The sequence below is a fragment of the Pseudophryne corroboree genome, chromosome 6, assembly GCF_028390025.1.
Source record: "Pseudophryne corroboree isolate aPseCor3 chromosome 6, aPseCor3.hap2, whole genome shotgun sequence".
Classification (NCBI taxonomy): domain Eukaryota; kingdom Metazoa; phylum Chordata; class Amphibia; order Anura; family Myobatrachidae; genus Pseudophryne; species Pseudophryne corroboree.
In genome coordinates, this window is record NC_086449.1 from 200,929,318 (window position 1) to 201,073,496 (window position 144,179).

The window sequence follows — 144,179 nt, forward strand, 5'->3', positions numbered from 1 at the left end:
CACGGTTAGGTGGTATATATTATAATAATAATACAATTATGGATGGACGGACTGCCTGCCGACTGCCGACACAGAGGTAGCCACAGCCGTGAACTACCGCACTGTACACTGGTTGATAAAGAGATAGTAGTATACTCGTAACAATTAGGATGACACTATGACGGTATAAAGAATGAAAAAAAAACCACGGTTAGGTGGTAGGTATATAATAATAAATAATACAATTCTGGTCGGACGGACTGCCTGCCGTGTGCCGACACAGAGGTAGCCACAGCCGTGAACTACCGCACTGTACACTGGTTGATAAAGAGATAGTAGTATACTCGTAACAATTAGGATGACACTATGACGGTATAAAGAATGAAAAAAAAACCACGGTTAGGTGGTAGGTATATAATAATAAATAATACAATTCTGGTCGGACGGACTGCCTGCCGTGTGCCGACACAGAGGTAGCCACAGCCGTGAACTACCGCACTGTACACTGGTTGATAAAGAGATAGTAGTATACTCGTAACAATTAGGATGACACTATGACGGTATAAAGAATGAAAAAAAAACCACGGTTAGGTGGTAGGTATATAATAATAAATAATACAATTCTGGTCGGACGGACTGCCTGCCGTGTGCCGACACAGAGGTAGCCACAGCCGTGAACTACCGCACTGTACACTGGTTGATAAAGAGATAGTAGTATACTCGTAACAATTAGGATGACACTATGACGGTATAAAGAATGAAAAAAAAACCACGGTTAGGTGGTAGGTATATAATAATAAATAATACAATTCTGGTCGGACGGACTGCCTGCCGTGTGCCGACACAGAGGTAGCCACAGCCGTGAACTACCGCACTGTACACTGGTTGATAAAGAGATAGTAGTATACTCGTAACAATTAGGATGACACTATGACGGTATAAAGAATGAAAAAAAAACCACGGTTAGGTGGTAGGTATATAATAATAAATAATACAATTCTGGTCGGACGGACTGCCTGCCGTGTGCCGACACAGAGGTAGCCACAGCCGTGAACTACCGCACTGTACTGTGTCTGCTGCTAATATAGACTGGTTGATATTTAAAGAGATATTAGTAGTATACAACAATACTATACTGGTGGTCAGGCACTGGTCACCACTCCTGCAGCAAAAGTGTGCACTGTTAATTAATATAATTGTACTCCTGGCTCCTGCTAACAACCTGCAGTGCTCCCCAGTCTCCCCCACAATTAATTATAAGCTTTTAATTTATACATTGATGACTGTGCAGCACACTGGGCTGAGCTGAGTGCACACAGACTGAGTCACACTGTGTGACTGACTGTGCTGTGTATCGTTTTTTTTTTCAGGCAGAGAACGGATATAGCAGAGAGAAGTGAACGGATATATTATATTAAATAAAAGTTAACTAGCAACTGCACTGGTCACTGACTGTGGTAAACTAACTCTGTCTGCGACTCTGCACAATCTCTCTCTATCTAATCTATCTATCTCTATTCTAATGGAGAGGACGCCAGACACGTCCTCTCCCTATCAATCTCAATGCACGAGTGAAAATGGCGGCGACGCGCGGCTCCTTATATAGAATCCGAGTCTCGCGATAGAATCCGAGCCTCGCGAGAATCCGACAGCGTCATGATGACGTTCGGGCGCGCTCGGGTTAACCGAGCAAGGCGGGAAGATCCGAGTCGCTCGGACCCGTGGAAAAAAAAGTGAAGTTCGTGCGGGTTCGGATTCAAAGAAACCGAACCCGCTCATCTCTAGTTTTTAGTAGTATAATATTGTGAATTCTGCATCTTTGGGTATGGATTGGTTGGTGTAATTGTTTCATAATTTAAGTATACACACCCAATGAAGTCAGGCAGAAAAGCATAAGCAAAGTTTTGTTTACTTCTCATAATGCTCCTCATATGTCTACTAGTGATGAGCGGGTTCGGTTTCTCGGAATCCGAACCCGCCGAACTTCAGCTTTTTTTACACGGGGCCGAGCAGGCTCGGATCCTCCCGCCTTGCTCGGTTAACCCGAGCGCGCCCGAACGTCATCATCCCGCTGTCGGATTCTCGCGAGGCTCGGATTCTATCGCGAGACTCGGATTCTATATAAGGAGCCGCGCGTCGCCGCCATTTTCACACGTGCATTGAGATTGATAGGGAGAGGACGTGGCTGGCGTCCTCTCCGTTTATAGAGAAGAGAGTAGAGAGTTAGAGACACTATTTACTAATTTTGGGGAGCATATTAGGACTGGAGTACTACTACTTGCTGATAGTGTGACCAGTGACCATTGACCACCAGTTTAATTAATCCGTTCTCTGCCTGAAAAAAAACGATACACAGTGTGACACAGTCACATACCATATCTGTGCTCAGCCTCAGTGTGCTGCATCATCATATGTAATACTGTATATCTGACTGTGCTGAGTGCTCACTGCTCACACAGCTTAATTGTGGGGGAGACTGGGGAGCAGTTAGAGCAGGAGTACATAAATAATATATTTTAAGTACAGTGCACACTTTTGCTGCCAGAGTGCCACACTGCCAGTGTGACTGACCAGTGACCACACTGACCACCAGTATATTGTGATTGTCTGCTTAGGACGGAGTACTACTTGCTGATAGTGTGACCAGTGACCAGTGACCACCACCAGTTTAATTAATCCGTTCTCTGCCTGAAAAAAAACGATACACAGTGTGACACAGTCACATACCATATCTGTGCTCAGCCCAGTGTGCTGCATCATATGTAATACTGTATATCATTATCTGACTGTGCTGAGCGCTCACTGCTCACACAGCTTAATTGTGGGGGAGACTGGGGAGCAGTTATAGCAGGAGTACATATTTTAAGTACAGTGCACACTTTTGCTGCCAGAGTGCCACTGCCAGTGTGACTGACCAGTGACCACTGACCACCAGTATATTGTGATTGTCTGCTGACCACCAGTATATTGTGATTGTCTGCCTGAAAAAGTTAAACACTCGTCGTGTGGTGTTTTTATAAACGCATTCTGCAGACAGTGTCCAGCAGGTCCGTCATTACATAATATATACCTGTCCGTCTGCAGTACTAGTGTGATATATATATATTTTAATTTTATCTCATTATCATCCAGTCTATATTAGCAGCAGACACAGTACGGTAGTCCACGGCTGTAGCTACCTCTGTGTCGGCAGTCGCTCGTCCATCCATAATTGTATACCACCTACCCGTGGTTTTTTTTTTCCCTATCTTCTTGATACTAGTAGCTTACTTTAGGAGTCTGCAGTGCTGACAGACAGTGTCCAGCAGGTCCGTCATTACATAATATATACCTGTCCGGCTGCAGTACTAGTGTGATATATATATATATATATTTTAATTTTATCTCATTATCATCCAGTCTATATTAGCAGCAGACACAGTACGGTAGTCCACGGCTGTAGCTACCTCTGTGTCGTCATCCATAAGTATACTAGTATCCATCCATCTCCATTGTTTACCTGAGGTGCCTTACTCACACAGCTACCTCATTGCGCCTCTTTTTTTCTTTGCGTCATGTGCTGTTTGGGGAGTAGTTTTTTGAAGGGCCAGCCTGCGTGACACTGCAGTGCCACTCCTAGATGGGCCAGGTGTTTGTGTCGGCCACTAGGGTCGCTTAGCTTACTCACACAGCTACCTCATTGCGCCTCTTTTTTTCTTTGCGTCATGTGCTGTTTGGGGGGTGTTTTTTGGAAGGGCCATCCTGCGTGACACTGCAGTGCCACTCCTAGATGGGCCAGGTGTTTGTGTCGGCCACTTGGGTCGTTGAGCTTAGTCACACAGCTACCTCATTGCGCCATTTTTTTCTTTGCGTCATGTGCTGTTTGGGGAGTGTTTTTTGGAAGGGCCATCCTGCGTGACACTGCAGTGCCACTCCTAGATGGGCCAGGTGTTTGTGTCGGCCACTTGGGTCGCTTAGCTTAGTCATCCAGCGACCTCGGTGCAAATTTTAGGACTAAAAATAATATTGTGAGGTGTGAGGTGTTCAGAATAGACTGAAAATGAGTGGAAATTATGGTTTTTGAGGTTAATAATACTTTGGGATCAAAATGACCCCCAAATTCTATGATTTAAGCTGTTTTTTAGGGTTTTTTGAAAAAAACACCCGAATCCAAAACACACCCGAATCCGACAAAAAAAATTCGGTGAGGTTTTGCCAAAACGCGTTCGAACCCAAAACACGGCCGCGGAACCGAACCCAAAACCAAAACACAAAACCCGAAAAATTTCAAGTGCACATCCCTAATCTACATCACAATAAGGTTTTTGCATAAACATATAAACATAATATTATGTTCATAAGGACATTCTTCTTATTTGTACAGTACGAAAGAGACGCAGCACAGCCAGGCCACAACCCACACTGCCAAGAGATGCAGATGCTGGCGATGCAGGTAAGAATGTAGTCTATACCCATATTCTGAAAACACATAGAAATTCAGAATTATAATGTTTATATTATCACATAGGTCCTTCTTCATCGAACACCCCTCCACTAAGATGACCATCACAGGGCTCGGATAGTCTCCATAAGATGGGTACCAAGAGACGCGTCTTGAGGCGGAATCTCCACCCGCATCCTCACCACCACAACGGCGCACCTCTACTGTGTCGGCCCAGCCACCACAAGCCATTTTGGCCAGTCCACAAAGCGAGGAACCACAATCCCCTCAGCTGTCTGGTGAGTAAACATAACAATTAGGACATGTGGTTTAGGGAAATTAAAAAAAACATAATGACGAGGTTGAAGTTACCACACATACACACAACAAACTTGGAACATACCCAGCAGCCAGCCATCAGGCATTTGTCCAGCATCAAACTTATCAAAGAGGGATGACTGACTGAGGATGAAGGAGTCATGGCAGCCACCAGGGTAACCCGCAACAACACTCATAATTTTTAGATTTGCATCACAAACCACCTGGACATTAGTGGATTGTCCCAGATGTCTATTGGTATAAATATATTGCCTGCCCCTAGGTGGTCTCAGCTCAACGTGTGTGCAATCTATGGCACCCAGCACATTGGGCATGCCAGCAAGCTCATGGAAAGCTACCCTGACTGCATGCCACTGCGACTCCTGGGTAGGGAAGCAGATAGAGGCATCTATGTGGGGATCCAAGGCATCCAAAACCTGAGTGGACATTACAAAATATAAGGTGAGTGTCATGACCTGTAATAAATACTATACTGTGTTATATTACATAACAGAAGCACCACTTAGACATAGACGTGTATGTATGTTTTAACTCACCTGATTTAAATATTTTGAAAAGGTGGGCTGGGAGATACCAATTACATTGCCAGTCACAGCCTGGAAGCTACCAGTAGCCATAAAGTGCAACACAGCCAGGAGTTTGTGCAGGCCTGAGACAGAACGAGAGCGTGCTGTCTTAGGGTCTAGGTCCAGTTTGACAAGGTCATACAGGCGGAAAATGTTGTTTCTATTTAGCTGGAACATCTGTATAACCTGGTCATCGACCAATGCGTTCAAGTTTAAACGCCCTCTAAAAAAACGAGGCCTGCGCAGCGTCCGCGGCACCTGTACAACCTGCTGACCATGTTCAGTTTCCTGGCCCTGGTTTATTGTAACCTCATGGAGCAATCTCAGGTATCCCCCAGCAAACAAGAAATCAGTACTACACACGGCAGCAGCCATTTCAGAGTGAGAGATTAGAAAAATGTGCTTGGGTCCCTTTTAAAGGTCAAAAAATTCAGGTGTGATTAATGTAGAATTGGAAACACATGTAAACACGCTTCTCAAAAGCAGGTCTATATTTTTACCGCATTTTTTTCCGAATTGTTTTTTTTCACGGCCGCAAATGCATTTTCACGGTAGAGATTTCAAATACGAATGCATAGTAAATGACCGAGTTCTATACCTAAACAGCCGTGTTTGACTGATGGTGTATTCATTCGTATTTTTAAAACACAGCCGTAAAAAAAATACGAATGCCCTCATCACTGACGAGATTTGAGTTTAGTAAATTCCCGAGATGACACTTTGAACAAAAAATTCGGTGAGGTTTTGCCAAAACGCGTTCGAACCCAAAACACGGCCGTGGAACCGAACCCAAAACCAAAACACAAAACCCGAAAAATTTCAAGTGCACATCCCTAATGTCTACATCACAATAAGGTTTTTGCATAAACATATAAACATAATATTATGTTCATAAGGACATTCTTCATATTTGTACAGTACGAAAGAGACGCAGCACAGCCAGGCCACAACCCACACTGCCAAGAGATGCAGATGCTGGCGATGCAGGTAAGAATGTAGTCTATACACATATTCTGAAAACACATAGAAATTCAGAATTATAATGTTTATATTATCACATAGGTCCTTCTTCATCGAACACCCCTCCACTAAGATGACCATCACAGGGCTCGGATAGTCTCCATAAGATGGGTACCAAGAGACGCGTCTTGAGGCGGAATCTCCACCCGCATCCTCACCACCACAACGGCGCACCTCTACTGTGTCGGCCCAGCCACCACAAGCCATTTTGGCCAGTCCACAAAGCGAGGAACCACAATCCCCTCAGCTGTCTGGTGAGTAAACATAACAATTAATTTTATATTCTTTAAAAAACAGTGTTTGTGCACACCCAAAAAAATGTGTTTAAAAAAACACTCATCCTTGTATTAATACCCAACAGCAAACACATGGGGGTAACGTTAGTAAGATGTTGTTGTTTTTTTGAGATGTGATGTTGGCCATAGCAACCAATCTTTGTTTTTGTTTTTTTGCTAGAAACAGCTACATAAATGTTAAGTCGAATCCGATTGTTTGGCATGGCCAACATCACCAGTTCTAAACATCGCCCACCTTAATACATTTTCAACCATATTTTGAAATACATTTATTTGCACTATATTTAATCAAGTTTTGGCCACACCACTGACTGCCTTGAACAATGTATGTTTGTGTTTTACAAAAGTAAGCTTCATACACAATATGTAAATGTTGTAATTTTTATTTGTTAGAGTTCTTCGTGTTAGCACATTAATTATGGCTCAGAGTCCAACAATTCCCTGAAACATTTTTGAACTGAGTAGGGAACGTAAGAAGCCACATATTTCTAAAAAAAGGTTACCTAAATTTTTAAGTTTAGCCCACAATCTATTTATCATTTACAACATGAATATTAAGAAGTAATGCATATTGACGTAAAGCTCAAACCAAACCGATGCAAAATATTAACTAAATAGTGGCTGTTTTCAACCCCATACAGAACCACCCATCATGCCCGAGGATACCCAGCAGGAAACTGACTTGCAGGAATCGTACACACTACACCTGCAAGCGATTGATCCAAACCAGCCAACCACGCCGCAGGACATAACTCAACCACCCCAAACATCCCACAGCCCCCAATTGAGCCCAACACCACCCCAGCCACAAATGGGCCCAGAGTTTTGGTCTAGTTGGGCCACACAACAGGCACAACACTATGCCTGTCTGAACACCCACAGCCAATACCTTGCCAGTCTGCCCCATCATCTGCCTAGACTCAGTCAGAACTCAGGCAGACTGATTGTTCAAGTTGGCAGAGTAGCAAATTCTATGGAGCAGATGAGGGCAGACAACAGCCAAATGCACGCAAATTTACAAAGAATAATGGATGACCAACAGTGGCATCAACAAGCCCTCATACAAATTATACAACATAACCAAGTAATAAACAAAAGCCTCTCCCGAATCATTGCCAACAACACTGCCGCAACTACACAACTCACAGCAAGCCTCAACAACCTGAGCCAAAGCATAAATGTGTTGGCATCCCACCAACTAAGCTCAGGAACAACCACATCTAGCCATACCCCAGTTACCTCCCCAGTTAGACGATCCAGCAGAACCAGGACCAATGAACCATCCCAATCCTCTGCACCCAGCAAACAAAAAACAAAGAAATGATCAAGGCTGCAGCAACAACTACAGTATGTTCTTAGAAAATTACTAATTATCTAATTGATTCATTCAAAATGCCTGAGTTTAAGGTAATAAATTAATCATACGCAATATGTGTAATGTTTCATTTGTTAATGACTGACAGTGTAAGTTTCACATTTTATTGCCTAACTGTAAACAACATGAGAAATAACAAACAAAACGCATCACAAACAGAATTCAGACCTATCAAACATTTTAGAATTGGTGTTAGCCAAGGATAATTATGAATAAATAAGACTTACCGGTAAAATAACGCAGAATCACTTCTTGCCTTACCTGCCTCCCTACATCTGTACTCACACTGTCCCCAGATGTTTCTAACTCACCTACTTGCTGACTGTTTTCTTCATCACCAACATGTGGCAGATGTTGGCGCAAACACATGTTATGAAGAAAACAGCAGCAGAACACAGTCCTAGTCACCTTTGAGGGACTATACAACAAAAGCCCTGCAGACTTATCCAGACACCGAAACCTAGATTTCAGCACCCCAAAACATCTTTCTATCACATTCCGTGTGGACTTATGTGCATTATTATAATTGTGTTCAGCAGGAGAATCAGGTTGGGACAATGGAGTAAGGAGCCAAGAGTAGCAGCCATAACCACCATCAACTGAAAGACAGATATAGGCAACATTAGGACATGTGGTTTAGGGAAATAAAAAAAAACATAATGACGAGGTTGAAGTTACCACACATACACACAACAAACTTGGAACATACCCAGCAGCCAGCCATCAGGCATTTGTCCAGCATCAAACTTATCAAAGAGGGATGACTGACTGAGGATGAAGGAGTCATGGCAGCCGCCAGGGTAACCCGCAACAACACTCATAATTTTTAGATTTGCATCACAAACCACCTGGACATTAGTGGATTGTCCCAGATGTCTATTGGTATAAATATATTGCCTGCCCCTAGGTGGTCTCAGCTCAACGTGTGTGCAATCTATGGCACCCAGCACATTGGGCATGCCAGCAAGCTCATGGAAAGCTACCCTGACTGCATGCCACTGCGACTCCTGGGTAGGGAAGCAGATAGAGGCATCTATGTGGGGATCCAAGGCATCCAAAACCTGAGTGGACATTACAAAATATAAGGTGAGTGTCATGACCTGTAATAAATACTATACTGTGTTATATTACATAACAGAAGCACCACTTAGACATAGACGTGTATGTATGTTTTAACTCACCTGATTTAAATATTTTGAAAAGGTGGGCTGGGAGATACCAATTACATTGCCAGTCACAGCCTGGAAGCTACCAGTAGCCATAAAGTGCAACACAGCCAGGAGTTTGTGCAGGCCTGAGACAGAACGAGAGCGTGCTGTCTTAGGGTCTAGGTCCAGTTTGACAAGGTCATACAGGCGGAAAATGTTGTTTCTATTTAGCTGGAACATCTGTATAACCTGGTCATCGACCAATGCGTTCAAGTTTAAACGCCCTCTAAAAAAACGAGGCCTGCGCAGCCTCCGCGGCACCTGTACAACCTGCTGACCATGTTCAGTTTCCTGGCCCTGGTTTATTGTAACCTCATGGAGCAATCTCAGGTATCCCCCAGCAAACAAGAAATCAGTACTACACACGGCAGCAGCCATTTCAGAGTGAGAGATTAGAAAAATGTGCTTGGGTCCCTTTTAAAGGTCAAAAAATTCAGGTGTGATTAATGTAGAATTGGAAACACATGTAAACACGCTTCTCAAAAGCAGGTCTATATTTTTACCGCATTTTTTTCCGAATTGTTTTTTTTCACGGCCGCAAATGCATTTTCACGGTAGAGATTTCAAATACGAATGCATAGTAAATGACCGAGTTCTATACCTAAACAGCCGCGTTTGACTGATGGTGTATTCATTCGTATTTTTAAAACACAGCCGTAAAAAAAATACGAATGCCCTCATCACTGACGAGATTTGAGTTTAGTAAATTCCCGAGATGACACTTTGAACAAAAAACACCAAATCGGTCAAAATCGGGAACTTAGTAAATATACCCCCCCCCCCCAGCTGGAAGGATGGCAGTCCCCCCAGCTGGCAGTCCGGTATCAGTGGGAGAGTCTGTTCTGGGTATAGGATGTGGCACGAGACCCCTGCCCTTGTCACATCGGCCTATGTGCACCACACACACCCAGTACTCATTTACAGCTATTGATATTTTCTTCACTTGTCTAATATGTTGCCCTACGCAAAGTTGAAAGCAAGTCTGTTTGGGAACGAATTGTGCATGCTCTGGAGCTGAGAGGATGGCACTGCAGAGTGGTATGCAACTCAGTTCCATATCCACTTTCAGCTGAAGGGGCATAAATGGGTAGTAAAAGGAAGTTTGCATGTATGCTAGGATCAGAGAGGGCAATTGCTGGCTATGCGAGTTGTATGCACGTGTAATTATACCAGCCTGCAGATTTATCTTTTGCACCAAGGATAAGACTGGAGCATGTACACTCTGATGATGATGACGATGATGAAGAAGATGGCAATGAAAGTAGTTATATGGCTATGGGCAGTCTGTCTGCAGATATGCTTATGATTTATCACACCAGCAAATATCTGCAGTTACATCTGTGCATGCGGGATGTGGTTACGATTCTGGCGGTTGGGATACCGTCCGTCAGCATACCGACGCTGGGATCCCAGCCGCCAGAATGCTGGCAGGAGGACAAGGACTATTCCCACTCGTGGGTGTCCACAACACCTATTCCCGCTCGCCCCCCTGCCGGCATTCTGGTGGCAGGCATTCTGGCGGCCGGGATCCTGGTGTTGGTATGCTGACCGCCGGGATCCTGACTGCCGGTAAAGTATACCCAACGCGTGCATGCAATACCGTAACCAATTACAGCCAACTGTGTCCAGCTCTGCATTGGTCCCTATGTCTGATTTCCCAGCAGTCGCATGTCCTTAGATGTTGTTTTTGCACTGTATCTGTGCAGTTCTTTACATCAAGATCTTACCTACTAGAATACTTTTGTTTCATGCGGTTTATCAGCTTGTGACGTGGGCTGGCAGAGATGCTCTAAACTACTGTTGTCTGCCCCTTCAAACATTGCTTTCCCTGTTTCCTCAGATCTGGTTTCCACTGTGTCCTGTGGCTGTCTGCCACTCCCGGGCTGTTAGCTGAGCTGCTATATAAAAAGACCCCTGAACAGCTCAGGGCTGAGAACGCAGCTCTGCAGGACAGCTGGAAACACACTACTTTGGTAAGATTGAGCACTTAACTGGGATAACAATAGCTTACTAACATGGTGTATATATGTATATATATATATATATACATATATATATATATATATATATATATATTACAAACATAATAATGGCCAGGGCAGGTAACAGTTTAATAACTCATCAATCCAGGGTTTCATTTATCTAATCTATCTATCTATCTATCTATCTATCTATCTATCTATCTATCTACTGTCTGTTTGTCTGTCTATCTATTTTTATTATCATTTATTCATAGTGGGAATACATTTTAACACTTATTTGTTTCTTGAAAAAAATATTAATTGAGATTTAAACAATTTATGTAAAATAGACTGGAGAAACTACGGTATGTACAGTAGGTGATACGGAAACTTGTGGTCTTTTAATGGTTTATAGTTCCTTTACAGATGGGTTGTGATTGAAATATGATTTTGATTGTGTTGCATTGCCGGTGTAGTACATATTATATCTTCTATCTACATTATTCCAGGCATAGTTGTGTACCAGATATTCACACTTCACACTATATGCAGGATAATTCTGTTTCTGGGTATACTTTCTTCTTACTGAAATTTGTTTTACAGTATATTAAAAACAATTTATTTCATATGCTATTGGGTCAACACAACAATGTAGAATTCAAAAGCTTTAGAACTTAATACAGAACCAACTGATCCTTGAACAAAGTCAAGGTGTACATGCACGCATGATTAAAGTATATTATACAATATTATTATTATTATTATTATTATTTATATATATATATATATATATATATATATAAATATGTATATATATATATATATATATATATTTTATAAATATATATATATATATATATATATATATTAGAATATATAATATTTGAGAATATTATATCATAATATTATACCCAACAGTCAGGTATAGTCTCTGTAGCTGCCAATCTCCCAGTCTTGGTATGAACAAAGTTACAGTATACATGTATGTATGTATGTATGTATGTATGTACAGGACAATATAGTGCAGCTTTAATGACTGTATTTTATTATTGTCTACATTTAAAATGTAAATTTATAATGTTGCCATTTATAGTATTCCGATTACATGAAAACAATATAGGTATTTTGCACAAAAACAGTATGATTTTCATTTGCAAATAAAACACAAATATGAAAATGAATTTATGCAAGTGCTGTCAATGATACTTGCCTCTGCTACAAAGTAGTACAGTCAATGTGGCTATTCTTTATAGCATCTTACAGATAAGTGACTGGTGAAGGCAAATAAAACTTATTTCAATGTTTGCCCATTCCTCACACACAAATGTTATAGAGATAGATAGATAAATAGATAGATAGATAGATAGATAGATAGATAGATAGATAGATAGATAGATAGATAGATAGATAGGTAGATAGATAGATAGATATATGCTATAGCTTTTATTACTGTAAATCCTAAAAGATAGAGCTATGGTTTCTCCAAAGTACAAGCTATATATGAGTTTGTTGTTTGTACTAGATATATTTACATTCTTAAACTACTAGTAGCCTGTGTTGTATTAGTTTCATCAGATGTGTAGTTTACATTGGTTCTGTAACGATAGTAATAAATATGTATTGCAGTACAGGTACACTGGGGTCTATTTACTAAGCCTTGGATGGAGATAAAGTGGACGGAGATAAAGTACCAGCCAATCAGCTCCTAAATGACATTTTTCAAACCTAGGGGTAAATGTATGAGCAGTGATAAGAGTGGAGAAGTGAGCCAGTGGAGAAGTTACCCATGGCAACCAATCAGCTGCTCTGTATAATCTTATAGTATGCAAATTATAAATGCTATGTCAATGCTGATTGGTTGCCATGGCCAACTTCTCCAATGGCTCACTTCTCCACTCTTATCACTGCTTCATACATTTACCCCCTGGTCTGTAACATGACAGTTAGGAGGTGATTGGCTGGTACTTTATCTCCATCCCAGGCTTAGTAAATAGACCCCATATCTCTCTCTAGCTCCTTTCCCTTTACAGCTGTTACTGTATGTGATGCTTTCTTTGTGACATGCAATAAATATGTTTCTGTCAGAGAGAGGGGTCTAAACAGGAGCCACACAAGGGAATTCCTGGCTGACAGTCAGACCCTTCACTACGTATCAATTGCTAAAAATACAAAAGGGCTGTGATTTATTTATTTTTTAAACTTTTATGGTCAGCACTCTGCAGCAGCCTCTTGGTAACATGACATTTCCATAGCGTTTCTGTTCCATGTAATATTTATGGCATTATTTGTCAATTAAATAAGAATAATGTGTTATTACAAGGGAATGTCAGATTAAATTAAACACATATTATCGGCAGTACAGATGGTGTAGTGGTTAGCATTGCTGCCTCACAGCACTGAGGTGGTTTCCATTCCCACCATGGCCCTAACTGTGTGGAGTTTATATATTCTCCCTGTACTTGCGTGTGTTTCCTCCGGGTACTCCGGCTTCCTCCCATAACCCAAATATATACCGATAGGTTATTTGGCTCCCAACAAAATGAACCCAAGAGTGAATGTGTGTGTGTACATGTGATAGGGAATATGGATTGTAAGCTCTACTGGGGCAGGGACTGAGGTGAATGGCCAAATATTCTCTGTAAAGCGCTGCAGTATATGTGTGTGCTATATAAATAACTGGTAATAAAATAATTAATAAATAAATGTATACCCCTTTCACACCGCACATGTAACCCGGTATATTGCCGGATCGACACGGGTCGCTGTGCGTTGTGAGAGGGCCCAAGGCAAATTCCCGGGTCACCTGACCTGGTAATTCAACCCAGGAATAAAGCAATGTTTTTCCCGGCTTGAATATCGGGTCAGGGGCAGTGTGAACGGGTTGCCGGATCGATGTGACTCGGGATCCGTTCACTACATAGGGAGAGGCGGCACAGAGATGAGCTCATCGCCCAGTTCAGGAACCACTGACCTATACAATCATTTTAGAAAAGATATTTTTATGAAAACAGGTGTACGAGTAAGCAGTGTTGTAACCCAGAGCAACCAGCTTGCATTATGTCATTTTCCTAGTGCAGTTTAGACAACAAAAGTCAATGTCTGATTGGCTGCTGTGGGTTGCTTATATACCTGTGCACCAGTTTCTTAAACTGTACATGGCACCTCATCCATGTCTTGTCTTACATCATTGAGGAGCCTATTTATTAACAACAGCTGCCCTGAAAATTTATGAAAACTAGAAAATTTCTGTAATTATCTTATGAAATAAATAGTCTAATTATTTTCAATCGAGACAGTGATCTGGTTCTATTTACCAAGCTACAAACGCATAGCTTTCGTAATGTGGCCTGTGTTCGCCAATGTAACCTATGGGCTATAGTGTCACTGGAGCGGGAACTACGGATCACTCACCAGTAGCTGTGAGCACCTAGGACATGTAGTCACCTGGTGATAGACTTCTGTATATGGACAATAGGGAACATGCTTCACCGGGACAGCCTATTAGTGGAAACGATATTCTGGCGATATTCATTGCCGGAAACTATATTCCGGCAATGAATTTAACAATTCATTGTTAAATAAATCACAGAAATCAGAGCTAAGCAATGCAAAATAGATCACTAGTGATCTATCTATATAAGTGCAAAAGCCCTCACTCACCCACTCACTCACTCACTCACTCACTCTTCACTAATTCTCTTACTTGCCGATATGTTAGGAAGATGAAATGTAACATAGGTATTCTTTAGGTGGGAAATAGGAAAACTACGAAATAATAATTTTAATAAACCTCCCCTAAGGGGATGAAAAGGGAATTGACATAATGACATCATTACCGATGTGTGTCTTGCGTTGCGTGAACGATAATGCCCAAATGGACAATCGGATCAAAATTTGGATTGCACCTCCAGTGTGTAGAATTTAATAAACTACAAAAATGTGAAAGCCCTTACTCACGGACTCACTCACTCACTCATCACTAATGCTCTTACTTCCCGATATATTATGAAGATAAAATGTAACATAGGTATTCTTCAGGTAGGAAATAGGAAAACTACATAATCCGAATTTTAATAAACTTCCCCTAAGGTGATGAAAAGGGAGTTGACATAATGACGTCATTACAGATGCGTTGCATGAAAATGATGTCCAAACCTGCAATCGGATAAAAATTTGGACAGCACCTCCAGTGTGTAGAATTGAATAAACCACAAAAATAGTCCTTTCACTTTTTGCCGTTTCTACTACAGGCGCTCCTCGGGTAACTCCAAGAACCATGGATTAATATTTACTTACATTAAGACGTCTCAAATTTACATCTCTAAGATTTACCAAATTTTTAATACTCATTTATATTTACCCGTGAAAATCAGAAACTCCCGTGTGAAGAACGGGTAGAACAGCTAGTAAATAATAAAAAGGCCCCTAAGTGAGGTACGTCGGAGAACTTCCTCCTACCAATGCAGCTGTGTTGCGTGCTAACCTCTACATGCAGAATAAGGTTCTTAGTGGGAATAAAGTAAGTATTTAATCAAATGTGACAACCAGACAACTTTGGGGCACCCATAGATTGGAAGCAGAAAACCAGGACATCTTTGTAACATGAGGTTTTATTCGTCCATACAGAACATCTATTGCTTCCCTTTAAGTGCTGAGTGCATTTTTGAAGCTTGTTAAACTTTGCGCTACTGCAGCGTCTTCATATAATTTATATGTGAAAGCCAGTATGCTGCAATTTGAGTGCCAAATGCTAGAGAGGGCTGATTTTTAAATTTATAAAAAGGTACTTTACTTAAATGCAGAAACAGCTGTTTTCGCAATATTTATAGGGCCGGAGGGCTTAATAACTAGGCCTCTGAACATCTTAAATATTTATCTATAAAAGTCACAATGTATCTGCCACCTCATGGTGAGGGTAATTTCATAGGACCACACACATAACTGTATATGAGATCAAGTGGTCATGATTCTCTGCTCTTATTTATTTTAGGAATTGTCACTCTTGTGATGTAGCTTTTCAGAAATTAAATTGCAACTCATAACTGGGCCAGTCAATAGCATTATGTATCTTTGGGGTTTTGAGATGATACAGGTATTCAAGTGATCTGGTGCTGGCTATTGCCTCTCTTCCAATTAGAAAAGTACTCTTACGCTCGCTAGCTAGTTTTAGCAGCCGTGCAAACGCTATGCCGCCGCCCACTGGGGAGTGTACTTTAGCTTAGCAGAAGTGCGAACGCATGTGCAGCCGAGCTCTGCAAAAACAGTTTGTGCAGTTTCTGAGTAGCTCTGAACCTACTCAGTGCTTGCGATCACTTCAGCCTATTCCTGACAAGAGAAATATGGTATAAGTAGCGCTCAGTACTGTTAACACACAAATGTCCAAATGAACGTTTTCGGGATATATCTTTGGAACTCGCTGTAGTACTTGCATCAAAAAGCATCAATTTCTGTTCGTCACTCCATAAAGTTGCTTTCAATTGGGAATGTACCTCAGAAAAAAAACCAAATGGAAATGGCATAGTGTATTAGGTTTAAATTTGCACGTCACGCGTGCGCATTTCGGTGCATACGCATGCGCAGAAATTCTGCTTTTTAGCCTGATCGCTGCGCTGCGAACAACGGCATCTAGCGATGCAGAATGACCCTTAATGTTGCCAGGGCAACTGAAACTTCCAGTGGGTCCAGGAGCCAGGGACGCGACCTCGGGAAGGGGTGTGCCTATACCCCCTCATTTATAACTTACTGGGGCGTGGTCAAAGTATGCAGGGTGTGTGTGTGCTTCCCTTGTACTCCTGGGCTTCAACAGAGGCCTGTGTCCAGATAATCCGTACCAGCCCCCTCACGTGGACTCTGCTTGTTGCTTCAGAATCTATGCTTCAACTATAGGACAGATGACCTTTTGTTGCTTTAAAACTTCCACTCCCCTGATGTATGCATGTATGGTTGCATCTAAAACAAGCTCTTGTTTCCATAATGTGTGACTTTATCTATGGCTTTATGGGTCGTTCTTGAGTCACTTTCTATGTTGTCGTGTATGAGTTCCTTTCTAGACTAGATTTCACAAAGTCTAGTGGTTATTTTGCTCTAGACTTTGTTTTTAGGGTATACTATGAACTAGTCCATATTATGTGTCAGGTAGACTGCAAAAAAGTATGGGTATCATATGCTTATGTCCTCAAAGGAGTTGGACTAATGTCTATAGAACTGCATCTATATTTCCCTACCTTTGCCAAGCCCCATGTGGTATAGTTTTCACAAAACAGATGTGTCCTTATACACCTATCCTTTTAGTGCCATATACAGTAGCACTAGATGCCGGCTACCACCACGGATAGCGATTCCCAGACTTTCATAGTCTTTCCTAAATTTTGCATCTTTTTCACATTGTAGCTGCAAAGTTGCTTATAGTGTACTAACCACTAGGATTAGTGGCAGAACCAGGGCCACTAGTGACCAAGGGGTCCACGGCTACGATCTGTCTCTTGCTCCAACCTGGATCACACAGGCCACCTCACCATATTGTAGATTGCTTTAGTGGCCCCACAGTGATTACCAGACAACCATTTCCCTGCCTGGCTGTTCAAAAACAAAATCAGGGACACATATTTAAATTGGAGATCAAAGAGGTAAGGCCAGTGCTCACTAGCCGATTCGCTCAGCACACATCTCCCCCGCCGCTCAGCACAGAGCGATGTGTGCTGAGCGTGCAGGGAGAGACGGGGGGGGGGGGCGCTCATATCACCCAGCGGGTGAAATGAGCGACCTGCTAGATTGGCCTGCATGCAGGCCAATCTAGCACCAGCAATAGCGATGCGCGGGGCTGCGCATCGCTTTCGCTGTGGGGGGTACACACGGAGCGATCGCGCTTAAAATCTAAGCAATCTAGTCAGATTGCTTTGATTTTAAGCAGTGATCGCTCCATGAGTACCCCCCTGTAGCGGAATGTGTCTTCAAGTAAATAAATGAATAAAAGTTATGTGCCCATACACATGCTGCAGCAGCCGGCGGTGATTGACAGCTGAACTGAACCGCCCAGCTCATAACGTCAGTCCCCGACGAATCAGGCAGTGTGTATGCACTGCATAACACCAAGCCCTCTGGCTACACGGAATAAACTGCCATTCCTCTTGTGTGATTTCTCAGTTATTACTTTTAGCATACCGGATTCAGTGATTAATCTAAGGAGATTGACTATCTAGAGAAAGTGCACTATAACTACGAAATATCTATATACAGTATACTTATCTGAACATTACACAGGTTACAAAGGGGTCCCAATTGAAAGGTAATTGTTATTGTGAATGCTATTCTAAATTTGTGTTTTCGCTTAATAGGATTGTTATTTACTAAATATTGTATATTGCAATACGTATTTATGTAAGCAACATATGTTGAGTATAATACGAATACTGTTTAGCTGTTGACTACTTGAAGTTTCACAGTAAAGGAAGAAGTTACACTGAAGTGTTACAGTTGAATACATTCCAGTCTCTAGATATTGTCATTAATGTCTGTACAAAAGGTATTTTAAAATAAAAGTGTACCCTAAATTGCACATGATACTTACCTTGGTGGGTATTACACTAGGATATTTTAGTTTACTGGTTTACATGCACCCAATATATAGTCCTAGCAATTTGAGGATAGGTGTATGTGGATACATCTGTGAAAACAGTTTACCGTTTAAAGTAGATCTTTCATGCATCTTCTGTAATGCATCTTGCCTGCCTTTTGCAGCAGTTTCATATCTTATGTAAATTAACTGGTCATTTTCAACTAATAAGATTAAGTTTGCTTGTCTCTGTCTTCATTATCCCAGTTTTGGTTATTAATGCCTTCGCTGTTAGGGCACAATCCAAGGGTTCTAGCGGAAATGGGAATTTATCTAAGTCCCCCAATTATTGTTGCTTTCACTTTGACCCTTTTATGTCATTATGCCATGCCTGACATGATGTTGTTATGACTTCGCCCTTCCATGATAAACATGGCAGACATTTTTAAAAACACTTTATGACCCCCATTTTGGAAGTTATATACACAGGGTTACCCTTTTATGAATAATTAGACCCATGAGTAGTTATTCACTGGTAATCCTGTGTCATCCCCAGAATACACCCCTGCACAAGTCATTGGGAATTCCAGGTATGAGGGAATATCTCTCCCCTCCTGGTTTCAATAAACTCATGGTCCCTATTATTTGAAAGAGGAAATTATATGGCCCCTTAGTGTTTATTGTGTGATGATCACTGCAGAAATACCAATAGAGCCCATGGATGGGAAAGGCAGTAATCGTATATGATTGCCGCCATCCTGACAACTACACACTCACAGAACCTCTATTTGAAAGATATGTTTACTCTTTCAACCAATGTGCCTAAGTTCAGAGATGGGGTAGTTCAAATGCACAGATCTCCCATACCCTGGCATAGCTAAACACAGGGGTCCCCTCATTTGATGTAGTAGGATGCATACTTTTGAGAATGTTATTCCTTTTGGGCTACCATAGTTTCTACACATTGGGCTTAACTCAAGGTTGATTGCAAAAGCAAAATCTTCCTGTAAAGGGCAATACCATGTGCACTGCATGTGGGGGGGGGGGGGGGGGGGGCAGATGTAACATGTGCAGAAAGATTTAGATTTGGATGGGTTGTATTGTATATGTCCAGGATACATACTGACTGCTTTATTTTTACACTGCAATTTAGATTTCAGTTTGAACACACCACACCCAAATCTAACTTTCTCTGCACATGTTATATCTGCCCCACCTGCTCTACACATGGTTTCACCCATTAGAGGAAGATTTGGCTTTTGCAATCAACCTTGAATTAGGTCCGCTGAATGCATTCCATTCAAATATATAAAATAAAAATAAGAAATGCATAATTTTCAAGTGTAGACTTTATTACAAAAGTGTAGAATTTTTACTGTTTTGGAAAGGTGGATTAATGCCAAATGTAGATACCACAATGTGTTCTTCATGGTAGTTAAAACAAACAAAAACATACACTAATTTGCATTTAGTTTACAAATTCAATAAATTATATATGACCAGCCCTAAATATAGCCAAAATATGTTCAGCAGCAAATGGATTAACCTCTGGTCTGTCTGTAGTGAAAACCTCCCACAAATCATCTTTGGATTGCATTTCAACCTTAAGTTTCTACTACTGACAATTGTGATTATGCAGTTTAGTTTTTACTAGTTTAAATTCTGAGCTGTCATTCACTTTCATTGCTTTACTCCCTTTGAAAAACAGTTTATTTACTCATATACAATTTGCAATGTAACTGTATTATTCCATTTTATTGTGTCTGGGCCGATAACATGTTGCAAAATATGCTAATTTGTATGAGTATCAAGATTGTGGTAAAACCGCCAGAACAGGTAAAACCTAATAACAGGATTAGGATCAAGGATTAAGGATCAATCACAGGATTAAGATCAAGATTCTGGAAGAGAGTATGCAATAACAACAAAGGTAACAACAAAGATAAACTTGAACAGAGACAATTTAACAGATTGCATCACCTACTATCCCTGCAGCACAGTCTAACAAGCAATATGCAGCCTAAATGTTTTGCAATATATTCAAAAGGAAAGAACTACATGTGAGGAAACAAAGGGGAAAATGGAGCAAATTTGTGCAGCCATAAAACCAACAGCAGTGTTAACTAAATAACTAGAAGAATATCTACATTTTAATTGCTATAACTCTTCTTTGATGTGTTTGATATTTTCTGCTTGAGATTCGAAGGAATGGATTTGTTGTCTTAGTTTAAAGCAATTACCTGGAGGCTGACAAAACTATTTTAAAATAAGTCTATTTATTTACATTCTGATTGGATTCATTCTTCAGTTGTATTCCATGATGCCCCATGGCAGCACCTACAGTATCTACTAGAAATATAAAACTGTTTATATAAAATCAATTATTCCCTTTATTCATTCACAGTAGTTCTGGTAAATTTTGGAAGACCCAGGAATCTGCTTGATGTACTGAGCAGCGCATGGATCACCATGTATCACAAACTGAACTTGCTCCCATAGGAGGCAGTGCCTGGACGGTCTGGACAGGGCCCTTTTAGGGTATCCAGATGATAGGTTAATCCTTATTAGGTCAACAGTCAATAGGTTGACCACTAATTGTCGACATGCATTAGGTTTACATGGTCATTAGGTCGACACAGCTTTTTGGGGGAGTCATTGTTTTCAACTTTTTCATACTTTACCATCCACGTGGACTACGATTGGGAATAGTAACCTTGCCAGAAACATTTGCAAGCAAACCAAGCCATGCGAGTGGAAGCAGTACACTAATTGGGGTTCCATGTGTTGTGACGGTGAAAACTACACCAAAAATATTAAAAAAATGTTGTGTTGACTATTTCGCCTGTCAACCTTTCCAGTGTTGACCTTTTGCCCATGGCGACCTTTTCAAAATGTCAGCCTTTGTCGTGTCGACCAATAGTGGTCCACCTAATAATGACTGTCAACCGAATTAGGGCTGCCCGGTGATCCATACACCCCTTTCAGGTGCACTCTTTATTTAGCTCTCAAGATAAGCTTCTGCAATGGTTAATCGGTTAACCTAGGCATGCCAAGAGGCTGAAAAATCCAAAGAGTCACTTAGCCCAGGATGGCTGCCTTACCTGGTACCTGTGAGGGTGGAATACACAACCCGTGGAAGTTATTACCCAAAATGCCTTCACCAATCCTGCATTATACTTACTCTGTGTTCAAGGTTTTTTATTTATGTCTGTGCAGCTTGTCTATTGCTGTAGTACTTAAATCTTATGTATTATGTGCATTGTTTTTGATGTCTGTAAAACACCTTGAGTCCTATTGGAGAAAGAGCACTATATAAATAAGATTATTATTATTAACATTATTATTATTATCATTATTACTTACCTGGAAACATCCACATACAACCTCCTATTATTTTGGCACACTCGTTTCAATAAACTTTTCTATTTGTCACATAAAATGCTGTTTAATTTAGCCTCAAATCAGCCTTACATTATACATAAGAATGAAGGGACATCAGGACTGTTTTTATTACATGTGGTAACTGAGTGAGTGTTGGACTTTTTGTGACATTACTGCATACATGCCTACTCTCCTGCAACTCCCAACTTTTCGGGTAGTCCTCCTCACCCAGAGAAGAGTGGCCAGATCTCCCACATCCCGCTATACACCAATTGCGGTGCCGTATGGAAGGGGTGGAACTAAATTACGTAAATTTGCATCATTTAGGCCCACACTCCCCGCAGATGGGGACAAGTCATAGTGATGTGCAGCATCTCCTCTCTGGGCTTCGTCTGGAGAGGACTTTTTAAATGTAGACAAGTATACATTACTGGAGGTCACTTAAAAACCTGTTTCTCTGCCAAAGTATAACATGCTCATTAAAACTATAGGACAAGACACAAAGACCACCAGCTCTGAGCTACGATTCTTGTAGAATGGAATTGGCTTTGCACCAGTTTTATAGCAGAGCACTTATGCTCCCTGGACTGCCCCCCCCTGCCCCCTCCCCCTGTATATATGATGTTATGACATCAGGAAGATGCAGCTGGGACCAGGAAACTGATCACTTGGTGTGTTAAGGGCAGCTATCCAGGCTGCAGGACTATGTTTCAGGCACCCTACAAACAATAAACAAATGCCACGAGGGCAGCGATGGTTCTTCCATTGCTTTATCTAATTATAATTTATTTATTTCTTTTGTGAAATTAAATCTCCATACTTCACTACCTTACTCCACCAAATTCCTCTCCACCTTCTATGTGAACTATTGATCTCCGTCTGTGTGCAGACACCTGATCATGGTACACAGAAGCAGATTTATTTTTTTGTTGCACGTGCAGTATGTATGCTGAAATTTGCAGGATCCGTGCACTTTGCAACTTGCATGCAACTCAGATCCCTAATGTGGGAAGCTTAAATGGTATTGCTTAAGGCACTGTCAGTAAGCCAGCTAACAAGAGGAAATGTGACACATCCGCAAGGCATGTTGGTAGGTAATCCTGGATTCTGTATATACTGTATACTACAACAATGCCAAGGATACTAATGGCACATGGGGCAGTCTGTCAGGGGTGTACAGTTATCCTACTGTATTCAGATAAGATTACGCAGGTATTTTCATTGGAAGAAATGCAGTCAACTGATCTTGGACTTATGCCTAAAGGATGCAGGAAAAACAAGTGCCAGCAGGACCACGAATACGCACTCTAGACAGCGAGACATTGCTCTTAAATCACTTCATTCCAGAGTTCTACAGATTCTAAGTATGATATAAATAGCATTACAGTCCAATGAAACCTAGCAGCTTGTGAGGCAGGGAATTGCTCTGGCTTGTTGCTTTAGATTAGAATGACAAGTGAGGCATTTCCTTACTCCTGATGGATAATGCAGCCTGTGTTCTCATGGCATCTTTAGACAAATGTGGAGCTTATGGCAATGATGTCACACACCTTTGTGTGGTCAGCTGCTTAGGGCCAAAGATTAGTCGCTGGGCTAACAAGTAGCACATTTGCTTCTCACATGTCGCATACTGTGCTGAAGATCAACTTGAAGGATTCCTATTTCAATGCAAAGAAAGCAATGTGTTGATGCACTAAATAAAAGACCTCTGGCTCCCCGAATTAGATTTGCAAACTACCCTATTGAAGCTAACCAGCACCTTTACCAAGATGGCTGCTGGATATGCTACTGCGCGGCCGTGCCATCTTTATTGTGTTGAGCCAGGGAAGTGTAGCACTTAGCTCCACGTGTGAGTACCTTCAAATACCCTGTATTACCGCTGTTACATGATCGGGTAGTCCCGCAGTTATCAGTTTAAACGTTTACATTTTGCTCCTACGTGTATATACAGTATTGCTTGGCTTTGTTTCAGTGAAGTTTTAAATTAATCCTGAGTGCAAGGAGGTATCAATAGCATATATATATCGCAATTTATTAAATGCTCTTTTCTAAAGAAGTGCAAGTGGAAGTAGCAAAATGTATCATATTTAAAGTATTGGACAAGAATAAGAAAAAAAGGCTGTGCGCCCGGATGCGAAATAGAAGGTGGTGCCCCCCAGTGGCTCTGGCTTGCACATGTGCTGATGTCCCACCTACTCGCCAGTGGTACATCTGGGATAATAAAGATTCCTTATTGCAACTAATTGTGGCAATAAGCAATCTTGATCTTTGGGTGCTGGCTGCAAATGGTAATAAATAGAGTATCAGCCAATCAGCTTCTGCTTTACATTTGAAAAATGTGTTTGAAAAATGACAGGACTGGATTGGTTGGTACATTATCTCTCACAGTTTTAACTCTCTCCGAGCTTTGATAATCTGCCCCCCACCCCTAAACTTTTATTATAATAATTAGTGCATTTCCTTAAAACAACTTCTGCTCTCCTTTCTTTCTTCATATAAGACACAACTGCAGAGCTGAAATTCACTCTATTCAATAAACACTTTGATCTGTTATCACACCTTACAAGACTCTTCAACTGAAGGGGTTCAAAAGGGGATTTGTAAACTTGGACAGCAGTCAGCAGTGTCTGTTGCAAATTGCTATGAAATGAGTGGAGAGAGATCTGTCCTAGTTCAACAGCCCCCTGGTCTTCCTTTCTTGGTGCCCATTTGACAGCTGGAGCCCGGAGGCCAGTGTCTTCAATGTCTCTGGGAGTTACGTTAACTTGGCTTGATACTTTGTTGCTGAGCTGATGCAACTACTCACATCACACAACATACAGGGATATATTTACTAAGGTGTGAGATTTTTAGAAGTGGAGATGTTGCCTATAGCAACCAATCAGATTTTACTTAACATTTATTTAGTTACTTCTAAAAGATAATAGCTTGAATCTGATTGGTTGCTATGGGCAACATAACCACTTCTAAAAGCTCACACCTTAGTAAATATACCCCACAGTCTCTGTGATACTTGGAACACTGCAGTGCCCATAAGCTTTATGGAATAGAACATTTTGTTTGGAATTTCAAATACGTGTTGTCAATAATACTTACCTTTCAAAGCCCAGGGAATGGGACTAGATGGTAACTATTGCATCTAACATGCAGAAGGAGAGGTATTAGATATTAGATTGTGCAGTATTACAAAATAGGGGCATTTACAGAGACAAGGCTTTAAAACTTAGAACTGTCCCTGACCTGAAGTGCTAGAGCAGCTTAAAATCAGATGTGCAGAGAGGGGACAGATACATAGTACACTAGCTTGCCAGGGAGATACAGCCGTGCTCTCAAGTCAATACAGCCATGCCCCTTATAGGATTCACATGTTAACAAAGGGGCTTGAGCAATGTTCATGCCCCCACATGATTCGCCATGCCCCCACAAGTACTAGGCTCTGATATTTCTTATAGTGCCACTGCCTAAGTCTATGAAATCCAAAGAACGTTTACTAGAGGTTATACAGAGTGTGAGTGGGGCTCCTGTGTGTCCCAGTTTTCCTGGATATCCCGTGTGGGTATCCATTTGTTAGATCTACAGTAAAAAGATAGACAGTCAATAGGTTGATCCCAAATGGGTGACATAAAAACGGTTAACAGGGTCAAAAGGGTGGCAAGTAAAAGGTAGACAGTGTTTAAGGTTGACAAGTTCAAAGGGTCAACGTGACAATGGTCGACACAGGTCTTTCGTTTTTCTTCATTATTTACCATCCTTGTGAACGACAATTGGGAATAGTAACCTGTGCTGAGCACAGCGGCAGTGGAGTGAGGAACCTTGCCTGAAGCTTGCGAGGGGACACGTTTCCACTCATTTGGCTCAGATATCGTGAGACATACAAAATGACACCAAAAAACAAAACAAAAAAAACTTGTGTCAATTATTTGTGTCAACCATTTGTCAGTCGACCTTTCGTATCTGTCGACCTTTTCTACTGTCTACCTTTTCCATGTCGATCTTTTGACCCTGTCAACCTTTTTTATGTCGACAATTTGAAGTCGACCTATTGACTGTTTATCTTTTTACTGTATATCCATTGAAACATACCCCTGGATTTGGTACTGTACAAATTGTACGAGTACAGTAAAATACACTACAGGTCTGTTCAGGTCACATAGATACAACGTCTAACCCAGACCATAGTGCAGTGTATTAAACTAGGGGGATGCAGTTAAATTGCCGGCAGTCAGAATCCCGACAGTCAGGATACCAACACCTTGATCCTGACTTCTGGAAATGCCGGCAGCCGGAATCCCGGGTCACAGGGGCTATTCCCACTCATGGGTGTCCGCAAGTGGACTCTTTACACTCGCTCTGCTGCCGGCATACTGACGGCCGGGATGCCGTTATCTGTATACTGACGGCCAGCATTCCGACCATCGGTAATTCATACTGAACCCAAACTAGGCAATTGCTTTAAGGATAACATAAAAGTAATTGACATTTGATACTAGTGTTAATTTAGTACAGTGGGTATTAAATTATTTGTAGCCTGTCACAGTAATACTCACACACCCACTGCTGCTAAATATCTCTGTTATAGCCTTCAAACAGACAGTATAATAGGAATCCTAAATCTAAGGGTAAGAGGGTCATATGTGTCTGGTTTTAAATGGTTGTCCTGGCAGCCCTAATGGTATTTGATATTTACAGGAATGGTAACCATGGGATAATAAGTTTACACATTCCTAATTTTGGCATTTGTTTTATCCTGCATTTATAAAGTAATTCACAAAGTAATCAAAATAATTCAATTTAAGGCCTGGCCCTCTTGAAGTAAAGTATCAGTTATTGCAATACCCTGAAATGAAACAAAATTAGTCATGGCCATCCATAAGGGTTATGTTCAAAACAACTATGTACTTGGCAGCAAATCATGGCAAAATAACCAAAGTAACTAAAAAAAAAAAAAACAAGGAGAATAAGAGGAGCCTCTTACCAGATGTTTTCTCAAAGATACTGCATTTTGCCATAAAATCTAATCTACTCTCCAGATCAGTGACCCAGTTGTAGATTTCCTGTGGTTTAACTTGTGGAGTTGGGGAATATGAGCCAGCAGTTTATGCCTTTTTAAAACCCAGGGATTTTCAGCTTCTGGGCAAATCCTGGACTGGGTGCTACTTCCACGGGATATTAGGCTGTGGGCGTAGGCAGTAATTGACTTTATGGCCTTTCCAAGTGGTCCAAGACATGGATGTAAACAGGGCAAATTATCAGAGAGAACTAGACTGTTACTGAGGACTAACGACACCTAAGGCTGATGTAATGTCTCAGAGGACACTGAGGAGTCTGACTTTCCCAGATAGACCATCTTAAATATATATCTACGTTTTGGAAGAGCTTCTTTATAAAGTTCTAGGGCTCATAGTGTGCACCTTCATTTTATTTTTACGGCAAAGCTTTACAGGTATCAGCATGGCACCACTTCTAGTTTAAATGTTTAAATGTTTTCCTGTTTAAAATTAGTATCTGCAGTCCAAGCTCCCTATTTCTCTTGATAAATTCTATTAATAAATAGCTTAAGTTGAAGATCATTTGGTTGCTGCCTTTGAACTGCAATAATATATGATGCCTATGTGTGGAATGTAGTTTGCAGTGTGTGGGTGCAAATGTGTACCCTGCAATGACTTCTATTCTGAAAAGAAACTTTTACTCCTAAGAAAATGCTACTGTACCTTAAACCATCTGCTAAATGCATTGATCCACCAAGGACCCGGAACAGTGTGTTATTTTCTGATCTGCATTAAAATCTGAGTATGTAACATTTAGGCAAACTTCTGTCTCTGCAGAATCAATTAGAAATCTGCTATATACTGTAGAACAAGAGAGTTGGTACTAACTTACAGAATAGAAGTACTGCCATATATATCATCAGTTCTCCTGTACAGGAGATTGAGCTAATCGAGTGAGCAGCTGAGCATGTGTCTGTTTAACGGGTGGCCTTTGAATCAGGAAGTTTCATGCCTAACTGATTACTGATCTAAGTCCGGAAGGTGGGCTTCATATACACTGGGACTTGTTTGAATTCTCAAGGCTCGAACTTGGTTACTGAGGGGCTGCCATGAAGATGTCTGTAAAAGTAGCTGATAATGGGATCAAAAATGCTGAGATTACAGAATAGAAGGGAAATGCTCAGCTATGGTTAAACTGTGGTCAGGGCCTTGCTGAGGGATGTAATCAGGATCACGACGGTCACAATACCAGATCCGGAATATCAACGGTCAAATTACCAATGGATCCCAATGATGTTAGACCGGCTGCACATTAGGACTTGGTGTAGCAGGCTGATCCTACGGGCAACGGTACACTTACATGAGGCATGGGACGACGGCGCGAACTAACATGCCAGGCTGAATTTGGGAGTATGGCATCATAGAAGATATCTCGCCTGCGACCACGAGAGTGCACAAATCAAACATAAACACTTAACTACAGTATATGCCCAGTTTGTCGTTCTGAGTTGCTCAGAAATGATAAATGTGGCCCATATGGTTCTAATGTGTGCCCACACTTAGGGCTAGGTTTTGGGTTAGGGTTAGGCTGCTGAAGGGGACTATTAGGGTTAGACTATGGGAGGGGTGGGTTAGTGTTAGAATACTTACCAAAATCCATCGGGATTTTGACCGTCTGGATTCCGCTGCCAGTATTGTGACCATCAGGATTGTCACCATCGGGATATTGTTCCCAACCCCTTGCTGACAATGAGGCCTGGTAGGCACCTTGTCCTCTCCTTTTTTGCATTTGTTAAATGGACCAAAAACTAAAAAGTTACCATAATCATGCAGAAAAAGCCGTTTCTGTATGGTTTGGCTTAATAAAAGCAGGCCCACTACTCAAGTCAGTGTAATACTCTTTCTCATTACATTAATCTCTAACCATCCATTATGGATTTATTATCTTACCATGTGAATATAAAATATGAAAACAAAATATTACAGTGTCTGATAGTCAGTTGTTCAAACAAGAGAACTGTGTTGCAATTATCTAAAGGGTAGCTTAAACAACTAGATTATTACTCACATGAGCAACGAGTAAGAGGTGCAAATGAGACATAGGGGGAAATGTAATAGGGTGTGAAAATCAGAAAGTGAGAGATTTTGGTAAAATTCTCCTGTTTTTTTAAAGTGGCAATCATTTACAGTACATGACAAAATCAACCTGGTTTTGCCATAAAAAGTATTGCCACTTTAAAAAAACAGGAGAATTTGACCAAAATCTCTCACTTTCTGATTCTCACACTCAATTACATTTCCCCCATAATATTTTAATGTTCTATCATATCAGTTTGAATGAAATTGTTTTTAGAACGTAATACAGTGATGTGGTAATCATGAACACAGCTACATTCAGGGACTGCAGTTGAGTCAAACATAATGCAATTCTAATTCTGGGTGTCTAGAGTAAACAGAATTCTAATGACTGCCCATCTTCATACTCATGTATGCGATCTTACCGCTCCTATTCCACCATCCATATGTTCCATACCAACAGCACTAACCCCTCCTCTACCCCATTCTAGGTACAGAAGATACCACTGAAAATAGTGTGCACATCACAGAACAGGTAGGAACACTGGCCATATACCTATGACACACCCACAGAGAGTTTCTTTTATGTGTGAATGCCCTGTTGCGACCAGTGGACACTTACTAAGAGATTTGTATGTTCCTAAAGACGCTTAAGCAGCCCCACGACACTTGCACGTTTGCTAAAGATCTCAAGATGTGTCGGCATTCTAACTTGTATGCTACTCAGAATCATTCCGTCAGTGTGATGTTCCTTTGCAATACACAGTAAAGGATGTTGTGATAATGTTTTGGCAGGTGTTTTGGCATCCAGGACTTAGGACCAGTGTAATACAGGAGAGAACACCCCAGGGAAAGATGAGACCTGGCATACTTACTTGTCTGCTGTTCTTGGGGGTGGCCTGCGTGTCTGCACAAGGACAAGGTTAGTATTGATATTACGGGATGTACTCTTACTCTGGCACTAGGAGAGGAAATTATCTGCACAAGTTACAGATGTCTCCAATAAATCACGAATAAGGATCGTACTGTAAATTCCAGATTTGCCTACTGTCACTGAGGAAATGCTACCAGGCATAATGGCGGTTTCCCCTTATTTGCAGCTGTCTGTGATTTATCAGAACTAGTGTTTTTCTGACACCCATTGACTGAATGTACAGAGATTTATGAGAAGATAAAAATACAAACAGAATAAAAGTTTCCATCTGCTAGTAACATGACCCATGGAAGGCCACAGCAGCTATACATTGTGTGTTCTGCTTATAACACATATGATTAATATGGTTAATCCAAAACTAAAAGTTTAGCAATTTTAGGCTCACATACAATACAATACGATACATTTATTGTCATTATCAAATAAAATTTGACAACGAAATTCAATTGTACAGCACACCAAACGATGATAAAAAGCTTGAACACAGATATATAAAAACACACAGCAACACGCATTTGAGAGATGACACATTATTCCCGGTCCCATACATGACTACATATAGTTGCTGTGCATATGAATCGTTATATCTTTACCCTCAATGAAAGCACATCACACAATTCCAACAGAGACCATACTTTGTCATACCGAGTTGGGTTTGAAATTCCGTCGGTCAGGATACCAGGGGTCAGAACACCGACTGCAGCATCCCAATTGTGAGAGGAGTCCCACGGCGATGTCCACGGTGGTGTTAAAACTAGAGATGAGCGGGTTCGGTTTCTTTGAATCCGAACCCGCACGAACTTCACTTTTTTTTTCACGGGTCCGAGCGACTCGGATCTTCCCGCCTTGCTCGGTTAACCCGAGCGCGCCCGAACGTCATCATGACGCTGTCGGATTCTCGCGAGACTCGGATTCTATATAAGGAGTCGCGCGTCGCCGCCATTTTCACACGTGCATTGAGATTGATAGGGAGAGGACGTGGCTGGCGTCCTCTCCATTAGAATAGATTAGAAGAGAGAGAGAGAGAGAGAGATTGTGCAGACAGAGTTTACCACAGTGACCAGTGCAGTTGTTGTTAAGTTAACTTTTATTTAATATATCCGTTCTCTGCTATATCCGTTCTCTGCCTGAAAAAAACGATACACAGCAGTCACACAGTGTGACTCAGTCTGTGTGCACTCAGCTCAGCCCAGTGTGCTGCACATCAATGTATAAAAGCTTATAATAATTGTGGGGGAGACTGGGGAGCACTGCAGGTTGTTATAGCAGGAGCCAGGAGTACATAATATTATATTAATTTAAAATTAAACAGTGCACACTTTTGCTGCAGGAGTGCCACTGCCAGTGTGACTAGTGGTGACCAGTGCCTGACCACCAGTATAGTAGTATATTGTTGTATACTATCTCTTTATCAACCAGTCTATATTAGCAGCAGACACAGTACAGTGCGGTAGTTCACGGCTGTGGCTACCTCTGTGTCGGCAGTCGGCACTCGGCAGGCAGTCCGTCCATCCATAATTGTATAATTATATACCACCTAACCGTGGTATTTTTTTTTCTTTCTTTATACCGTCGTCATAGTCATACTAGTTGTTACGAGTATACTACTATCTCTTTATCAACCAGTGTACAGCGCGGTAGTTCACGGCTGTGGCTACCTCTGTGTCGGCAGTCGGCAGGCAGTCCGTCCATCCATAATTGTATTATTATAATATATACCACCTAACCGTGTTTTTTTTTTCATTCTTTATACCGTCATAGTGTCATACTAGTTGTTACGAGTATACTACTATCTCTTTATCAACCAGTGTACAGTGCGGTAGTTCACGGCTGTGGCTACCTCTGTGTCGGCAGTCGGCAGGCAGTCCGTCCATCCATAATTGTATTATAATATATACCACCTAACCGTGGTTTTTTTTTCATTCTTTATACCGTCATAGTGTCATACTAGTTGTTACGAGTATACTACTATCTCTTTATCAACCAGTGTACAGTGCGGTAGTTCACGGCTGTGGCTACCTCTGTGTCGGCAGTCGGCAGGCAGTCCGTCCATCCATAATTGTATTATAATATATACCACCTAACCGTGGTTTTTTTTTCATTCTTTATACCGTCATAGTCAGTCATACTAGTTGTTACGAGTATACTACTATCTCTTTATCAACCAGTGTACAGTGCGGTAGTTCACGGCTGTGGCTACCTCTGTGTCGGCACTCGGCAGGCAGTCCGTCCATCCATAATTGTATTATAATATATACCACCTAACCGTGGTTTTTTTTTCATTCTTTATACCGTCATAGTGTCATACTAGTTGTTACGAGTATACTACTATCTCTTTATCAACCAGTGTACAGTGCGGTAGTTCACGGCTGTGGCTACCTCTGTGTCGGCAGTCGGCAGGCAGTCCGTCCATCCATAATTGTATTATAATATATACCACCTAACCGTGGTTTTTTTTTCATTCTTTATACCGTCATAGTGTCATACTAGTTGTTACGAGTATACTACTATCTCTTTATCAACCAGTGTACAGTGCGGTAGTTCACGGCTGTGGCTACCTCTGTGTCGGCAGTCGGCAGGCAGTCCGTCCATCCATAATTGTATTATAATATATACCACCTAACCGTGGTTTTTTTTTTCATTCTTTATACCGTCATAGTCAGTCATACTAGTTGTTACGAGTATACTACTATCTCTTTATCAACCAGTGTACAGTGCGGTAGTTCACGGCTGTGGCTACCTCTGTGTCGGAACTCGGCAGGCAGTCCGTCCATCCATAATTGTATTACAATATATACCACCTAACCGTGGTTTTTTTTTCATTCTTTATACCGTCATAGTCAGTCATACTAGTTGTTACGAGTATACTACTATCTCTTTATCAACCAGTGTACAGTGCGGTAGTTCACGGCTGTGGCTACCTCTGTGTCGGCACTCGGCAGGCAGTCCGTCCATCCATAATTGTATTACAATATATACCACCTAACCGTGGTTTTTTTATACCACCTAACCGTGGCAGTCCGTCCATAATTGTATACTAGTATCCAATCCATCCATCTCCATTGTTTACCTGAGGTGCCTTTTAGTTCTGCCTATAAAATATGGAGAACGCTGCCACTAGTCATGGCCGAGACGATGAAATGCCAGCAACGTCGTCTGCCAAGGCCGATGCCCAATGTCATAGTACAGAGCATGTCAAATCCAAAACACCAAATATCAGAAAAAAAAGGACTCCAAAACCTAAAATAAAATTGTCGGAGGAGAAGCGTAAACTTGCCAATATGCCATTTACCACACGGAGTGGCAAGGAACGGCTGAGGCCCTGGCCTATGTTCATGGCTAGTGGTTCAGCTTCACATGAGGATGGAAGCACTCAGCCTCTCGCTAGAAAACTGAAAAGACTCAAGCTGGCAAAAGCACCGCAAAGAACTGTGCGTTCTTTGAAATCCCAAATCCACAAGGAGAGTCCAATTGTGTCGGTTGCGATGCCTGACCTTCCCAACACTGGACGTGAAGAGCATGCGCCTTCCACTATTTGCATGCCCCCTGCAAGTGCTGGAAGGAGCACCCGCAGTCCAGTTCCTGATAGTCAGATTGAAGATGTCAGTGTTGAAGTACACCAGGATGAGGAGGATATGGGTGTTGCTGGCGCTGGGGAGGAAATTGACCAGAAGGATTCTGATGGTGAGGTGGTTTGTTTAAGTCAGGCACCCGGGGAGACACCTGTTGTCCGTGGGAGGAATATGGCCGTTGACATGCCAGGTGAAAATACCAAAAAAATCAGCTCTTCGGTGTGGAGGTATTTCACCAGAAATGCGGACAACAGGTGTCAAGCCGTGTGTTCCCTTTGTCAAGCTGTAATAAGTAGGGGTAAGGACGTTAACCACCTCGGAACATCCTCCCTTATACGTCACCTGCAGCGCATTCATAATAAGTCAGTGACAAGTTCAAAAACTTTGGGTGACAGCGGAAGCAGTCCACTGACCAGTAAATCCCTTCCTCTTGTAACCAAGCTCACGCAAACCACCCCACCAACTCCCTCAGTGTCAATTTCCTCCTTCCCCAGGAATGCCAATAGTCCTGCAGGCCATGTCACTGGCAAGTCTGACGAGTCCTCTCCTGCCTGGGATTCCTCCGATGCATCCTTGCGTGTAACGCCTACTGCTGCTGGCGCTGCTGTTGTTGCCGCTGGGAGTCGATGGTCATCCCAGAGGGGAAGTCGTAAGCCCACTTGTACTACTTCCAGTAAGCAATTGACTGTTCAACAGTCCTTTGCGAGGAAGATGAAATATCACAGCAGTCATCCTACTGCAAAGCGGATAACTGAGTCCTTGACAACTATGTTGGTGTTAGACGTGCGTCCGGTATCCGCCGTTAGTTCACAGGGAACTAGACAATTTATTGAGGCAGTGTGCCCCCGTTACCAAATACCATCTAGGTTCCACTTCTCTAGGCAGGCGATACCGAGAATGTACACGGACGTCAGAAAAAGACTCACCAGTGTCCTAAAAAATGCAGTTGTACCCAATGTCCACTTAACCACGGACATGTGGACAAGTGGAGCAGGGCAGGGTCAGGACTATATGACTGTGACAGCCCACTGGGTAGATGTATGGACTCCCGCCGCAAGAACAGCAGCGGCGGCACCAGTAGCAGCATCTCGCAAACGCCAACTCTTTCCTAGGCAGGCTACGCTTTGTATCACCGCTTTCCAGAATACGCACACAGCTGAAAACCTCTTACGGCAACTGAGGAAGATCATCGCGGAATGGCTTACCCCAATTGGACTCTCCTGTGGATTTGTGGCATCGGACAACGCCAGCAATATTGTGTGTGCATTAAATATGGGCAAATTCCAGCACGTCCCATGTTTTGCACATACCTTGAATTTGGTGGTGCAGAATTTTTTAAAAAACGACAGGGGCGTGCAAGAGATGCTGTCGGTGGCCAGAAAAATTGCGGGACACTTTCGGCGTACAGGCACCACGTACAGAAGACTGGAGCACCACCAAAAACTACTGAACCTGCCCTGCCATCATCTGAAGCAAGAAGTGGTAACGAGGTGGAATTCAACCCTCTATATCAGTGTTTCCCAACCGCGGTCCTCAAGGCACACTAACAGTCCTGGTTTTTGTGATATCCAGGCTTGAACACAGGTGACTTAATTAGTACCTCAGTTATTTTGATTTAACCATCTGTGCTGAAGCCTGGATATCACTAAAACCTGCACTGTTGGTGTGCCTTGAGGACCGTGGTTGGGAATGCCTGCTCTATATGCTTCAGAGGTTGGAGGAGCAGCAAAAGGCCATTCAAGCCTATACAATTGAGCACGATATAGGAGATGGAATGCACCTGTCTCAAGTGCAGTGGAGAATGATTTCAACGTTGTGCAAGGTTCTGATGCCCTTTGAACTTGCCACACGTGAAGTCAGTTCAGACACTGCCAGCCTGAGTCAGGTCATTCCCCTCATCAGGCTTTTGCAGAAGAAGCTGGAGGCATTGAAGAAGGAGCTAACACGGAGCGATTCCGCTAGGCATGTGGGACTTGTGGATGCAGCCCTTAATTCGCTTAACAAGGATTCACGGGTGGTCAATCTGTTGAAATCAGAGCACTACATTTTGGCCACCGTGCTCGATCCTAGATTTAAAGCCTACCTTGGATCTCTCTTTCCGGCAGACACAGGTCTGCTGGGGTTGAAAGACCTGCTGGTGACAAAATTGTCAAGTCAAGCGGAACGCGACCTGTCAACATCTCCTCCTTCACATTCTCCCGCAACTGGGGGTGCGAGGAAAAGGCTCAGAATTCCGAGCCCACCCGCTGGCGGTGATGCAGGGCAGTCTGGAGCGACTGCTGATGCTGACATCTGGTCCGGACTGAAGGACCTGACAACGATTACGGACATGTCGTCTACTGTCACTGCATATGATTCTCTCAACATTGATAGAATGGTGGAGGATTATATGAGTGACCGCATCCAAGTAGGCACGTCACACAGTCCGTACTTATACTGGCAGGAAAAAGAGGCAATTTGGAGGCCCTTGCACAAACTGGCTTTATTCTACCTAAGTTGCCCTCCCACAAGTGTGTACTCCGAAAGAGTGTTTAGTGCCGCCGCTCACCTTGTCAGCAATCGGCGTACGAGGTTACATCCAGAAAATGTGGAGAAGATGATGTTCATTAAAATGAATTATAATCAATTCCTCCGCGGAGACATTGACCAGCAGCAATTGCCTCCACAAAGTACACAGGGAGCTGAGATGGTGGATTCCAGTGGGGACGAATTGATAATCTGTGAGGAGGGGGATGTACACGGTGATATATCGGAGGGTGAAGATGAGGTGGACATCTTGCCTCTGTAGAGCCAGTTTGTGCAAGGAGAGATTAATTGCTTCTTTTTTGGGGGGGGTCCAAACCAACCCGTCATATCAGTCACAGTCGTGTGGCAGACCCTGTCACTGAAATGATGGGTTGGTTAAAGTGTGCATGTCCTGTTTTGTTTATACAACATAAGGGTGGGTGGGAGGGCCCAAGGATAATTCCATCTTGCACCTCTTTTTTCTTTTCTTTTTCTTTGCATCATGTGCTGATTGGGGAGGGTTTTTTGGAAGGGACATCCTGCGTGACACTGCAGTGCCACTCCTAGATGGGCCCGGTGTTTGTGTCGGCCACTAGGGTCGCTAATCTTACTCACACAGCTACCTCATTGCGCCTCTTTTTTTCTTTGCGTCATGTGCTGATTGGGGAGGGTTTTTTGGAAGGGACATCCTGCGTGACACTGCAGTGCCACTCCTAGATGGGCCCGGTGTTTGTGTCGGCCACTAGGGTCGCTAATCTTACTCACACAGTCAGCTACCTCATTGCGCCTCTTTTTTTCTTTGCGTCATGTGCTGTTTGGGGAGGGTTTTTTGGAAGGGCCATCCTGCGTGACACTGCAGTGCCACTCCTAGATGGGCCCGGTGTTTGTGTCGGCCACTAGGGTCGCTAATCTTACTCACACAGCTACCTCATTGCGCCTCTTTTTTTCTTTGCGTCATGTGCTGTTTGGGGAGGGTTTTTTGGAAGGGACATCCTGCGTGACACTGCAGTGCCACTCCTAGATGGGCCCGGTGTTTGTGTCGGCCACTAGGGTCGCTTATCTTACTCACACAGCGACCTCGGTGCAAATTTTAGGACTAAAAATAATATTGTGAGGTGTGAGGTATTCAGAATAGACTGAAAATGAGTGTAAATTATGGTTTTTGAGGTTAATAATACTTTGGGATCAAAATGACCCCCAAATTCTATGATTTAAGCTGTTTTTTAGTGTTTTTGGAAAAAAACACCCGAATCCAAAACACACCCGAATCCGACAAAAATAATTCGGTGAGGTTTTGCCAAAACGCGTTCGAACCCAAAACACGGCCGCGGAACCGAACCCAAAACCAAAACACAAAACCCGAAAAATTTCAGGCGCTCATCTCTAGTTAAAACTCCATGATAATGGCCCAGCAGCCATTTTCACGGAGTTCTGCGCATGTGCAGTAGAGAAATCTCAGCGAAAATGGCCGCCACACCATTTTCCCGGAGATCTGCGCATGCGCAGTAGAGTCTGAGCACTCTAGTGCTCAGACTCTCAGCGCTACCGACAGAGAGGAGGGGGCCCGAACGTAGGAGGCTGCACCCGGGCCTCCTCCTCTCTTAAAACGCCCCTGATGCTACTGTGGGTTGTTTTCAAGAATTCAGTGAAGACAATAGTAAATGTATTTGTGTTATCAGTTACCTTACCAGTGCTCCAGCTAGATGACTGGAAAACATGCATTCTTAAGCTAGGTACACACTATACAATTATTTGGCCAATTTGTCAATAATCAGGTGCTTGGCCTGTTTTATTATATAGTGTGTATGAACTATTGTTTCAGTGTTTCACTGATAAACCAGACAAATCATGGTCACAAATATACTCCTTCGATTATCGTTCGGCCAAGACAGAAAATCTTGGCCTCAATCTCACGATATCATGCAGTGTGTGGGCATTTCGATAATCAGACCATATTTCCCACATTATTTCCATGGCTACGTCATCAGTAGTGGCTAGATCCTCTTCAGTAACTGTAGGAAATACCATCTGGCAGGGGGAAGAGCAAGGTTACTAGTAGTTTCTCTATCCACGTCACCATCTATTTCCTTTAGTAGCCTTCACTCCGCTTCACTCGCCACCAAGCCCAAAGCATGACGAGCGAAGCAAGGCCGCAAGGGTTCACGTTGGGGCCCAAGTTCTGCTCCTCCCCCCTCTTGTAGCAGGCCAGATGGCATTTCCCATGCTTTACTGAAGAGGATATAGTCTTAACCCTACGTCATCCTTCTTCTAGGCAAACTCTGTGTGGTGTGGCAGACTGCCAACCATATAGCATCATCATGCCCTCCATGTTGCTATAAAATTTCCTCTTAATGCCCACATATGCAGACTTATTTAGCAATAATATTTTTACTAAAATAATGTGAAAACGAGTGTTTAACTCTCTTTTCACATTTTTTTTAGTATCACACAAATATATTAATGGGACTTTGAAGGAGAATTCACAAAATTGGCCTTCAAGCCCTTAATATTGCATTTTTTAGTAAGCAGATCACATTTCCCATACTTGTAATGGGAAATGTGATCTGCTCAAATTGACTATAACTAATTTGTTAAAAACATACAGAAGGGAGCCTTGTAATAATAATGCCATCTTCAGATGCAGGCTTCTATCCGATTCTACTACTTCTGCCCTGCTCTGACAGGCAGAGCAGAGCTCAGTGCCGGTACATGTGATCAGTCATGTGGTGACTGAAGAAAATGAATAGCTGTAATAAAAAATACTGTTGGTGGTCTAGCTTCCAAACTGAGAGGACGTGCACTCTGGCAGCTCCTGAGGGCACAGCATATTAAAATCCTCTACACCTGATTACCCTCTCCCCGGGAGCCTTGGAGTGCCTCCAGTCACACACCTTATCTTGCTGCAACTGCTGAGGGGTTCCCGCGGAGTCGGGGAGCGCTTTTTAGCCCTCCCGCGGATTGCGGCCTACCCCTCAGCACGAAGCCGGGGCCTAGAGTTGAGATCGGGGCCGAGCGGTGGACACGGAGCTAGACTGCGCCACCGACCCTGCGATACCTTGGATGCCTCGGGTGATAGATCTGCGGGTGGCTGGGCGGCACCTCCGGCCCTCCATCTGACGAGCACAGACCCCGGGCGCACGGGACACAGAGAAGAGAGCGCGACACGCCGGGACGGAGCTTCGGGCGGCGGCCATCTTGCCGACGGCTGGAGTGAACACGAGACGCCGGGACGCAGACTGGGTGAGCTCCTGCCTTCCCTCCGATCACCGGCCCCTACACAGACGCCCCGGCTGGGCTCCGCTACCGCTGGCTGCGGCGTCCCTGGGCTCCCGGGACCACTCTGGCCGATCTCCATAAGCCCCCAGGTGCCTGACACAAGCACCCCCTGGGTAGAGGTGACCTGCCACGGCATCCAGTACCCTCTGTCAGACGAGCAGAGATCCATGACCGCACCAACCGGGGAGCCTACCTCCGAGGCACCAGGCAATGATACCGCTCCCTCCCTGCCCTCCCCTGATCGCGGTTGTGTAAGATTCCATCCCCACCACTACTAAGATACCGGTGGAACACGAGGGCAGATATCTGACTCTGTTGCACAGTCGCTGGTCGCTGGCTGGTCCGTAGCCGGACTGGTGTCCTCACCCCCACCGCTCAGCTCTCAGGGGGGGCTTATTTGGATGATACCGTGTCTGCATGACATCACAGAACCAAACCGCATCTGATTACTACTTAACTCGTCCTCATCGGTGCGAGGAACACATGATGCCTATTTTATGCTAAATCATTCTGCGGCCAAATGGTGCTAAGGGGCTCACCTTGATACATCTTATAGGATCTAAGGGAGACGACGACACCCTATTATACACCTCTGCCTTTTATACTGCTGAGTCGATAAATTTCAGTTACTACCCATCTACCTCACTCATTCCACTATGTCGCAGAGGAACCGCAAAACCCAGGCACTAGCTAAGCCCAGTATCCTCCGGGCGTAGGAAAAGGCAGGCGTTACTCCTCGCAACTCCCCCACTGTAGACCCCATGTCGGATGCTGATGATACTCCGTCGCCAAAGACGAACCTCACGACCCAAGATGTAATGGCCATCGTCACTAAGACCATTCAGACTGAAATGAGGTCGGTCATAGCTGAATTCAGGACTGAACTCGCTGATCTTGGCACCCGCACAGACTCCCTGGAACGCAAAGTGGATGAGGTCTGCCAGTACCAGGTGGTAGTCGAACAAGAACTGTCGGAGATTCGCGCAGAGATGGCCCAACAGGAAGACCACTTAGAAGATATGGACAACCGGAATCTCCGCAATAACATCCGAATCCGTAATATTCCAGAGAGTGTCTCAGCGGAGGGCCTCCCCAAATTCCTAGAAGGCTTGTTGCTGACTATGATTCCCGAAGTCTCTTCAGATTTCCTTCTTCTTGATAGAGCGCATAGAGCACTGCGCCCGCGCCCTCCACCCACCCAGCCCCCACGGGATGTCATCATACGATTCCATTATTATAAAACCAAAGAGAAATTTATGATGGCAGCCCGGGAACATCAATCAGTTATTTACTCCGGAGCCCAACTACAAATATTTCAAGACCTGGCCCCCTCTACGCTTCGAAAACGCAGAGACCTTACCGCCATCACCAAAGTCCTTCGAGACAACTCCATCAAATACAAATGGGGTTTCCCGTTCCAACTTCATGTTTCAAAGGATGGCACTCACCACACGATCAAAACACCCGCCCAAGGTTACGACCTGCTCAGGTCTCTTGGCATCTTTGAGTCCCTTCCTGATGAGATCCAAAATCAGCTCACCACCGCCTCTCCCAAAAGGCCCGTGGCACCTACTCCCGAATGGTCGACTAAATGAGAGGTCGAAAGGCCCTCTTCAGATCGGCTACTAGAATGGTCCTTGCGGACTGACTCCACCCTTTTCACGTTATCCGTATGGTACATTGTTTTACATATCTAATTCTTCTGGCCTGGTGGTCTATGTGTTATCCTGGAACTCTACCTGGTGTTTCCCAGTAACCCCACCACTGGGTTAACTGCATGCCCTGAGGTGGATCGGCTAATGGGCCACTCCACACCAGGGAACGATATAGTTTTCTGCTAACGATGTCAGATCCAAATGCTAGATTTCCTACATACTACCACTGGTTCCCATAGTCTACGATATACACTCGCTTACATTTGCCTTCCCTGTGGGGGAGTTAGCTATTATTGCATGTACTATTACTGTGTTTAATGTACCATAATAGTTTCTCCCTCCCCCTCATACATTGTCTCACATTTCTGACATTGGTGACTTGACGGTCCTCCCTGTTGATTGGACCTCCTGCGCATCAGTCCTTGGTGCTCCCTCTCCTTTGCGTTGGTTTCGTGCCTTGAATTGGTAAGGCTAATCTGCCGCTCAATCCTGAGGGACCACCTTGGCCTTTAATTTAAACGTGACTGTTTTGGTTACTATCGTTTCTGCCATTTACCACTGATACACCTAGACATTGTTATGAAACCAATTGATATTATTTAAGATGCCTTGACTATGTTCATATCCTGATGTACTGTTATTATTAATAACGTGGATGCTGTCTACAATGCCTTCTCTATTTTTCCTGCTTCTCTAAACTCCTTGATCTGATCTTCCCATACCCCTTACCCTGGCCCGCAGAATGAATACTCCCCCCTCTATATCAGCATGTTTCTCTGTTTCCTTGTTATCTTCTATTTTTGGCGCTACCCCCCACACCGGAGGGGCTGCCCACCTGGCAGCCGCCCCTTCATTCCTAGACCCAACCCACTATTAGGAAAGGGTCTTTCCCTTAAGTTCATACCCACGACCTCCTCCGCCTGTTTCCTCTGTCTTCTTCTTCCCTCCTTTCTGTCCCCCGGTCGGCCACGTCAAGGGTCAATCTACTTACTGAGCTATATTGTTTTTCGTCCTCCATGACTCTAAAAGTGTTGTCTATTAACGTCAATGGCCTTAATTCCCCAACCAAGCGCTCCATGGCATTTCACTTTTTTGCTCGACAAAAAGCGGATATCATATTCCTACAAGAGACCCACTTTAAGGCCCCACACCCTTCTTTAAGCTCCAAATACTATTCTCTAGCATTTTATTCCACAATGTCAGCTAAACGCAGAGGCACTGCCATCTTGATCCATCGTGACCTCCCCCTGGTCGTTCAAGACATGGTCCTCGATGACCACGGCAGATTTGTGATCCTCTCCGGCTCTCTTAATCAAACCCCCATCACCTTGGCATCGGTTTACGCCCCAAACATGCAGCAGGGTTCCTTTTTCAAGACGTTTTCTGACCACCTCTCTAAATTTTCGAATCCCTGGGTTATAGTGGCCGGTGATTGCAATGCCACATTAAACCCCCATGTTGACAGATCCTGACCATGTGCAGGGCCTTCTCCTCATATAAAACTATCTAAACTCCTCCAGACATGCATTACAGCTCACAATTTATATGATAGCTGGAAAACACTCTACCCGTCAGCTAAAGGCTACACGCACTACTCTCCACAACACGATATATATACCCGGATTGATTACATTTTTGTAGATAGAGACTCCACTCAAACCCTCCTGGGTGCCCAAATAGTCCCGACCACTTGGTCTGACCACTATGTGATATTACTTGAACTCACTGCCCCTCATAAACCCCCGACTTCTCGCAAATGGCGTCTTAATGAATCCCTGCTCTTGAAATCCTCTAATGTATCCCAAATTGAGACCGCGATCCAGCACTACTTACTTGCTGATAACATCTCCCCCGACATCTCACCGGCAATTCTATGGGAAGCACATAAGGTAACACTGCGAGGTCTCCTCATTAGCCTCACATCTACCCAGAGAAAGCTGGAATCTAAGCGAATCGCGGACTTAGAGTCTGACCTGGCTTCATTGACTCTCCGCCATCAGCGCTCCCCCAAACGCAAACTATACCTAAAGATACTCGCCCTGAAAGGGCAATTGTCCCAAATCCTCACAAAGAAAACGATCAGATCACTCCTGTGGATCCGTCAGAAATTTTACGAAAAATCAAACAAGGCAGATACCTTGTTAGCCCGCCGGTTGCGTGCGAAACGCACGCTTAATCGGATACTGGCTCTAAGGTGCCCTGATGGATCCACAACATGTGACCCTAAACTGATGGCCGCCCATTTCCAAGATTATTATACTTCACTCTATAACCTTCCCTCTGAGGTCTCCACCGCCCCACACCATGTTACAGCTATTCAACAATATCTCTCCTCTTGTCAGTTGCCGACACTCTCTATAACAGATCTTAAGACACTCAACGCTCCTATCACACACAAGGAGATCCTTACGACAATTAAGCAACTTCGTCGATCTTCCGCCCCGGGTCCGGATGAGTACACTGCCATTTATTTTAAGAAATTCTCCCAAGTCCTCCTCCCTATGTTACATTCACTCTTCAATTCATTGATGGAAGGGAGTTCCCTTGATGCAGCCACCACCAGAGCCAATATCATAGTTATTGCCAAACCTGATCGTGACCCAATGGAAATGAAAAACTATAGGCCCATCTCATTATTAAACACAGATCTAAAGCTCTTCGCTAAAATCCTTGCAAACCGGCTCGCCCCCTACCTCCCCACGTTAATACATCCGGACCAAGTTGGTTTCATCCCCAACCGCCAAGCAGCAGACAACACACGACGCCTTATCGACCTTATTCACCTTTCCCATCAGGACTCGCTTCCGACTCTGGTGGTGGCTCTCGATGCGGAGAAGGCCTTTGATAGAGTAGCCTGGCCCTTTATACAGCAAGCCCTTCAGACAATAGGAATACATGGTCCATTTTATAATGCCATAACCTCTCTCTACTGTAACCCCTCAGCGTCTATCCTGGTTAATGGTCTATCCTCCCCTCCACTACCTATTAGAAATGGCACCCGACAGGGATGTCCACTTTCCCCCCTACTTTTTGCTCTAGTAATGGAACCGCTAGCTGCAAAAATCCGGTTGAACTCCAACATCTCAGGTCTCATGGTTGATAACCATGAATATAAAATCGCATTATACGCAGATGATGTCATTTTGACCCTAACCAACCCGCACACCTCCCTAAAACATTTATTTGAGGAAATTCAAACATATAGCTCCCTCTCGAACTATAGACTTAATGCCGACAAAACAGAGGTTCTGGACCTACATATTGCCCCACGTGATCTTAGCCTTTTACGCTCCTCTCATTCCTTTAAATGGCAAAGTACTAAACTCAAATATCTAGGTATTTACCTAACCAAATCTTATTCATCGCTATACTCTGCCAACTTCCCACGTTTAATATCTTCAATGAAATCTGATCTTATCGCATGGAATAAGCTGTTCATTTCTTGGTTTGGCCGCATTGCGGCAGTCAAGATGAACCTTTTGCCACGTTTGTTATACCTATGGCAAACCCTGCCTATTCACATCTCCGTTAAGATACTAAAGAATCTCCAAAGAGATATATCTAACTTCATCTGGGCTGGGAAAAAACCGAGAGTCAAAATGCGGCTACTTCAACAACACCGCTCAGAGGGCGGTCTTGGTGTACCAGACCTTATTCGCTACTATCGTGCCACACACCTAGCCTCTTGTGTTCTCTGGCATTCACCCCCGGCACAGAGAACGTGGACCTATCTGGAGGCGCATGCTCTGCAGATGTTCTCACCCTCGACACTGCTATGATGCCCACCCCGCTCCCGCCCGAACTCTTCTCTTCTCTTGCCGACAGTGCGCTTCTCTCTGTCGATATGGGATTTTTGTACCCGCTTCTATCAACTCCGTTCTAACAACCCTTACTTAACTCCCCTATGGAACAACACCCAATTCCCTCCAGGTAATAATCACTCTGCATTTTACCATTGGACTGCGCACAATATCCTCTTTCTACAAGACATAGCCCCTCTTTCCTCATTTCCATCTTTCGCGGATTTACAATCCCGCTTCTCGCTCCCCCACTCAGTCTTCTATCAGTTTTTGCAAATTAGACACTTTTATGGAACCCTCTCTAAACCCACCCACCCTATTATAGCCACTCCCCTAGAGATCTGGTGTCGAGGTTCTCACTCGACGAAGGGACTGCTCTCTCGCATTTACCGAGTGTTATTGTCGCACAATATCCCCCCTAAGGAGAGTCATGAACTGGCCTGGGAGAAAGAGGTGGGTGAGACTTTAACTATTGAAGATTGGGAGGAGATTAGACAAGAAATCACCAAAAGTTCTATCTCTGTCCGAATTGCTGAGAATTCATACAAACTATACTACCGCTGGTACCTAGTTCCTTCTAGACTACAAACTATCTATCCCACGTCCTCAGGTCAATGCTGGAGACTATGCGGTTGCCGCGGGACCCTGCTGCATGTTTGGTGGTCTTGTCCATCGATCCGACAATATTGGAGACTAATTCATAAATTGGTGTTGGATGTTACACATGTAACCGTCCCTGATTCACCCCTCTATTCGCTACTTTCCCGTCCCATTCCTGACACTTCACGTCATCAACGCGCCTTAATTAAACATATATTAAATACAGCTAAATGCCAAATAGCGGCTAATTGGAAGTCCACTGCCCCCCCTACTTTGACCACCACTATAAATGCAATCTGGTTTACATATAAGCTGGAGCGAATTACTGCCACTCTCCGAGATTCGGCGGTGTCCTTTATTGAAACATGGACACCTTGGACCCTCCACTTTAATGCTGAACCGCCATTGACAACTATTTAACTATTTAAATATTTGAGTATTTGAATATGTAACTATTTAATGCTCATCTATCTAACCTATACTATACTCATACCACAATCTACTTCTATACATGGCTCTGACGGACCGACCTCTCTCACTCCCTTTTCCCAGTTCTCTATAACCTTCCCCTCCTCTGTTCTCTTCTCTTTACCCTATACCCTCCTCCACGTTACCCTTTGTTTCACCATCTTCCCTCTTTTACTGTAATTGTTATTTGTAACAGTTTATATAGCTGGTCGGTGTGGAGGCTTGTTTGATACCCCCCAATCGACCCTCCTGTTGTACGCCCCCCTCCAGACTGCACCATTTCATTACTTTCATATATACCATTTTACTGTTTGCAATGATTTACATTCTTGTTTATATGCTTATATAATCAATAAAACATTTTCTAAAAAAAAAAAAAAAATACTGTAATAAAACTTACCTGGACGATGCTGTACTCAGTGATCGGTCAACTGATCTGTGCCAGTTGTCAGGTCTCTAGGTTTGTCTGTCCCCGGCGGGGGCGCTAGTGAGTCAGTGTTGGTATGGTGGATAAAACGTGGAGGCAATATAAAAGTCCTGCGCATAGGCGCTGATGTTTTATTATAACTGAGCAGCTGGGATAACACAGAGTGAACAGAAAACCGGTAATGGAATGACAATGATTGGTAACGGAATTTGAATAACTGAGGTCTCTTGCAAATGAAATATGAAACAACAAATACTGAAGGCAGATGATATAAACTAAAGTCCAGTAGTACTTGATAGCACACAGTCTCGGTATAACATAAAATAAAGTAACTTCGAAAGCAGAACTCCGATATGCTTAAGAAACACACAGTCCCTATAAAGCACAAGTCCAGGTAGCCTTACTAGGCTCAAGCAGGAGACAGTCTCTAAGCAACTAGTTGTTATACTGCTGGAATGCACAGATGGAATACTGATAGCAAGGGCACAGGTAAGATGGTAATACGAACACCTGAGGAGAGTCTCTGCTGCTGGTGGATTGTGGCTGGTTGTAATTGAAGTCCGGAGTAACAGGAGAGCTGTGAAGGTGAAAACTGGAACAATGGAAATAACCACGGGGAATGCTGGAAACAGGAACACAGGAACCAGGAGAACTTAGGCACACGGTATGTGACTCGTTGTCCGAGGCAATGTGAGAGAGCCACAGACTGGAAGTTAAACCCCCTGCTCAGCAGTGATTGGACACAGAGCTGCAGGCGGAGACACAGCGCTGGATTGAGCACCAGGATCAGCTGAGTGCAGGTGTCATGGCAACGTCCACACAGGCCGGACACCGGCACGCAGCAAAACCCACACAGGACCAGACTCAGGGGTACTCAGCAATGCGGAAGATGATGCTCGCGGCCACTGCACTCACGCAGCCGCAACTGGGGCCACGTCCTCCGGAGGCCTGAACACCAGCGCGCTGGTAAGTGAGACGCAGCAGCGCGCCGATTCCTGACATTACCCCCTCCTTTATGGGTGGGCACCGAACACCCACGAGGCTTGGCAGGGAAGAGTCTGTGGAAGGCTTGAATCAAACGTGGAGCATGAACATCCGTGGCGTTGACCCAACTCCTCTCTTCAGGACCATATCCAGACCAGTCAATGAGATATTGCAGATGACCATAACGATGTCGAGAGTCTAAGATCTTTTCTACCTCGTATTCCACGCCCCGATGAGTTTGTACCTTTGGAGCCGCTGGAAGTGTTCTCTGGAAACGATTGAGAATTAGTGGTCTGAGGAGAGAAATATGAAATGAGTTGGGTACTTTCAAAAAAGCAGACAGTTTTAACTTATAAGCCACCGGATTAATGACACTTTCTACTGGAAATGGTCCAATAAACCGTGGAGCAAACTTCATTGACGGCACTCTGAGACGGAGATTTCGAGTAGATAACCAGACTTTATCGCCCGGTTTCAAACTAGGAACTGCTCGTCTCTTCCGATCAGCAAGCATTTTATACCGTTGAGAAACTTTTTTAAGAGATGAATGGATCTTCTTCCAAATTTGAGCGAACCGCTGAAGAGCAGAATAAGCCGCAGGCACATGTATGGCGGGTAACTCTTGGAAGTCTGGTACTCTAGGATGCTGACCATAAACTGCAAAAAAAGGAGTTGTATCTGTAGAAGTATGATAACGGAAATTATGAGCAAACTCCGCCAAGGGCAATAAATCTACCCAGTTATCCTGTGAAGAAGAAATATACAGTCTCAAATATGTCTCAAGTTCTTGATTTACCCTCTCTGTCTGCCCATTTGTTTGAGGATGATAGGCCGTAGAGAATTTCAGTTTTACCTGCAGCGCTGAACACAGAGCCCTCCAAAACTTGGCCACAAATTGTACACCCCGATCAGATATGATTTCTGTTGGAAGTCCATGTAACCTGAATATTTCGTGAAGAAACAACTGTGCCAATTTTGGATCAGATGGTAACCCCATGAGTGGAATGAAGTGCGCATTTTTAAAAAACCTATCGACTACTACCCAGATGGTGTCATACCCTTTGGATGGAGGGAGATCAGAAATAAAATCCTTCGACAAATGGGACCAGGGGCGCTTGGGAATGGAATTGGGTATCAATTGGCCTGCGGGAGCCTGACGAGAAATTTTATGCTGAGCACATTTGGGACATGAAGCTATGAATTCTTGAATATCTACCTTCATACGAGGCCACCAATATGTTTGAGACAGAAACTTAAAAGTCTTTAGAACTCCAGGGTGACCAGTAAATTTGGACGTATGAGCCCAGGACAGAAGGTTTGGACGAAGCTCTGGAGAGACAAACATCTTGCCTAGAGGCGGGACTTGCGACATCCCTGTAGCTGCGAAAACCACCAGATTTAATACTGGTTGAGCAGCCTGTTCTGAGGATTCCTCATTTGAGCTCATAGAGCGAGACAAAGCATCTGCTTTGACGTTTTGTGAGCCAGGTCTAAACATTAACTTAAAATCAAAACGGGAAAAGAATAGGGCCCACCTTGCTTGCCGAGGATTCAGGCACTGCGCGGCTTTCAAGTAGAGAAGATTCTTGTGATCCGTATAGATGGTAATGGGAAATCTCGTACCTTCCAGCAGATAACTCCATTCTTCAAGGGCCAATTTAATTGCCAACAACTCCTGGTCACCGATGGTATAGTTCATTTCTGCGGACGAGAACCTACGAGAAAAAAACCCACAGGGGTGAGTCTTACCATCAATGCCAATCTGAGACAGGACTGCGCCCACGCCAACTGTTGAGGCATCAACTTCCAAGATGAAGGCCTTACTGACATCCGGCTGTTGTTATACAGGAGCTGAAATAAAAGCTTGTTTTATTTTATGAAAAGCAGACAGTGCTTCGTCAGACCATTGAGAAGGATTTCCCCCTTTCCGGGTAAGGCAGGTAATTGGAGCTATTAACGTGGAAAATCCTTTAATAAACTTTCTGTAGTAATTGGCGAAGCCAATGAAGCGTTGAACTGACTTGAGTGTTGTTGAAAGAGCCCAGCTTTCTATAGCTTCCAGTTTAGCTGGATCCATTTGAAGGTCTATTCCGGAAATGATGTATCCTAAGAAAGATATTGAAGAAGCTTCAAATGTGCATTTAGACAGCTTGCCATACAGATGATTCTGTCGAAGACAGTGAAGAACCTCCTTCACCTGTTGGCGATGAGAAACTAAATCACGGGAGAATATCAAGATGTCATCGAGGTAAACTACCACACATTTATACAGAAGATCTCTAAACACTTCGTTGACAAAGTTTTGAAACACGGCCGGGGCATTACTTAAACCGAAGGGCATCACTAGATATTCATAGTGGCCGTCACGAGTATTGAAGGTGGTTTTCCACTCATCACCACTTCGAATCCTAATAAGGTTGTAAGCCCCGCGAAGATCTAGTTTCGTGAAGATGGAAGCCCCTCTAACTCTGTCAAACAACTCTGTGATGAGAGGTAGCGGATAGCTATTTTTGATCGTGATGTCATTTAAACCCCGATAATCGATACAGGGGCGAAGTCCTCCATCTTTCTTCTTGACGAAGAAGAATCCAGCACCAGCTGGGGAAGAGGAGGGACGGATGAATCCTTTCTTTAAATTTTCCTTTATGTATTCACTCATTGCTTGAGTCTCTGGGACTGAAAGAGGGTATGTACGCCCTCTAGGCGGCTTGCTCCCTGGAACCAGATCGATGGGACAATCCCACTCTCGATGGGGAGGCAAGACATCCGCTGCTTTCTCACTAAAGACGTCAGAGAATTCCTGATAGGCCTTCATCAGCAGTAATAGGTAGAGACTGTACAGGAGGCATAGCTCGGTGCTTGCGAAGATCACCTCGAGAGCGTTCACAGGCTCGCTCGCGTAAACGTAGATCCAACTTGACACACAGGGAAATTAGAGCTTCCAGTTGCTCTGGTAAATCTCGAGTAACCAACTCATCCTTTACGCGGTCGGACAGACCATGCCAGAAGGCGGCAACCAATGCCTGGTTGTTCCACTTCACCTCTGATGCCAATGTCTGGAACTGGATAACGTACTGACCCACAGTACGTGTTCCCTGGCGGATCTGAAGGAGATCTGAAGAAGCAGAGGTCGTACGCCCAGGTTCGTCAAAGATGTGTCGGAATGCGGCAACAAATTCAGTATAGTTGTTCAATAAAGCATCTGCTCGCTCCCACAGTGGAGAGACCCAGTTCAGAGCAGAGCCAGCTAGAAGAGAAACAATATAAGCAACCTTTGATCTGGGTGTTGGAAAGTTCTGTGGCTGCAATTCAAACTGAACCTCGCATTGATTTAGAAATCCACAACACATCTTAGCATTACCATCAAATTTACTTGGTGTAGGAAGATGGATGTGAGACATTGAAACAGAAGCAACTGGAGAGCTAGAAACTGAGGAACTAGGAACAGGAACTGGAGAGGACACTGGGGAAACTGAAATTGGAAGTGATTGTTGCAGAGTATCCAAACGTAAAGACATTCCTTGCAGAAATTGAATAATCTGCTGCTGCGCAGCCTCTTGACCATCCAGTCGTGACACTTGGTCTTGGAGTGTCCCTGACCCCACACTCTGACCACCGTCCGGGTCCATGGGCCTCGGACAAACTGTCAGGTCTCTAGGTTTGTCTGTCCCCGGCGGGGGCGCTAGTGGGTCAGTGTTGGTATAGTGGATAAAATGTGGAGGCAATATAAAAGTCCTGCGCATAGGCGCTAATGTTTTATTATAACTGAGCAGCTGGGATAACACAGAGTGAACAGAAAACCGGTAATGGAATGACAATGATTGGTAACGGAATTTGAATAACTGAGGTCTCTTGCAAAGGAAATATGAAACAACAAATACTGAAGGCAGATGATATAAACTAAAGTCCAGTAGTACTTGATAGCACACAGTCTCGGTATAACATAAAATAAAGTAACTTGAAAAGCAGAACTCCGATATGCTTAAGAAACACACAGTCCCTATAAAGCACAAGTCCAGGTAGCCTTACTAGGCTCAAGCAGGAGACAGTCTCTAAGCAACTAGTTGTTATACTGCTGGAATGCACAGATGGAATACTGATAGCAAGTGCACAGGTAAGATGGTAATACGAACACCTGAGGAGAGTCTCTGCTGCTGGTGGATTGTGGCTGGTTGTAATTGAAGTCCGGAGGAACAGGAGAGCTGTGAAGGTGAAAACTGGAACAATGGAAATAACCACGGGGAACGCTGGAAACAGGAACACAGGAACCAGGAGAACTTAGGCACACGGTATGTGACTCGTTGTCCGAGGCAATGTGAGAGAGCCACGGACTGGAAGTTAAACCCCCTGCTCAGCAGTGATTGGACACAGAGCTGCAGGCGGAGACACAGCGCTGGATTGAGCACCAGGATCAGCTGAGTGCAGGTGTCATGGCAACGTCCACACAGGCCGGACACCGGCACGCAGCAAAACCCACACAGGACCAGACTCAGGGGTACTCAGCAATGCGGAAGATGACGCTCGTGGCCACTGCACTCACGCAGCCGCAACTGGGGCCACGACCTCCGGAGGCCTGCACACCAGCGCGCTGGTAAGTGAGACGCAGCAGCGCGCCGATTCCTGACACCAGTGAACTGAGATGCTGTTAAACTCCTGGGCAGGGTCACAGAGAGGTATAGCCTGGGGTAAGTATTACCAGGGGAGAGAAAGGGGGTTGGGAGGTTGTAGCCGGCGGCACAGTCTCACAGTATTTTTTGTGAAAAAATCCAGAGAAGTGCGGGGGAGAGATTCGCAAAAGACAGAGCTTTCTCGTAAGCTCTGTCCCTGCATGCGATATTTGACACATTTTATGCGATTCTTTAAAATATCGCAAATTTGGATGAATTTATCCCATCCCATCATATTGTGCTAAGTATGCCCCATGGCATCATAATATCCAAGCAACCACAGTCACATGCCTGTAGATCTCAGCTCTACATTATTGCATGCAGTACATTTTTTGTGATGGCACACAATGAGAGAGGGGGAGTACCATTTGTACATTGTTGGGCTGTACTTGGGATGAATGAATTTGTATAGTTGTACCTAGTATGCCTGTGTTGCGCATAAGCATATGGAAAAGAGCTGCGCTTGACTGTCGTAATGACCGTCAGAGAATGACAGAGAGGGATGTTGCTCACATGCTTGATTATTTACAGTGCAGTGTACGCTTCTTAAATTAACCTTCTCACTGAAGAACAGCTGTTTGCTTTGTGACTCCTCACACTGTCGCCCATCTCTGGAATTCACCACTGAGGGGATTATTTTAAAAGTCCACTTTCCACCAGGTCTAACTATAGATGACTTGAGATCAGGTGACCTGAGTTTTATTTTGGAAATGTGACATCCATTTGCTGTCAAATAATAGATGAAAAAGGTTTATTCTGAGGGTCATCCTGAATTAACCTCCTAGTAAGATCAGGCCTAAAACTACTCCTGTCTCTTGTTAACTCCTCTGCCCTGCCATTAACGGGCTGTCTCTATCAAAGGCAATACAGTACATTACCTTCAGTCTAAGTGCATCTCTAGCAATGACATACAGTCTAATTCACTTCTTTAATATCCACCCAGTATTTATGCTCTAACATTTCTCTGTCATCTTCAGGTCACTTCTCTGTCCACCTGAATGACCTTCCCCTTCACAGTTGATTACTTTGCCACCTACAACAAATACAAAACTGACACCATACAAAATTTCTCCTCATACCAAACCACATAATGTACATCTTCTCCTACCCTGCCAAGTTCACTCAGAGCATTCTCCCTTATAACTGAAGACAAAGGGGTCTTTGTACTTAGCCTTGGAGAAAGATAAAGCGGATGGAGATGAAGTACCAACCAACCAGCTCCTAACTGGAATTTTCTACACAGCCTGTAATATGACAGTTAGGAGCTGGTTGGTTGGTACTGTATCTCTCTCCACTTGATCTCTCTCCAAGACTTAGTAAATACAGCCGAAAGAACCAACGAGCTCCTGTCATTTTTCAAACACAGCCTGTAACATGAGCTGATTGGCTTGTACTTTATCCACTTTATCTTTGTCCAAGGCTTAGAAAATAGAACTTAGAAGTGCTTGTTCTCGTCTCATCATCTGCAAACCTTCCCACTTGATGTTATTGACTTCCTAATACATGCTAACCACTAACTCACAAACTGTAACTTGCCCCTCCCTACATTACTATTGTCCTTTAAACATGGACTCATTCACACCAATCTTAAAATTTAAAAACATATCTTGACCCAGTCACTCTTGCCAACAACCTCCTTAATTATCTACCATTACCTAAAAATGACTTGAATTGCTTGTGCACAATAACCTCGATTTCTCTTCTCTCACTCCCTCTTTGACACTCAATTGGGATTATGCACCAATATTCCATTGAAGCTGCCTTCACAAAAGTGATCAACAATCTACCTACACCTAAAGGTCTCTTCTCCATACTCATTTTTTTTTTTAACCTATCTTCTGCTTTTGACACTGTTAATCCCCTTCTTCTTCTGCACAACCTTCACACCTTTGGCCTTTGTGATATAGATTTTCCTAGTTCACTTCCAACCTATTCTACCACTTCTTCAGAGTCTTTGGAATAATTTGATCTTTTCCAGATTTAGTTGTATGTTCCTTTAATAAAGCCTCACTAATGTAGCATCAGCACCAGATGGAACATCAATGAAGAGGTGCTATTTTGGTTTATTTTATATACTTTTCACAAGTGACCTTTGTTACTGCCTTTGAAAATAACATCTTTCTCTGAAAATTCCATTAGTGTAATTATTTGAAACCTGCAGACAGTTCTGTAAAGAACATTTTCCTGGATGCTTCTATGTATACGCATGACCTTTCAAGACTTCTCTTCAAGTCATACTTCTGATATTGGTGAATGCTTTTACTTTGACTACAAGACATGAACACATACTGTAAGTCACACTGTGATTGACTAGAAATTCATGCGGTTTAATTTAACTGTGTATTATTGCTCACATTGTTCCCCTATGTACGAAGGCTGTAGTCACAATTGGGCGTTAATCCCTGCTGCTATATAAGCAATTGCAGGGAACTGAGACTGATACAACTGGTCGGCCAATTGACATGAGGATGCTATGTTTTCCAGTTACATGATCACTGTAATTCACAATAAAATAAACAGGAGATCATTTACATAATTTACCCAATGTAGACCAGAAAACTCCTCGTTTGTCCACCTGGCGTACTTTGAGATGCACACCCACTCTTCTGGAGAGACAGCTCTGGAAACCAGAAGTGTGCTGAAGTCACAGCTCCCCACAGTCTGGATTTAGGTGGGATTGTCTCAATTTGAGGAGACTGTCCCACTTTCTCCGGGCAAATGGGTTCCGCACACAATACAATGAAGTTTATAGGGGAAAAAAGATGACAGGGCTAGCAATGGCGTAGCGTTTTAGAAGTTCTAGGCATGCCCTAGGGGGTATGGCCATGCCCCATTGTGATGTGTCCATGCTGCAGTTTTTGGAAGAACTGCCCCTATTTGAAAGGAAAATGATGCCGTCCCCATTGTTGTCACTTATGTCTCAACTGACAGAATTTTGAGAATTATTGGAGATTTATCAAGTCTTCTAAAGAGAACAAGCAGATATTTTGGCAATAGAAACCAATCATATTCTAGCTATCATTTTAGAGAGCTGATTGCTTGCTATGGCCAACATACCCACTTGCCGTCTTTATTTGATTCCTCTCCTCCTGTGTCCTGATTGACACTAATCAGCTGGTGCATGCTGAATGTTAGTTAATTGAGGAAGGAGATAATAATTTTTCTGGACTCTGGATGTCACGTTAGCTTTCTATTGTACTACAATCAATCAAGAGTGAAGTTACAAGAAAATATTTTATTGGACTATGATGGAAAACTTTATTTTTAATTTTTATAAGGGGGCAAACCAAGGTTTGTGATGTGTTTTATTCACTGCGAGTTTATTTTAAAATCTTGTACAGTAAGCTTTTACTTATTTTAATATGTTGCTAAAATTAACTGGAGTCTTAGGGATTCTGATTCATTTTACTGTTATAAGCAAGCTGTAAAATTACCACTCTAGGGGGTATATTTACTAAAACTCGATTTGTGTCAATGTTGATTGATTTTTGGTCGATGTTGGGTCGTTTTATTTTATTTATTTATTTGATCGATTTTGTGTTTCAGTGTCTACATCACACATCTACTAACAGAGGATTTTTGACATCCTTTTAAAAAAATATGTAAAAAATCATCCGTTAGTAAATGTGGGATTTAGGGCTATATTTATAAAAATCGATGTGGGCCGATTTTTGGTCGAGGTATGGTCACTTTTTTGTCGATGTTTGGGCGCTTTTGTATTTCAGGGTCTAAATCCCACATTTACTAACAGATGATTTTTGACATATTTTTTTTTAAACAATGTCAAGAATCATCTGTTAGTAAATGTGGGATTTAGACCCTAAAACACAAAATTGATCAAAAATTAACCCAACATCGACCCAAAAAATATCAACATCGACCCAAATCAAATATACCTCCAGGGGTCCAACCATTTTAATTACCCTGGATTTAACAACCCAGCAGAAAAGGAAGATCCTCAGCGTTTTTCACTGCAGGGCTGGTAGGCTCTTGGATGGGGCAGCGCTCTGTTTTGTGCAACACAGAGGTATCAAACTTAAAGTTTACCAGTCTAGGTTTGGTTTTCAGTATAGCAGAGGGACCCCATACTCATGGGTGGTCATTCCGAGTTGATCGCTCGCAAGCTGCTTTTAGCAGCTTTGCACACGTTAAGCCGCCACCTACTGGGAGTGAATCTTAGCATAGTAGATTTGCGAACGAAAGATTAGCAGATTTGCGAATAGACAGTTCTTAGCAGTTTCTGAGTAGCTCGAGACTTACTCTGCCACTGCGATCAGTTCAGTGCTTGTCGTACCTGGTTTGACGTCACAAACACACCCAGCGTTCGGCCAGACACTCCTCCGTTTCTCCAGCCACTCCCGCGTTTTTCCCAGAAACGGCAGTGTTTTTTCACACACACCCATAAAAGGGCCAGTTTCCGCCCAGAAACACCCACTTCCTGTCAATCACACTACGATCACCAGAACGAAGAAAAAAACCTCGTAATGCTGTTAGTAAAATACCAAACTTAATAGCAAATTTACTTGGCGCAGTCGCACTGCGGACATTGCGCATGCGCATTAGCGACTAATCGCTCCGTTGTGGAAAAAAAATAACGAACGATCAACTCGGAATGACCACCATGATCTCCTTACTATATAGTCCTGATGGGACTGATTAAGCATTAAGAGGGGGGTGGGGGGCTATATTGCTACATTTTCATCTAGTTAATTTATTTCTTATGACAATACAGTATTTTGAAAACAATGGGAGTGAAGCACATTTGGAGAAATCATGGGCCTAATTCAGATCTGATCACAGCAGCAAATTTGCTAGCAAATGTGCAAAATCATGTGCACTGCAGGGGGGAGGGCAGATATAACATGTGCAGAGAGAGATAGATTTGGGTGGGGTGTGTTCAAACTGAAATCTAATTTGCAGTGTAAAAATAAAGTAGCCAGTATTTACCCTGCACAGAAACAAAATAACCCACCCAAATCTAACTCTCTCTGCAAATGTTATATCTGCCCCCCCCCCCCCTGCAGTGCACATGGTTTTGCCCATTAGCTAACAAATGTGCTGTTGCGATCAGATCTGAATTAGGCCCCATATTGCCTAGCAATGAAGGAAAGTATTGTGTGCCATGAATAATAGGCTGTGTTGTGTGAATCCGATGTTTTTCATTGGGCAGGGACTTTGCACAGAAAAAGTCAATTTTTCAATCACATGAATGTAAGTCAGCCAATTGAAAAGGGGAAAGAGAAATATTATAATTTTTGCAAAGGAGAACCATTTTCTCCAGTGAAAAAGGTGGATAGGACCCATAAGCCACCAATCTTCTCCTAAATATTGCAAACATCATGCAACAAGAAGTGTCCAGACTGAATTTAACCTGATAATGTTGTCATCAATTGCAGGGTTGCAGAATGGCAATGCTGTCCTAAGTCATTCTACGAGGAAAATTCGCATAGGGAAGAAAATCCCCAGCCCAGTGCCAAAGATCACACCAGATGGTAAAGAAATTACTTCTTTGTTGTCATTCTATGTCTTTTTTAAATAGGTTCAGATAGACAATTTATCTACTGTGCCACAGATGTGATTCCATCTATGTTCTTCTCATAATCCTCAGAGTTCCAGGAATGGACGACCTGGTTCAACATTGATCATCCAGGGGGGAATGGGGACTATGAGCGTTTGGATGCCATTAAGTTTTACTATTCAAATCGGGTTTGCAAAAAACCTCTGCGCATGGAGGCACGGACTACAGAATGGGTGCCAGCCAGCAAGACAGGAGAAGTGGTGCATTATAGCCTGACTAAGGGGTTCTGGTGCATCAACAAGGAACAAGCCGAAGGCAAAAACTGTTCTAATTATTCTGTCCGCTTTCTGTGCCCTGTGGGTAAGTCCACCACTGCTATATTGTCAGTTGATTGGAGAATATAAATATTGTGTGGTGGTATGTGAGCAGTAGTGACGTCTTCAGGTCACTGCTGTGGGGAATACATACAGTAATACTGCATAAGACATAAGTCCAAAATGTATCAATTTGCTTTTGAGTATGAAGAAAACTATGCGTTATTCTTAGTGAAGGGTGACAAGCTTTTTTCAAGTGAAAATGGGATGATATGGCTAAAGGTGCCCATACACCTAAAGATTATTTATGTTCCAATCTAAATGGTTAGAACGAAAATCTGGTAATGGATGGGAGCAAATGACAGTTGACCATTTCAAATGGTCAACTGTCATTTGCTCCCATCCATTACCAGATTTTCGTTCCAACCGGCCAGATTGGAAGATATATCTTTAGGTGTATGGGCACCTTTAAGGCCCGTACACACTGGTCGATATATCGCAGGACCGTCGGCCAGTGTGTATGGCCGATACGTCTGTGAACTCCGTCGTTCACAGACGTATCGCGTCGGCCGCGCAGCACAGCCGACGGCCAATATATCTACCGATATATTGGCGCGTCGCTGTGTGTGTACGGGGCGGTCGGCCGACCGCCCGTACACATGCTGCGGTGGCCGGCGGTGATTGACAGCTGAACTGGGCGGGCATGTGTACACGCCCGCCCAGTTCATGACGTCAGTCCTCGACGGATCGGGAAGTGTGTATGCACAGCACACTGCCCGATCCGTCAATAGATATATCTGCAGATCAATTGATCTGCAGATATATCTTTCTAGTGTGTACCCACCTTTAGTCTCGCTTCACTCAAATCCTTTTATGGGCCTACAGTTGGCTATAACTCTGCTGGTGATAAGTATCACTGATGCTCCCTGACGGTACTCTCTTACATGAGAGCCTATTTGTCATGTACCCCCTGACCTGGAAGTTTGGTGGCACACTGCCACTTAATCTGACCATGTCCCCTTTTTGTGTGGGCACAGCAGCTTCCCTGGGCAATGTTGGTAGGTATCCAAATGTAGTGTAATAAAAGTTGTTACAATGTCTATTGATTATTTAGTTGACTAGACCATGCAGTATTTTAGGAGGAACTGGTTTAAAACTTCTAGCAAGATGTATTTCGTTAGTAGTTACATTTTCACTTTTTTCCACCACGCGTGTCTTCTGGATTCCATAGTAAAAATATTTACTGTATCACTGAACTCTGTGTCTATGAACTGGATTGCATGCAAGTGGGGTCATATCTAAGAGAGAGCGGTAACTTCATGTAATGGTTGGGGCCTCGTAAAAGAAAACTTGTATGTTAATACACAATATATGCATTATTCTGTTACAGTTTTAAGTCCCACAGTCCCAAAAGAAGGTTGGTCAGAGTGGTCAGCATGGAGTGCATGTACCGCTGCATGTGGCAGTACCAGCATGCAGATCCGGAGAAGGACCTGTCTAGCAGAGGACTGGTGGCAAGAGCACTGTAATGGGCCCACAGAGGAGGGGCGCAGGTGTACCGGCCCGGCATGTGCAGGTAATAGGGAGTCTGCAAACATACCCAGCACACACATATGAGAAAAGGAGAACAGTGCAACTTCAAGTATCTACTGAGTCAGCAAATGCATATATGTGAGAGTTTAAATCAGAAAATGTAGAAAGCTTCATATGAACAATATAAAAGGGCTGAAAGATCAATATATTGAATACTCATAAAATACATGAACCTAAATAAACCGTATCATCAAATAATAAAAATGACAAACATATGGGGCTAAATGTAAAAGCCTCTGAGTTGCCAGAGTTGTGAGAGGCGGGGGACTTTCTGCAAGTCTGTCCATTTTTTTTTTAAAGCAGCAATCATTTACAAGGCTAAACCAGGTTGGTTTTGCCTTGTAAAGGATTGCTGCTTTAAAAAAACGAGCAATCTCACTGAAAGTCCAGCACCTTGGGCAACGCAGAGTCTATTACATTTAGCACTTGGGGCCTAATTCAGATCTGATCATAGATGTACTAAATTTAGCACATCTACGATCAGTGGCCCTCATTCCGAGTTGATCGCTCGCAAGGCGAATTTAGCAGAGTTGCTCACGCTAAGCCTACGCCTACTGGGAGTGTATCTTAGCTTCTTAAAATTGCGACCGATGTATTCGCAATATTGCAATTACAAACTACTTAGCAGTTTCAGAGTAGCTTCAGACTTACTCGGCATCTGCGATCAGTTCAGTGCTTGTCGTTCCTGGTTGACGTCACAAACACACCCAGCGTTCGCCCAGACACTCCCCCGTTTCTCCGGCCACTCCTGCGTTTTTTCCGGAAACGGTAGCGTTTTTATCCACACGCCCATAAAACGGCCTGTTTCCGCCCAGTAACACCCATTTCCTGTCAATCACACTACGTTCGCCAGAGCGAAGAAAAAGCCGTGAGTAAAAATACTATCTTCATTGTAAAATTACTTGGCGCAGTCGCAGTGCGAATACTGCGCATGCGTACTAAGCGGAATTTCACTGCGATGCGAAGAAAATTACCGAGCGAACGACTCGGAATGAGGGCCAGTGTCTCAGACTTGCAGGGGGACGCCCAGCACAGGGATATTCTGCCCCCCATGTCTGGCTCTGCCCCCACGGTATGGGTGCAAAAGCATCGCAAGCGGCAATGCTTTTGCACCTGGTGAGTAGCTCCCTGCCTGCACTGCTCCTGTGCACTGACAGGGAGTTACACCCGGCATCCTGGGTCGCATCGGCTGTGTGTGACATCACACAGCCGCCGTGGCCTACCCCCCACAAACGCAGGCGTGCACAGCTAGCATGCACACGTTTCACTACTCACTTTTTCAGAGGCCCTCTGATAAAGCAAGTAGCGAAATGTGCGTCAGGCTAGATGCGCACACGAGAAGACCTCTGTAATGATATGTAATGTGATATAAGACTAATATGTGTCATGTTCCCGAGAGGGAATGAAATTCACTGTGTATGTCTGTGATTGATGTGTGAGTGTGCACCCGGCAGAAGCATATAGGAGACACTGATGATTACAGCAACGGCAGTCTGCTTATATACAATAGAAATGTGCAGGAGACGCTGATAGATGTATCAGCGGTACTGCGCTTTGAGTCCTATCCAAGCATCAATGGTCCACACTATGGGGGTAATTCCAAGTTGATCGCAGCAGGAAATTTTTTAGCAGTAGGGCAAAACCATGGGGTAATTCCAAGTTGATCGCAGCAGGATTTGTGTTAGCAGTTGGGCAAAACCATGTGCACTGCAGGGGAGGCAGATATAACATATGCCGAGAGAGTTAGATTTGGGTGTGGTGTGTTCAATCTGCAATCTAATTTGCAGTGTAAAAATAAAGCAGCCAGTATTTACCCTGCACAGAAACAAAATAACCCACCCAAATCTAACTCTTTCTGCACATGTTATATCTTCCTCCCCTGCAGTGCACATGGTTTTGCCCAACTGCTAAAAAAAATCCTGCTGCGATCAACTTGGAATTACCCCCTATGTGCACTGCAGGGTGGGCAGATATAACATTTGCAGAGAGAGTTAGATTTGGGTGGGTTATTTTGTTTCTGTGCAGGGTAAATACTGGCAGCTTTATTTTTACACTGCAATTTAAAATGCAGATTGAACACACCGCATCCAAATCTCTCTCTCTCTGCACATGTTACATCTGCCTCCCCTGCAGTGCACATGGTTTTGCCCAACTGCTAACAAAAATCCTGCTGCGATCAACTCAGAATTACCCCCATTCAGTAGTGATAGACAAACTTGAGAAGCTCCATTCAATAAAAGATCCTTTCCTCCATGCATGAGATACACACATATACTGAACAAAGGGGGTAATTTAGGGTTGATCGCAGCAGCAAATTTGTTAGCAGTTGGGCAAACCATGTGCACAGCACGGGGGGGGTCGGATATAACATGTGCAGAGAGAGTTAGATTTGGGTGGGTTATTTTGTGTCTGTGCAGGGTAAATACTGGCTGCTTCATTTTTACACTGCAATTTAGATTTCAGTTTGAACACACCCCACCCAAATCTATCTCTCTCTGCACATGTTATTTCTGCCCCCCCCCCCCCCCCCTGCAGTGCACATGGTTTTGCCCAACTGCTAACAAATTTGCTGCTGAGATCAACTCTGAATCAGGCCCAAAGATGGAATTAAATATGTATCAATAATCCTGAAAGGAACCTACGTACTATACATGTACAAAATGATAACAGTTTGCATCAGTGTGATATATCACTACAACTTATGACCTATAACTAAAGGCCAATACTAATGGTACTGACATTAATGATGGTAACAACTATTTATATACATGTGAAATGCCACAATGTGAAAATGTAGACACACACGAAGGCATTAACGGGTCATAGCATGACAATACCAAATTTCAGGGACTAGAACCATCTATTATAGGAAATACTATTGGTGGAGAAATATATCTTAGACATCAGGAGGAGAACATTTACGGCATCCTTCACTCCTCCTGTCTGTAATTAAGGATAGGTACCGTCTATAGACCTCTCAAGATCCGTGAATAATAACTGTACGGACGGACTAACTTTATACTATCCTTATTATTGCTTCTAGAGGAGGTACCGCTCAACAGAATAACACTAGACACAATATTAATACAGTGCATGCAGAAGAGATACATTCTGTAATAGATCTAAGTTGGAATCATATGTAACAACTGGGTACATACATAGTGTCATTTTGTTACATCAGATTAAGTATACCTATTTGAGCTGAACAGCCAATGTAATATTATGTTCATAGAGACACTGAGTAAACAGACATAAACACAGGTCCATATACATCAATTTAATGAGTACAGAATACAGAGGCTCTCAATGTGCAGCATCTTATTTTAATCACATTCTTGTTTTCTTCACTTACCTTCTGATTTTATTCTTATATTTCGCTAATTTTATCATATGAATAATGTAATAAAAGTTATGTTTTATTGATGTTTAATATTGTGCACCACTTTTAGGCAATCGATCCTCTTCTCTTATCTTGTTCTGATTTGTTCTAAATTGACATACATTTGCCTGTGGTAGCACCCCCCCGAATTTGATTACAGAAGTTATTTTGATCAATTACCATAATGGGGGTCCATTTAGAGATATAAACCTCGACCAGGGCGACCAGTAACCAATACAGCAGCCAGTATTTACCCTGCACAGAAACAATATAACCCACCCAAATCTAAATCTCTCTGCACATGTTTTATCTGCAAGTCCCCCCCGCCTGCAGTGCACATGGTTTTGCCCATCTGCTACCAAATTTGCTGCTACGATCAGGTGTGAATTAGGCCCCATGTATGGAACAGACACTTGTGAGCATCAGTGGAGCATACTTGCCTACCTGACCCTCTCCATGAGGGAGAAAATGCTCTGTTCCTGGACTTTCCTGGTAATGTATGATTGCCATCACCTGTGGTGAAACACCTTTCTTATCAATTAATTAGCTCACCACAGGTGATGGCAATCATACATTACCAGGAAAGTCCAGGAACAGAGCATTTTCTCCCTCATGGAGAGGGTCAGGTAGGCAAGTATGCAGTGGAGGAGTTTCCACACAGGTCAGAAAACTACAAAACCCAGCAGCAACAAGAAATGACCAGGTGAATTTTGGTTCACAACAAAGGATGCTCTCTTTAAAATGGGGAAGCTTTTTCAGGCATGGAGGTAGTGCTGTTTATCCACTCAGGGGCCAAGACCTCTTCTAGTTAATATGCAGCATAATAATTAAAGATGAGCTCTTTGCTTTGGATGAATACCAAACACACCTGAACTTTGAGGTGTCGAGTCCCAGCTTGGGACACTCGGATCGAAAAATCAAATCTTGCGTGGTTTGGATGTCATGTAAGTCCCTCCCACGTGAGTCAAGGTTTCATTTCACACTGAAAATGACTGGAAATGTAAGTTATTGAGGTTAATAATACATTGGGAACAACAACAGGTACAGAGTAATTACTTGGTTTTAGCTGGGGGGGGTTATCAGTTTTAAAGAAATCCAAAACCAAACCAGAACACTTGAGGGAGGTTTTGCCAAAACCAAAAACCAAAACACATCTCTAATAATTTATATTTCTCTTTACAGTGTGTAATATCAGCTGTCCCATGGGCAAAGTGAGTGCAGACTGCAGTGGATGCGAATGTAAGAATGAAATATTGTATGGGAAAGTCACATTGACAGATGGAGCGCCCACTGCTGGTGTGAACGTGTATCACATCTCCAAGAAACCCAGAGTGAAAGCTGTATCAGATGCCCAAGGAGAGTTCCGAGTGGTGGGATTGTGCCCAGACACCATACTGCAGCTGAAACTGGAAAAATATTCTGTTGTCAGTGTAAAAATACCTAAGAGAAATGGCACATCCTCATCTATCAATATTACTTTGAAGAGAAAAGGTGAGAATGCTGTTTCCGTGTTACTGGGCCTCATTACACCCATTTTGCAGGTTACATTAAATTCAGTCACTAGGAATTAGTGGTATTACAGAGGCATGAGGTACTTTGTGCCTCATGTCTAAGTGATGTCATTATAGAGACTAGCTAAATGATATGATATATTCTAATGAATATTGCTTTAGCTCTGAAATGGATTTAGGAAGAGCTTGAATGGAGTTTTGCCATCATTTGCAGGAGTAAACTGTTTTAATTCAAATGTTGTAGTTGTGTGCAGTGCTGGCTCCAGAGGTGGGGCTACAGCGCAGTCCAAAATTCAAATAGAGGAGCCACACCAGCTGCCACCTCAAATACTGCCAAACATCGCTAGGTGCTCAGTGACAGTTGGTGTGGCTCCCCTATTTGAATTTTGGACTGCGCTGCAGCCACACCACTGGAGCCACAGTTTACGTGCATATTCTTGTGGTAATGATTACAAGTTGCATGCAGGTCAGCACCAGTGGCCAATGTGCCAGGTGTACAGTGAAAATACGGTTCATACACTTAGGGGATAATCCAGAGTTGATCGCAGCAGCAAATTTGTTAGCAGTCGGGCAAAACCATGGGGGTCATTCCGACCCGTTCACACACTGAAGTTTTGTTGCAGCGGTGCGAACGGGTTGGAACTGCGCATGCACGGTGGATACATTGCGCACACGTGTTGTTGCCTGCCGCCAGCGGAAAAAGTGATCGCAGTGGCGACCGCAAGAAGACTGACAGGCGGGAGCCGTTTCAGGGGCGTCAACTGACCATTTTCCAGGCGTGGTGAGGCGAACGCAGGCGTGTCCAGGTGTTTGGTGGGCGGATGTCTGACGTCAATTCTGGGACCTTCGTCACTGGATCCGTTGCACAGGGTTAGTAAGTCTGACCCTGGTCTTGTTTTCCAGGAAACTTTTTTAGCATAGCAGGGCTGCACAAGCGATCACCATAGGCAGCGTCAAGTTGATTGCATGAGCAGCAAAAAGTTGCTACGTGCGATCCACTCGGAATGAGGGCCAATGTGCACTGCAGGTGTAGCAGATATAACATTTGCAGAGAGAGTTAGATTTGGGTGGGTTATATTGTTTCTGTGCAGGGTAAATACTGGCTGCTTTATTTTTACACTGCAATTTAGATTTCGGTTTTAACACACCCCGCCCAAATCTAACTCTCTCTGCACATGTTATATCTGCCCCCCCTGCAGTGCACATGGTTTTGCCCAACTGCTAACAAATTTGCTGCTGCAATCAACTCTGAATTAGGCCCTTAGACTTATGCTTTTAACCACTTGTTTGGCATGTATTAGGTATTAGGCTACAGTAGAACTTATAAAATCTCTCTAATACAACATACACAGCTCTCCGTCATGTCCACAAACCTATGCTAAGAAAAAAAGTCAAACAAAAATATAACATACACGTATAAAACAATGCAGCTATCAGTGCCAGTTCTGCTTTCAATCACAAGTGCTTTATTCATGCCGACATTCCTCATCTTCATGTATTTGCATTTGACCTCAAAACCTACAAGTAATACAGCTTGGACAGGTGTATATGTTCCTCTGTTGGCAAGCATCTTTTTCCAATTATGGGAACGCTCCCTTGCTGTACTCAGCCGACGTTAATTCACCATTCCCTACTCCGTTCTGCATTTGCATGCACAATTCAGCCTAAGAGGTCAGTCCTATTAGACGCAATGATCTCACGGGTGTGAGTCACTCTATGGCAGCCCAAATTCGCACAAAAATGCCCGCTGCCCCATTGTGTGAATTGGGGCTGATGTCAGCCCTCAAAGGATGCAAGATCAGGTGCCATTGCCGGCATTGAAACGCCGCGTCACATTACACCCTTCACAGCTAATAGGATCAACTCCCAAGTTTCAAATTCACCAAAACATACACCAGCGTCCTGTTTTCTGTGCTCAGCGATTTTATACTATGCAAACTGGTGTACCTCAAACTCTATTACAACCAACATGGTTAAACCCAAAATCAGGCTAAGAGCGGGAAGGCAGATGTATTATACAGAGCCCACACAAGGTATTCTGTGATATCACTGGCTGGAGAGGGACCGAAATTCACAAGGGCCCAGAAAAGTCCCCAAGAATAGCTCAAGATATATGAGTGAGTTGGCATGTACCCAAGCATTTTGCTATCGGAAGTATTAAAGGGCATATTTATCACAATCCACATCTCAGATGCGGATAATAAGAATTTACTTACCGATAATTCTATTTCTCATAGTCCGTAGTGGATGCTGGGGACTCCGTCAGGACCATGGGGAATAGCGGCTCCGCAGGAGACAGGGCACAAAAAGTAAGCTTTTAGGATCACATGGTGTGTACTGGCTCCTCCCCCTATGACCCTCCTCCAAGCCTCAGTTAGGTACTGTGCCCGGACGAGCGTACACAATAAGGAAGGATCTTGAATCCCGGGTAAGACTCATACCAGCCACACCAATCACACCGTACAACTTGTGATTTGAACCCAGTTAACAGTATGATAACAACGAAGAAGCCTCTGAAAAGATGGCTCACAACAATAATAACCCGATTTTTGTAACAATAACTATGTACAAGTATTGCAGACAATCCGCACTTGGGATGGGCGCCCAGCATCCACTACGGACTATGAGAAATAGAATTATCGGTAAGTAAATTCTTATTTTCTCTAACGTCCTAGTGGATGCTGGGGGCTCCGTCAGGACCATGGGGATTATACCAAAGCTCCCAAACGGGCGGGAGAGTGCGGATGACTCTGCAGCACCGAATGAGAGAACTCCAGGTCCTCCTTAGCCAGAGTATCAAATTTGTAAAATTTTACAAACGTGTTCTCCCCTGACCACGTAGCTGCTCGGCAAAGTTGTAATGCCGAGACCCCTCGGGCAGCCGCCCAAGATGAGCCCACCTTCCTTGTGGAGTGGGCATTTACAGATTTAGGCTGTGGCAGGCCTGCCACAGAATGTGCAAGTTGGATTGTGCTACAGATCCAACGAGCAATCGTCTGCTTAGACGCAGGAGCACCCATCTTGTTGGGTGCATACAGGATCAACAGCGAGTCAGATTTTCTGACTCCAGCCGTCCTTGAAATATATATTTTCAATGCTCTGACAACGTCCAGCAACTTGGAGTCCTCCAAGTCGCTAGTAGCCGCAGGCACCACAATAGGCTGGTTCAAGTGAAGAGCCGAAACCACCTTAGGCAGAAACTGAGGACGCGTCCGCAGTTCTGCCCTGTCCGAATGGAAAATCAGATATGGGCTTTTGTACGATAAAGCCGCCAACTCTGATACTCTCCTGGCTGAAGCCAGGGCCAGTAGCATGGTTACTTTCCATGTAAGATACTTCAAATCTACCGATTTGAGCGGCTCAAACCAATGGGATTTGAGAAAATCCAAAACTACGTTGAGATCCCACGGTGCCACTGGAGGCACAATCGGGGGCTGTATATGTAGTATACCTTTGACAAAGGTTTGTACTTCAGGCACTGAAGCCAATTCTTTCTGGAAGAAAATCGATAAGGCCGAAATTTGAACCTTAATAGACCCCAATTTGAGGCCCATAGACAATCCTGCCTGCAGGAAATGTAGGAATCGACCCAATTGAAATTCCTCCGTTGGGGCCTTCTTGGCCTCACACCACGCAACATATTTTCTCCAAATGCGGTGATAATGTTGTGCGGTCACTTCCTTCCTGGCTTTAATCAAGGTAGGAATAACTTCCTCTGGAATGCCCTTTTCTTTTAGAATCCGGCGTTCAACCGCCATGCCGTCAAACGAAGTCGCGGTAAGTCTTGGAACATACAAGGTCCCTGCTGAAGCAGATCCCTTCTTAACGGTAGAGGCCACGGCTCTTCCGTGAGCATCTCTTGAAGTTCCGGGTACCAAGTCCTTCTCGGCCAATCCGGAGCCACGAGTATTGTTCTTACTCCCCGTAGCCGTATAATTCTCAGTACCTTTGGTATGAGAGGCAGAGGAGGAAACACATACACGGACTGGTACACCCACGGTGTTACCAGAGCGTCCACAGCTATTGCCTGAGGGTCTCTTGACCTGGCGCAATATCTGTCCAGTTTCTTGTTGAGGCGGGACGCCATCATGTCCACCTTTGGTTTTTCCCAACGGTTCACAATCATGTGGAAGACTTCTGGATGAAGTCCCCACTCTCCCGGGTGGAGGTCGTGTCTGCTGAGGAAGTCTGCTTCCCAGTTGTCCACTCCCGGAATGAACACTGCTGACAGTGCTATGACATGATTTTCCGCCCAGCGAAGAATCCTTGCAGCTTCTGTCATTGCTCTTCTGCTTCTCGTGCCGCCCTGTCTGTTTACGTGGGCGACTGCCGTGATGTTGTCCGACTGGATCAACACCGTCTGACCCTGAAGCAGCGGTTTTGCCAGGCTTAGAGCATTGTAAATCGCTCTTAGCTCCAGTATATTTATGTGAAGAGACGTCTCCAGGTTCGACCACACGCCCTGGAAGTTTCTTCCCTGTGTGACTGCTCCCCAGCCTCGTAGGCTGGCATCCGTAGTCACCAGGACCCAGTCCTGTATGCCGAATCTGCGGCCCTCTAACAGATGGGCACTCTGCAACCACCACAGAAGAGACACCCTTGTTCTTGGTGACAGTGTTATCCGCTGATGCATGTGCAGATGCGATCCGGACCATTTGTCCAGCAGATCCCACTGAAATATTCGTGCGTGGAATCTGCCGAATGGAATTGCTTCGTAAGAAGCCACCATCTTTCCCAGGACTCTTGTGCATTGATGTACTGACACATTTCCTGGTTTTAGGAGGTTCCTGACAAGTTCGGATAACTCCCTTGCTTTCTCCTCCGGGAGAAACACCTTTTTCTGAACAGTGTCCAGAATCATTCCCAGGAACAGCAGACGTGTCGTCGGGGTCAATTGAGATTTTGGAAGATTCAGAATCCACCCGTGTTGTTGAAGCACTACTTGGGTTAGTGCTACTCCGACTTCCAGCTGTTCTCTGGACCTTGCCCTTATCAGGAGATCGTCCAAGTAAGGGATAATTAATACGCCTTTTCTTCGTAGAAGAACCATCATTTCGGCCATTACCTTGGTAAAGACCCGAGGTGCCGTGGACAAACCAAACGGCAGCGTTTGAAACTGATAATGACCGTTTTGTATCACGAACCTGAGATACACTTGGTGTGAAGGGTAAATTGGGACATGCAGATAAGCATCTTTTATGTCCAGGGACACCATGAAGTCCCCTTCTTCCAGATTCGCTATCACTGCTCTGAGTGACTCCATCTTGAACTTGAATTTCTGTATGTACAGGTTCAAGGATTTCAGATTTAGAATAGGTCTTACCGAACCGTCCGGCTTCGGTACCACAAATAGTGTGGAATAATACCCCTTTCCCTGTTGTAGGAGGGGTACCTTGACTATCACCTGCTGAGAATACAGCTTGTGAATGGCTTCCAATACCGTCGCCCTTTCTGAGGGAGACGTTGGTAAAGCAGACTTTAGGAACCGGCGAGGGGGAGACTTTTCGAATTCCAACTTGTAACCCTGAGATACTACCTGCAGGATCCAAGGGTCCACCTGTGAGCGCGCCCACTGTGTGCTGAAAATCTTTAGTCGACCCCCCACCGCCCCTGAGTCCGCTTGCACAGCCCCAGCGTCATGCTGAGGGCTTTGTAGAAGCCGGGGAGGGCTTCTGTTCGTGGGAAGTAGTTGCTTGCTGCACCCTCTTACCCCTTCCTTTGCCTCTGGGCAAATATGACTGTCCTTTTGCCCGCTTGTTCTTATAGGAACGAAAGGACTGCGGCTGAAAAGACGGTGTCTTTTTCTGTTGGGAGGTGACCTGAGGTAAAAAAGTGGATTTTCCGGCTGTTGCCGTGGCCACCAGATCCGATAGACCGACCCCAAATAATTCCTCTCCTTTATACGGCAATACTTCCATATGCCGTTTGGAATCCGCATCACCTGACCACTGTCGCGTCCATAAACTTCTTCTGGCAGATATGGACATCGCACTTACTCTCGATGCCAGAGTGCAAATATCCCTCTGAGCATCTCTCATATAAAGAAAAGCATCCTTTAATTGCTCTATAGTCAATAAAATACTGTCCCTATCCAGGGTATCAATATTTTCAGTCAGGGAATCCGACCACACCACCCCAGCACTGCACATCCAGGCTGAGGCTATTGCTGGTCGTAGTATAACACCAGTATGTGTGTATATACTCTTCAGGGTAGTTTCCAGCCTCCTATCAGCTGGATCCTTGAGGGCGGCCGTATCAGGAGACGGTAACGCCACTTGTTTTGATAAGCGTGTGAGCGCCTTATCCACCCTAGGGGGTGTTTCCCAGCGCGCCCTAACCTCTGGTGGGAAAGGGTATAATGCCAATAACTTCTTTGAAATTAGCAGTTTTCTATCGGGGTTAACCCACGCTTCATCACACACGTCATTCAATTTCTCTGATTCTGGAAAAGCTACAGGTAGTTTTTTCACACCCCACATAATACCCCCCTTTGAGGTACCTGCAGTATCAGAGATATGCAAAGCCTCCTTCATTGCCGTGATCATATAACGTGTGGCCCTATTGGAAAATACGTTTCTTTCTTCACCGTCGACACTAGATTCATCTGTGTCGGTACCTGTGTCGACTGACTGAGGTAAGGGACGTTTTACAGCCCCTGACGGTGCCTGAGACGCCTGGACAGGTACTAACTGGTTTTCCGGCCGTCTCATGTCGTCAACTGACTTTTGCAGCGTGCTAACATTATCACGTAATTCCATAATTAAAGCCATCCATTCCGGTGTCGACTCCCTAGGGGGTGACATCACCATTACCGGCAATTGCTCCGCCTCCACACCAACATCGTCCTCATACATGTCGACACACACGTACCGACACACAGCAGACACACAGGGAATGCTCTTATCGAAGACAGGACCCCACTAGCCCTTTGGGGAGACAGAGGGAGAGTTTGCCAGCACACACCAAAGCGCTATAAAAATGTATATAAACAACCCTAAAAGGTGTTGTTTCTGTTATATGCGCTTAATATATATAAATATCGCCAAAATATGCCCCCCTTCTCTGTTTTACCCTGTTTCTGTAGTGCAGTGCAGGGGAGAGTCCTGGGAGCCTTCCTCACAGCGGAGCTGAGCAGGAAAATGGCGCTGTGTGCTGAGGAGAATAGGCCCCGCCCCCTAAAACGGCGGGCTCTTCTCCCGGAGTTTGCGATATATGGCAGGGGTTAAATACATCCATATAGCCTCAAGGGCTATATGTGATGTATTTTAGCCATAGAAAAAGGTATTATACATTGCTGCCCAGGGCGCCCCCCCCAGCGCCCTGCACCCTCAGTGACCGCTGGTGTGAAGTGTGCCGACAACAATGGCGCACAGCTGCAGTGCTGTGCGCTACCTTATGAAGACGGAAAGTCTTCTGCCGCCTGTTTCCGGACCTCTGGACCTCTTCAACTTCGGCATCTGCAAGGGGGGTCGGCGGCACGGCTCCGGGACCGGACTCCATGGCTGGGCCTGTGTTCGATCCCTCTGGAGCTAATGGTGTCCAGTAGCCTAAGAAGCAAATCCATCCTGCACGCAGGTGAGTTCACTTCTCTCCCCTAAGTCCCTCGTAGCAGTGAGCCTGTTGCCAGCAGGACTCACTGAAAATAAGAAACCTAAAAAACTTTTTCTAAGCAGCTCTTTATGAGAGCCACCTAGATTGCACCCTGCTCGGACGGGCACAAAAACCTAACTGAGGCTTGGAGGAGGGTCATAGGGGGAGGAGCCAGTACACACCATGTGATCCTAAAAGCTTACTTTTTGTGCCCTGTCTCCTGCGGAGCCGCTATTCCCCATGGTCCTGACGGAGTCCCCAGCATCCACTAGGACGTTAGAGAAAGGTTGTGATAAATTAGCCTAAAATCACATTGCGATAACTGAATACATTGCGAGGATGTATCAATTATCACATGCATGTACAGAGCTTGTGAGAAAGCTCTGTCCCTGCATATCTTCTTACTGCACTTCTCAGGGTATTTTTGTGTGAAAATCTCTTTATATTGCAACCACTCATGCACCACCCCTATCACCGCTGGCCAACCCCATGATTCCCCCTCCCCCCCCCTCCGCTTACTCTTACCTACACCAGGACTGGTGATCAGTGATTCGGGCAGGGAAGACTGTGAAAGAGTCGGAGAACCAATAGAAGGCCTGGGTAATGCTATCTCAAGATAGCATTATTATGAAAGGGCTTCTTCCAGTATTTTTTGCCATTTTTTTTCTTTATAAAATTAGGAGAGATCTCATTCCCCATTACATGTATGGGAAATGCGATCTGGTTACTAAAAAATACAAATGTAAGGTCTTGGAGGTGAGTTTTGCAAATAATACTAATTAAGAATTTGGCACACTAACAGTCCAGGTGTTTTTTTTTTAAACATTAGAATTTTTATTAAGGATTTTTCACACAGAAATGGGGAACAGAAAAAAGAGAAAAGGGGAACATAGAGGAAGTCCGGAATGGTTACCATAATCAAAGCACTTGTAACGCACAGTTGGATGAATATACAATTGGTTACATTAGGCGTTCAGAATCAAGAAGAAGAAGAAACACAAAAAAAAGAGGCTTAGCACAAACAAACACCAAGAAAAAAAAAGAAAAAAAAAATCGTCTGATATCACAACATTCTTATAGAGGTCAATCTAGGTGGGGTGAAGCACAGATAAAGCAATTGAAGAGCTATAGACGGTTAGCCTACCTTCTCTCCCCCTATAGTCGGACCAACCTAACCATTTCAGGTGAATAGAATTAGCTGAGGAAGAGTATTTAGCTTCCGCTGTTTCAAAAATAAAATGTTTGTGAATCTTATTTTGAATAAACGCTAAAGAAGGGAGATTCTCAGATTTCCACAATTGGGCTATAGTAGCTTTAGTAGCTATCAAAATATGCCCCAAGACGTAGCGATCGCCTGTAGAAAGGTGGTCTACGAACAAATGAAATAAAGCTAAAGATGGGTCCAGGGGGATGGTGAATCCTAAAATCATGCTAATCATATTGAAAACTTCTCCCCAAAGTGGTTGTATAAGTGGGCACGCCCAGAAAATATGAAAGATATCCCCCGTTGAGCCACATTTCCTCCAACATAATTTAGATTGTGAAGGCCAGATTCTATTTTGTCTTTCAGGGGTGAAGTAGGCCCTCTGTATAAGCTTGTAGAACATTTCAGAGTGGTTAATACATTTGGAAACTTTAAAACAAGACCTAAATATACTGTCCCAGTCTGCATCAGTAAAGGATCTATTCAAATCTCTTTCCCATAAAATCTGAGCTTTGAATTTAGACTGTGTGCTGTTAGTCAATTGAAATTGATACCACCACGTAATCCCACCTTTATGTGAGGATGTCTCCAGTCGGCTTTTAATGTAAGCCGGAAAAGAAGGTTTGTGAAGATGTGGAGCCCGTGAGTGTAACCAACTTCTCACCTGCAAATATTTGAAAAAGTCTTGAGTCCGAATCCCAAATCTCTCTTGTATTTGAGAAAAGGACATCAAGACGTCACCTATAAAAAAATCGCCCACCGTGGAGAGGCCCCTCCGAATCCAGTCTTCCAGGGTAATATTAGGAATCAAGGACATAAGAGCGGATAACGACAGACAGGGGGACGGTAATTTAATCTCTTCCGAAGAGGACACTAGTTTATGCCATGAATCTAGGGTTGTTTTAATAGACTTGCAAGATCCGGACCTACTTTGGGCAGCAGAGGGTGGCAACCAAAACAAATCAGAAAGAGTGACAGTATTCAAATAAGAAGCTTCCAGAATAACCCACGGTTTCATGCTCGAGGTGTCAAACCAGTCCCTAGACTGACTTAACAAACAAGCAGCATGGTACTTTTCTATGTCCGGGAAAGCTACCCCACCGGATTGTTTGGGCAGAATAAGAATCTTTTTAGCAATTTTCGGCCTAGAGCCTCCCCACACGTATCTAATCAGGACCTGGTTAAATTTATTATAGTAGAGTTTGGGAAGGGGTCTTGGTATGGCGCGAAACAGATACATTAATTTCGGCAATAAGACCATCTTGGCAGCAGCAATCCTACCCAGCCAAGACCCCTCCTGCAGCATCCACTCCCCAGTCAGCTCCGTAAAGGCTTTTAATAATGGGGCATAATTACATTCAATTAAATTATCTTCACTGGATAAATTAATCCCTAGATATCTCAAGGAGCAGGATTTCCAGGCATATTTGTACGATTCCTTCAACCGAGAAACCACCGTCGGAGATATATTGAGTGGGAGGGCCTCAGTTTTATTAGTATTTAATTTGCAAAAGGAAACATCCGAATAGTCTTGAAGAACGGCATGTAGAACTGGCAAGGAAGTCTCAGGATCAGAAAGACATAGTAAAATATCGTCCGCAAATAAGCTGATTTTGTGGGAAATACCCCCTATAACAGGGCCACTAATCGAGTCCCAGGATCTAATGCAAGCAGCCAGGGGTTCTATCGCCAATGCAAAAATAATAGGAGATAAAACGGCAGCCCTGACGAGTGCCATTAGAGATATTAAAGGGTGAAGAAAGGTATCCATTAACAAAGACCCTCGCACAGGGCGTGGAATAGAGAGCCAGGATAGAGTCTAAGATCCTACCAGAGAAGCCAAATTTGGCCAGAGTTAATCTCATAAAGTCCCAGTTCAACCTATCGAACACCTTTTCGGCATCCAGAGACAAAACTAGGAGGGGTTCTTTTCTACAGGCAGAATGTTCAATGACATTAATCACCCTTCGCGTATTATCTGGGGCCTGTCTGTTTAAGACGAAGCCCACTTGATCAGGGTTGATCAGAGAGGGGAGGAGGGGACTGATACGGTTGGCAATTAATTTGGCATAGAGTTTTAAATCCGTATTTAATAGAGCAATTGGTCTAAAATTTTGGACTGAGGTGGGAGTTTTCCCCGGTTTGGGGATGGTGATGATCTGAGCTTCCAGCATTTCTTTGGGGAAGCGCCCAACTTCTGAGGCTTCATTAAACACCGATAGGAGCACCGGAGCCAAACTCTCCTTAAAAGATTTATAGAAACCAGAAGGATAACCATCGGGTCCCGGGGCCTTATCTGCTGGGAGGGAGTCAATAGCTTTTTCGACTTCTGCTATAGTCCACGGCGCACTAAGAGAGCTACAAGACTCCGGTGACAGTGAAGGGAGAGGAAATTTGCCCAGAAAATTCTGAACATCCGTGCCTGTAGGTTGAAAAGTGGAGGAATCCTCCTTCAAGTTATATAGTTTGGCGTAATAAGATGCAAAAACTTTTGCAATTTCGTCAGGATCATAGACTCTCTTACCCCTATCCGAGTGGATAATGTGATTTTTTTTCTTTAGCTTTCCTGCCTCTCAGCTTCCTTGCCAGCAGTCTACCAGATGGTTACCATAAACATAGAATTTTTGGTTCAGTCTATGTAGGTTGCGTTGGACTTCCGCTAAATAGAAAACGTTTACCGATTCTCTGGCTTCCTGCAATGATCAAAGGAGGGTTTTATCATGTGGGTGTGTCTTGTGAGCACTCTCCAGGGAAGTGACTGCAAGCTCAGCTTGTTCACATTTTTTACGATATTCCCTTTTAAGTTTAGCTGCTGTTTGAATCGCTATCCCTCGTGTTACTGCTTTGAGGGCACACCAGAATGTAAAGATGGATGTCTCCCGAGGAGAGTTCTCAGAGAGGTAATAATCCATAGTGGTTTGGATAGCCTGCTTGGTCTCCGGCTGAAGGAGACTTTGTTTACCTAAGCGCCATGGGGCCGGGGTAGTCTTTCTACTACCAATATCCCATTCGATAAATAGTGGGGAGTGATCCGACCATGACATGGGGAGAATGGAAATTTTACGGATGGACTGTAGAGTCCACTTATCCGCTAAAGCTAGGTCTATTCTGGAATAAGAGGCATGTACTGGAGAATAAAATGTGTAGTCCCTGTCCATTGGGTGTTTAACGCGCCATAGGTCTAAAAGATCATTTTCCGCCAATAACTGGCAGAAGCCCTTCGCATTCCTATGGAGCTGACTGGAGAGTGAGGTCCGCTTGCCAGAGTTATCAACCAAAGGGTCAAGGGTCAAATTAAAGTCCCCCATGAGAAGTAAAGCGCCCTTGGCCAATTGTTGTACCTTAGCACAGAGTTTCCTACAAAATGCTAGTTGCTTGGTGTTCGGGGCATAGCAGGAAACTATCGTCACCTCTTTATTTTCAAGAGTACCCACTAAAATTAGAATTCTCCCCTCAGGGTCGCAGTATTGTGACGTGAGGGAAAAAGCACAATGTTGAGACATTAAGATTGCCACCCCCGCCTTCTTCGCTGGTCCATTGGCCAAATAGCAATGGGGAAATCTCACATTAGTAAACCGTGGAGGGGCTGATTTAATAAAATGTGTCTCTTGGACGGCTATGATTTGAGCTTTAATTTTATGAAAATAATTTAATGCTAACTTCCTCTTATGTGGGGAGTTAAGACCCTTCGCATTTATACAAACAATGTTAACCATACTTCAAAGGAATCGAAGATTGCATAGTTACCATCAACCAGCTGGCATGTAGAAAGTATGAGCAACAATTTCCGGACAGAAGGAGAGGAAAAGGGAAAGAAAGGATAAGAAAAAGGAGAATAACAGTTAAAGGAAACATAACATTAACCCCTCTTGGGGGCATGGTTGGACGCCTAACCATGGCGACTCAGAATTAGTCTGTGGGGGGGTAGTGGTCAATCTGCCCACACCCGAACTAAAATTCAACAAGATGCAGTTCCTCGGACCTCTATCTCTGGTCCCCCGTACCGCCAGCCTCCGGGACAAAAAAGAAAAAGAAAATAAGTATTCTAGGGTAAAATACCCAGCTACCAAAGAGGCGTGGGCGGTAGACGGAGCAACAGAGGCAGACAACAAACAGTAAACCAGCAGTGTCGAGGCATCACCTGAAGAACAGTCTACCAGCATTCAAATCGGCCTTACATAGACACCCGTAATAAGCAACTGCCAAGGAACTGGTGTGAAATATGAAACATGACATAACAAAATGATTAGAAAGATACAAAAACAATGCAAGTGTAGTGGAACAGACGATACTCAGAGCTCAGCAGCCGACGAGGCCCAGTCCTGCTGAAGGCCCCCGTTCGGGAGAGGTGTGTGTAGATGAGCTTTCAGAGTTCCATGACGCGAGGATCTTTTTCCCCTCCTCGACATTTGTTATAACGACAGTAGAACCTTCTCGAGAAATAAGCAACTTTGTAGGAAATCCCCATCTGTATAGAATGTTCTCTCTGCGTAGCACTGACGTGATGGGGTAAAGAGAGCGCCTTTTCATTAGAGTAGCAGGGGACAGGTCTCCGAATATCTGAAGTGAGCCCAAAGCCTCCGAAGCAGTATCCAAGGGTCTAGCAGCTTTCAAAATTGCCTCCTTCACGTGGAAATAATGTACCCTCATAAGAACATCTCAGGGGACCCCATCAGGAGCGTTCCTGGCTCTAGGGAGCCTATGGATGCGATCAATCAGAAAGCCCGCCGAGTGTATGAGGGAAGGAGTTTGCTAAAGAGGTCAACTGCAAAATCGTTTAAAGCGCTATTGGCGACAGCCTCCGGAACACATCGCAACTTTATATTGTTACGTCTCGATCTGTCCTCTAGTTCAGAAAGCTTGTCCTTGAGTGCCGTTACCTCGGTTTGAAGCAGTTCATGGGAAGAGATCAGGTCATTATGCGACGACACTACTTCACCCATTTTTGTTTCTAGGTGATCGGTGCGGCCACCAATCTCATCAATAGATCTCTGGCATTCCTTCATAGTCGCTCTGAATTCAGCCGCAACTTCATCCTTAAATTGCGTTAGGAGATGCTTCATAGCGCCCACGTAAGTGAGTCACTGTCCTCGATAGAGCTGGTGTGTGTGGTAACAGTGATAGGGGCAGACGGATCTCGAAGCGGCGAGGACACAGGTACAACAGACTTAGAGGAGCCACTCCGTACATCTTTTGATTTAGCGGTTTGAAGAGAAGGTTTAAAGAACGCCACTTGGGAAACAGATTTAGCGGCCTTATATTTCTTGGGAGGCATAATAAAGCTGACCGACACAAATAACGGGACTGGAGATAGGAGACGTCAGTAATATTATCAATCAGTGAAGGATCCACAGGAAGGTTGAATTGTCATGTCATGTCAAAGGAGCAGTCGGGTGGAGGCAGAATTGTCTCAGAGCAGTCACATCATAATCATAATAGCATGGTCAATCCACCATGGGGACATCGCATCCGATAGTCACGGCAGGTGCTGGGATAGCTGCGTTCCTATGAAGACTGCAGAATAATATGTATTATGTATCGAGTACACTGTGGGAGAAGTGCATGTAGTTATACCCAGTGGCCACAAGATGGGGCAGTTGTAGTAGAAGAAGATACTGCTGAGTGAAATTCTAAAGCTCCACAGGAAAGGGTATTGCCCAGATCTCTCAACAGAGGCCCCAGAGTGGGAACACAGTCAAGATTGTGCCAGAGGGCCACCAGACTCAATGCAGCCCCAGGTCGGAGTCCCCCACAGCACACAGGCACACTACCTCTGATTATCCAGCTCCTCCAGAGAATCCAAGATGGCCACCGCGTCTCCTGGGCGCCTGTCTCCCTGCTGTCCCCCACTGCCAGATGCCTCCTCTGCCTGCTGTACACGGTGGGTGACCTCTCTGGGGGTCTGGGGAAGCCAGCCATTGGTGCCTGCGCCCCGGGGGGGGTCCGCGCCGCTTCCCGGCGCCGCGTCCCCACTATGGAGCTCCAAACGCGGGTGTAAAATGTACGCGAGGCCCCGGCTTCCGGAGGTGCGTAGGCTGCAACCTGCAGGAACAGAGAAAACTGCTCCCCGGCTCCGCGGCGAACTCTACTGGGCACAGGTGTGTTACAGGGAGGGAAGGGGAGCCCCCGGAGGGTGTCCACAGAGGGTGTTGACCCTGAAAAACAACTTTAATGAAGGTGGGTAGAGGAGCCAAGCAGAAGCACGTCTGCACTCCTCACCATCCAGACCACGCCCCCCCGCCCCCAACAGTCCAGGTGTTAGTAATACCCATGCTTAAGCGCAGGTGACTTACAGTAACTAGTACCTCCAGAGATTTTGATTTAACCATATTTGCTGAAGCCTGGATATCACTTAAACCTTGACTGTTAGTGTTCCTTGAGGACCGAGGTTGGGAAGGCCTGCTCTAGATCCTTCCTTTAATCAGCCTAGCCATTAAGTGATTATACCCACGTTCAATAAACAGCCCCAATACAGCAGTAACATTAAATTAGTAGCATTCACATTTAAAACAACAATGCCACATTACCTTTTTTTTGTGTACTGTGTAGGAAGCTTTTGTGGTCATGTCATGGCAGAAGGGGAGGATTTTATGGTGTAAGACCAAACAGAGCTCAGAGGAGTGTTCCAAAGTCTTGCTGCTCACTTTATCAATTCTTAATTCCAAGTAAAATATAAAAAAGCTACACTGCAATTAACAATTTTTACTATATGTACTGTGTAACCCTTTGTCGCTCACAGAAAAGCCATACATACTGGAGAACCCTGAGGCCAAGCTGCGTCGCGTGGGCCAAAGTGTAACATTCTGCTGTAATGCTGTGGGAGAGCCAGCCATAGAGCAGTATCTGTGGTAGGTAACGTGAACTACTGAGCCTTGTTCTGCGTTGGAGACAAAGCCAATATTCATGCAAATGGACAATGTTTTTCAACTGTGCATCTAATTATCTGGAAGTCATACAGATTGAAATGTATTTGGCATTCCAGGGTGATAACTGGGAGGTGGCTATTCAGATGCTTATGGGCATGCTATGGGCAAATGGGCTTGTTATGGTAGTGTCGAAGGCTTGTTTCTTAACTTGTTGAGAACTGATTAATTGGTTGCTTTGGACAGTGCCGTAACTAGGCATTTTAGCGCTGTGTGGAAGAAACGACAGTGGCGCCCCCCCCCCCCATGTAAGATAGGGGCAGAGCGCGCCGTAGGCGTGCAAAAAAATTATAGGGGCGTGGCTTCACGGGGAAGGGGCGTGGCCTCAAAATAATAGCAATTCATACTACGGTGCACAGTAGTCTACATTATTCAAATGACGCTGCACAGTAGCGCCACTACACCAGGTAGAGCCCCTTTTATACATTACAGCAGACAGTGTCCCCCTTTTTACACATTGCGGCAGCCAGTCCCCCTTTTTACACATTGCGGCAGATAGACCCTTTTTACACATTGCGGCAGCCAGTCCCCCTTTTTACACATTACAGCATCCAGTCTCCCTTTTAACACATTGCGGCAGCCGGTCCTTCTTTTTACACATTGCGGCAGACAGCGTCCCTTTTTTACAATTACAGCAGACAGCGTCCCCGTTTTTACACATTACGGCAGACGGTGTCCCCCTTTATACACATTGCGGCAGCCAGTCCCCCTTTTTACACATTGCAGCAGCCAGTCCCATTTTACACATTGCGGCAGCCAGGACCCCATTTTACACATTGCGGCAGCCAGTCCCCATTTTTTACACATTGCGGCAGCCAGTCCCATTTTACACATTGCGGCAGCCAGTCCCATTTTTTACACATTGCGGCAGCCATCCCCATTTTTTACACATTGCGGCAGCCAGTCCCATTTTTTACACATTGCGGCAGCCATCCCCATTTTACACATTGCGGCAGCCAGGACCCCATTTTACACATTGCGGCAGCCAGTCCCCATTTTTTACACATTGCGGCAGCCATCCCCATTTTTTACACATTGCGGCAGCCAGTCCCATTTTTTACACATTGCGGCAGCCATCCCCATTTTTTACACATTGCGGCAGCCATCCCCATTTTTTACACATTGCGGCAGCCATCCCCATTTTTTACACATTGCGGCAGCCAGTCCCATTTTTTACACATTGCGGCAGCCAGTCCCATTTTTTACACATTGCGGCAGGCGGTGTCCGAGAGAGAGAGAGAGAGAGACAGAGAAAGAGAGAGGGGGGGGGGGAATATACTTACCTTCTCCCCGCTGACAGGCTCCTCGTGCTGCTCCCTCGGTGGCGGCAGTGAGATGAGAAGGAGGAGGAGGGAGGGGGAGCAGGGAGCCGCAGCAGCGCTATGTTATTGGTAGTAAGCGCCGCTGCAGCATCCCCCTCTCCTTCTGTATTGGCTGCCGGGCAGCCAATACGGAAGGAGAGGGGGATGCTGCAGCGGCGCTTACTACCAATAACATAGCGCTGCTGCGGCTCCCTGCTCCCCCTCCCTCCTCCTCCTTGTCCGCTGCCTCCGGCGCTGGTCTCTCGCCTCCAGCGCGGCGCACGGCGCACACAGAGGCGGCATGTAATGAGTCAATTTGACTCATTACATGCCGCTGGCCGTGCGCCCCCAGGGCAACTGCGCTGTGTGCCAAGCCCCCTTGGCACACACGTAGTTACGGCTCTGGCTTTGGAGTAGAGATGAGCGGGTTCGGTTTTACTCGGTTCTCAAAACGGCATCTTATTGGCTCACGGATGTCTCGAGTTTTGAATAGCCAATATGATGACGTTTTGAGAACCGAGTAAATCCGAGTAAAACCCGAACCCGCTCATCTCTACTTTGGAGGCATGGGGCTTGCCTAAAAGTTCTCCCCAATAGTTGCTATTACTGGGTCTGGAAGGGGACATGTATTGATAACATAATTGTGCTTGGGACACAATGACAATATCATTAAGCTCTGTCACTCCATGCAAAACACTATAGAATTCTGAAAGTTAGGAAATAGGGGAAGAGCATTAAAAATGTTCTATATCTCCCATTCTGGCAGATACAGACTCAGGGGTAATCTTACTTGAAAGAGAGGAGTCTCCTCTTTCACAGAGCCGGCCATAGGCATAGGCAAACTAGACAATCGCCTAGGGCATTTGATATGCCTAGGGGCATCAGCAGCTTCTGCTGATTAAAATGATATGCGGCATGCCTATATTCTGTATGTAGCATTTCTTATGCAGATACAGCCACAGTCTCACACAGTATATAGGCATGCTGCATATCATTTTAATCAGCAGAAGCTGCTTGTGCATCCTAGCCACATAGCAATGCAAATAAGATGCATTTTCATTAAAAAAAAGGTGCCCGACGTTAGCATTGAAGCAAGATTTATGAGGACACTTCTGTATCCAAGCAGAGGCAGAGGTCACAGTGTTAGTGACAGTGTGAGTGCTGTGTGCATGTGAGTGGGTTGGTTGTGCAGTAGTGTTCGGAATATGTGTAAGGAGCATTATGTGTGTCATGTAAAAATGCATTAATAATGTGCAACATATGTGTAAGGGGCACTATGTGTGTCAGTATGTGTATAAGGGCATTAATAATGTGCGGCATATGTGTAACAGGGTACTACTGTATGTGTGTCATTATGTGTATAGGGGCACTAATAATGTGCAGCAAAAGTGTAGGGGCACTATGTGTGTCATTATGTGTATAAGGGCATTAATAATGTGCGGCATATATGTAAGGGGCATTATGTGTAAAAGGGCATTAATAAAGGTTGTCATAATGTGTAAGGCGCATTATGTTTTTAAGGACATTAATAATGTGCAAGGAGCATTACTATGTGGTATTATGTGTATAAATGCATTACTAATGTGTGGCATTATGTGAATAAGGTGCTCTACTATGTGGCGTTGCGTATAGAAAGGGCACTACTGTGTCATCTAATGTGAATAAAGAGCAATAAGGTGTGGTGTAATGTGAATAAGGAGCAATTCAGTGTGATGTAATGTGAATAAGGGGCTCTACTGTGAGGAGTAACGTTTATAAGGTAAAGTGATACTACTGTGGGATGTAATATGAATTATGAACACTATCGCATGATCAAATGTGAATAAAGTGCAGTACTGTGTGGCGTCATTGGAATTGGGGTTACCACTGTGTGGCCATGCCACTTGCCAGCAAAAACACACCCCTTTTTGGGCTGTGCGCCAAATGTGCGAACTGTACCTATTTAAAATATAGGGGGTACAAACACCAAAATAAAGACTGCTATGGTTGAGGAGTGATGGTGCTGGGAAAGAGGTGCAAGGTCAGAGGCGGAACCAGTCGTGGTGCTAGGGGGCACCAGACAAAATCTTGCCTAGGGCATCATATTGGTTAGGGCCGGCTCTGCTCTTTCAAATGATGTGATCCCTGAGAAAACATTCTCTGGTGATCATATGTGATCACAAGGCTATACTCCCCTGCGCTGCAGAAATCATTATGAGTTTCAAGGATGGGGGAGTATATTCCTCCTAAACTCTTCAACAAATTTTCTAGTAGCACAAAATGAAACTATTGTAGTCAATAGGAATAAACACACACAATGCATTTTACTTTCAGGAGGGCATGTAATAAGTTTGGCTATTTATGTAGTAGAATTTAAAGGTAAGATTTTATTAAAAGCATTGGAGTGTCCTGTCTTTAGTAACACTACCATGTTTATAAACTGTCAGCATAATTGAAGAGAATCGCTGGTTTTGAATACCCAAAGCCGAATACATTTATCACTCAGTGTTTTTCAGGAGAAATGGTGCTCAGAAAAAAGGGCCTTCAAAATTAATCATATAAAACTTTGCAAGGCCAGAGTGGCAAACAAACTGGGGTGTAGTGCTAAAGCATACGACAAAAGGAGACATTCCCTTTCTTTTAGCTGCCTGTACCATTTCATTACCCTAAAAATCAGATTTTATTTTTCTACCACAGAAATGTATTTCTGCTACTGTCCTTTCCTTACCTTTGACCTTGCTTGTTTTAAAGGTACCACAATGGGACCCTACTGGATCAGAGTGTGCATAAATCCAGCAACCAGTTGGTCCTACGCAAGCTGAAGAGGAATCAAGCTGGGGATTACTACTGTAAAGCCAAAAATGAAGCTGGATTTGTGAAATCCAGTCCCGCAAAGCTCACACTTATGGGTGAGTTGAAATAATGCAGAAAGTACACACTTTGAGTGACGTGTTATAGGTGGCCAGGAGTGGTCTGTCTATACTACATATGTCCTGAGAGTGAGGGGACACTGATACTGTCTGTGTTATCCAGGGCCGGTTCTTGCCCTTTTGGTTCCCCGGGTGGGAAATAGGGGCGTGGCTTCATACAGGGGGCATGGTCAGTTACGCCCCTGTACAGTAGAGTAGCGCGAATGGAAAAAAAAATGAATACTTACTATCCCCGCTCCCGACCGCTGCAGACCTCCCACCGGCGCCGCTCCTCTCCTCGGATCTGGCATAGACAGACACTAGAGGTCAATTATGACCCCTAGCGTCTGTGTCAGTCCCACAATGCTTTGCAGTGCGCGATGACGTCATCGCGTACTGCACAGCTAAGGTCCTCTCCACGAAGGGAAACCTTCACAGCGGGGAACTAGCGGGGGACACAGCGGGCAGCAGGGGGGCACAGCAGTAGCGGATCTTACCATGGTGCGGCGCACTCCCGATAGCGCCGGCGCCCTCCGGAAGGCGGCTCCCCGGGCAAAAGTCCTGCTTGCCCATGGCAAGATCCGCTACTGGTGTTATGTACTGAGATTGAGGGGACTGGAACTGACTAACTGGAATGTGCCCTAAGAGTAAGGGGAATATTGAGACTGACTGTATTAAATGTGTACTGAAAATAAAGGGGCACCAGAACTGTCTGTATTATATATGCTCTGAGAGTGGGGCGCACCAGGACTGTTTGTTTTGCATGTGTTCTGAGAGTTTGGGAACACTGGTAAAGACTGTATTGAATGTGCACTGATATCGAAGGGACGCCGGCACTGTCTGTATTACGTGTTCTGAGAGTGAAGGCACACCAGGACTGTCTGTATTACTTGTTCTGAGAGTGAGGGGACGTCGGGACTGTCTGTATTACGTGTTCTGAGAGTGAAGGCCCACCAGGACTGTCTGTATTACGTGTTCTGAGAGTGAAGGCGCACCAGGACTGTCTGTATTACGTGTTCTGAGAGTGAAGGCGCACCAGGACTGTCTGTATTACGTGTTCTGAGAGTGAAGGCGCACCAGGACTGACTGTATTACGTGTTCTGAGAGTGAAGGCACACCAGGACTGACTGTATTACGTGTTCTGAGAGTGAAGACGCACCAGGACTGACTGTATTACGTGTTCTGAGAGTGAAGGCACACCAGGACTGTCTGTATTACTTGTTCTGAGAGTGAGGGCACACCAGGACTGTCTGTATTACGTGTTCTGAGAGTGAGGGCACACCAGGACTGTCTGTATTACGTGTTCTGAGAGTGAAGGCGCACCAGGACTGACTGTATTACGTGTTCTGAGAGTGAAGGCGCACCAGGACTGACTGTATTACGTGTTCTGAGAGTGAAGGCGCACCAGGACTGACTGTATTACGTGTTCTGAGAGTGAAGACGCACCAGGACTGACTGTATTACGTGTTCTGAGAGTGAAGGCGCACCAGGACTGTCTGTATTACTTGTTCTGAGAGTGAGGGCACACCAGGACTGTCTGTATTACGTGTTCTGAGAGTGAGGGCACACCAGGACTGACTGTATTACGTGTTCTGAGAGTGAGGGCACACCAGGACTGTCTGTATTACGTGTTCTGAGAGTGAAGGCACACCAGGACTGTCTGTATTACTTGTTCTGAGAGTGAGGGGACGTCGGGACTGTCTGTATTACGTGTTCTGAGAGTGAAGGCCCACCAGGACTGACTGTATTACGTGTTCTGAGAGTGAAGGCGCACCAGGACTGTCTGTATTACGTGTTCTGAGAGTGAGGGCACACCAGGACTGACTGTATTACGTGTTTTCTAAGAGTCAGGGAACACTGTGAAGGACTGTATTGAATGTGTACTGAGAGTGAGGGGACACTGGTACTGTCTGTATTACATATGTTCTGAGAGTGGGTCGACACCAGGACTGTCTGTTTTAAAAGTGTTCTAGGAGTCAGGAAACTCCGGGAAGGACTGTATGGAATGTGTTCTGAGAGTGAGGGGACACAGAGACTGTCTGTAGTGCGTGATTTACTACAAAATGCATGATAACATTCAAACACAAATAAACACAAATGTTTTGCTATCATTAAATGTATTCTTTTTCTGCAGCTAATGAAGCCAATGCCTGTAATCCAAAACCAGAGAAACATCTCATCCGACTTCCTCATGACTGTTTTCAAAATGCCACAAACTCATTCTACTACAATGTGGGAAAATGCCCCTTGACTTCCTGCCCTGGAGATCTGGACAATGGTCTGCGGTGTAAGGACACCGTGCCCTACTGCTGTGGAATCACTAACACAAAAGTGAATGAGGTCTCTTGTCAGGGTTATGTTCTTCCAATTAGAGTGGCTGTGGAGTGTGGGTGCCTTAAATGTACAGAGACAAAGATAATTGTTCGTGGGAGAGCAGTAGCATCTGATACTGGAGAGCCACTTCGATTTGGCCATATATACATGGGGAATTCTAGAGTCAGCATAACTGGGTATAAGGGTACCTTCTCAATCCAAGTGCCTGCAGAAACAGAGAGATTGGTTCTCACTTTTGTTGATCGTTTACAGAAGTTTATTAACACCACAAAAGTTCTTCCATTCAATAAAAAAGGAGGTGCTGTATTTCATGAGGTTCACCTTCTCAGGAAAAAAGAGCCAGTGATATTGGATTCTATGAAGACTAGCCAAATAGCACTTGGAGATGTAGAAATTGGCGACCCCATAGCTGAATTGGAAATCCCACCAAATTCTTTCTATCGACAAAATGGAGAGCTCTACAATGGAAAAGTACAGGCCAGTGTCACATTTTTAGATCCACGAAATATATCAACAGCTACTGCTGCTCAAAGTGACTTAAACTTTGTCAATGAGGAAGGAGACACTATGCCACTACGCTCCTATGGAATGTTCTCAGTAGACTTTACTGATGAGAAGGCAACAGAATCTTTGAATGCCGGTGCAGTTAAAGTCTACCTGGACTCCAGCCAAGTCAAAATGTCGGAACACCTTGAGACCATGAAATTATGGTCTTTAAATCCAGAAACAGGCCTTTGGGAGGAAGAGGGGGACTTCCTAAAGACAGGAGTTCGTCGTGGTAAAAGAGAGGAGAGGACCTTCCTCGTTGGCAACATGGAAATTAGAGAGAGAAGACTTTTTAACTTAGATGTACCCGAAAGCAGAAGATGTTATGTGAAAATTCGTGCATATAGAAGTGAACGATTTCTGCCAAGTGAGCAAATTGAAGGTGTGGTAGTGAACTTAATAAATATGGAACCTATGTCAGGATTTTCTTCCAATCCCCGAGCTTGGGGACGCTTTGACAGTGCCATAACTAGTCCAAATGGAGCATGCTTACCTGCATTTTGCGATGATAGAACCTCAGATGCCTACTCTGCATTTGTAACTGCCACTCTGGGAGGAGAAGAGCTGGAAGCAGTGGAATCTTCCCCCAAGTTTAACCCAAATATAATTGGTGTTCCACAGCCCTACCTAAATAAATTGAATTACAAAAGAACAGATCATGATGACCCCAAAGTCAAGAAGACAGCTTTCAGCATCAATGTAGCTAAACCAGGTCCAAATGTTGCTGAGGAGAGCAATGGTCCTGTTTATGCATATGACAAACTTCTAGATTGTGAAGAGGCACCTTACAGTGCTGCACATTTTAGATTTTACAGAGTAGAAGGGGATATATATGAATACAACACTGTCTCTTTCAATGAAGACGACCCAATGAGCTGGACTGCTGACTATTTAGCTTGGTGGCCCAAGCCAATGGAGTACAGGGCTTGCTACATGAAAGTTAAAATAGTTGGTCCTCAAGAGATTATTGTGAGGTCCCGAAACATGGGTGGCACCCACCCACAGACTGTTGGTCAGCTGTATGGCATTAGAGATGTCCGGAGTATCAAAGACCAGGAGCAACCCAACCTCTCAACAGCATGTGTGGAATTCAAATGTAGTGGAATGCTGTATGATCAAGACCGAGTGGACCGCACACTTGTGAAAATTGTTCCACAAGGAAGCTGTCGACGAGAAGTTATAAATACCATGTTGCATGAATATCTTGTCAACCATCTACCAATGGCAGTTAACAATGACACCAATGAGTACACAATGCTGGCCCCACTTGATCCACTTGGACATAATTACGGCATCTACACTGTTACTGATCAGGATCCAAGAACAGCCAAGGAGATAGCACTGGGTAGATGCTTTGATGGTACCTCTGATGGCTCTTCAAGGGTGATGAAAAATAATGTAGGAGTAGCTCTTACTTTTAACTGTTTGGAGCAAGATGTGGGACAGCAAAGTGTGTTTCGTGGTAATGGATTGGCAGCTGCAAGTGCCGCCAGGCAAGGAGGCAGACCTGGAAGGCAACAAAGAGCAAGTAGCAGATCAAGGTCTACAGGCAACTCCCTTTTAACAAGACAACGCAGTCCTGCACAGTGACAACTGAATTAATGTCTGGTCAGATAGTTAACACACCCCTAAACTTCATGGGCTTATTAAAGCTTTCTGCAATTTGTCAGGACTGAATTCTCTTTTTAAAATAATTGTCTCAGATGAGATGTGAGGATTGATAAATGAATGTATACAAATATCTGTATTCTTAGCTTCTTTTATTATTCATCCAATAATTATGAGAATTAAGGTAATGAAATAACAGACATGAACATCCAAGGAAACAAAAAGATCACTGCTTTCTATAGTTACTTACATTTTACAGCAGGCAGACGTTTTATGGAACAATGCTTTTCTTTATCGGTCTTTAATATGTTAAAAGAAAATATCATTAATAGCACAGAGACTTCTCGCCTACGCTCTTCATTTTTTCATCTGAATATATCTGAGTTATATATCTGACTTAATGACTTCCTTCCTTTTGTCATCCTTTGGATTGTACTTTTCAGCAGTGAGAACTACCAGGGGACTGATTGAAGATTGTATTATGCATTTTCCACTACTTGATACCAGTAACAACCTTCCTGATGTTAAGCCCATTGAAGGTGTAATATGGAATTTATAATCATACTAGAATGTTGCCTCTACAATGTGTGGGACATAAGTGGCCTATATATTGCAGTCTGTAGAAGGGCACGTCTTTTCCACCTTTATGCAATATTAGAATCCCAGTGACTCAGAAGAAATCCGGTCACAGACGTCTCATACTGGAGTCAAAGGCTACAGCTGTAATGGTATTTTCAGACATTACTAATATCAGAGAAAGAAAACTGTGTGTATTGGTGTCCATGTTCCCAATTTACAAAGCATATACCATTTTTAACTTAATTTATTTATCTCAATGAAGAAATGTGACATCATCAAAATACAAACGAAACAAAAGAATGGATTATAAAGCTGCTTTCCACTGTGCATTAGCACCCAGTGTAAGGTGAGCAGAGATCAAATGGAAATTATAGAGGGGAAATGCAATTACCGGCCTCCGCATTGGGAATGGAGTGACTATTTGCCAGAACGCTGACTAAAAATATGGTTTCAATAAATGTTCAGTCTAAAATGTGTTATATACATCAGTTCAGTTGCACAAACTGGTTTGCTAGCTTCCTTTCTTGGATTGGTCATGCATGCCCTTGGGGGAACATTACATTTCAAACTGTAATACTGTACTTGAAAATGTAAATAACATTATATTTATTTCCTTTTTTATTTCTTGAATGTAATTGTTAGAGTCTGACTTTTCACTTTACTGGGTCATGTTGGGACAGTGAAATAATAAGATAATTGTTACGACACTTGAGAATTAACTTTGCCATTGTCACACTAAATATACAACATAGTTAATGAATAAGTAATACTTATGGCATAGATTAGAGTTGTCACACTTGTAGTATCATTGTCTACGCACATGGGAGAAAGACATTATGCAGTTAATGTATCTAGCAGTGCTAGCAGTGCAGAAGTGGACCAGTGGAGAAGTTGCCATGGCAACCAATCAGCTTTGAGGTAGCATTTATCAAGTGCATGCTATAAAATGATAGGTAGGTACTGATTGGTTGCTATGAGCAACTTCTCCTGGGAGTCCTTCTGTGCATGCACTTTCCGAAGCTATGGTCAAAACTCTGAAAACTGCATTTTCTGAGATCTGACTGCATTTTTTGACATTGCGGCATCCCACCCTTTGCATGATAATGTAGCCAATAAAACCATAAGGAGCTTGTATGATAAATGAGGCATATGTTTCCTCAGTGACAGCACTAATTCCTTGTAAATTCATTAGTTTGCATTTTCTTGTATACTGACTTAGCCCATAAAATGGCTGCCTTTGCTGAGTGTTGGCAGTGGGTTCACTTTAGGACAGTACATATCCCTTTTCCATTGTTCTATGCTTCCTGCTATTTCTCTATGAAATAAATTGTAAGAATAGCAAAATGGAGCATGACATGAAAAAGTAACAAATACTGAGGAACATTTATGAAAACTTGTGCCGAGGTAATTACAGCAAGAATACAATTAACATCTAGTTAAATTTAGTCACATGCTGTTGTCCCCAATTTAGTGTTGGTTGCCATAGTTATGCTAATGCTAGTATCAGCCCTTCCCCTCGTGTACAATTGTACGTCTGACTGCGCACGGCTTGAGATGCCCAGTTGGTCCTTCTTTACACATAATAATCCTGCTTGGTGCGGCTTTAGAAGCTACCATTGGGTGCACCATCAAAACTTACACCTGTCCTATGCTAGGTGCTGATGCTCCATCAGAGTATGGTCTCCAATGTAATTGATTAAGCGTCTGAGGAGGAGATACAGTATATAAAGCAGTAAAAAGAATGGAGAAGTGAGCCAGTGGAGAAGTTGCCCATGGCAACCAATCAGCTGCTACCTATTATTCTAAAGAATGCACTTACTGTACCTGAGAGCTGATTGGTTGCCATGGGCATCTTCTCCCCTTGTAAACTTCTCCTCTCTCTTCACTGCTTCATACATCTTCCCCTGAGCATGGAACAAGTTACCCAACATGCCCGTAAGACTGAACACCCAATACATTTCTGAGGCCATGCGTCTCAATCACAGCTGCGCCTCTGTGCATACACTCGGTAGTACGCATGCTGTGTGAATTTTTAACGACTTAGGGGTATGTGCAATTGAAACACATTGACTACAGTAATTGTGTGAATATCAGCATTGCATGCGACAGAATCAGGCCTTACTGTATATGTTCTTTATACAATTACCTCTGCAATGATTTTGCTAGATGTCCCCATTATGTCAAAAAACGTCAGAAGTATTTAACATAATGGGTCAAATGTAATTAAGCGCAAGGTTCTATTGGAACTTTAAGCCCAATTCAGCATGAATCGCAGAAGTGCAGAAATTGGCAATTGCAGTCAAAGTCCCGGCGGGGACGGGAACGGGAACGGGGTGTTGGCACAGCATTTAGTAGGCGTTGATACGCCATTCTGAGGGTGCTTCACATACAGCCGCTGCAACCTGAAACATGGCTGCCCTGCGACTGCCTTCGCAGCTAGGTTGCCTAGACAAGGGGCAACCCGTTAGATGCGAGCACATTTGTTGTATATCGATGCACTCACATTTTAGTGGAGGGGGGGGAGACATGAGTTGTAGTTTTGCGATTTCTTGCAAAACTACAACTCATGCTGAATTAGGCCCTTTGTGCGAAGTGCAACTGTGTATATATCAGGTAACTGCGGGAGGGAAGCTGCTGTTTTTCAGTTTACACCTCTGCAATAATCCACAAGTCTTGTTTATGTACATTAGCAGGTGTTTATATTCAAAATGTGTGTACTCAAAACTTTTAGCCAAGAATCTTGTATACTTTCATATATTTTTTAACTTACTTAGATAAACTTTGAAATTCAATAATCTGCTTTGTGGCTATACTTCCTTTGTAATATATTTTGTAAGATCTGGTTTAAAGGGCTCATACTATAGGTAGTTTGTATGGTCCTGCAGATGTTTTATATGTAATATGTAGTTATTATATACAGTATGACGCAGCTTTTCTAAGAATGCAGGATGGAGAGGAAAGTGCTGCATTATATTCAACATGGTAAGAAGTAATCTCGATACCATGATGCACGGCACAAATGTAGGTAACATTGGCTATGTTCAGCTTTTTTCTCCATATTTGCCTTGATATCATACTCATCTATGTGTTCTATGGAGAATGCGGGAGATCCTGGAAAGTCCAGGTGGGAGGGGCGTGACTCTGCAATCATCACACCATTGCCCCCACCCCTTACTGCACTGGAGAAGTTAGCACGATGCAGGATGGTTGTCTACTCTTCTGGAACCTGGGAGAAGTTCCCCAAATTTTGAGAGTGCCTGAGCAAAACATGTCACCTTATGCTATGGCAAAAAAAGAACAAGTATATTTGTAAGGAATTATTGAATTCATGTTACCATATTTTGTACATGTAGACAATAAATATTGTTAGTATGGCTGCTTTCCATTGTTTAGTGAGATACATATCTTTCCAAGTGTAAGATCACTATACAGTCTTCCCCGGCTTAGGGGTATATTCAATTGAAGTCGGATCCATTCCGACATTGATTTGTTGGAATGGATCCGACTTGGGCTATTCTATGTCATCTCAATTCGACTTTTAAAAAAGTCGACTTGAGATGCAGGAGCTAGATGGGGCAGAGCCGTGGGCAGACTAGGCAGAGCAGCGCTACAGCAGCGGCTATATAGCCGCTGCTTTAATGCTGCTCTCCCCATTCTGCCCGCAGCTCTTCCCCGCCTCCCCCCCCCCTGTCTCTCTGCCTCACAGTCATCCCCGCATCACAGCCGCCGCTCACGGCAGCATCCAATCGGCGCTGGAGCTGGGTGGACGCTGCTGTGAGCGGCGGCTGTGACATCCTCCAGCGTTGCTCACCGCGTCTGCCTGTGGCTTCCCATCTCTGGCGCTGCCCGTCTCCAGCACTGCCCGCCGGGGGGGTCTGGCTGCCCGCGGCTCCCCCGTCTCCGGCACTGTCTGTCTCCAGCACTGCCCGGCAGGGGTCTGGCTGCCCACGGCTCCCCGTCTCCGGCGCTGCCCGTCTCCAGCACTGCCCGCCGGGGGGGGTCTGGCTGCCCGCGACTCCCCCCCTCCTCTCTCCTCCACTAAGGTCCCTAATCTCAGTCCGACATTTTTTTATATCAGACTGAGATGGTCGGAAACGGGGCCAAATCCTGTCGAATTTGGCCCCATTTCCCTCAAAAGTACTTGAATTGGCAGCTAGATTGCCGATTCACATACTATTCGATAAGACGAATTCCCCGACTTGTGAATAAAAACAGCTGAGATTGAATAGGTCGAATCACGATTCGACCTTAAAAAGTCGAAAACTGCCGTCTTTTCGACAGACGGCAGCTTTCGACACCAATTTAATATACCCCTTAGATTTGTACCAGCCTACAATGGGCTTTCTTATCTGCAGGACATATTTGTCAGCAGCCACCAACATATACTGGGGTATATTCAATTAAAGTCGGATCCATTCCGACATGCATTTGTCAGAATGCATCCGACAACCCCTGTTCAAAGAGTGGGCAAATCTGACTGTTGGATTTGAGCCTAATCCGACTGTCGGATTTGGCCCAGTGTCCATGCAGCTGCTGTGTGTCAGGGCTGTTGTTGATTTTAGAAAAAGACATTCTTAAATAAGCCCTAACATATACCTAACGCCAACCAGCTTCCTTTGCCCCTGCCACTCTGTGTGATACATCCTGTGCAGCAGCAGCCGCCTCGCTTACTCCTGATGAAAATTTCATAAGGAAATTGAAACTTTGAGAGAAGGAAGGATCTCCGCTGTCTTTTTTAAAAAATGCTGTGAGTGCCGCCATATGAACAAAAAACGCTACATGTATGCTGAGGAAGGCACCAGGCACCTGGCTCTGCTGTATTTGAAGAGGGGAGAGTGCCAGATTTTGAACATTGTTCAAAGTTTTTTAGTGTATACTGAATAGTGTACTGTACTCACATAACAATACATACTGCTGCTGCAGGACCAGTGAGTGACTGCCTTCCCCGCCGTTGCTGCGTACCTACTGCTCCCACCGTTGCTGCGTACCCACTGCTCCCGCCGCTGCGACTGTCCACCTTCCCCACCACTGCTGAGTGTTTACAGTTCCCGCCTCCTGCATCTTCCAAATACCTGCGGCTCCGGCCGCTGCTGACTGCAAGCCGCTGACTGCCAGCCACTGTTGAGTGCCCCACGGGCCCACGCTGCTCAGTGACTGCATAGCACGAACAATCGAAGCAGCACATGCAGTCACTATCACCATGACTGTGTGCCTCTGCCCATCAGGGGGGTTTCTGGGTACTTAGAAACCCCCTCCCCCTGCATGTGCCACTGTACATTGTGTGTAAGTCTGGCTCTGGGGCTAGCCAGTGCCTCCTCAGCCATTTACCTCACTGCATGTCCCTGGTAGTAACATGTAAGTTACCAGAGAATCTTAAGGTTGAATCTTACCATCTTTATTTTGAAGGCCAACAGCAAGAGTGACATCTGCTGGTTATGGTAAGGTGCTGGCTAACAAATCTAAAGCGAGAAACTAAGTAACAAGTGATTCTTTATTAAGAAAACAACACATTTGCCATGTTGCAACTTGCAAGGTTCATTGTTGTTTGATTTTACCATTTAGTATATTATTATTATAAACAAGAATTATTGCTTATACCGTACCAATCATATTCCACAACTGCATACTCCATGGTGGCTTCATAATAATGTTTTCAGAATAAACACAAAATAATGACACAGTAGAAAATTTTCCCAGGAGCTAGCAATCTAGAGGAAAGAATTAAGATGCAGTTAATCATAAACTTGTGTTTTAATTATAGATGACTCAAACTATGCATCTTTTAATGCAATAAAATACTCAGGAAGAACACACATACATATACCATTTGTATTGAGTGTGGATAATGTACACTAGACTGTAAACAATTATTCACACATTTGAAATAGTTAAAAATGGACCCCAAATTTAACTTAAGGAGAGAAGAGAAAAGAGACCGGTGGTATAATGGGGGTCATTCCAACCCGATCGCTCGCTGCAGTTTCTTGCAGCGCAGCGATCGTGTCGGAACTGCGCATGCGCCGGCACCGCAGTGCGCCAGCGCATGCCAGCCATCATTGCCTAGCGATCACCTCTGAGGCAGAGGTGATTGCTGGGCGGGAGGGAGCTGGACGGCGGCGTTAAGCCGCCATTTAGGGGGCGCGGTCCGGCCAACGCAGGACCATTGGGGGGGGCAGGCCGCGGCGGCTGTGTCACATCACACGCAGCCGCTGCGGGCTGGGGAGCGACGAGTAGCTCCCGGCCAGCACGCTAAAGCTGCGCTGGTCGGGAGCTACTCTTGAAGTGCAAAGGCATCGCCGCTGTGCGATGCCTTTGCACTTCTGCGGAGGTAGGGTGGCACTGACATGCGGGGCGGACTAGCCCTGTGCTGGGCGTCCTCCCGCATGTCAGTGTGAATGATCGTAGCTGTGCTAAATTTAGCACAGCTACGATCAACTCGGAATAACTCCCCAATGTTCTTTATAAGCCAGGTCTGGCCCAGAAAAAAAAATGGCAGCTGAGTTTAAAGCTTTCAGACGACAATCTTGAGTGGGTTGAAGTAGCTTGTGACAGTAAGACAAAAACACTTGTGTCAAAGCCTCTGACTGATGAAATGTCTATGTGGGCATGCCGCATGAAACATGTAAGGCAGGGCTGGCCAAACCGGTCCTCGAGATCTACCAACAGTTCATGTTTTCTAGGCCTCCTGGAGATCTGTAGAATTGTCAGTTAGGAATGAATGCAGCACATCTTAATTAGTAATGACTACATCTGTGCACCAGCTAGGTGGTCTGGAAAATGTGAACTGTTGGTAGATCTCAAGAACTGGTGTGGCCAGCTCTGATGTAAGGCTTAATATTGTGTCTCCACTCTATACCCTGTGACCCGAAATAAACACTTTTTCTCATATTTTTGTCTTGTTTCCTGCCTAACACTGACAGCAGAGCTCTGCTGCAAGACATCATTGCTTTATATGAGGGGTAATTGCTGGAAGTGTGTCAACTTTGTTGGGCAATTCCATGAAAATATGGACATAGGGCCTTAAACATAAAAGTCAACTCGGGTACAAGATGTTGGCGTTATTAATCAGCTGAAGTGCTCTAGTTTGCTAATAGAGGAAAATTATTTTAATATGTGATCTAGTACTTCATATTATGGCTCTTTAAATTATCATTGTTCACTGAATGAAAACATATTATGGACAGGCTTTCATTTTCTGCATATAAATATAAAGCAATGAAAATATAGGTGTTTGATTAAATTACCACATAATATCTCAATATTAGGGTTAATATAATGGAAATAAAGCCATTTAACAGCCATAGATAATTATCTCTCCATGATATGGCTACATACGTTAAAACATACAACAGTCAGTTACCAAAAAAGGTTAAAAAAAAGTGATATTTTTTTTTCAGATTTTGAGAGATAGGGGTGTATTCATGAAGCAGTGAAAAGAGTGGAGAAGGGAGCCAGTGAAGAAGTAGCCCATGGAAATCAATCAGCTGCTCTGTATGATTTTATAGTAATGCAAATTAGAAATGTTACTTCAATGATGATTAGTTGGCACTGGCAACTTCTCCACTAGCTCACTTCTCCACACATTTCACAGTTTAATGAATAGACCCCATTACCTTAACATTCAGTTTTGTATTAAAATGTATCATTACCCACTTGGTGATCCATTTCCATAGAATGGTGTTTCCGTCACTTTATTAAAAAAATGTACCCAGCTTACACATATTGTCATAATTTTACCAAATGTACGTAGATGTATTCCCAGGATGTCCTCATCTTGCAATAAAATTAAGAAAATCTACTGGTAATTCTGGAAGCAGAATTTATCAACTTTGTGTACACACACCAGAGCCGGATTAAAAGCCACTTAGGACTGGAGCTGAAAATGTTCAAGGCCTACTGTGAGAAGGAGACGGGCTGTGTCCAATGCTGTGTGGGTGTGGTCAGATCTATGTGGGTGTGTACTATCAGCCTCACTGTTTCTCTAAGTACCGTTAAGTTCGTTTAACTTACAGGAAAAAGAGCAATACCTTAAATACACAAATGTTCAGGCCGCTGCAACCATGTGTGAAAACCCCTATCAAATGCGTACACGTTGCGTAGCTACACATGCAGCAGAATACACTTTTTAACCCCTAACAGGAAAGGAAATGCGACACCAATTGTATATGTGTTGTTGTGGTCCAACCCAGCAACGAATATTTACTTAAAAGGGGGTATAACAGAAATACAATAACACAAGAGAAAAGGCTACAATCAATGGATACATACATTTGTTTGCCTGCGCCACCCGTTTCCAGTCCTCAGTCAATCTGGATAGATTACCATCAGAGAATGTGTCTGACCGGCCAGGAGGCTTGGCTTTTATACAATAGTCCAAAGCATGTAACAAAGGAAACTGTAATCTCTTCAGCCATAGGTCAAAAGGGCTGCTCATTTACAGTACATGAGGGGTCATAGGTGGGTTTGAATAGGTGGGCGATGCCAGGTCCAGGTGCACTTACAGATGTCCTCCACTGGGTTCCTGCTGAATATCAAGAGTACAGTAAATACAGTGTAATATTAATATTGTACTCCTGCGCATAGATATGCGCAGGAGCGTGCTACTTTCTGCAAACTGCCATCGGAATATTGCCCTTGAAATACTGTACAGCTGGATACCAAACACCACCTCCTAACCTAATTCTGTCCCCTCATATCCTGTAAAGTTGAATCCCTCTGTTGTTATACCTCTGAAGCAAATGTAACTCGCTGGTGTGGTGCATGTAGGCTATGTGTAATTATGCACTATGTGGATTAAATATCAGATATGTCTTTGTGGCTTTTCCAAGCGAATGCGTATGCTACCGTATTTACTCATACCACGCGTTAATACGCAGGACTTCGTGAGGCAATATACATAACGTGCGAGTATGCGCACGCACGGCAGAACAAGCACACGCACGGAGTCCACTCTGTGTGGTGTTTGCACGTGATGCGTGTGACTATAGTATTTTCGACTCCCTTTGGCAGTCAACAATGACTGCCACACATAACTAATAAAACTGAAAATATTACATATACATTACATACAAAGTTCAGGTAACCGGGGGAAGATTTGTAGGTGGGAAATGTATAGCCTAGTGGGATAGGAAAAAGCATGTATGTATGAATTAATGTCTGAGGGGCATGTATCATCGTGCCGTATATGTTCTAAGTAAGCTTCGAGGTATTGCGAAGTATACATTAAATCCTTCTCATCCCGTATTAAGGGTCTGTGCATGGGCAAACAAACACCACCGAGCACTTTTCGGGCAGGGGCCATTAGCCCTCACCTTTCCGGCTTCTTATACCAACAAATGGGGAGCACATTTATCTGATGATACATGGAGGGGAAATATATGTGTGTGCTACTATATGTGGATAACATTTATCGACTTTGTGTGCCATTAACTGAAGATTGCAGAGATGAAGGTAAGACATATAAAGATACATTTACATAAATTTGGGTATTGTTGAAGTCTTTTCCGGTTGGATGTTTCTGGGCAGAGGGGAAAACAGAAAAATGGTGAAAGAAACAGGCCATGAAATTCATTTGCAATCCTTATCATAACACTGTTTCTACGGATAGGTCATAAATAAAATCTGCCGCTGTTACAACGCCCTCACTCCTTATACTCATCAAATTTGTCCTGTGTTTGCACTGTGTCAAAATTCGAACACATCTGAATATCAGACCAATAATTATGATGACTCCCAGGATACAGAGGAGAAACTTTCCCACACTCGCAATTACATTTTGTGCCCACTCTCCTAACCCAGAGAACCATTTGAGTGGGTTCAACCATGAGGCCCATCCGATCAATTCATTACCCACAGCCGTCAAGCTAAGGTTGTGTTTCCTTCTGAACTCCCACTTTAACTGCAAGATCTCATCCATCTTTTGATCGATGATCTCCGTTGGGTCTCCAGTACTATTCGTAATGTACGTACAGCACTTCACACCATATTGAGTTGCCAGAGTAACACAGTACCCACTTGTCAAAGCCGTGACATAATTCAAGACCATCCTGTGCTGGACCAGCTCCTTCTTGTAGGCTTGTAGCTCCCTATCTGTACACCTGAAGGTGTCATCATACATCTTGGTGATATTGTCTATCAAGTTCGCCAGCGCATGGATGTACTTATAATTTATAGTTCCTCTGGCAGTACGGGTGATATCTGATGCGAGAAGGAATTGAATTCCGGTGGATTCGTGGATCAAATCAGAGGCTGCGTGCTCTGTCCTATCTATGAGGTGTCTCTTGACAATGTGTTCATAATGTGTATGAGTATAAGGAGTCTGAGCATTGTGATGAATGTCTTTCATTTTGTCATGTGCTATGGTCATAACCTCTGGTAGTACTCTGCCAATATAACACAACCCTTCAGAGCTCGGAGTAAGCCATTTGTACGCTTTGCTTCCACATACTGTATGAAGTAAGCATCATCTGGAAGAACATAAGGGACAAAATGCAACAAAACCATATCACATATTTTCCTTATAAAGAAACCAGTCCCCAGTTCTCTCATTTGCTCCATACAAGTATCGGGCTGGATGATGTGGGCACAATACCCCTGCGACACTTTTCCAGCCCACATGGTTTTAATCCCACGTGTATACCTATACTGAAAGTACTTACCACTTGTGGATATCTTACGTACAAGTTCGGAGTCGATAGGTATTTTATCAGCTCTGTGTGAAAAGGTCATTGGTTATACCATGTCACTTCCCAATTTCATGGTTTCCGGAAATTGGACACGTTAAAGCACAACAGTGACCTATCTACGTGGTACTGGTAGAGCTTCAAGCTAGGGGGCCTAGATATATTGAATTTCTTGTCCACCGGTCTCCCCCCCCCCCCCCCCCCCGTAATTAGAGTACCTCATCTATTGTTAAAGGGTATGGCACTAATCCCGACTTACTCTGCCCTTGAGGTACCTGTGAGCACACCCAGCATTCTGTTTGGTTTAAGACCGTACCCACTAATGAGTGGTAATCACTCAAAGGATGTCCGCCAATGTCGATATTACTGTTTGACTAACATCTCTGGATGCACCCATCTTCGACTATGTTTTTGCAGTGCTTACATATGCAGTATTCATCAGACAATAACCCTTCACATTGCCTCTGAGCTCCGTGACTACCAGATCTCTTACTGATACCAGCCTTGACCAAAGTGGTACGCTGATTCTGGGGTCCTACAAATCTGTACTCTCCATCAGAACCCATTCCAGATCTTTGCTCAACGTCTCGGGGGCCCTCACAAAAACAGATTGTCCTGATCAAAAACAGAGTCACAAGAAAAAGCCGGAACACAGTCTCTTGGTGTAGATCCATTTCGTTAAGGAGCAAACAAAAATAGAATAGGGGAAAAAAGAAAAATGTAGTGGGGGGGTGAAAAAAGAAAAATGTTACGACAACCATTCTTGATTTTGCTGCTCTCCACGCTCAGGAGCCGTCCAACAGGCCTGCCTCTTAGCTTTCCTGGAACAGATTCTCTAGTGATACAAGGTTCTCTTCACCTTTCTCTTTGTCACAAGTTTTCTCCGGGTCAGTGACCTTCTTGCAGTGGGACGAGTGGACCCAAGTCTCTCTCTTGGCAAACTTTAGTGCTGTCGTGCTGGTCAACAAAACTTGATACGGTCCTTCCCACCTGTCAATGAGGCAACCTGAGCGTAGAAAATTTTGAATCATCACATAATCCCCAGGTTCAATGTCATGACAATTACTGTTTGGTAGGTCAGGAATCATCAGTTTTAGATTCCTTTGCTGGTTTCTCAGTTGCTGGCTCATACTAACCAAATATTGGCCCTCATTCCGAGTTGATCGCTCGCAAGGCGAATTTAGCAGAGTTGCTCACGCTAAGCCTACGCCTACTGGGAGTGTATCTTAGCTTCTTAAAATTGCGACCGATGTATTCGCAATATTGCGATTCCAAACTACTTAGCAGTTTCAGAGTAGCTTCAGACTTACTCGGCATCTGCGATCAGTTCAGTGCTTGTCGTTCCTGTTTTGACGTCACAAACACACCCAGCGTTCGCCCAGACACTCCCCCGTTTCTCCGGCCACTCCTGCGTTTTTTCCGGAAACGGTAGCGTTTTTTCCCGCACGCCCATAAAACGGCCTGTTTCCGCCCAGTAACACCCATTTCCTGTCAATCACATTACGATCGCCGGAGCGATGAAAAAGCCGTGAGTAAAAATACTATCTCCATTGTAAAATTACTTGGCGCAGTCGCAGTGCGAATATTGCGCATGCGTACTAAGCGGAATTTCACTGCGATGCGATGAAAAATACCGAGCGAACGACTCGGAATGAGGGCCATTGTACAGTTATTTCGTTATTGCACTTCAAATCATCCTGGTGGTCTATCATTACATGGCGTTGTCGTCCAAAAAGAACTTCGAAGGGTGATAAGTTAAGCGGTGACCTGGGAGTGGTTCTGATGCTGTACAACACTAGTGGCAGTGCTTCTGGCCACAACAATCCAGTTTCAGCCATCACTTTGCTCAGCTTGGTCTTAATAGTGCTGTTCATTCTCTCCACCTTCGCACTGGCCTGTGGCCGGTATGGAGTATGCAGCTTACTATTAATACCCATCAGTTTGCACATGACCTGAAAGACTTCACCTGTAAAATGGGTACCCCTATCACTTTCAATCATTTTAGGGATACCATATCTACACACAAATTCCTGCATGATTTTCTTTGCAGTGAACATGGCAGTATTTGTGGCAGCAGGGAATGCTTCTACCCAATTTGAAAAGACATCGGTACATACTAACACAGATTTTAAATTCCTCCAGGGTGGTAACTGTATGAAGTCGATTTGTATTACCTGGAAAAGTCTATTTGTAGGAGGGATATGGGATGGCTCCGTTGGTATTGTCTTACCAATATTCTTCCTCAAGCAAGTAAGACATGTCATTGCTTTCTTACCTGCATGAAAAGAGAACCCTGGTGCACTCCAGTAGGCTCTTACCAGTTTGCACATACCTTCCTTACCCAGATGAGTCAGACCGTGTGCCGCCTCAGCTAGGCTTGGGAGATATGCCCTGGCGGCCACTGGCTTACCGTGTCCATCTGTCCAAAGTCCTGAGGACTCCTGACCATATTCCTTTGCCTTCCAGGCCGCCTTCTCCTATAGGGAACACAAATTTTGCATTTCGATTAATTGTTGCATGTTTACCATGTTAAATGTCATCAGTTGTGTTATGTTGGTTTGTATGATGGGGCTTGCTGCTGATTTTGCAGCTTCGTCTGCCTAGCTGTTACCAAGTGAAATTGGGTCTTGGTTGTAAGTGTGTGCTTTACACTTGATAACAGCCACTCGGACTGGTTCCTGTATGGCTGTCAGAAGCCTCTTGATGTATGATGCATGCGCTACAGGTGTGCCAGCTGCCGTCATGAAATTTCTGAGGTGCCACAGGGCCCCAAAATCATGCACCACTCCAAAGGCGTATTTAGAGTCCGTGTATATATTAGCTGACTTACCCTTTGCCAACTCACATGCTCTGGTCAGTGCTACCAGCTCAGTGACTTGTGCTGAGTGAGGTGGGCCAAGGGGTTCAGCTTCTATGATACCTTCATCATCTACAACTGCGTATCTGGTGCACAGGTCTCCTGAGTCCGTCTGTCTGTGGCAACTACTGTCAGTGTAGAAGGTAAAGTCTACACCTTCCAGTGGGTTGTCACTGATGTCAGGTTTCGCAGTGAAGGTCTGGTTCAGGTATTCCATACAATCATGCGTATCAGTGTTTACACTAAATCCTCCTTCACCATCATTCTCATCCTCCACCCTTTGTGCATGACCAGGCACACTCGGCAAGTAAATTGCAGGATTTAGTGTGCTGCACCTCTTTATGGTGATGTTTACAGGGGCCATAAGTGATAGTTCCCACTTTGTAAACTGAGCGGATGAGACATGTCTGGTTTGGGCGGAGTTTAGCAAGGCTGATACTGCATGTGGTGTATGGATGGTTAGGTCGTGCCCTAACACTACGTCATCGCTTTTACTTACCAACAAAGCTGTAGTAGGCTACCGGTCTGCTGGCATCAACATGTTTCTGTGTTAAGACTCCTGCCGCACCCAGCACTTTCAGTACCGTACAATTCAAAGGGATTCTCGTAATCTGGCATACCCAATGCCGTTGCTTGTGACAAGCACTGTTTTAGTCTCTCAAATGCCAGCTCGGACTCTTCTGTGTGAGAGACCCGTTCCGGTTTGTTCGAGGAGACCATTTCTTGCAAAGGTAGTGCCAGGATAGAGAACCCCGGAATCCAATTCCGACAGTACCCACACATTCCGAGGAAAGTGCTGTCTGTTGCTGAGTTTGCAGCAGAGTCATGTCACGGGTGGCCTGTATTCTTTCAGTGGTCAGGTGCCTAAGTCCTTGCGTCAAGCAGTGTCCCAAGTATTTAACCCTAGTCCGGCACAACTGCAACTTATCCTTTGAAACCTTGTGTCCTGTCTGGGAGAGATGAAACAGAAGCTTTTTAGTGTCTGCCAGGGATGACTCAAATGAGTCAGAGCACAACAAGAAGTCATCAACATACTGTATTAGCACCGACCCAATCTCAGGTTGAAAAGATTGAAAACAATCATGTAAGGCCTGGGAGAAAATACTTGGGCTGTCAATGAAACCTTGGGAAGCCGGGTCCAGGTATATTGTACTCCCCTGTAGGTGAAAGCAAAGAGGTTTTGGCTGTCAGGGTGGAGAGGGACAAAAAAGAATGCAGAACAGAAATCAATGACAGTGAAGGGAATCTGCATGAGGATGACAGCTGGATTGGGCACTATGGGGAATTGACTCAACTATCTTGTTTATCCCCCTTAGATCCTGCACTAGCATGTAACCCCTCCCCCCACTCTTTTTCACAGGGCAGATGGGACTGTTGGCTGTGCTGGACGTCCTGACTAGGATGCCCTGCTGTAGCAGTCATTCTATGACGGGGTATACTCCTAATTCCACCTCTGGTTTCAGAGGGTACTGGGGGATTTTTGGAGCTATCCTGCCACCTTTTATTTGTACTACTACTGGGGCTACATTCGCTATCAATCCAGTGTCCTGTCCATCTTTGGTCCAAAGGGAACCCGGTATTTGTGAGATCAATTCCTCTACCTGCGATGGACATGTATCTATAATGGTGGAGTGTAACATTAGCCTTTGAGGGGTGTCTAATATATCTTGGACCTCCTGTGCATGGTTCTCAGGGATATCTAAGAAGACACCCTCAGGGGTACAGTATATGACACACCGCATTTTACACAACAAATCTCTACCAAGTAGATTAGTCGGAGCCGATGCAGCCAACAGGAAAGAATGTTTGGTTTGCAAGGGCCCTATCGTAATCTCTGCAGGTCTACTCAAAGGGTACTGCTGCACCTTTCCCATTACCCCCATTGCCTAAATTGTTTTACCCGTGGTTGTTACACCTGTGGTGGAGTTTAGCACTGATCTGGCCACCCCTGTATCTACAAGAAAAGGTTGTGGTATGCCAGCTACGTTGACCATGACCTCAGGTTCACTTCCAAGGCCAGCAATCAATTTAACCGGCTGCAGACTACAGGTATGACCTGACCTCTATTGTGTAGTGGGACCCTCCCTCAGAGCATTGGCAGCTATGATATGTGCGGGGGATAGCTGTGGGTTTTCGGGGGTATGCGAGTCCCTCCTTGGTGGGTGCCTCCTTGTTTCCCCTCTATGTGGCTCATAATCCCTCCTATGTGTTCCCTGATCCCGGCTATGTGTCTGGTAACATGGTTCGTATTCTAGTCTAGGGGGTCTATATTTAGTATGTGTCCCATTACTCCTACAATTCTGCGCAAAATGTCCCTCCTTCTTACAAATGTAACACAGTCTTGGTCTTCTCCAATCATCAGGGGCCTGGGGTTTAGGTTGGTTGGGCATCCCTTCCAGCGCCTGTATACTTACCAGCATCAACCTATCCCCTTGCGACTGCTTGTGTTTAGTGATGTTGCGGTCATGCTCAAGTGCAGACTCTCTCAGTGCAGCTACCATGATACCCCTCCAATTTGGCAGAGAGGTCTGCACTCTGGTCCTCAATGCCTCCTTTAATCCATCCATTAGTACAGAGACAGTTACCTCCCTGTGGTTGGCATTCTCCTTTATATCCTCTATCCCCGTGTATCTAGCCATTTCCAGTAGTGCTCTATGGATATACTCGGATGCTGTTTCACTTTCCTTCTGTCTTATGGAGAAAATTTTGTTCCACTTAACAACAGTAGGGAAATACAATCATAATTGTATGTTAATTTGCCTTACATTCTCCTGGCTATACTCATCAGTGAGAGACACTTCTACATCTAGTTTACAATCAGTTATGAATTTTGGGATGTCAAATATTTGAGGGTAGACTCGCTCGTAGCACTGTCCGCCAATCTTTGTTTGTGAGCTCGTGGGCAATGCCCAATTCTTTAATGAATTTCTGGCATCCGGCTAGATCTTTTCTGGGATCGGGGAATTATGACATAATTGATCTCAGTTCTGATCAGGACAAAGGACATGCATTGCAATGTTCCTGATGGGGGTTACTCCCTGATTATCAGTCTTCCCATTGGGGACTGCAATCACCCTGACTGGGTTTAACTCAACCACTTAATTTTGGTTTGTCTCTATAATACAGGCAGCTATTGTCTCTGCATAATGTATGGTTCTGAACTTACTGGTGGACACGACCTCATTCGCCCCTGTACTGGGGGGCATCGCCACTGCTCTCACCGGTTGGGCCGTGCCTACCTGAGTGTCCTGTATGGTAGCTGCTAGAGAGAGTGCTGATATCGTGCTAGGCTCGTCATCTTCCTCACAACCTTGGGGAGAATTCAAAACGGGGTACAACTTGCAAGGTTTAGGGTTAACACATTGATTATGCATTTTGCTATCATTTACCGATGCACCATTGGTTGTAGCCAATTTCTCCCCATCGACATATGGCGGTGGTGGTGCGCTCGCAATCACCTTCCTGTCAGGTTTGGAACTTGCTGTGTGAGCAAGCTCCCTTTGCACATCTCCCTCTTGTTGCCACAGATTTAAACAGTCGTTATGTCTAATCCTCAGTTTCCTAGACTTGATCAGACATATTCTATTTCTTACATTCTGCAATACCTCTGGTTTAAAACTAACCATCCTAGGAAATGATGCCTTGTCCCCCGCAGTCATACATACACATTCATCACAAAAAGCCTCTGTGCGTGGACCATACTTACCACACATTATTAACCTTGCGGACCCTTTTGGCCCTACTTCTTCTTCAGCCTGAACCCTGGCTGCTGAACGCCTCTCACTTGTGCACTTGGTTCCCATAGTGCGCCTTTTATACACAATCCCCAAATGCACAAAGGGAAAAAAATGGTGAAAGTCCTTACTGAGTGCTTTCACTCACTCCTGCCCACGCTGGCCTGTACTCCGACCCACTCCAACAGTGGAAAACCCGGTGTACCCAACCTCGGACTCCTATCAGACCCTTCAGCACCGTGATTTCTTTCGGTGGAGGCTCTGTTGGAATATTTTTCCTGAGAGAGTCAGCAAAAAATTCCTTTTCGGTATCTTTCCACTGGAATTTTTATAGGATTAGAAACAGACTATCGATCACCCTTTCCAGTGGAAGGCCACCAGGGAGATTTCCTGAAGAGCGGAAAACCCCTTTGTTTACACAATCACGTCTGCGTATGCTTCTGCAAAGCGCATATGACACACCTGCGTAAAAATAACAAAAATGGTATCACGTTGCGCCTCGTAGAACACACGGACATGCGGTCCAATCGCACAGCCTATAGATACTTGTTATCTATAAGCCCTACGATCACTATCACGCTACTCCTAGTCCACTTTAGACCAACTAGTTACCACCTAGTTCACCTAGACCACCTAGTCCACTTCAGTCAATACGTAAGGTTGCAAACCTTTCACGCCGCGATCCTGTGCTAACTCAGCGTCTCTCATGGGATCCCGGTTTTTGCCGGGGATCAATACATCCACTCCTACTTTCAGCTCACACAAATACACAATGTTTTTTCTGTACAGAAAAATATCACTCACTTTGATTGATAGTTTATCCCAGAGGTAGTACAGTTTAAACAAAATATTATAATAATCTGTTTTTGTAAAATCGGATAGTTATGTGCTATAGTATGCATGTATTCTATCCCACCTTAAATTGTACTGCTATTGTGCGGTTATAATTTGCGATCGCAACTTACGCAACCTTGCGTAAACATGCGACCGTGCGTGTCCTACGCCATGCTCGCATCCCTGTATGCTGTCCTCGCGTACCATACCACGTGTACAAATGTGCGTTCGCAACTCAATTAACCACACTATCTCGATAAATGTGATCAACAAAACAAATACTATTGCTCACTAACACAACACACAATTGTTCCGTACACTCGCCGGAAGTCACCCACACGGGTAATCCTCTTTTGAATGTATACCTAAACATTTAGGCCGGAACTGCGTTTCGCGTTTTACAATTACTCCCTTAACACACTATTTCAAATATATATATATATAGCAAATAAATGTATCCGATTTCACACAGATCTATAATGACTGTTATAACCTATGGCAACAATATGTGAGAATGCATGCAAAGTATCAGTATGCTTTGCGTAAGCTTTTGCGCCAAAAATTACACACAAATAATAAACAGCTTTTTTTCCTGTTTGTCCCTTGGGTTACACCAGCACCTCCAAGACTATACAGAACAGATGTGGTCTAACAACACAAGATAGTTTCAAACACAATGCAAGGTTACTTAATATGCGTCTCCACCCTTTGTTGGTAGACCAAAGTCTGCTATGGTTTGCAAGTCTGTAAGTATGTGGCGAACCGGACAGAGCCCCCAATTGTTAAGATCGTTTAACTTACAGGAAAAAGAGCAATACCTTAAATACACAAATGTTCAGGCCGCTGCGACCGTTAAGCATGTGTGTGAAAACCCCTATCAAATGCGTACACGTTGCGTATGCACGCCATCACGCTGTAAGCACAAAGTAGCTACACGTGCGGTGGAATACACTTTATAACCCCTAACAGGAAAGGAAATGCGACACCAATTGTATATGTAATGTTGTGGTCCAACCCAGCAACAAATATTTACTTAAAAGGGGTACAACAGAAATACAATAACACAAGAGAAAAGGCTACAATCAATGGATACATACGTTTGTTCGCCTGCACCACCCGGTTCCAGTCCTCAGTCAATCTGGATAGATGACCATCAGAGAATGTGTCTGACCGGCCAGGAGGCTTGATAGTCCAAAGCATGTAACAAAGGAAACTGTAATCTCTTCATCCATAGGTCAAAAGGGCTGCTCATTTACAGTACATGAGGGGTCATAGGTGGGTTTGCCTGGTCCAGGTGCACTTGCAGATGTCCTCCACTGGGTTTCCGCCGAATATCAAGAGTACAGTAAATACAGTGTAATATTAATATTGTACTCCTGCGCATAGATATGTGCAGGAGCGTGCTACTTTCTGCAAACTGCCATCAGAATATTGCCCTTGAAATACTGTACAGATGGATACCAAACACCACCTCCTAACCTAATTCTGTCCCCTCATATCCTGTAAAGTTGAATCCCTCTGTTGTTATACCTCTGAAGCAAATGTAACTCGCTGGTGTGGGCATGTAGGCTATGTGTAATTATGCACTATGTGGATTAAATATCAGATATGTCTTTGTGGCTTTTCCATGCGAATGCATATGCTACCATATATACTCATACCACGCGCTAATACGCAGGACTTTGTGAGCCAATATACGTAACGTGCACGCACTGCAGAATAAGCACATGCACAGAGGCCACTCTGTGTGGTGTTTTTACGTGATGCATGTGACTATAATATTTTCTTCTTCGACAGTACTTAAAATACAAAAATTCTGAATTTCTGAGAAAACTAGAAAAATGATTTTAATACTTATGATTTATGATTTACCTATGGCTGCAGTGTGGCCAGCTGGGTGGCTGGTAATCATCATGCTGCCATTTTGATGGGCCTATTTATATGTGTAGGCCTGGAGCTGTAGCTCCATCCACCCCATTGTTAACAAGGCCCTGACACACACATAGGGGGACATATACTAAGAGCGGAGAAGTGAGCCAGTGGAGAACTTGCCCATGGCAACCAATCAGCACTGAAATAACATCTATCATTTGCATACTATAAAATTATACAGAGTTGCTGATTGGTTGATGGGGCAACTTCTCCACTGGCTCATTTCTATGCTCTTATCATTGCTTAGTAAATGTTCCCCATAGTAACATGTCTCATGAATGGTGATTCGATTACTGACTTTGAAAGTTGATTTATCAAGTAACAGGAAAGAACGTAAGCTATTTTGGTAGTATTTTATATACAGTAGGGTTTATTGTAGGCTGTTGGGTTATGATGATTTGTTCACATTAGTGATGGCAGTTGCATAATGAATATAGTTTATCACTGTAAAAAGGTGATTCCTTTACTGGTGGAATCACCCTTTTATCAATGTGCAATAACCGGAATTTTTAAATCAGTGCTACAAATCATTTTATAATTAGTTGTGAAGATGACACTAGAAGTAAATATGTTTTTATGATCAGGTGTTGCATGTGTTGTATGCACAGAATATGTGGGTATAGTCAGGTTTGGAGGTTTTAGCAGTGCCAGAATCAGACCGACCATATAACCCTCACTTTAATATGATAGAAAATACAGCTGATTTATTAAAATAATCCACTGCAAAATAATATTAAGTATAAATAAGTTCCCAAAGACTAATAACTAGAATAGTGTATGTCTGATATAAAAAACAAAATTGGCTTGCTGGCACGAATATACACATATAGTGAATGCTGAATGATGAAGAAACACTGACCTTTTGTGTAAGTTGCTTTAACATAAAAGATTTCCTGTAAACCACCTAGGGGTATATTTACTAAAATTCATATTTCTCAGAATGAGGGTAAAGTTCAAACACGAATGACATCGAACGTGTAAATTTGCAACTTTTTGAATTTATTACGACTAATTTACTAAGCTGTCGTATTCTGCATTTTCGTGTTTTCCGATGTCGATGTAATTCGTATTTTTTGGCAGTGTTTTATGGGAGTGAATAGTAAAACACTGCCGACATTAACACAGTGGGGTATATTTACTAAAATTCGTATTTTTCAGAATGAGGTTAAAGTTCAAACACGAATGACATCGCAAGTGTAAATTTGCAACTTTTTGAATTTATTATGACTAATTTACTAAGCTGTCGTATTCTGCATTTTCGTGTTTTCCGATGTCGATGTCATTCGTATTTTCTGGCAGTGATTTACGGGAGTGAATAGTAAAACACTGCCGACATTAACACAATGAATCTCGGCCGGATCTGTGAGATCCATGCAGGGCTTCATTGTGCACCTTTCGTATAAAAAATAACATTGTTACAAATTATTTAAAAAAATGCGTCCGTCCCCCCCCCCCTAAGATAAACCAGCCTTGGGCTCTTTGAGCCGGTCCTGGTTGACAAAATATGGGAAAAAAATGTCAGGGGTTCCCCAATATTTAATCAACCTGCACCGGGCTCTGCGCATGGTCCTGGTTCCAAAAATATGGGGGACAAAATGCGTAGGGGTCCCCCGTATTTTTGAAACCAGCACCGGGCTCCACTAGCCAGGTACATAATGCCACACCCGGGGGACACTTTTATCTAGGTCCCTGCGGCCCTGGCATTACATACCCAACTAGTCACCCCTGGCTGGGGTACCCTGGAGGAGTGGGAACCCCTTAAATCAAGGGGTCCCCCCCTCCAGCCACCCAAGGGCCAGGCGTGAAGCCCGAGGCTGTCCCCCCCATCCAAGGGCGGCGGATGGGGGGCTGATAGCCTTTTGAAAAAAATGTGAATATTGTTTTTAGTAGCAGTACTACAAGTCCCAGCAAGCCTGCCCCGCAAGCTGGTACTTGGAGAACCACAAGTACCAGCATGCGGTGGAAAACCGGGCCCGCTGGTACCTGTAGTACTACTACTAAAAAAATACCCCCAAAAAAACAGGACACACACTGTGACAGTATAAGTTCATTACAAACATGCACACCTCCAAACATACATACTTACCTATGTTCACACGAGGCTCGATCCTCTTCTCCATGTAGAATCCTAGGGGTACCTGTGCTGTGAAAAAAATGATACTCACATAATCCAGTGTACCTTCTGTTCTTTGTATAATCCACGTACTTGGCAAAACAAAAAAACGGAAACCCGACCCCGACTGCCAGGACCCCCCCTGACTCCTGTCAAAGAGGGTCCCTTCAGCCAATCAGGGAGCGCCACGTCGTGGCACTCTCCTGATTGGCTGTGTGCTCCTGTAGTGTCTGTCAGGCTGCACACGGCAGAGATACAATGTTGCGCCTTTGCGCTCCATTGTATCCATTGGTGGGAACTTTGCGGTCAGCGGATGACCGAAAGTAACCTCACCACTGACCGCAAAGTTCCCACCATTGGATACAATGGAGCGCATAGGCGCAACATTGTATCTCTGCCGTGGTATTTGGTATTTTTTTTTTTAACTTCAAGAATTTTTATTGAGGAAAAACATCAATTTTTATAGGGTACAGAAAAGAAAAAAGGGAACGAGCAGTACATCACATAACATAGTACATAGGTATACAGTAAAACGTAAATAAAAAGGAAGGGTACAGGAGGGGGGGGGGGGTAGGGAGCATCCAGTAAATCTAGAGTGCATGTACTCTCACAGGCTAGAGAGAAGATGGGAGGAACTTCACAAGGAATAGTGTGACAGAGTTCACCCAACAGGCGTATATGGAACAGTATAGGTCATAAAACCTTGGTGCGGGGGGGGGGGGGGGGGGGAATGTACCAATAGCGTCACATAAGTAAACTATAATACCAGCACAGAAAACAGAGGCAGTTAAAGAAAGAGAAAGAAGAGGAAAGTGCGTAGGAATGCGCAGAAGGCCCATCATTACACTAATATGAGAAGGAGACAGTGATGACCTGAAATAATTTGAGGGGGGGTCTCTGTGGGGAAGCGCAGTACTTCTTTACGTGCTATCCGGTTGTTCTATTAAATTAGCTCGAGGAGGATCGCTTGAAGAGGGGATACGAAAGTATTGGGAGCCCTCGTCACCTGTAACAAACTTTTGCCAGGGAGACCAATTTTTCCCAAGAGAGGTTGTGTTGTCGGGGGGAGGGATATATTCAGTTTCCATAAGAAAGTGGTGGTTAGTTTTGTGGATTACTTTTAGTAAGGTGGGGGGCGTAGGTTGTTTCCAGAGTTGGGCCAAGTTAGAGCGAGCGGCAATTAAAATATGACCTAATACATATCTGCTAGAGGGGGGGACGTAGGAAGGAACAATATGTAGTAACGCGAGGGCGGGGTCCGGGGTTAAGTGAGTATCGAGAACTCTATTTATCAGGGCAAAAACTGCAGACCAATATTCAAGAAGGTGTGGACAGGACCAAAATATGTGGAAGATGTGTCCCACAGAGCCGCACAGTCTCCAACATTTATTACTGCAGGAGGGCCAAAATCTGTGCAGTCAGTCGGGGGTCAAATAAATTCTGTGGATTAGTTTTATGTGCATCTCGGTGTGGTTCAAGCATCGGGACATGGAGTGAGAGGCTAAGAAGACTTTTCGCCAGTCAGTCGGAGATAACGTTCTGCCTAGGTCCGATTCCCATTTCAATTGTGCGTTTGATTTGGAGGGGGAAATAGGGGTAATCAGAAGTTTCTACCAGAACGTGATATCACCCCCAGATTTATTTAAGGAGAGATGGGAGAAAATCAGTTGTGAGGTCGTGTCCGATGGTAGCGAGGTATAGATATAGGAATAGATCTCCACCAGTGTGTGATTTGCAAGTAGTGAAACAGTTCCGAAGCGGGTAAGGAGAACTTAAGTTGAAGAGCAGGAAAGGGCAACAGAAAAAGTCCGTCGAGTAGATCGCTTAAAGAAGATATACCTGCATGTTTCCATTTAGAGAGGTTCAGATGGGGTATCATCTTTGTAAGTGTGGTGACAGAGATCTGTGTGAGACAGCAGGTAGGGGTCCGTTGAGTGGCGGATAGTCTGTCCCAGGATGTTAGTGCAGCTTGTGTGGATGGGAGCAGGTGGGGGAAGGTGAGTCGGAGCGTTTTGGGGATGCGGAATAGATCTGCAATAGGGAGCGGGTGGACTCGAGTCTGCTCCAGGTACACCCAGCCTAACTGGGTGTTGACATTGAAATAGTGTTTAAGAGAAGCCAGAAGACAGGCTTCCTGGTATAGGGTGATGTTAGGTAGGTAAAGACCTCCTAGTGCTTTAGGTTGAACAATTTTAGAATGTGCCAAAGATGGCGGCTTCGAGGACCAAACATATCTAGTCATTATAGAGGTGCAGGTCTGGAGGGCCTTCTTTGGAAAGTTGTATGGGATTGTGCGGAACAAATACATTAATTTGGGGAGAAGAGACATTTTAAATGCAGCCATACGGCCTAGCCAGGAGACCTCATAGGAGACCCAGGACTTCGCCAGGGCCTCAAGCGTCTCAATCAGAGGGGAGATATTGGCAGTGAAAACATCGGGAGTATAGGTCGGGATGTTAATACCAAGGTATTTAATCATATGGTTCTGCCAATTATATGGGTAGGATGATTGGAGGGCCGGTAAGGAGTGGGAAAGGTTGATGGGTAATGCGTCCGTCTTAGTGGTGTTAAGCTTATAGTAAGAAGCCTGGCTATATGCATCTAACGTAGAGTGTAAGAGAGGGAGGGTGTTGACGGGATCAGAGATAAAAAGAAGAATATCATCCGCGAAGAGGCTTAATTTGTGTCGGGAAGATCCAAATTGCAATGCTGGAAAATGGGGATTATTTCGGATTGAGATAGCTAGAGGTTCAATTGATAAGACAAATATTAGGGGAGAAAGGGGACATCCTTGTCTTGTACCATTGGTGATTGAAAAGGAGTCGGAAAGGAATCCATTGCTGAGCACCCGGGCCGTGGGGGAGCTATATAGCGCCAAAACAGAGGACAAGATACGATCTCTAAAGCCAAAACGCAGAAGAACCTCACGCATATATGTCCAGTTCAGTCTATCGAAGGCCTTCTCAGCATCCAAGGACAACAAGAGAAGGCCCTGGCCATTTGAGAGAGAGTCAATCAAGTTAAAGACTCTGCGCGTATTATCTGACGCTTGTCTCCCAGGCACAAAACCAGTTTGGTCCGGGTGCACCAGCAGTGGAAGAAATTGGTTAACTCGTGTCGCTATCAACTTGGCATACAGTTTAATGTCGCAATTGAGCAGTGCTATAGGTCGATAGTTGTGTACGTAGGCCGGATCCTTGCCAGGCTTGGGAATGGTGACTATACGTGCTTCTAAGAGTTCTGGCGGGAGGGTACCCAGCCCAGAGAACTTGTTGAATAAAGCAGTCAAATGGGGGGGAAAGAATATCTTGGAATGCAGTATAAAAGTCAGCAATAAACCCGTCTGGGCCAGGGGCCTTGTTTTGGGGAGAGGATTTAATGGCATTGGAGATTTCAGCTGGGGACCATGGGGCATTAAGTGTGGACAGTTGCTCCTGGGTGAGAGTGGGAAAGGGAAGATCATCCAGGAAAGAGGAAATAGAGAGAGGAGTGGGTTGAGGGGTTGAGGAATCAGCAAGCAAGTTATAAAGTTTGGCATAATATTGTGCAAATAGGTTTGTTATATCCTCAGGGTTTAAGACCTTTTGTTTTGAGGGGGAGTAGAGGAATTTGATTTTGTTTCTAGCCTGTTGGGCTCGTAGTTTGCGGGCCAGCAGTCTACCAGATCTATTACCTAGGAGATAAAAATTTTGCCTCATCCTATTCAATGCCGATTGGGTACGAGCAAGCAGCAGTTGTTGGAGACGGTTACGTACATTAGATATTTCTTTTTTGAGGAGTCTAGAAGGATTAGCTATATTCTCTGCTTCGAGGGCAATCAGTTCACTCTCTAGTTTCGACTGCAATTGGAGGGCTTGTTTTTTGAGGGTGGCACCAGCTTGGATAGCCGCGCAACGGGAAACCGCTTTAAAGGCACACCAGTGGTTCACAGTAGAGGTGTCTAGAGGGGAATTAGTAGCTAGATAGGAGAGCATGGAGTCATGGATAATTTTCTTAGACAAAGGGTTGTTGAGGAGGTAAGGGTAGAGGCGCCACTGTCGCATAGGGCGGTGGGTGTCATGAAGGTTCCATTTCCAGAGGATGGGGGCATGATCGGACCAGGTGATCGGAAGGATATCTATATCCCTAGTCCTCTGTAGCGACCATTTATCACACAGAATCAGATCTATTCTGGAATAGGAGTTGTGAACTGAGGAATGAAATGTATATTCTCGACCCGTGGGATTACGGGTCCTCCATATATCGTATAGATGGATTCTGTGAGCAAATTGCGGAAGGCCAGGGAGGGGCCTGATTGAGCAGATGGGATGGGGTGGGAGGGATAGCGAGATTTATCTAATTTCGGGTCTAACACTAAATTATGATCCCCCAGTATGACCAGGGAACCTTTAAGCGACTTACGAATTGTGAGGAACAGTTTACGTAAGAATGGTACTTGGTTAGAGTTGGGGGCATATAGGCAAACTAGCGTGACAGGTTTGTCGTCAAGCAGGCCCGTTAAAATCAGGTATCGGCCACTTTTGTCCGAGACTTGAGAATGGAGGACAAAGGATACATGTTTGCTAAATAGGATAGCCACCCCGTTACGTTTGAACGGGCCATTTGCAAAGTAGCCTACGGGAAAGTTGCTGTTTTTAAAGAGGGGAGGGTTAGCAGAGGTAAAATGGGTTTCTTGTAATGCGATTACATCAGCTTTTTGTTGTTGGAAAACAGAGAGTGCCAATTTGCGTTTGTTAGGTGAGTTCAGTCCCTTAACATTAAGAGAGAGAAGATTCAACATTGGAAATACATGTCAGAGATGAAAGGGAGAAATCTATACAAAGCCTTGTAGAAGGGAGCTTGCAAAAAATCAGAGTACCACAGTAAATGGAGAGCAGAGATGAGTCTGGAGCCATGTCTGGAGCTCGGAGGGGAAGGGAGCATGCGGGAAATAGGTGGATAGAGGAGGGAAACAAAAAAAGGTCCGGTATATTGGACCTGCATGACTACTGCAGGGAGGGGGAAAAAATAGATGAACTTGCAGTAGTACAAGAAAAGGTGGAGGCGGGCTGACATAGCAGGCACCGCCACTCAAATGCAACATAAAAAAAACCCAGTAAAAACACAATCATGTAGCGTAAATCACACAAATCAGCAGGTGAATGCATAGGGGACAACAACATACAGTCCACAAGAAGTGTCGACGAAACGTGCTAGAGCCCCTAGACGAGAAAACAGAGCTATGCATCTGCTAACTAGCATAAAGAAAGAACATTTATAGAGTAACAAGTGAACGAGTAAACCTGTGACATAGAGACCTGGAGAAGAATCAACCATTTAGGTGGACAACATCGTCAGATAAGCCCTCCCCTCTCAGTAGAGGGGAAGAGGTCCATAACTACAGAGGACCAGAGAAAAAAACTTGAAAGGACCTTAAACAGCGATCCAGCGGCTCAGGTGTTCGACCATTCCTGACGGACGGCAGTAGCACGGGAGGGTGCAGACGGCTTCTGAACAGATATGTCCCAATCCAACAACAATTTAACTCCCGCATCGAGGGAGGAGATAACGTAGGTTGAATCTTTGTAGGTAACTATTAATTTAACTGGAAATCCCCAGCGATACTGGATGTCATGGGACCGGAGAGCGAGAGTGATAGGTGCAAAGGCACGTCTCTTTGCAATGGTGGCAGCGGAGAAATTCTGGAATATTTGAAGTCCTCCTAGGGTATCCGAGTTTTTGGATTCTCTAGCGGCCCTCATGATACGTTCCTTAATAGTAAAGAAATGCACACGAAGGAGGGTGTCCTTGGGAAGGTCATATGAAATGGTACGTGGTCTAGGGAGGCGATGGATACGGTCTATTAGGAGCTCTGCGGCATCCGCAGCGGGAAGGAGTTTCCTGAATAAAGCAGTGGCATAGGACTCCAATTCAGAGTTGGTAACCGAGTCGGGAATGCCTCTGATCTTGATGTTATTTCGTCGTGATCTGTCCTTGATATCCGCTAGCTTAGACTTAAACTGGTCCAGATCTTGTTGTTGGTGATCGTGGGAAGAGATCAGGTCGTTATGGGAGGCAACCAGTTCTTCCATCTTGCGCTCTAAATGATCAGTCCTGTCCCCTAACGCCACCAACTCGGTCTTGACCTCGCGGACGGCAAAGGTCAGATCTTTAGAAAGTTCTGACTTGAAGGCAGACAGGATCTGGCAGAGGGATCTCACTGTCAGAGGAGCATAAGACTCACAATCCACTCCCGAAACTGAAAGAGCGGAGGACAGGACACTAGACCCCACAGGATCTGGCATGGAGGGAGGAGAGGAGATGTTTTGCAGTGGGGAGATCTGGAGTGGTTTCTGGGGGGGGAGGAGATTTTAGGAGGCATGGGGTCTTTGTTTTTTCTAGGGGGCATTTCTCGTCGACAGGATTGTATCCAGAAAGCAATAAAAGGCGCACCTTGAGGACCGGGTCCAATCAGATAATGGACATGAAACAGGAGTACTCAGTCACAGCGGTAACATGTACTAGGTAGTTAGGCAAACATGAGTGGCGGTGGAAGGAGTGAGGAGCACTCACATCATGGAGTCGATCTTCGTCTTCAGGGCCCCAGTGTATGCCTTGATGTCAGGAGCATTACAAGCAGGCACTCCCCCACACAGAACCCCCCGGTGAGTGTCGCACAGTGTTTAGACCCCCACTGCCCACGTAAGAGAGGGCTGCAGTTGGTAGGGACAGAGATCCAGGGACTCACGAAAGATACAGTCACAGATAAAGTCACAGGACCACTTAGTGCTAGAATGTGGAAGGAGGTTAGCTGCTATGCCCCACCTCAGAATTAAGCGGCAAAAGGTAGGTGGAGATAGTTGCTAGCACCCCGCACCGCCTGTGCATCACCAGCGGGCGGACAGTGTGTCTGAAGGCCGCAGCCCCCTGGCCTCAAGGGGGGGGGGGGGTCGTTGGACAGTCGAGCCAGAGGATGCACTTCCGACTGCGCATGGTCGCAATAGGGAAGCTGCACAAATATAATGGAGGGGTATGTGGAGCTGGGGATCGTGGGCTGTGCGGCAGATCGTAGGCCCCTAGATGTAGTCCCAGCCGTGTGGGTCCCAGGGGGGTAAGCGCCCAGGCACTCTAGGGGGTGAGGGGGGAGAAATATACAGGCAATGGGGGTGGTGCGTTGAGTGGCAGGAGCTAAGGAGGTCAGTATCTGCTCCCTCTGCTGTGAGCTCCAAGATGGCCACCGGCGGGTGCACAGGCAGAGGGTCCCGCACCGCAGCCGCGGCTCCCGGGAGCAGTGAGCAAAAGTACCAGACGCAGGGGCCTGTAGCAACAGGTGGATTTAATCCCAGGAAGCTGGAGGCGGGGGCTATGAAGATGGGGGAAATCGGTGGTGTACGGCTGGCACCAGTTACAGAGGTGATTCGGATGTGTTTGTTATGCGGAGCCAGAAGTGATCTGACAGGCACTATTATTGCAGAGTGGAGCGAGTACACTGATATCACTGAGGCAAAAAGGGCTGTGTTTGTAATCTCAGCTACTAGTACTGCAGCAAGCAGGCACAGAGGTTGTAGTGTAAAAGAGAGGCGGGAGAAGCCGCAGGCAAGGGCACTCCGTGACTCACGCTGAAGGCTCCGGCACTGGGCATCCACAGCGTGTTCCAGCTCCTCCAGCCAAGATGGCCGCTGCTCCAGATCACGGACGCCCGGAGGTCTTCTCTCATCTCCCTCCTCGGATTTCTTCCGTCAGTGCAGGCAAACAGGTAGCGGTGGGGAGCGGCGGGTCAGGCGCCAGCAGGGAGCACAGCAGGAGATGCGGTCGCAGGACTTCCGTGCACTGCTCCGTCGCGCCTCCCGGCACGTCTCCAGACTCGAGGCCCCGGCTCAGTGGACGCGGGAAGGCCGCAACCCGCGGAGTCGGCCAAAGCCGTCTCCCAATTCCGCGGCACTTACCCACGGGGGTGAGCTCAGTTAGGTGGGGATTGGGGTACTGATGTAGTGGGGAGAAGGCTGCTAATATGCCAATAATAGGCCTTTTTGCAAGTCAGCAGGCCGGAGCACACAGGAAAGGCAGCCTCCTCAGTTGCCAGCCAGGCCACGCCCCTTCATTTCTGTTTTTGATAAAACATTTTCTAAATCCCTGGACCTCCAATTTGGATTAATCTGTTCTATTGCCCAAAAGGATAAAATACTTTGTTCATCACATCTGTGTTTCTCTTTAAAGTGACATGATAGGGAATGGGTTGAGAGACCCTTTCTTATGTTATAAATATGCTCTGATATACGTTTTTTCAGAGGTCTTGAGGTCTTACCTACGTATAAGAGGCCACAGATACATTTAATAACATAGAGGACATTTTTTGAGTCACACGTCAGAAATTGTTTTATTTTGTATTTCTTTTCGTTGTGCTCAAATTCAGTTAATTTTCTACTATTTTTATTTTTATAGGTCACTCTGCAGGGCAGACAGTTTCCACATCTATGGAATCCCATATTTCTGGAACTGCCCCTTTTATCTTCATATATGGCGCTCTTAACTGCTTTATCCCTCATTGAAGGTGCCTTTCTATAGATAAAAGATGGGCGGTCAGGGAGATGTTCCCCTATAATTTTATCTTCTTTTAAAAGGTGCCAAAAAATTTTTTCTAAATGCCTTTTCTATCCTGCCATGAAAATGTCCATAACGAGTTATGAAGGCCCATCTATATTTATCGTCCACGTTAGATCTCTGCCCTTTCTCTTTCAGAATGTCCTCCCTATCTGTGTCTTTAATCTTTTCAATAGCCATATTAATGGGGATTTCCTGATACCCCTTTCTTTTGAACCTCTTCTTCATTTCACATATTTGAGTTTCTAAAACTTCTGGTTGCGAACAATTTCTCTTTAATCTCTTGAATTGTCCCAATGGCACGTTGTTTAGCCAATTTTTGTGATGCTCACTTTGTGTCTCTATATACGAGTTTGAATCTGTGTTTTTTCGGTAGGTTTTTGTTTCTAATTTCCCATTTTCTTTATATATACATAAATCTAAGAAATTGATTTCTTCCTGACTAATGGAAAAAACTAACTTGATGTTTAGATTGTTTTCGTTTAGACTTTTTTACAAAAAAAGTCCAGGCTATCCTGGTTTCCCTTCCAGAAAAATATAATATCGTCGATAAAGCGATACCAACAGACCAGGTCCGCCCCCAGTTGACCATTACACCACACCTCCATGCCCTGCCAATAGCCCATGAAAAGGTTGGCATAACTAGGGGCGAACCTGGTCCCCATCGCCGTACCGACTGTCTGTAAATAATAACAACCGTCAAAATAAAAATAATTGTTGACAAGAATAAATTTGATACCATCCAAAAGAAATGCCTTTAGATTAGATTCAACAGCATTTTTATCCAGAAAAAAGACAATGGCTTCTAAGCCCTTATCATGTTGTATAATCGTATATAATGTGCTGACGTCAGCACTAACTAGAAAGCAGTCCTCAATGTCTTCTAGTTGAGTTAGTTTTCTTAGAATATCGCCTGTATCTTTTAAATAAGATTCTGAATTTTTTACCATTGGATGTAGATGGTGATCTATCAATGCCGACAAGTTTGATGTAATGGGTTTAACCCCAGAGATTATTGGTCTTCCCGGAGGGTTCACAGGATCTTTGTGAACCTTTGGGAGGATGTAAATAGTTGGTGTATTTGGATTGGTAATATTAATGAACTCGAACTGTTCCTTTGTAATAGATCCATTTTCCAGGGCTGTTTTAGTAAGCTCTCTGAGTTCTTCCTGGATCCTTATTGTAGGGTCACTTTTAATTTTTTTATATGTATTCTCTTATGTTAACTGTTTATATATTTCTCCCATGTAGTCACTCTTATTGAGTAAAACTACACCGCCCCCTTTATCGGCTGGCTTTATTATCAGGGAAGGGTCTTTCTGCAGGGAACTCAATGCTTTACGTTCATTCCTTGTTAAATTAAATCTCTTTTTACTATTACATTCTAATTTACTAATATTGTCCAATTCTCTAGTCAACACTTGATTAAAATAATCTATGCAGCTACTTTTTACATGTGTTGGGTAAAAGGTAGACTTCTTTTTAAAGATTCCTTGGTTCTGTCCATTACTCTCTAGTTCACCTTTATTCTTATCAATAAAAAACTTTTTTACAGTTATTTTTCTAATAAATTTTTGCAAATCAATATAAACTTCAAAAGGGTTTATAAGGTTTGTCGGGGCAAACTTTAAGCCCTTACGTAAAACTGATGTTTCTTCCCTAGTTAAAGTTCTATCGCTTAAATTAAAGATGAAATTGATAGTTTAAACAACCTTACTGAGCCCTTTAAAGAACTGGAGGATTATAAACAGAGGGAAAAGGTTATTACAGCAAAAATTCAGAAAATAACTAAAGATTTAAGGTTAAAAAAACAAAATAAATTCATTAGAGATAAGGATTTTAAAAATAGTGGTGAAAGAAAGAGGGAACCATCAAAGGATGAGAGAATAGGTGTTGTGACTACTAAGCTTCTGTGTGTGCACATGCAAGAAGAACCTGAAATGAGGTCAGCTGAAGCCAGGTGAAAATTAAACAAGATTTATTGCAGTGAAAGAACCAGTAAGATATCAGCATACAGAGAATGGATCCTTGATAAACATGGAACAGAATGCAATATTCCCAGATAATAGTAATGGCTTGATATTTAACAGGGAGTATGATTATGCTTGAATTTAGATACAGTCCAGATTAATTGCAGAGGTGAAAATGAACATGAAGAAATCCAGGTTTAAACGAAGCAGAGGGAAAATAACATACCAAAATGAAGTAACCAGGCTGGGGTGGAAACAGACTGCAAAAAATAATTCAGGAATGCAGATATTGCTCCAGCAGGGCAAGAAGTTTCATAACAAGGCATAGGTGAAACCAGGCTCCAGGAAATGTCTCAGAGATGCAGGTATGGCAGAAGCAGGACAGGATAACTGGAGAGAGCCTAGTCACAATCCATATGGAACCACAATGATCTGCACATGAATGCTGGTGAGCTGGAGCTAAATAGCAGCACAAGGTGTTGGCCACAGCTGCTCACAATCAGGTAATCAACCTGCAGGGACAGAGTGTGCAACTGCCATTCAGACCTAAGGCAGCAAGTGAGACCCCTAGAGGCAGGAATGAGACATAATGCAAGGCAACACAAACACACAGATATTCCTAACAATAGGAGAGGAATATAAAATTGGACATAAAGAAACTTATCAGAACAAGAAGGGAATACTTGGCAATTATCCAGGAATAGGGGTCACTATAAAAATAAACAAAGGAAATAGAGAGAAAGAAACTATTGGAATGGAAGGGATAGTTATCAAGAAAGAGATGTCCCGAGCAATTCATATTTTCGTAATAATTACACACATCCATCTTTGTTACCCCTAACAAATAGATATGAAGCATTAAGTAGAAACCAAGAACGACCCATAACCCCAATTATTCACTCCAAAACTTTTTTTCGACCAAATCACCCATACACCAGAAGAAAATAAGAACAAAAATAAGGAAATTTAGAAGGGGAAATAGGGCCGGAAATAAAAATAAAAATAAAAATGAAAAGATAACCATTATCCAGGAACAACCAATTATAGAAGAAGAAGACAATACAAATCAATTGATGGATCAGGAGGACAGCAAAATCTTTAATTTAAGCAATAGAACTTTAACTAGGGAAGAAACATCAGTTTTACGTAAGGGCTTAAAGTTTGCCCCGACAAACCTTATAAACCTTTTTGAAGTTTATATTGATTTGCAAAAATTTATTAGAAAAATAACTGTAAAAAAGTTTTTTATTGATAAGAATAAAGGTGAACTAGAGAGTAATGGACAGAACCAAGGACTCTTTAAAAAGAAGTCTACCTTTTACCCAACACATGTAAAGGGTAGCTGCATAGATTGTTTTAATCAAGTGATGCTATGTATAACTTCCTGATCCGTATATGTTCCTGTTCCTCAAAACAAGAACACAATACGCAATATGTCCATTAGCATATAGTTGTACTCTAACAGACTTCCAAAGTCACTCCTCTTAGTGACTGACCTGGGTTAAATGAGATGCATTCACATAACAGTTTCTTTAATGCCGCATGCACTTGACCTTCATCAGCTTATCTACACCATGCTTACCTTTCTTGTAAGCCCTATGTGCGTTGAAAGGTATCTTTTCCGGCCTTTATATCCACACCTTTGTTGTCTCCACTCAAATGGATCCCAATGACAGCGAATAGTAAAAAATATGTATTTATTAAAAAATGTACGTACCCACCAGCTTTGTGGGACATAAAAAGACTTACACAATAAAACACAAAACAGCTTTACAAGGTACCCTCTCTCTAAGACCAAAAAACCACTTCCAATAATACCGGCAGGATGGATGGGGGTAGATGTTCTTAATTTTTGGCAATGAAGAAAAAGTTACCCACAAAGTGCCACCAACCACCGTGGAAGGGTCAGGTCCAGGGTCCCCTTATGGAATGCCAACGCATTTCGGATTTAATCCTTCCTCAGGGCATGTATTGGAAGTGGTCTCCTCGCCTTTTTATCCCTGACTGACCATGCCACATATCGACCCTGGCCAATCGGGTTCCACTATTCTCAATAATACAATAAAAACCATAATCTTCTTACACATTCACCATACAATTGTAATACATGACTATATGGTCCTATTCAGCTGTCAACTTATATAAATATGTAACAAATAACCTAAAAGAAATGTTGATTTCATTTAATTGGTATTAATAAAAGTCCGGAGTGGACTGCAGGAATAGTTCATTCCAGATAATGTCCATTGCAAATCCCGAATGTCCATGTCCACAAAGTCCCAGTGAGCCGGTAGTCATGTGTCCCCGCGCACTGCCGTCCACCGGATGTCCGCATTTGTGACGTGGATGGGTCTCCTTGGAGACCGCTTGTTGATCCTCCCCTCCGTCCGCGGTCCGTCCTAACCGGATGTTGTTATCACATGATGCGCCTTACTTCCGGTTGTTGGACCGCAAATACGGAAGTCCATACTTGCCGTGTTGAGCCGCATATCGGCAACATTACGTGTCCATACGGGAAAAAGACAAAGGCGTATATCAGTACATTTATATTGAATCGTAGCACTCCTTTCTAGTCTCTCCATCCTTTTATACTTATCAAATGATCTTAGGATACCAATAAGTTTATCTCTGACCCGTAGTTACTTATATCATTAATGAACATATTTTTTTAACATTACATGCAATTTGCATTCTTTGAAAAATGTTAACATAACCATGATCAATAATGGATGAAACTTAATTATTCTCATGCATATATTTTATTTGATTTAAAGAAACAAATCAAATAAAATATATGCATGAGAATAATTAAGTTTCATCCATTATTGATCATGGTTATGTTAACATTTTTCAAAGAATGCAAATTGCATGTAATGTTAAAAAAATATGTTCATTAATGATATAAGTAACTACGGGTCAGAGATAAACTTATTGGTATCCTAAGATCATTTGATAAGTATAAAAGGATGGAGAGACTAGAAAGGAGTGCTACGATTCAATATAAATGTACTGATATACGCCTTTGTCTTTTTCCCGTATGGACACGTAATGTTGCCGATATGCGGCTCAACACGGCAAGTATGGACTTCCGTATTTGCGGTCCAACAACCGGAAGTAAGGCGCATCATGTGATAACAACATCCGGTTAGGACGGACCGCGGACGGAGGGGAGGATCAACAAGCGGTCTCCAAGGAGACCCATCCACGTCACAAATGCGGACATCCGGTGGACGGCAGTGCGCGGGGACACATGACTACCGGCTCACTGGGACTTTGTGGACATGGACATTCGGGATTTGCAATGGACATTATCTGGAATGAACTATTCCTGCAGTCCACTCTGGACTTTTATTAATACCAATTAAATGAAATCAACATTTCTTTTAGGTTATTTGTTACATATTTATATAAGTTGACAGCTGAATAGGACCATATAGTCATGTATTACAATTGTATGGTGAATGTGTAAGAAGATTATGGTTTTTATTGTATTATTGAGAATAGTGGAACCCGATTGGCCAGGGTCGATATGTGGCATGGTCAGTCAGGGATAAAAAGGCGAGGAGACCACTTCCAATACATGCCCTGAGGAAGGATTAAATCCGAAACGCGTTGGCATTCCATAAGGGGACCCTGGACCTGACCCTTCCACGGTGGTTGGTGGCACTTTGTGGGTAACTTTTTCTTCATTGCCAAAAATTAAGAACATCTACCCCCATCCATCCTGCCGGTATTATTGGAAGTGGTTTTTTGGTCTTAGAGAGAGGGTACCTTGTAAAGCTGTTTTGTGTTTTATTGTGTAAGTCTTTTTATGTCCCACAAAGCTGGTGGGTACGTACATTTTTTAATAAATACATATTTTTTACTATTCGCTGTCATTGGGATCCATTTGAGTGGAGACAACAAAGGTGTGGATATAAAGGCCGGAAAAGATACCTTTCAACGCACATAGGGCTTACAAGAAAGGTAAGCATGGTGTAGATAAGCTGATGAAGGTCAAGTGCATGCGGCATTAAAGAAACTGTTATGTGAATGCATCTCATTTAACCCAGGTCAGTCACTAAGAGGAGTGACTTTGGAAGTCTGTTAGAGTACAACTATATGCTAATGGACATATTGCGTATTGTGTTCTTGTTTTGAGGAACAGGAACATATACGGATCAGGAAGTTATACATAGCATCGCTGGGAGATCACCTCTTTTTTCGTGCATATTGTATTCATAGAGGAGTGGTGCTACTCTTTTGGGGATCTGCCGAGCTGAAGCTAGGGCGCAAGTTATTGTTTCAATCTATTTCTTGTCTTTGTTTTAATCAAGTGTTGACTAGAGAATTGGACAATATTAGTAAATTAGAATGTAATAGTAAAAAGAGATTTAATTTAACAAGGAATGAACGTAAAGCATTGAGTTCCCTGCAGAAAGACCCTTCCCTGATAATAAAGCCAGCCGATAAAGGGGGCGGTGTAGTTTTACTCAATAAGAGTGACTACATGGGAGAAATATATAAACAGTTAACATAAGAGAATACATATAAAAAAATTAAAAGTGACCCTACAATAAGGATCCAGGAAGAACTCAGAGAGCTTACTAAAACAGCCCTGGAAAATGGATCTATTACAAAGGAACAGTTCGAGTTCATTAATATTACCAATCCAAATACACCAACTATTTACGTCCTCCTTTATATTTCAAAGAGTGCCCCCAAGATAGAGTCTTCTTTTCTCTTTCTAGAATATTTACGTCCTCCCAAAGGTTCACAAAGATCCTGTGAACCCTCTGGGAAGACCAATAATCTCTGGGGTTAAATCCATTACATCAAACTTGTCGGCATTGATAGATCACCATCTACAACCGATGGTAAAAAATACAGAATCTTATTTAAAAGATACAGGCGATATTCTAAGAAAACTAACTCAACTAGAAGACATTGAGGACTGCTTTCTAGTTAGTGCTGACATCAGCACATTATATACGATTATACAACATGATAAGGGCTTAGAAGCCATTGCCTTTTTTCTGGATAAAAATGCTGTTGAATCTAATCTAAAGGCATTTCTATTGGATGGTATCAAATTTATTCTTGTCAACAATTATTTTTATTTTGACGGTTGTTATTATTTACAGACAGTCGGTACGGCGATGGGGACCAGGTTCGCCCCTAGTTATGAAAACCTTTTCATGGCCTATTGGGAGGGCATGGAGGTGTGGCATAATGGTCAACTGGGGGCGGACCTGGTCTGTTGGTATCGCTTTATCGACGATATTATATTTTTCTGGAAGGGAAACCAGGATAGCCTGGACTTTTTTTGTAAAAGGCTAAACGAAAACAATCTAAACATCAAGTTAGTTTTTTCCATTAGTCAGGAAGAAATCAATTTCTTAGATTTATGTATATATAAAGAAAATGGGAAATTAGAAACAAAAACCTACCAAAAAAACACAGATTCCAACTCGTATATAGAGACACAAAGTGAGCAGCACAAAAATTGGCTAAACAACGTGCCATTGGGACAATTCAAGAGATTAAAGAGAAATTGTTCGCAACCAGAAGTTTTAGAAACTCAAATATGTGAAATGAAGAAGAGGTTCAAAAGAAAGGGGTATCAGGAAATCCCCATTAATATGGCTATTGAAAAGATTAAAGACACAGATAGGGAGGACCTTCTGAAAGAAAAAGGGCAGAGATCTAACGTGGACGATAAATATAGATGGGCCTTCATAACTCGTTATGGACATTTTCATGGCAGGATAGAAAAGGCATTTAGAAAAAATTGGCACCTTTTAAAAGAAGATAAAATTATAGGGGAACATCTCCCTGACCGCCCATCTTTTATCTATAGAAAGGCACCTTCAATGAGGGATAAAGTAGTTAAGAGCGCCATATATGAAGATAAAAGGGGCAGTTCCAGAAATATGGGATTCCATAGATGTGGAAACCGTCTGCCCTGCAGAGTGACCTATAAAAATAAAAATAGTAGAAAATTAACTGAATTTGAGCACAACGAAAAGAAATACAAAATAAAACAATTTCTGACGTGTGACTCAAAAAATGTCCTCTATGTTATTAAATGTATCTGTGGCCTCTTATACGTAGGTAAGACCTCAAGACCTCTGAAAAAACGTATATCAGAGCATATTTATAACATAAGAAAGGGTCTCTTAACCCATTCCCTATCATGTCACTTTAAAGAGAAACACAGATGTGATGAACAAAGTATTTTATCCTTTTGGGCAATAGAACAGATTAATCCAAATTGGAGGTCCAGGGATTTAGAAAATGTTTTATCAAAAAATGAAATGAAGTGGGTATTCAATCTGGGAACTCTGTTCCCAAAAGGATTGAATGCGGACTAGCACTAGCTATTATCGTAGGAGGAAGTGAGATAACTATAGATATGCGAAATGCATAATGCGTTCCACAGATAGACGAAGGCGGAAGTGATAATGCCCTTTGTTTGTAAAAAGTATCTATATGTATATGTAATTGACACATCTTGTTTTTCTTGCATGTTTAGATAATGCACTGTATTTTGAATATGTGTATGATCAAAGGAGGATACTTAGTGGAAGCCGGCGCTGGTGAGAGCGTGGAGCGCACCAGTAGGGATATGACGCAAGCTGAAGATCTTTCCGGAAATCCGTGGGGCGCGACGTGCTTTCCACGGTCACCTGCATCGGATTAGTTGTAATCTTTTCAATCACTGAGCCCTTTAAATGGACACTTTTGGAATGAGACAGACACCGGAAGTCTGAAGAAGGGAGACCGAAACGCGTTGCTGACGGCGGGGATTCTTTTTGAGATTCAGACGGACCTACCATCCGGTGAGCAAGACTGTATTACCACAAGGAGTTACCGGGACTCTAAGAGGACTTTCAGTTTCGCTTTTTTGCACTGTGTTTGCCATCTGGTAGGCGGTTTGACTCACTAAGATCCCCCTTTTAATGTCATTTTAATTGTCTGTTTGTGTGTGGATACTCCTATTAAAACAGTATTATGCTATGTGAGTATCCTTTTTTTGCAAGTCAATCTGGAGGAGCGTAATAAAAGAATCTGCTTTTAAGGAATTCTCATGTCCTGTTTTTGCCGGGTGGAATAATATCACGCATAGACCTCATTATTTGAGGGGTATATAGAGGTAATTACAATACCATAAGTTGATTCACACGGGTGTGAAGGAGCTGTTACTACCTCACTATCACTTTGGGCAACTACATGCACGAGCCCCTCTTTGGGGAACTATTGGAGGTAATTATATTACCAAAAGGTGTTTTCCAACTGAAGATGAAGAATATTTGGAGTGAATTTTAAAGTGTTGATTTTAATACTCTTAAATTAGGTTGGAATGTGCCTTTTTTTCTATAAAATCAGTTTGTGTAAAGGTTTTTTCAAAATCACGATACTAAAAATCTTTTCTGTCACAAAAAGGTGGAATTGTCTGTCTAGAATATACTACACTATGATCCATTAAATCTTTTTCTTTTTGAGGAACATAACGAACAGAAAGGAGCGCCATTCTCATTTTGACATATTGTGTCTTTGGAAGTTTGTATTTGAAAGAACGGTGGTATCTTTTTTTGTCATTTGAAGGCTGTCACCATAATTCTGTTGTAAAGAGCGCTAGGAATTGTCACCCTAATATCCTCATATTTACACAAAAGGTAAATCAGATAAAGGATGCAATGTCTATTCCTTCATTTAGACCAAAGGGAGTCAATGAGTTAATCGTATATATCCAAAAACTTTCTCGTTTTGAAAGAATTAATTCCCTACTCCCCCCTCTTTTAGGTACCTTGACAAATTCCAATACAGTGAAGCTAAAATTAGTAGTTAAAACTTCAGATTTATGTTTGTCAGCATAATGCCTCTGTAAACTGTGTGTCCTTACTTTATTTTTAATATTACGCATATGTTCTTGTATTCTTATTTTCAACTGCCTCTTAGTTTTCCCTATATAAATTAGGACTTCATCAGGGGATATAATCAGATATCAATATTTATGAATTTCAATATCATATCCAGATTATTATGCCATTGAATATAAGTAAGATATCAATTTAATTTCACCAACTGATATCAATAAAATGCAGTGCTGTGAACAATTCCTTTCAGGTGTATCATTATCACTTCACAACAAAAAGTGAAAGTGATAGTGTGATTCAAGGACAGGATTTACAATTTCCTTCACAATGCCTCAGGATTCACCTCACAGCTATTAATATATTTTTATATATATATATATATATATATATATATATATACATACAGTTGGGTAGTTTATGTTGTCATTATGATTTAAAAAGAGTAAACACAGTTGTTTGACAATAAATGGCTTCACCCAACCACTAACCATGAGTGAAAGAAAAGTTTGTGAGTTATCCCTCTGTCAAATGGACAGAAAATCACAAATTCTGCTAGGGCATGTAAACTTATAAGCACAACTGTATATATATATATATATATATATATATATATATGTGTGTGTGTATAAAGAAGTAAAATATATATGCTGTGCCACCCTGTAGTGTGTGTGTGTGTGTGTGTGTGTGTGTGTGTGTGTGTGTGTGTGTGTGTGTGTGTGTGTGTGTACATATATATATATATATATTTATATATACACACACACCATATAGATATATACACCACACATATATACATAGAGGCGTTGGGTAGAGAATGCCATTGCTTGGGATGCCAGTGGTAAGAATACCGACCAAGGTATTCCACTGGTCGTAATCCTGAACCTAACCTCCCCCAACCTGCAGTCTAACCCTACTATTCCCCCGGTGGCGCCTAAATCTAACCCCCCCTCCCCTTTCCCGCAGCCTAAACACCCCCCGCCCCCTGCAGCCTAACCCTCGGGTGGGGTGCCTAACCCTCCCTCCCTGCAGCCTAACCCTAACCTTCCTGGTCCACAGCCTAACCCTCCCCCCGCAGCCTAAACCTAATTCTAAATCTTGGTATTTTGGAGGAGTATGTGTAGTTGTCCCATGCATCACAAAGAATCGCCCACTGTATGTATGTATGTATGTATGTATGTATGTATGTGTGTCTATGAGTCTCTTGCTCTGTTCATCTATTAAGTGGTTGAAGGTACGCACTAGCTATGACCTCCATGGAGATAGCCACACCCACAGCACAGGTCACACCCCTTTTTAGATCACCCCTACCGCAGAGCTTGTCACGCCTTCTGCCAAGGCACCCAATAAGCCCTTCACAAGCACCATATCCTATCAGCAAGCACCATATCCAAGTGGGATGTCAATTCCAATAAAAATTAATCAGTTAGATATTTTTCCAATTTTCTATGGAATTTTGTATCACATAGCTGTTTGTTTGCCTCATTGATATAGTCAATTCTATTAATCACAACCAACCCCCCACCCTTGTCTGCCTCTTTTATAACAAAGGAGGTATCTTTTGTGAGTTCCTTGAGGGCTCTCTTTTCTTGATGGGTTAAGTTAGAAGCATATTTAGAGCTCCCCTGATGCTGTCCTACCAAGTGTTTGAAATCTTCTAAGGTAATTTTATAAAAAGATTCTACATGGGAGCTTTTTGCACATATAGGAAAAAATTCTGATTTCTTCTTAAATTTAGTAGACTCTCTGGTTTGATCATAAATATTAATTGTCTTGTCAGGTTCAACATTATTCTGCTCCCATAATTCTTCCAAGACAGCCACTGCACAATCATCATTGCTGTCCAAGACAATGGGAACTGAATCATCATTAGTCTTCTGAAGGTTTTCATTCGCGAAAAAACGTTTTCTGCACATCGTTCGAACATAATGATTAACTTCGACAAATAAGTCGAACATATTGGGTTCGCTAGTAGGGGAAAATTTGAAGACTAATATGTGCAAAAAGCTACCATGTAGAATCTTTTTATAAAATTACCTTAGAGGATTTCAAACACTTGGTAGGACAGCATCAGGGGTGTCACGATCCGGGTATCTGGACGCCACTACTTGCCTTTCAGATGCCTTCTGAGGCTGGCTCAGCGTTCCAGGGCCGGATCTCATCTGTGTTCCTGATGTCCACACTATGCATGTCCCTCCTGTCACTCTGAGATGCTGTCACAGCGGCGCCATGTTTGAATCTAGCATGGCGTCTCCCGTCCTCCGCGGCCTCCGCCGCCGCTCCTGTGTTACAGTATGCAGGTTGTCAGAGTGGTGCCCCATGCCTGCCGCGGCCTCCGATGTCATCCATGTGTCTCAGGGTGCAGTTGTCAGTTTGGCGTCTCCTGTCCTCCGCGGCCGGCGCCGCCATTACTGTTATGATTCCACATGGTTTTCCAAACCAGCTTTCCCTCCAAGTACTAACATGGGTGCAGCCATGTTTGCCTTAGTCACATGTTCAGTCTCCACCAATCTGCTACACAGTGAACCTGCATGATTGGCCAGCCAATGCCTGCCCTGCAGCAGGTATAAGTATCCTGTACCTGAACCAGGAAATGGTCAGTGCTTTGAATGTCAAACCTTGTTCCAGTGTCTCTTCCCTGTGGTTGTTTTTCCAGGTTCCAGCTCCTGTCTCCAGCAGCTACTACGAGACCCGCACCTGCCTTCCATCTTGCGGTGCAGCCTGACTCTGCAGCCCTCCGTGGCTATTCCAGCTTCCAGCTACTATCATCTGCTTCCAGCGGTCAGCTTTCAGCAGTATTCACTTTCTTCAAAGTGCCGGTGATACTCCAGCGGATCCCTACTTACCAGCAGTATCCACTACCACCGGTAACCTCTACACCACTCTCCTGTTTCCACGCTCCCTAGCATCTTACAGTATCTACTCCGTGTCTTCACCACCTGTCTGGTTTCATCCAGCATCCACTCCGTGTCTTCACCACCTGTCTGGTTCCATCCAGCATCCACTCTGTGTCTTCATCACCTGTCTGGTTCCATCCAGCATCCACTCCGTGTCTTCATCACCTGGCTGATTCCATTCAGCATCCACTCCGTGTCTCTACCACCTGGCTGGTTCCATCCAGTATCTACAACAGTCTGTTCAAGTTACCAACTACATCTATACCTCCACTGGCGTGTTCCTCGGCTATCTTCACTACTACAGCCAGGCCTGGTAAGGTTAATCCATCAAGGGACTTTAACATCTATTCCTTAACCTACCAGTGCTCTGTGATACCTTCCATGGTTACAAGTGATCCAGGAACTGTATTATATGCCACTTGCTTTTATCAACTGTGAATACTGTTGTTATACACGGAGTCTGTTAATAAAACCTTTTATTGACTTTTAACCTGGTTGTCATGGTCACACCTTCGGGTAATCTTTTACACTTACATGTCCAGGGGTCTGATTAAACCCTCCAGGTTTAATTTCATTCCAGCCCCTACAACTGAGGCTTCCTCCTGTCAGCCAAAACCCTCAGTTGTGACAAGGGGAGCTCTAAATATGCTTCTAACTTTTAACCCATCAAGAAAAGAGAGCCCTCAAGGAACTCACAAAAGATACCTCCCTTGTTATAAAAGAGACAGACAAGGGTGGGGGCTTGGTTGTGATGAATAGAATTGACTATATCAATGAGGCAAACAAACAGCTATGTGATACAAAATTCTATAGAAAATTTGAAAAAAATCCAACTGATTAATTTTTATTGGAATTGACATCCCACTTGGATATGGCGCTTGCTGATAGGGTCATATCCAGGGAGGAATACGGTTTCCTGTTGCCCCAGTTTCCCACCACACCCACTTTTTACTTTCTTCCTAAGATCCACAAATCACTCACTTCACCTCCTGGGAGACCTATTATCTCTGGTGTTAGTTCTCTCACTTCTAATCTTTCCTTTTATGTTATTTCTTATCTTCAATCACGTGTCTCTGCGCTGAGGTCACATCTCCGTGATACCACCCATTTCCTTACTAAAATTCAAACTATACCGTGGAAGGAGATATATTCCTTTCTAACTTTAGATGTCCAAGCTTTATATACACATATTCCCCATGCACTTGGAATAAAAGTATAATATCTAAGAAATTATGCGGGAATGCTAACCTCAGCGCAGAACATCAAGCCTTTATTGTTAACTCCATTTCCTTTATTCTTTCTCACAATTATTTTCTTTTTCTTCATCACTATTATCTTCAAATCATGGGGACGGCCATGGGGACCAGGTTCGCCCCCAGTTATGCTAACCTCTACATGGGTGACCTAGAGGATTCGCTCCTGTGGGGGAGTGACCGGGAGGCGAACCTGGTCTTCTATGGCAGTTACATTGACGATCTGTTTATTATTTGGGATGGGGATGTGTCTTCTATCTCTTCTTTCGTCACCTATCTTAATTCCAACACTTATAATTTGACTTTCACGCACACTCACAATATCCCATCCTGCAATTTGGAATCTTTGTTTTGCCTTCCTGATTGACATGCACTGTGGGGGCCATGTATACTGAAACCTAATGCCTGGCCTGGGACTCCAGCCCCCTCTCTTTGCTGATCTGCACTTTTTTACTGGATGATGATGTTTTTCTGTGACTGATCTCTCCCATTATCTCCCCCCTTCCTGTGCATTTATTGTGAAGTTCATTGATGCAAGATTCCTATTATCATCTCCTCTCTATTGGATAATAAGATTGGTTGCATCTTTCTTTTATATATCTACAAGTGCGGGACCCTGCTCTTTGCCACTGCTTAGGACAGTCATGGAGAAATTTATAACACCTGCCACCCCGGTGAGGAACGCACGTGGCATGTCAGGGAAAAAGGGGGACCTTGCTACTGCTTCTGATGCCTCTGACTCGGAACAGGGTGGTTCCGCCTCATTTCCTTCTCCTCATGTATGCACCTCTTTGAGTTATGATGATGTGGTTAGAGCTATTACCGCCACTATGACTCCTATAATGGATAAACAAGCTGCGAAATTTGCGGATGCTATTAAGGATATAAAGGCGCAGCTGGATTCCACTGATCTACAAGTTGTGGAGAATCAGAATAAAATAGAGGAGCATGATCAAGCAATTTCCGATTTACAACAGCTTGAGGATGAACAGAAACACACCCTCCGCCTCATTAATAAGGTAGATGACTTGGAGAATCGTTCCAAACGGAACAATTTGCGACTAGTGGGCCTTCCTGACTCCGTCAAGGGCCGGACCTGTATAAATTCTTGTCTACTGATGTCCCGCAAATGTTGAATCTCCAAGGTGCTCTGACTGATTTTATGGTTAAAAGGGCACATCGTCTTGGCCCTGTTCGGGATACTAGACACCCACAAGTTGTCATCTTCAGATGCCTGAACTTTGCTCATAAATCTCTGATCTGGACAGCAGCACGTAAGTTGAAGTCCTTGGAATGGAAAGACAATCATTTGCTTATATTTCAAGACTATTCGGCTGAAGTCTCTAAGGCACGTAAGGATATGTTACCTGTTTGCTCCAGACTGGTTCAGTCGCAATGCAAGTTTGCCCTTCTCTTCCCAGCGAGACTCCATATATTTAAAGGTTCGGATTTCAAGGACTTTAAAGACTTTCTGTAGCCTGCTGATGCTATGGCTTATCTAGATGGAGAATTGCCGACTGACTCGTCCATGTCCACTGGAAGCTGGTGATATATGAGCTATACTGTTACTCCTTGATTATGTCACTGCTGCTTGCATTGTCTTTCATTTTTTCAGGTTGCTGATATTTGTTTAGTTCTCATATTTGTAGCCCAGATTGTTACCCAATTTTGGTTATTATGGAAGCACTACTTTTCGTCAGTTACTACTGTTCTGTGTGATGTATGTATTATCGCAAACTTTTTTTAGTAGAGGGGCTGGCAGTGGTTCTGTTTGCCATGTGTTTTGTTTTGTTAACTCTATAATTGTGTTTAGCATATTGTTTTCCTTCACCGCCTGCGGGCACGACATTGGCCTCTGGCCGGCTTCTGCTTTTTTCTCTTCTTCTTTTTCTTTTCTTTTTCTCATTTCTTTTCCTCTTTCCCCCCTTTTGCTGCTCTTTTCCTTCTTTTGTCACACTCCGTGTATGTATCTGTTACTGTACTATCTGTGGTTGGATATTTGCGTAACATCTTTATTTTGTTTACAGACAATGTATTTCATTGCAACTGTCTGGATCCTGATCTCTGCAATTGTATTCCCTGAGTTTCTTGACTCATGACCGACCTTAAAATATGCTCCTGGAATGTCCAGGGTATACACTTCCCAGCTAAACGACGCAAGCTTCTTTCCTTTTAGAACCTACATAGAGTTGATATCTCATTTCTACAGGAAACTCATTTGACTGATTTGGAGCATCAGAAACTCGATGTTGGGGCATAAAGTGGTAGCTTATGTCTCCTATAACTCCAAGTCCAGAGGTGTCGCCATTTTGGTGAAAAAGGGTATCCCTTTGACTATATCTTCACAGAAGTTGGATTCAAATGGACGCTACGTACTTGTTAAAGCTGAAATCTATGGGATCCAGTATACCTTTTGCAATCTGTATGCACCCACGTCATATGATAGGAAGTTTTTCCTAACATAGTTAATATATTGTACCCACATTTGGACTCTTACTCTTAGGAGGTGATATGAATGTAGTAGTGGATTCTTATATGGACAGACAATCCAATGCTTCCCTACCTTATCAGTTGCTATTTGATTCGAAGTCTACATCTAGTTGATATTTGGAGGTTGCAGCATCCCATAGAGAGATACAGTACTTCACTTTTTACTCAGCTCCCCACTCCATGTACTCTAGACTTGACTACTTGTTGCTTGCCTCCGATTTGGCAATTAGGGTAGATCGATCTGGTATAGAATCTCTTGATTTGACAGATCATGCTCTGATTTGGTTAATTTTATCCCCTTTGGCCCCCTCTGGCAATTATAAGATTTGGCGCTTTCCTTCTTCCTTGGCTACTTCTAATCCGTTTAAAGATGTGCTCCAATCCACTTGGAACGATTATGTATTTGCTAATTCTGCATGTTTCAGACAAACGGCCAAAGCGGTTCTCCGCATTCAAATTTTATCATATGCATCACATTATAAAAAGTGTAGAAAATCACTTCTCCTAGACTCGCAAACTGCTTTAACACAGGCTTACCACTCCCTTAGACAGGATCCATCCCCCACGCATAAATTGCAGTATGAAGAATCCAAATTAGCTTTTGACTCCCTCATGCAACAAAAGGGTGACACTAGAGTCCGGTCTAATAAGTTTTTGTTCCATAAATTTGGAAACAAGAATAGTAGACTGCTCTCGAACCTCTTACAGAGTGAGAGAACTAGCTCTACTATTTTATCTTTGAAAGATCCTATGGGGGTGACGCACACAACAGGTCCACTTATTATCAAAGTCTTACATTCATTCTATACTGATTTGTATTCTCAAGATCAGATTGATGTTGACAATAAGTCTGTTTTGGAGTAAAGTTTCTCTTCCGAGATTAACTGACAAATAACTTCCCTAACCCGACCTATCTCGGAAGACAAGGTACTTTTCAGTTATCAAAACTCTTAAATTGGGTAAGGCACCGGGCCCAGACGGGTTTACTGGGGACTTTTATAAGCTTCTTCAGTCTTCATTATCCCAACCCTTGACTAATCTTTTTAATTAATTTATTTTGGGTAGTCCGCTTCCACCCTATTTTAACGAACGATGCAATTATAAAGGTTTTGCCTAAACCGGGTGTTACGATTCACCTGCCTCTAATGTTTGGCAGGTGAATTACAAGGAGAGAGTTACTACTGGAGGTGCAGGCAGATGCAGTGTGACATAGAAATGGTTAACCAGACTTGACTGGGGAATACAGTAATAACTTGAGCACGTTGTAGCAGAATTAAAGGTTAGCAGACTATGGACTCTCCCTTTAATACTGAAATGTGCAGCAGCACACTTTACACTGATTATGGACAGCAGGTGAGTATAACAGCTAAGAGCCAGGACTTGATTACAGGACTAGAATGTATAACAATCACTGTTGCAGGAAATGAATGTCCACAGAAGTGCAGGAATACTAAGTATTTATTATAGCAGTGGTATAATGAGGTATGGCAGAGGAATCACAGTAACAATCCAGGGTACAATATGAGCTAAGAGTAAATGGGTTTGCAGACTGAGAATTGCAGCAGAGTAATGAGACAGTTGAATAAAGAATCAGAGTAATATAATCCACGGAACTGATTGCAGGATTTGTATTATAAAGCATAACAGCATGCAGGCATAGAGGAAGTCCATAGTAACATGTAACACGAGTAGTGAATACTAGAGAATTCACAGAGCACAGTGAAAGTCCATGATACTTAACTAAATAGTTCTGGCATGAACATGAGCTGGCAAGAATGGTTGTGGCAGGATTACATGAACTGGAAAACCAGGCTTCTCGGCATGAACAGGAGCTAGGACGAAGACACCAGGCAATGCAGGTAGTTCAGGCAGGAAAGTAGTATAATATCACCGGCGTCTGAGAACTCAGCTAGCTGGCCTTTAACAGCCACACTAACCAATGAACAAAGCCAGGCTGGGAGTGTTCACTAGTAATTACAAACCCTGTGCACCTGCTGAGCTGTATGTACACAGAGCCAAGGAACAGAACACATATGGATCAGCTGACACCAGATACATACTGAACAGAATCCTAACATTACCCCCCCCCCCCCCCTTCAGGGTGGACTCCGGACACCCGAACAGGACTAAGGGAAACAAAAAGTCTTAGAGATAAATCATAAATTCAAGATCTCCGACGATGCTTCTTCTAACGGGACCGTTTTGGTTTTACCACTGGAAGCATAAAGACATTGTCAAGGCTTACAGGTGACTCCAGTAACAAAGCTTCTTCAGCTACTGAGTCATAATCCGAATTGGAGTCAACGTCACAAGGCAAAACCACAGCTTTCTTAGCAGGAGATAAAAACTTGACAGACTGAGCAGATGATGAGTTCAAATGACAGGAATTTTCAGAAGACCAATTGTATGGGGAGGAGAATGACATACAGCCAGAAGTTATGTACTTGGTTTGTTGTTTTGAAGATTTTGGAAGCCTGCAGTCTTTGTGAGATGAAGAGTCATTCGTGCGCTGGTTCCTCAAAGGAGATCCGACTTCAGTAATAGAAGATTCTTTCGTGGACAAGGCAGGACTCCCAGAACATTCAGAAAAAACAATTTCAGGACCACTAAATCTTTTAGTTACAGCATTACTGAAGGCTTTCAAGTCTCGAAGAACAGGATCGTTGGAAGAGATGAGTGGTTTAAGCCATTTCAGAGCCTCCCCCTTGAAGGCCATGCCCAAGAATAGAATTATCTCAGCATCAGAGGAAAGGCATAGACCGAATTCCCGAACTTGAAGTAACAGATCTCGAAATTGCTCCAACCTTCCATTAAAGATAATAGGGTCTGGGTCTTGGTCAGGACCAACAGAATGAGAGTCTTTAGCAGGATCAACAGACTGGACTTTCATTTCAGGCTTGACAGAAGGAAGAACTTTCTCAGGACCAACAGGACATGAAGCCTCTACTTGAGACTTACGAAACTTAAGGTTCTTCCCGGGAACCGGTAGGGCAGGAAATTTCTCTTTAGGATCAGCAAGACATGGAGACTCATTAGCAGAAGCAGTTAACTTAACTTTACTGACCGGAACAGGTAGACTTTGACTGGAAATAGATACGACAGAATTTGAATCTATGGACAACTTTGAACAGTCTGATTTTGGGGTGAATCTTTGTTGTACCGCTTTAATGAAGGCAGGAAGATCAGTGAGCAATGGATTTTTGGACTTGATGAAGGGTTTGGCCCAGTCCAAAGCTTTCCCTCCTGAGGCTGGACAGGCAGAACCCCCTCCTGGGGCTGGACAGGCAGAACCCCCTCCTGGGGCTGGACAGGCAGAACCCCCTCCTGGGGCTGGACAGGCAGAATCCCCTCCTGGGGCTGGACAGGCCTTGGCATGACCTCTGGCAAGGCGGGCACCTCTCGGACCTCTGGCAAGGCGGACACCTCTCGGACCTCTGGCAAGGCGGACACCTCTCGGACCTCTGGCAAGGCGGGCACCTCTCGGACCTCTGGCAAGGCGGGCACCTCTCGGACCTCTGGCAAGGCGGGCACCTCTCGGACCTCTGGCAAGGCAGGCACCTCACGGACCTCTGGAAAGGCAGGCACCTCACGGACCTCTGGAAAGGCAAGCACTTCACGGACCTCTGGAAAGGCAGGCACCTCACGGACCTCTGGAAAGGCAGGCACTTCACGGACCTCTGGAAAGGCAGACTTGGATGACTGAGTGACCCTGAAAGACAAGACAACATTTGGACTGACCGTTGACACGTCAGTCCTCGCTTGCCCGATGGAAGGGAAAACAGCGTCCTCATGCCGTGAGGCAAGGGCAGACGGGTCCTCATGCCGTGAGGCAAGGGCAGACGGGTCCTCGTGCCATGAGGCAAGGGCAGTGGGAACCCCCTCTGGGGCTTTGGCACACGAGTTCACTCCTGGGGCTTTGGCACACGAGTCCCCTCCTGGGGCTTTGGCACACGAGTCCCCTCCTGGGGCTTTGGCACACGAGTCCCCTCCTGGGGATTTGGCACACGAGTCCCCTCCTGGGGCACAGCCACTCGAGACCCCTCCTGGGGCACAGCCACTCGAGACCCCTCCTGGGGCACAGATGGTGAACACCTCACTGCTGATAAGAGACTTAGTAGTCTCCTGCTGGTTCCCAAATTTAAGTTCTGAGCCCCTCGTCACAGGACTCCAATTGTAAATAAGAGTTTTCTTTTGGGCAAGCTTTTTGGGAGAAATAGAGTCTGGAAGAACATTGAGTGATTTATCAGCTTGAAACCTGGAAGGCTGAAGTTTATCACTATTTCTGAACCTGCATAATGAACAGTCTTTAATCAGGTGTTCAGCACTCCCACAATAGAGACAGAGACCATTCTCAATACGCCGCTGGCGTTCAGCTTCAGAAAGTCTGGGTCGCAGGTAACTCCGAAATCTCCCTTCACCCCAACCTGACGAGGGAATTTCAGTAGTGGGGAAGCAAGAGTCTGTAGTCACATTGGTCTCAGAAACCTGAGAGTAAGCTTTGAAAAGGTCCAGAAAACTCCCAAAAATTTCTGGTATCAATTGAGTTATACCAGTAAAAAATGTTTGTAACTGCTCAATTTTCACGAACAAATTACTCAGTCGCTCAGGATTCACTCCACCATGGGACAGAGAGGACCTGGAACAGTTGCAAGAAAATGTACCAACAAAATTGTCCTCACCAGGCTGATTATGGCAAGGATTAACTGCCTCCAGGACACTTTGAGAGGTTGGAATACTCTGCTGCTGCAGCAGATCCACACGAGAAGATATTCCTAAAAAGGCTTGTAACAGCAGGGTCTGTGTACTCTCAAAGTTCTGCAGCTTGCTCAGAAGACCCGGAACTGGATCTGCAACATGAGTCTGACCGGCTGAGATCTGGACTGAACTTGAAACGACTGGGTCCATTCTGAGCATACTACTCCAGTAGTGTGTTTTATGGCCGGTGATAATGTTACGATTCACCTGCCTCTAATGTTTGGCAGGTGAATTACAAGGAGAGAGTTACTACTGGAGGTGCAGGCAGATGCAGTGTGACATAGAAATGGTTAACCAGACTTGACTGGGGAATACAGTAATAACTTGAGCACGTTGTAGCAGAATTAAAGGTTAGCAGACTATGGACTCTCCCTTTAATACTGAAATGTGCAGCAGCACACTTTACACTGATTATGGACAGCAGGTGAGTATAACAGCTAAGAGCCAGGACTTGATTACAGGACTAGAATGTATAACAATCACTGTTGCAGGAAATGAATGTCCACAGAAGTGCAGGAATACTAAGTATTTATTATAGCAGTGGTATAATGAGGTATGGCAGAGGAATCACAGTAACAATCCAGGGTACAATATGAGCTAAGAGTAAATGGGTTTGCAGACTGAGAATTGCAGCAGAGTAATGAGACAGTTGAATAAAGAATCAGAGTAATATAATCCACGGAACTGATTGCAGGATTTGTATTATAAAGCATAACAGCATGCAGGCATAGAGGAAGTCCATAGTAACATGTAACACGAGTAGTGAATACTAGAGAATCCACAGAGCACAGTGAAAGTCCATGATACTTAACTAAATAGTTCTGGCATGAACATGAGCTGGCAAGAATGGTTGTGGCAGGATTACATGAACTGGAAAACCAGGCTTCTCGGCATGAACAGGAGCTAGGACGAAGACACCAGGCAATGCAGGTAGTTCAGGCAGGAAAGTAGTATAATATCACCGGCGTCTGAGAACTCAGCTAGCTGGCCTTTAACAGCCACACTAACCAATGAACAAAGCCAGGCTGGGAGTGTTCACTAGTAATTACAAACCCTGTGCACCTGCTGAGCTGCATGTACACAGAGCCAAGGAACAGAACACATATGGATCAGCTGACACCAGATACATACTGAACAGAATCCTAACACCGGGAAGGGATCTTAATCTTCCTGGCTCCTACCGTCCTATATCGTTATTAAATGTAGACTACAAGCTTTCACCAAGATTATTGCAGAGCAACTCAAGAGGGTGGTCCCATCTCTGGTACACCAAGACCAAACCGGTTTTGTTTGGGGCCACAATGCTGTCACCAATAGCCGTAAAGTTTTGTCTGTTCTCCAAAATTTGGATGATATTCATATAAATGATCTTCATGTGTTGGTTTCGATTGCCGCTGAGAAAGTGTTTGATCTAGTGGTTTGGGATCACCTTTTCGAGACTCTCCGCAATTTTGGTTTCCCCCTCCAAATTATTTCCCTAATTCAATTATTGAATTCAGCCTCCATCTTGAAGGTTTTGGCAAATCATTTTATTTCCGACCCTATATTGGTTCGCAGAGGCACCAGGCAGGGTTGCCCCCTTTCTCCCCTCTTGTTCGCGCTTGCTCTCTAGCCCCTGGCTATAGCTCTGCGGGCTAATCCCTTATTTACAGGTATTAAGATGGGTAAGGAGGATCTTAAGTTATCGCTCTTTGCAAATTACATGTTATCTGTGTCTCACCCTTCTGTCTCGATTCCGGCTATTCTATTGGAAATTTCTATGTTTAGCTCCTTTGCTGGCTATAAAATAAATGTTGTTAAATTGGAAGTACTTCCATTAACCAGACCTGACTTATTGCCACACTGACCGGCACTTTCCATGTTTCATTTGGTGACCTCTCATCTAAAATACTTAGGTATTTTCATTATTCCTAGTATACATAATCTATATCCAGCTAATTTTCATCCCATAATACCTAAAATTACTCAGACTGCAAAAAATTGGATGTCATTACCCCTTTCACTCATGGGCAGGGTGGCTGTTGTTAAAAGTGTGCTGTTCCCCAAATTGTCTTTTGTGCTGCAATTGTTACCTTTCTTTTTATCTAAATCAGACCGGTATAAATGCACTAGTGTCTTCCAGAAGTTTATCTGGAATAATAAAAAATAAGAATAGCTAGGGTGAGAATGCTTTCACACAAGGACAAAGGTGGTCTTAGTCTTCCTGATATTTACACTTTCCTGTGCTGCTGCATTCCCATGTGTTTCAGATTGGTGTCCCAATCAATCATACTTCACTAATCGGTCACTGGAGGAGGTTTTGTCTTATTCACCAGCAGCTTTGTTACATCTGCCGAGACATAACTTGCCTGAGGGGGTTGAACGTAATGTTTTATTTAAAGATACCTATAGGTGCATGGTCTGTCTTCCATAAACGTGTGGGAACAAATCCCTTCTTGACTAAATATCTGCCTCTCTGGGGTAACCCGTATTTCCCACCATCTCTAATGACACCGCATCTCCTCTCTTGGAAATCCAAGGGTATTGCCGTGATTTGACATGTTTTTGACCCGGGGGCGGACTGTATTCCTTTCAACAAATTAAAGATTTGTTCCCAACTCTCAATTTTTTCTGTTTTTACAAGTGAGGCAATATGTTGAAAGCAAGAAGGTTTCTGGCTCCTATGTCTCTTTTATGGATTCGTCCAATCCGACTGCTTTATTCTCCCTTTTTACCCTAATGTCATAATGTAAATTCAAAATAAGGTATCTTTATTATGATTTGATAGATTCTATCTTTGCTGTGTCGTGGCAGAAATCCTGGGAGGCGTGGTCCCATGATTTCCCGGAATTTACTACTTCATCTCGTATTGTTAAACAACTCTCCTATGTTTATAAATGGTTAGGTTCG

The 144,179-nt window shown here is 43.9% G+C and overlaps 1 protein-coding gene across 6 annotated transcripts; it reads left to right on the forward strand.

Moving 5' to 3' along the window:
• The first annotated feature begins 11,129 nt into the window (after positions 1-11,129).
• CILP (cartilage intermediate layer protein) lies at positions 11,130-92,132 on the forward strand. 6 transcript variants are annotated; one of them, XM_063925608.1, is made up of 10 exons: positions 11,130-11,176; positions 29,653-29,696; positions 29,957-30,083; positions 57,446-57,541; positions 57,658-57,927; positions 59,272-59,457; positions 64,036-64,344; positions 79,898-80,006; positions 84,113-84,270; positions 86,405-92,132. In XM_063925608.1, the coding sequence occupies exons 3-10, from the start codon at positions 30,017-30,019 to the stop codon at positions 88,738-88,740; spliced, it is 3,531 nt and encodes a 1,176-aa protein (XP_063781678.1). In that variant the 5' UTR covers positions 11,130-11,176; positions 29,653-29,696; positions 29,957-30,016; the 3' UTR covers positions 88,741-92,132. The 6 variants fall into 6 exon arrangements, with proteins under 6 accessions (XP_063781678.1, XP_063781679.1, XP_063781683.1 ...); XM_063925609.1 differs by lacking the exon at positions 29,653-29,696 and having other exon boundaries at positions 11,132-11,176; XM_063925613.1 differs by lacking the exons at positions 11,130-11,176; positions 29,653-29,696; positions 29,957-30,083; ... (1 more) ...; positions 57,658-57,927; positions 59,272-59,457 and adding an exon at positions 63,461-63,556.
• The last annotated feature ends 52,047 nt before the right edge of the window (positions 92,133-144,179 follow it).

What these genes read in the sequence shown, in the direction of transcription:
- CILP (XM_063925608.1), top strand. Translation starts at nt 30,017, where the DNA reads ATGAGACCTGGCATACTTACTTGTCTGCTGTTCTTGGGGGTGGCCTGC. An exon ending in TACCGGCCCGGCATGTGCAG is followed by an intron (nt 59,458 to 64,035) that starts GTAATAGGGAGT and finishes TTCTCTTTACAG; the next exon opens with TGTGTAATATCAGCTGTCCC. An exon ending in CGCAAAGCTCACACTTATGG is followed by an intron (nt 84,271 to 86,404) that starts GTGAGTTGAAAT and finishes CTTTTTCTGCAG; the next exon opens with CTAATGAAGCCAATGCCTGT.